General features: G+C 47.4%; 1 protein-coding gene across 1 annotated transcript; it reads left to right on the top strand.

The window, feature by feature from the left end:
* Window positions 1-46,803: 46,803 nt before the first annotated feature.
* On the top strand, window positions 46,804-123,773 carry LOC119393566 (CCN family member 2). Its single transcript, XM_037660672.2, has 5 exons — window positions 46,804-47,423; window positions 109,541-109,775; window positions 113,689-113,922; window positions 114,826-115,043; window positions 122,024-123,773. The coding sequence occupies exons 1-5, from the start codon at window positions 46,890-46,892 to the stop codon at window positions 122,270-122,272; spliced, it is 1,470 nt and encodes a 489-aa protein (XP_037516600.1). The 5' UTR covers window positions 46,804-46,889; the 3' UTR covers window positions 122,273-123,773.
* Window positions 123,774-144,179: the final 20,406 nt, after the last annotated feature.

Raw genomic sequence — 144,179 nt, 5'->3', positions numbered from 1 at the left:
CCGAATTCATCAACGAAATTATTCAGCTGGAGCACTTGTACCATGTTAATATGACAAAATCCATTTGTCCACATATGCATGCATCTGGATTTAGAATATCCCGAAAGATAAAATTAAGTTACTGTTCTTCGTTTTTTTTTTTTGCGGAGAGCCCTAAGTTTCTTTCGTCCCGTGACGTCAGGCTACTTAACATTTTCCCGCAATACGCTTAATATTTGCAATTGAATCCGGCTTTCCCCGATGCTTGCAGTACTGGAAGTACAGCCTGTGTCCAATTTTCATCCATCCTCTTAAGATCTAAAAGAACTATTCCTGTGGTGTTTGTACTTTCAGATACAACCGGCTTTCGTTTCATGGCGAAGTGCTTAATGTAATGATTTATGGACAGTATCGTTAGTATCCTGGTTCATAGGGGGTAAGTGAAAACGGGGTTTAATAAATAATTGATTCTTTGTGTCCGAATTCTACTTTGTGCTCCATGAAATTTCCAGTAATGAGATGCTTCCTATATAATGTTGACAAGTTCGTTAAAATGAACACCCGCCATGGTGGTCTAGTGGTTATGGTGCTCGAGTGCTGACCCGAAGGTCGCGGGATCGAATCCCGGTAAGGCGGCTGCATGTTCGATGGAGTTAAAAATGCTTGATGCCCGTGTACTTATGTTTAGGTGCAAGTTAGAGAACCCCAGGTGGTCGAAATTTCTGGAGCCCTCCACTACGGCGTCCCTCATAATCATATCGTTGTTTTGGGACGTTAAACCCCAACAATTATTATTATTTAACATGAACTGTCGCGCGGCCTAGAAGCAGAACTGAGATACCCGGATATATCTGTGACACCGTGCTTTCACACCATTGCATGGTATTAAAGCATAAGCGCCCTGCGTGGACTCTTATGGAAGTCAATTAGAACAAATAGTGCTATAACTTTTTGTAGAACAAACTAACTAAAACGAAACAGTCTGTTCAAGTACGTACACGTGTACTGATCGCTGGAATTGATGCAATCAATGAAGTAAGATACTGTCGTTCCTTTACAAAAAGTTGCAGTTTTGCCAAGCGTTACTTTTCTAACTCCAACACAGTTAGAAAGCATTTTACTGAACTTAACAATATAATTTCGCAGTATGGTCTTCTAGTAGTAGTAGTAGTAGCAGTAGCGCAAAACTTTATTTGCGCAATATTGGCTAGTTGGAATCGTTTGACAGGAGTGCGCCTAGCCGTTCACCTTCCCACCCCACCCCACCTCCTTCGGCCGGAAACCATAAAATCCGGAATTACTGGCCAAACAACGTACATTTAGTAGACTGGTGGAATAAACCTTGCGCATATGAACTTAAAATTTTGATTGAAACGATTATTTATATTATGTGCCTTCCTATATACACGGCAACTTCGGATTTTGCCTCGCCCCTCCCTCCCAGACTTCGTCGTCTTAGTGAGTACATCAAGCCATAGTCTTTCCATCTTGATCCAGCTGTCGTGCAAGCTGCAAGCTTACACGTTTTGGCGGGTCGCGAGCTATTCGTGCAAAGCAAATGTTCTACGACCACACTTTCTCCGAATATTGACGGCGGTGCAGTTTATAACAAGGCACGCGCTTGTATCTAGCCGCCATTTACGAGCCGTCGTGCGAATGTCTTTGTAGCTGGACAGTGTGGTCTCAACAAGTAACATTGTAGCGCGAATGGTAGCTCGGTACGGACATTATACTAAGCTGAGTCCATCAAGAGGCGACAACTGCGATTTACATTGTCGTAGCATTAGCTAAATCTAATAATATTCTCTGATGAGAACATTATTATTTGCCTTTAGAGATTCATTCAACTACATACACTCCCTTGTCATGCTCCCATGACCATCAATATGGCATCGTTATATGAATTTCGAGCGCCTGCCATCTTCTTTTTCTCCGAAGGACTGCAAGAATGGAGTCTTGGCGCACTAACAACAACCTCTCTTCTAAGAATATGAAGAGAAGTCTTGACTCGACACGGCACGGGAGACAACTACTTCTTCTCAGCTAGAACGGCATCTTCACAAGAAATAGGCGCATCACAACGTGTGGCGCGATGGGTAAATGGCAGCGGTATTGCAGGCGCTGCACGTAGATGCTGCGCGAATGGAGACCGACGGAAAACAGTCGGTCTAAGTCCACCGCTTGGGCACGCGTGTATGCGTGCCCGCCGGGGTGTGGTATTCATACAGAACTCTTGAGCGAAAGCATGTGCGCGCATAAGTCTCATCCCTTGCGTGCTCATGCCTTACTCGCTATATGCAGCCAAATGTACTGTGCGTGTCTTTGGAGTCTTAACAAACCCCAACGCGCGGACTGCGCACGCACTTGCAACATTTATACAGCTCAACAGGACGAAAAGTTGGGCGAGTTGGTTCTGATGCATACTTGAAAACGCGCGGAAAGACTAACACAAAAAAAAGACGGAAAGCAGGGCGACGCCCTACTAAGAGCTGACATATTTATTAAAGAAACACATATTGATAAAACACTTATCCCTGATAACCCGTTCCCCGACGAAGAAAAAGCTATAAAAGCTAAAACAGCACATCACCACACCGGCACGTGTCGTTCAAGGAACGCCATGTCGGTTCCTTGTAAGCTGATTGAAGGACGCACCTGGCCATGCACTGCAAGGACTGTTGTGGAGGCGGATGCCGGCCCCTTTTCGAAACGATGACGGTGGTTTACAGGCAATGTGGAAAAACTCAAGGGAGATTACGGAAGTCCTTTGATATCGGCTGCGAACGTTCTAGTGCACCATATGTCGCGAAGGCAGTGTTACGAAAGAGGCTTTTTCCTTTTTTGACTGCTATTGGAGAATTTTCGAAGAAGGACTCTGAGCCGACGAGGCGAAGGCGCATCCGGTCGGTCGGTCCTTTTGAGCACCGTGCCCCAACCGAGCGGGCAGACCGCAGGGGGCGCCGGGATGGCCGGAGTCGTCACCGCTTGCTGGAGAAATGCGCGTTGTCGGCAGAGAGTGCAGTGGTTTTGCTGCGAAGCGGGATTCACGCGACCACGTAAAATCGTGTTTGCATTGGTTACGTTCGACTTGCCTTATTGGTCCGAGTAAGGCGATTGCCATTTCGTGGAAAACAGTGGTGCTCCCTGAGGTCCGCGTCCCCGTGAATGCTGCAAAGCTCTATTTAAATAGCGGCTCGAGTATTTTTGGGTGAGCGGACTCGGGACCCACGGCGCATCTCACCACCGGAAATGAGGCCAGTCATGCAAGCCGACGGTGTATGATATCTTTTTGAACTATATTTTTGGTATGGTTTACCCAGTGTAATTTGCAACTTCAAGTTGTCGTGTCCGTTAAATAAACTCCCAGTGAGTGCTCTCCAGAATCATCGCGTTGACACGTCATCGTTTGGCTGCGCGGAGTTTCTCCCACACCTCTTCGTCTCACTGGTCTTCCGATGCGCCTATACTTAAACATGCCCGACGTTTCGCTACAATGCCACCCTTTGATTACTATACAGGGAACCGAGATGGCGTTCTTTGAACGACACGTGCAGTAGTATGATGATTTACTGCTTTAGATGATATAGTTTTTTGGTCGTCATGGCGGGGGTTTTCAGAGATAAGCGTTCTATAAATATGTTCTTTTTTAAGTAACGTCGAATTCACGTCGAAGTGCAGCGCGAGGAAAAACAGGGGTGCTATTCTGGACATTGTCAAATTCCGCCATGTTGTCAAATTCCGCCATGTTGATGATTTGATTGGTCACGCGAAGTCGTTCGCATTGTGGCGCTGCAATGGCGTTACGACACAGGAATCCGCGATGACGTAACGTGCCAAAAAATAGTAAATTTTTTCCGAAGCAACGCTTCGCCGTACTCTGTCATGTAGAAATAAAGGTTTGGGCGAAACAACGAAACCGAAATATGGTACTGAGCTGTGCCTACGGTCAACTTGCGGTTTATCGAAACTACTGCTCGCTTGACGAAGAGCCGTCATGTCTGCAACACGATTGGACATTGCACTGATGGCGCCCATTGCGTCACAGGATCTCACTTTTTGTAGCGTCAAATTGACGTTGCGTGACGTTGCATCCTGCCAAATGTGCAGCTTAAAATGTGAGAACGATGAAGTGCCCAAAATTGGCCGCCATATTGTTGTAAATTGAGCTGCTTGTTCGATGTGCAGCCTCACATACGTATGTGTAGATGTCATTCCGTGAGTTACTTTACAAGCATGTTTTCGGTTAGTAATATTATAAAGTGTTGTACATGAAGCTTGCTTCTTAAAATAAAAGGTTATTGTTTAATTTGGCTTGTTCGAATTTGCGGTTCTCGCCGCAAGAGAACGCTAGATAAGCGAAGAAAAATGGCGCTGCCCTTTGTTGTGTAGTGGCTGGAGCTGCAGGAAGCATCGCGAGTACCGCGATGCTTTTGTGATGACCGATCAATTATTTCAACTGTGGTGCCGGCTGACGAAGGACACTGTGCGATGGCTGTGCGGGGAGCTTCGCCAGGACCTGGAGAGGCGGCGTACGGACACGAGAACAGCCCCGACCGTTGTTGTTGTTTTTGTTGAGCTACAAGTGCTTTGCGCCCTTCGCTTGTTCGCCACCGGCAGTTACCACGACGCGATCTCGAACAACGAGGACGTGGCGACGAGCTAGTCCAGTGTGGGTCTCACGATTCATGCTGTCATGGAAGCGATCGTCGAGCGCCTCGGCAATGAGCGGATCGCCCTCCCTGCCAAAAGGAAGGCTTTGTCCACATAGATACAAGATTTGAAGGCTGCGTTGAGGTGGTCGACGACACGTTCGTGTGCCTAAGTGCGCCGTATGAAAAGGACGATGGCAACAAGGCTGCTTACTTTTGCCGCAAGAACTTTTACGCCCTCAGCGTCATGGTGGTGAGAACAAATTTCATCTTATTCAATCTCGCGCATGCCGTTAGTAGAATGCAAAGGAGGAACGTGAAAGACAGCTTTTCGCCACTCTCCAGTATTTTAACGACATTTGCCGTGGCTCCAACTGCAGTGATAGAAAAGAACGCAGTAGTCTCGGTAAACGGTGTTTCCGTCGCTATTTAGTTTTGGCAGGGGTGACGTGACACCATAAAAAGTTCATCGAGCTTCATATTTGATCGTGGTAGCTTTTAAGAAAAATAATGCATGAAAGGAAATCAAACGTGCTGATTGCGCTCTAATTTCATAAACAGTGATATGCAGACATGCAGTAACTGCCACTTATGAAATGAAGGATACAGCTGTCGAAGCTGCGCTCCGAAAGCAACTCGAGAGAAATAAGTGCGTTGGACCACACAGTCACAGTTGTTCTGCATGTAGCTGGTTGTATTGCTGTTGCCGACTTCCTTCCAATGCAAACAACACTCTGCAGGTATGTGACCAACACTGCCGATGACTGCCCTCGCACTCGGGGCCCGTGCACGACGCCTTTATGTGGAAGACATCCACCGTGAGTCAGGACTGGGCAGTGGACGCCGTGGCCAGGTTGGTGAATAGCTGCTTGGTATGCAAGCGTGAGAATGCTTGTGTGGTGTCTTAGTGTAGCAAAAACATTATTCATGGTAATTTTATTACACGGTGCATGGTTCTTAACTACTAAAGTCTCTTTGTCCAAATTTCTGCCCCGTATGTTATTACTGGCAGCTACCTTGGTCGAAAACTATCTACTTTAGTGGCACTCGTGTTCCCTTGAATAAAAATTCTCTCATGCACACATTTGAGAAAACAAGTCATACTGAGACCCGAGGCGGCACACAATAATCCGACTTGCTCTCAGTGTATAATTGCAACTTGTCTTTCTATGGTCATGGGAAAGACTACTAGTGCAATAGAAAGGTCAAGCATGAAATAAACTTTCATGAAGAGATTGTATGATCCTTTATTATAAAGTGGTGAAATAATAAATAATAAGCACGCGATGATACAGAAAATGCTATACTCTGAGGCTGTGTTAAAAAAAATACATCAAATACAACTGCCATAGATGTTGTACATTCATAAATACAATTATGTGTAGAAAGGACAACTTGTATAAAAAATACAAATAAGCAAGCACAGCCATGTGCTATATAGCAATAAAATAAGTCAACTGACAACTCAAAGGTATTTCAGTCATGGTTCATAAAAAGCACTAAAAAACAACTCAAACGGTTGCAAAAGAAACCTGCTGTCACGTTTCATTGACGGCCTAAGCACAAAAAAAATCTAAGGGAAACCAAACCTTGAGTGCGCTGACCGTCTGGAGCCGCACATCAGTCCCATGCAATCAAAAGAAAGCACAACACCCTTACCACCAAAGAAGATGCGCCTTCTGTCACTCGCCCCTTCTACTCTATGAAAGAAGTTAAGGGCTGCAGTTCAGTAGCTTCGTTGTCATTCCTCCTGACGAAGGAATTGAGTTGATAAAGCCATTTTTTCGTTGGAGCATTTCAAAAGCCGTAATTATGTAACCTACCCAGACAAGCAATTCTGTGAATATGTCTAGCTGTAAAAAAAAGGAAAGCAGTGCATATCAGTGACACGATGTCTTCGAATAAGTTAAAAGAGGTGAGAAAGGAATAGTACATATTCATGTATACATTCACATTATGCTAATTGGAACACTGTCCTCCACAGGTGATAGTGCATACTCGCTTCAACTTTGGCTGCTTAACCCCATCCCTGGAGCACATCCTGCAGAATCCTCTGCTGCCCGATTCCACCGCACCCACTCTTCACTGCGGTGCGTCGTATAACTGTGCATTGGAGTCCTCAAGGCCCACTTTCGGTGCTTGCAGAGGTACAGAACACTGTACTATGGCCCACTCTTCACGTCGAAGATCATCGCAGTTTGTGTCGTGCTTCACAACCTCGGTGTTTGGCAGCAGCTGCCTGAGGCAGACGACATCCCTTGCACTGAAGAACTCGAATGAGAATATGCGGACCTTTACAACAACAATAGCGACGATACGGCTGCAGTAGACATGAACCAGGCGGGTAGGCAAAGGCAGGATCACGCTCTGTAGTGGTTCACAGCTGGGCACGACTCGATGTAATGGGGTTTACATTCCTGCGAGATGTGCACAGAAACGTGAAACACAAGAAGCTCTTGCTGTTTCTCATGACAAAGTAGCCACTTGCATTGTACTCGATCCTATACCTATCCCCTGTACTTGTGTTCTTGCAGGAATTGTATTCTGACAAAAGCTTCATTGTGTTCGTTCATTGAGAGCATGCTAATTGTACCAAGCAGTTAGGCAAAAGCATGCTCAGTTTCTGCCGCAAATCATAGCAGGACTAGTTTGTTGAGACCATAGTGACTCTGTAAACAGCCTGTGTTATTTTGCAGCAGTGCATGCAACATTGAATGCCATTCCAGAGCATTGTTTTCGGCACTTTATTCACAATGCGAACCCATGTGATGACTGTACGAGTCTGGCAGGTGTGTACAAAAGCTCTATTCATGTAGTAGCCACTCGTACATGCAAGAGCACAAGCTTGCTGTGGTTGGTAATCTATGTAAACGCTTATAGGCACAAAACGAACCAGTACCGAAAGGGGCAACGTGGGCACAGCACTGTGTAGCTACTTTCTGTCCTGGTTTCTCTGGTGGACTATAAAAGTTTACATGCAAGAGTAATACATGATATTTCAGAATGTATTGTGAGTCAATTGATCTTCTTCTGTTAATTCATCATTGTGAGTCAATTCATCATCCTTGCAATAATAAAAAGCAGTCAAGTTGTCTCATTGCTTACATCATTGTCTTATCATTCACTGCTGCCAACAACAACAAAGGATGCCTCTAATATTGTACCAGCCAGTTTTGAAACCAGCACATCTGCATAAAAGACATCTCTTTGAATGCCGTTTGTGCACTTCTTAGTGTTGCCAGTCCAATGTAACATCAACTGCATGAAATACTACAATTCCTCTTCATTATTGTGGCCATTATGCACTTCTTATCCGTACGTTGTAAGCAACGTGGAAGTACCTTCCACAGTTAACACCTTCGGAGGTGCATCACTTCTGTGGATTGAGATTCGCCTAGACTTTATCTTTCAGATTCAACTGATCGCGCGTTACGTGAGGTCCTGAAACTTAACTCTTATTGCTTCTGCGTATGTATATTTACATGATTGTAACTTTTACTTACAGTAGTCCTTACGCATCCTCAGCAAAACATATAGCACCATCTTAATGATCACGACAGTTCAGGAAGATACTTCGCGTATCGGAGACGTTATAAATAACTCAGCTGGCTGTTGGGCTAGTTGGCACATTACTTAAGATAAACTAGACGCGGAACAGCCACCGCAACAAAAAAGACAGAAGGAACAGAAGGGGCATTATTAATACTTGCAATGCTGTGCAGCTCCTTATAGCGCTTGTGGACGCCGCGGGCCCTGGGAACGAAGGGCCACCGCAACCCAAGACGGGGTCGACGCGCATACTTGTAACGATGCGGGCGTCGTCCACCGAAACGTGCGTCGCCAAATCGAACGGCCATCCGCCTGTTCACCTGCAATAAGCATGTGCATAGCTGAAACTTCAACACCACCCGAGTGAAACGCAAGCTTACCTGACTGCACCGTCATTCCGCGCCTCGAGCTCGAGCTGCCGCCACTCCGGCGGCGGCCTGCTGCTGGGGCCCAGGCGGTAAAGGCGCTCTGTCATCGTCTGTCACGGCTCCCATCGTACCTCCGGTAGTAAGTTGCAAACCACCCTCCCCATACAGGGACGATCGGTAAAAAAATTGGCCGCGTATCTGCGTGCTTCGTTGCAAATGTCGTGTAAAGACGATAGAAGAGGCGCTGCGTGAGATATGAACGCCATCTGACAATACGTCGGGAAACGTGAATGCTGTGTTGCGGGCTGGTAGTCCCGGCGCAGCAGCAGGCAAGACCGGCGGGGACGTCAGCCAGCCCGAACACGCGGTTTGGCGCGAAGCGCCGAAGCAGAAGAAACGTCCGCACTCAACGAGTACTCTCCACACACTCTTTTATATTCACGTCGCCTGGGTAAAGCAGGAATGCCAGAGCGGAACTGAGCTCGCTCGCTGGATTTCAAGCAAGACGGACGTGCCTGCCGCGATGTCCTGGATTACTCCTCGTACCTCTCGCTGACCGGCGCCCCGTGACGGACTCCTCGCCCGCTATGCCGTGCGCCGCTCATCGACGGGGCCTTCGCCGCTTCGCCGATGTTGTGCACCGTGCCTCTAGCTGTGTTTCGCGGACCCGTCCCTGAACTCCCGTGACCGTTTCCCCATCTTTCCTGTCCTCTTTTCGCTTCGTTGGATGGATGTGCTCCTATCACTTTTCTCTCTATTTTCCCACTATTCTTTTATTCCCTCCTTACCCCCACCCCTACAAGGCACTGCGCCGTGTCGCCTATATGCAGACAGAAATTAGGTGCCTTTTTCCTTTCCTTAATAACCACAGAAGAAGAAGAAGAAGAACTGAAACCGAAACACAACAATGAGCTCGCGCAGAGGGCACGGAGGAAGCCAAGTTTCGGCGCAGTCGCATTTTCAGCGCAGCTTAAGAAATTAGGGTCTGTAGAATTACGTATCTATGTATTTTCTATTAAAGGAACACACCACCTAATACTTACCTAGTGATGTTGCGCCTCAGATATGCGTAATGTTTGCTTTTTGATCAACCATGTAGACAAGTATGAACCTAGTGAGCCGTTCACGATGGCTGGCCCTTGTGCAAGGGGTTCAACTTTGGCCGAGTGGCTGAATCGAGGGACGTGCCGACAAACAGAAAGACAGAAAGACAGACCAAAATTTCTCCGTTTAAGTTCCCCAAGAAAGACTATCGTCTTTAAAAATGCAACATCGCGGCCCACTGTTCGCGATCTGCCGACATAACCACAGAACACCTACACAAAACAACCAGCGAAATAACGATGTCGGCAATGTCGACGCTGGCTTGGCTGGCTCGCTTATTGGCTAAAGAAGTTACTATGGCTTTGTCGCTCATCTCCAAATATGGCGCTAAATTGCAGACGTTATCGTCTGCTTCACAACTTTAAAACTAAATGCTTCACTTTTCTTTTATTTTTTTGTTGTTACATTAACAATTTCAGATACAAAATACTAATTAATTGCACGTTTCTTTGCATCTTATGTCCCTTTCACGTCACGTTTCGCAAGCATTTCATGCGTTTGCGTCATCATTGTGTACACGTCACGCCTACGTCAAATTTGAGAGAAAATGGCGGAAGTCCAGAATAGCACCCCAGGACACATTAAAGAACACACAGGAGAGGCGCTAACTGGGAACTGGGAGCGCTAGTATCTGCCTCTTGAGTTCAAACAAATGTCAATTAGTAGCCTGTTGTCCTGGTTTCCGCCTTTCTTTTGTGTTAGTCTTTTCGCGCCGTTTTAATATGTGTTCATATAATTTATTCAGCAAAATAAACTAAAAAAAGAACGGTTTTTCCTAACAAAACCTCAATACTAAAACGCGACAAAAAGATGGAAAAAAATTTGCAGGACGCTTGAGCTTCGCCTTCAAGAGTAGAACGCGAGAGCGTAATCGGACCGTGTTCGCGTCGCCTTCTCAATCGCCAGCCTGGCTTCGCTTCTCGGTGGACACCTCAACAGTGCCGCAGAGAAAGGAACGTCTGTGCGCCTGCAAAGTGGCCCTTTCAAACTATCCTAGAACGCCTACCGCAAGTACAGTTGCGAAGTGCCCACTACGACATAATTCTTCCTTTTGCGAGTTGGTGAGGTACCCACTACGGATCTCTAAGGCAACACGCGCACCTGCACACGTTGTTGATGCTGTTGTTGATAATGATAATTAATTATGCCTGTGTACTTTGTAATTGGTGGGCCTTTAAATCAACAACTCGTTGCGCAATTCACGTGTTTTGACGCCTGGTGTGGTTCTGCGCTTCCGCCACCCGATATTGCATGTGTCAATCACACTCCTCGCACTACATAACATTCATATGGTGTTTTTTTTTTTATGCAACTTCGAGCACGGGCGTGCCTCTGTGGTAGAACACCTGCTTGCCCCGCAGAAGACCTGGGTTCGATTGCCACTCGAACCAAAAATTTTTTTTTTATTATTTCTTTATGTGCATCTATCTCCAATTTCCGCTCACGGCCAACACTGACTTTTCGCTCACAACCAACGACGCCGACAGCGACACCGGAATTCCTGCGAAACGAGCTCTTTAACGCTATCGCGTCAAAAAAAGAATCATTCTTCGCGAGAGCAAAGAGGACAAAAAGATACGGGCCTGCGAGCAGCTGAAAATCGTGAGCCCAGCAGACACTAACCCATATAATCCCCAAACGCAAAAGAAATGAAGTAACACCCGCAAGGAAATGCCAGCGCCGCGCGTAGAGCTGGGTCGGCGAATGTCCCCTCTGCGCGCTCACTTATCCCCGCGGCGACACTGTCAGCAAAGCCGAGCTCGCACTGCCATCCGACGGCCCTGTTTGCCGTTCACATTTTGACACCGGCGCCTGCGTGTTTCCGTTGATGCGAACACTACCTTACATTTCCGCCGGCGGCCGGCGCCAGTAAAGGGCTCCGTGCGGACGACAGTGTATATATATACGACGACGGAAGAGAAGGTTTCGAACGACGCGCCTAAATAAGTAAGTGGCCGTCCGCCCGAGATCCGAGGAATCGGCTGCGACAAATCCGCCTCCTTACCTACCGGGCAACACCCCTCAATGTCACGCAGCAGTGAGCTCACAGTCGACATACGATCAAACGAATAAAAGAAGGAACCGTACGTTGACGTAGAGGAAAGGACGTTGTCAACCAAAAACGAGAAAGTCGAAACAATGAACCGGAGCGCCACGTCGCTGCACCTAGGGGCGTAAGAGAAAAAGACAAGGTACTTCGTAGGGAGGCTCTCGACGTGCTCTCGAGAGCAGGGCGGGCTCGTCCGTGTGTTTTCTCCCGTACATACACGAAGCCTGCTCCCCTCGTCCTCGGTCGCACTTGTCCCCGGCTTCAGCCACGCGGCGGCCTCGAGTGGACGCTGTGGCGCCGCTCGAGAGCTCCCGGTCGTGTAGAGACGCGCCGCCGTCGGTTCTCGAGGGCTTGAGTCGAAAACAAACGCCCCGGGAAGTGGTTTTTCTCGGGGCTTTTCTGATGTCAAGAGCCGACCGAGCGGCGGGAAAGCGAAGTGCTCTTCTCGTGCAGTGAAGCCGTCGACGCGCGATCTTTTCTTGTTGTCGCCATAACTTTGTTAGGGTCCTCCCCTAGTCAGGTTGTGCTACACCTGCGAAACGTGTCGCGCGCTTAGACCACCGAAAAAAGCGGCGGTGGCGGTTGCGAGTCGATGCAACCACATCTCTGGAATTTTTAGTCAGCACATCGTCATCATCTTGTCATCAACTTTGTAGAACTGTCTTCAAATAAAGCAAGAAGGAAAAAAATAGCAATAACACTCACCTTGATAATATTGCATCTATACTCGAAAGGTATTTGGTGGATGCCATTTTAAATATTCCCTCACGCCAAGGCACTCGAAACTGATTACTCATTCACGCTGTGAGAACGCGGTTGAACAGGAGTGGACACGTGCATATGACGTCAGCCAAAAATCGTGCAAGGGCCATCTCTAGCTCCACATGGTTGACTTTAGGAGGATGCCGTAGAGGAAAATTCTGAGCAGCTCGTACGAAAGAGCGCAAACGTAAATGAGGGATAGCCGAAAAAATTGCTTGGCGGAATACACCGAACAAAAAAAAAAGAGATCAGTTATTTTAACTGGTTTTCTTTTGATCTGAACAACTTTGATGTAGCGCGAAACGACACACGGACACTAGAAAGTGCATGCGTCCGTGAGAAAGTCCGTGTGAACTTTTAATCCATTTTGGTCAAGCAGAGCAACTGTGCCGTTTCTTACCAACTACAGGGCTACGCATACGACGCCCACAATTTTTGCTTGTGTGCAGCACGGCCACAAATTTATACGAAAATTTTGTGGCGCTAACTTGAATCTCCCTTTGCAGTAAAACATGACTCTGAAGCACGATGATTTGGGTTTTAAATGCAGCAACATTCGAGGATCTTTAGAGAATCGTCAGCACACAAGTTGCTTCAGAGATCCCGCTACTACAACTTTCTTTTTATATTTATGATCTCCATCATCGAAATTTTTAGCGGCATTTGTTATAAGTTCAAGTGTGGTGCCACTCAAAACGATGCTGGGGGATCCGATTCCGGTGGCGACAGGATGTGGACAGAATTCTAAACCGCTCTCGCGCTTATATTTAGGTGCACCTCAAAGACCCGCTTGTGGTCCAAATTATCAAGAGCTGTCACTCAGCTGGGCATCATCTTAAGATTGGCACTTAAAATTCCGGAATTCAATAAATCACCGCAATAATGCGTGTATATATATGTGAGTGTGAACGCGCGTGTGGCGTGGTTTGGCTGTAGATTGCAGGTCGCAGCTCAGTTAATATACGAAATATAATTCAACATGCCTCCCATGCTATTTTTCTTTTCGCTGTCCAATACTCCCTACTTAATTCGTTAAATGATTCGCCCTCTCTTCTGAATTCTGCAAAAGAGTAAAATGTTGCCAGCAGTTCCGACAAGCCTTACGACACTACCTTTCTCTGAAGCACATGACTCTCTATGAACTCTGTTCATAATTTTGTTAGCTCATTATCAATTGTCTCGCTGCCACCTTTTGCACCAAGATTTAATTAGTTTATTATAAGACCTACGCTCGGCTCTGCGCTTACACGCTGTCGATCACAGCGAACGCATGTAGCGGCGTGGATACAGCAAATAGCGTGCTAACATTCCAGGACATCTCTTGAGCTTCTAATCAAGGCATTATGTAAAAGTTGTTTCAACTACTTTAAGCTGTTTATTGCAATGTCGACTAGACCATTTTTTCTCCACTGTAACTTTTCCCAGGCTTCTTGTTTTTGCGTATCGATGAAGGAATGTCTCTTCCCAATTCGATTTGCATCTGTTGCGCCGGAAAACGTGTGAGAGAGACACAGAGAGAGAGAGAGACAACGGCAAGCAAAGGCAAGGAGGTTAACGAGACGCACGTCCGGTTTGCTACCCTGCACTGGGGAAGGGATAAGGAAGCGAAGAGCAAGACAGAATAAAAGTAATGGACATACAGAATCACGCACACACTTGGGAGAGCACATCATGACTACAGGTGGCCGCAGAGACCTGTCGACTTGAAGAACTTCAGTAACGCCTTCGTTGCCTTCTGCGCCATCGAGGCGCATGTCCGTGGTCCAAGAATCTTGGCGGCAGAATATGGTATCGAGTCCATTTGGCTCAGAAACATCCGGGTCGGGTATCGCTGGGTGTCACAGTGAGCGCGGCTGTACAGGACGAGTTCAGCGTGTCGTTTTAAAGACGATAGTCTTTCTTGGGGAACTTAAACGCAGAAATTTTGGTCTGTCTTTCTGTCTGTCGGCACGTCACTCGATTCAGCCACCCGGCCAAATTTGAACCACTTGCCCAAGGGCCAGCCACCTTGAACAGATGACTAGGTTCATATTTGTGTACATTGTTGATCAAAAAGCAAACATTACGCATATCTGAGGCGCAACATCACTAGGTAAGTAACAGGTGATGCGTTCCTTTAATAGAAAGTACATAGATACGTAATTCTGGAGACCCTAGTTTCTTAAGCTGCGCTGAAAATGCGACTGCGCTGAAACACTTGTCTTCCTCCGTGCCCTCTGCACGAGCTCATTGTTGTGTTTCGGTTTCGGTTCCGTATTGAACTGTATGAATGCCATGGGGCGCCGCTCTGGCATTCCTGTTTTACCCACGCGACGTGTAAATAAAAGAGTGTGTGGAGAGTACTCGTTGAGTGCGGACGTTTCTTCTGCTTCGGCGCTTCGCGCCAAACCGCGTGTTCGGGCTGGCTGGCGTCCCCGCCGGTCGCGTTGGTCACCGCCGGTCTTCGCCTGCTGCTGCGCCGGGACTACAGCCCGCAACACAGCACTCATGTTTCCCGACGTATTGCCAGATGGCGTCCATATCTCACGCAGCGCCTCTTCTATCGTCTTTAAACGACATTTGCAGCGAAGCACGCAGATACGCGGCCAATTTTTTTAGCTAACCTATGAGTTAAACATTTTATTTTAAACTGCGTCATGAGCTGCGACATTGAGCCAGGCATTATGAATTCTCTCTTGTAGTCCAAGACGACATTTTTCGCGAAGTCTTCTTCGGCGGTTCTCTTCGTTTCCCGTTTGTCTTACCTGTAACTAGGAATAAACCGTATTATCACAGAGAAGAGATTGATCAAAACAAAAGTTATTGTACAATGGCAAACGTGGCCGGCGTTACCGCCACTGAGCGTACAACGCGCGGGTCACGAAGTGCCAACCCCAAGACACTGCCAAAAAACGCAGTAGTAATAATGGGTGCGCATACCCTCTTTGATGGCAACCTATATTCGAGGAAGCGGCTTGGGACGTGGCCCGAAAAGGGCTGCAATGTCAGAGAGTAGTAGTATACGGATCACGCCGCCCTTTGTGATTGGAAACGTATGCTACGCTGTCCGTCACGGATTGCTTCGTTTTCTTTGTTTTTCCGCAGGACTTCTTTTTTATTGTCTTCTCTACATTGGAACACGTTATTTGGGCGTCATAACTAAGGTACACGTAGGCCGTAAATGATTCATGAGGGAACGTCCTTGGCGACGAATATAGACAGTCCCGCCATCATTGCGATAGGCAATACATCCACTGGTACGCACAAATATACATAAAAAGTAGAGTGCCTTTAACCCTCGTTACAGTGAGGGCGGCCGCAGATGGATAAACTCTTGCTACGTAGTCCCCATACGGTCGTCCACACTTTTCAAACCAAAAAACTTCCAGTTAACCTCCCTGTCTTTCACTTAACCTTTCTCTGTCTCTCTTTATCTAGAGCGCTCGAGTGTTAGTCTGCACAGCAAAGAGTAATTAAAGCACAGCAGCTGCTATAACGTCAAAATCTCCAGCGAAGTAATGTGTTGCACGGGCATCCTCGTAGCTTCCGCTCATGACGAGTAATTTGTCTCTCAAACTGGCGAGCGACGCAGCGATATCGATTTACTTGAATCAAAGCTCACCGGTTCAACGTCCTATGGACAGAAATCTCGACGGCACGACGGACTGGAAGACCAAGGCGCATGATAGGATGTCTTGGAGCGCAACTGGTCGGTTACTGTTGATTGAGCTAATTTCAAGTCTGCGGCCTCGAGCTTCAAACCACAGTAAGAATGCGAAGAGGGAATTGCAGTACATTTACGACGCAATTTGTAGTTTGTTTCTTCTGAGGCGATAAGGGAAAAGGGATTTGGAAAGGTAGAAACTACGCTTTGCGAGCAAGGCTGTACAGATACCCAAGCATTATTCACACATATACTAAGGAACAGTCGTGGTCGGCATCCTCCTCTGTTACGAGATAAGACTTCGCTCCCAAATCTACGCCCGGGCTTAAGAATTAACCACACGCCATAAAACCAATCCAGTCGAGTTCTGTGACGTGATTTCATCATACCGATGAAATTAATATGAGCGAGACCAGTGTAACTGACGCGCAGTGGTATAATATAACGTAACTTACGCACTAGCAACGGAAAATTCGAATTGCGAGACCAGTGCCCGAGTTCTGACTGCTATGAAGCATCTCACAGAGCTCCGCCCACGGAGAAACAAGAATTCTTGCTCCGTGGCTCCGCCTGAAATCACGAGGAAAAAAACAAGAAAAAAAAAGACTCCTACATCAGAGCACAGCGCGTGTTGCACATACAAACGAAAAGACTTTCACAGACATCTGAACGTGCGCACGTGCTTAGACTTTGGCAACGCTCAAAAGCTTCATCGTTTTGCTCACGTAATTTGTGACTGCTTTTTTCGCTCATTCTTTCGTATGCGTACACAGCCGACATCCTTTCCTTTGAGTCCCGATCCCTCACCGGTCGCCTTTCTTTTCACGCAAAACACGGGCCTGCACAAAAGGCCCAATGGCTCGAAATAGGGCAGGCCCAGTTCCTTCGCGATTCGTGTATAAGGCGGGCCCGTCCGAACAATGCCAAGTGCTCGAGCATCGTCGGCGCGCATCCCTGCTCATCTCATTCGCGCGCTCCATTTTCGGCGCTTCCTCGCAGTCCGCCTAAAAGTCGCCGCTGCTCCACTCAATCTAATCAAGGCGACAAAGCGTATACACTCGATAGAGGGAGCCGGCTTTGAGCTTTTCTATTTCGTAATGCCATTCTTTCAGCCCCGCGGATATTGCTTCTCTCAAAAAAGGGCTTTCGGGGACTGCTGCACCTTTTCTCGAATTTTGCGTGTCTACAGCGGCAAGCACAACACGGAATGGAGCAGTGCATAGGTTGATGTTGTCCCGTAAGGACAAACGCAACTTCTTTGAAAGCGATCGAGAATTTACGGAAGTTTTGACCGTAATGTATACCGTCGTTTTGAGCAGAAATGGTGATGGCACGTGACGTGTTTTTGAAAAGCTTTATTGTTTTGTCGAGGTGTTCAAAGGCGAGTGTAAAAGATAAGAAAATAATCATAGAGATTTCGCGCGCAATGAATCTTTTTAATTCTTCCGCATCTTGTTCTGTCCCTCCTCATGGTTATTCTTCTTTTGTGTGAAGAGCGTCTGCAGTAGTGGCCAGAAAGTGCCAACGCAAAGCGTGCATAAAACAGCTTAGAAGTGCCCTACAAGTCTCAAAGTACTGAAACGTAAATATATGCGTCTTGTAGACAACAAGTTGTGCAGCTGTTTCTATATACCGAGTATTTCAGCAAATAGCTAAATGAAGAAGAATGTGAAACAAATTTACCCACACACGTGTCCCGTGCATGAAAAAATAAATTGAAAAAAAAAACAGCAAAGATCAAGGTGACCGATAACCGCGGGGTCAACCTTTGGACGATCAGTCTTTCTATGCTACAGAACAAATAAAAAATTTTGCACGCTGCCCATCGGTAATAACGCCGTCAAGACAGGCACTTGTTCCTTTTTCGGAGGACGCAAAGACACCGGTAAAACGCTGAGACCGCTAGTGTGATTAGAGCATGTAGAGTACCATTTCTTACTTTCTTCTTGAAAACTATAGGCGCGGCATTTCTGTTTGCTCTTACAACAGCTGTTTCCATAATTCGACGGCATTTACTCTTCTTATCACCTCTGCGAACGCGTTCCATTTTACGTACAGAGGGAAGCTCACTGCAGAGCATGATCGTGATTTAAGTAGCGCACTGACGGACGAGGACAGAGAAAAAGAAGGTGCACAACACGGGCGCTTTTCTTTTTCTCTGTCCTCGTCCGTCAGTGCGCTACTTAAATCATGATGAATCCGTACCAACTAGCTCAAGTTTCAATTCTCATGTAGAGCATGACTTGCTAGCTGTGGATGTCCACAAATATTCGCTAATGCCACGATGTGCCCTTTTTTTATAGCGAAGCCTTTTGCCTCTAGGCCATGCGTTTCTAGGGGGAGGGGTACCAAATGAATCCAACAGACAATTTGACCAGGCAAAGCATAGGAAACATAATATGTTCTCTTTAACTGTAGTTAGTAATCACGATGTAAATTGAAATCAATAAAAGTGGACCAAAAGCGACCCTTTCTGTCGGTGGGATCCGAACCAACAAGCTTCGAATTCCGCGTCCGATGAATTACGCGTCCGGGGGTATTCTGGGCTGCTCGCGTCCGTATGTAGACAAAAAAAAATGGAGAGAAAAAATGGAGACGGCGTAGCTGGCAGAGCACGCTCACGCGGCGGCACCTGCCTCAGCGTTGAGTGGTGGCGCTGCTGTAGTATGACGTAGAGCACTGCGAGAAACCGGAGAAGGTGAGATGCCCAAACGGCTCAGCGAGCTCACGCCGGAAAAAGAAAGCTTAAAAAGGCGGAGAGGTGTCAACAGCAGCAAAACGAATACAGGCAGCGAAAGCGCGCTGAACCGTGCAAAACCGGGGAATGCGACGATAGACCATGTGTCCGAGCTAGAACGCTGAAGGATCGAGCGAAGAGGAGAGGCGTCTAAAGCAGAAACGTGAATACAGCTTCGCTGGTAATCGGTCTCAATATGAATGTTGAGGCTTCACAAATTTTATTTTTTTGCATTGCGGAGGCGCTTCACTTTTCAACAAAAACATCTTTTCATAGTCAGTTCTTAAGGAAAAGAAAGAGAAAAGCATGAATGCTTCTGTTCAGCATGTCTATCCGTGACGTACTGACGGTGCGACAATGATTTGCGTCATAACACATTACGAACAGATCGGGCAGGTCGTCGGCACCCATTTGGCAGAGCACCGCCGCCTTCATGGCGAAGTGGGGTTCGTTGGTCATCGTGTCGTGCAACATCGCATGCTCGCGTTACATCCACAATTGCTCGCATTATACATGGAAACATTGTGCCACCTAGTAATGATTTTAGCAGCGCCAAACGAGGCTAGATGAGCAGTTACTCTGAAAAAAAAAAAAGATGCTTCTCATCACAGTAATTACAGCACAACGACGAGCTTACATAATTTGCCGGCGAACGCACTTCGAAAACGACAGGCGGCGAATGATGACTGCAAGATGACTGGAGCATGCTTCGCTACAGTGTGTCGTCGACTTGGATGGCGACGGCACGCCACCTATTCGAGCGCGTTCGGAGCTGCGGCAAAAGGGCATGAGAACCAGTGTCAGTACACGGCTATCTGACGCTGTTACATGAGGTGCATACCAGGGGCTCCAATCACTTATATAACGATAGCATTTTCATAAATAAATAAATAAATAAATAAATAAATAAATAAATAAATAAATAAATAAATAAATAAATATAAGCACAACTATCTGAAAATCTTCCAGTTTTTCAAGCGAGGCTTGGTATTGACTGACCTGTGAAGCTGGTGATGGTGTTCCAAAAACCATCCTCCCTCACAGCTAGGGCGTACCAAAGAAATATAAATAAAGCTAAATAAACGTTCTTTCTGGAGCTGGAATTTGAACCCGGGCCCTCCCGCTCCGAAAGCGAGTGCCTTGACTATTCGAAAGCGAGTGCTATGGCCACGCGCTCATGCTAGCTCAGTGTGAACTGAACTGAAGCATAGAAATGTGTTTTACTGACGATGAAAAAAAAAAAGGCAAGCAGTACACTTGCCATGGGCGTTTCATTGAAATACTTCGTGTTGGCGAAATGAAAGCGATCTGCTGCTCAACGCGTATTGTGTGATATCAGGAATTGCACATTTCAGGAAAATTCCGACTTCGAGGAAATTCAATTCCTAACCCGCGTTCCCACGATCACGTGATGGTCATTTTGTTGGGCCGTTCTAAAGGCAGACGGACGCTGGAAAGAACATGAAAGACGCCACACCGATTCTGCCCGAAAACAGCGTTCCGGCGACGACCGCTACCTCTAATAAAACTGAACACTGACTTTAAGACGGAGGATTGCACAATGAGAAAGAAAGAAAGAAAGAAAGAAAGAAAGAAAGAAAGAAAGAAAGAAAGAAAGAAAGAAAGAAAGAAAGAAAGAAAGAAAGAAAGAAAGAAAGAAAGAAAGAAAGAAAGAAAGAAAGAAAGAAAGAAAGAAAGAAAGAAAGAAAGAAAGAAAGAACAGCAGTAGGTCAGGCGCGCCCACACCAAACTTCGCACTTCGCTTGCCCCCATTTCCTCGATTGGTGGAAGGGCTCCTGAATTTTTTTAAACTACTCTTCTACCCTGTGTTCTGCTCAGAAAGATTTTTTCACGATGAAGTTTGCGCAGCGCTCACTAGCAGAAACAAGGACGCGAAGAACAAACGAGGACAGGCGCTGACTCTGAACTGAAGCTCAGAGTCAGAAAGAAGGAAATCCCAGCCATTACCACTATGAAGCCACAAGATTAGCACTATTCACTAAAAAAAAAAGAAAAATTTAAACACAAACTTTTATTGTTTCTATAAAAACGACTAATTTCTTGACCTGTAGTCACATGCAGCCACGGCCCTGATTTTTTTCGGTATCCTGCCGTAGGCCGAACCTAATTTTTGTGAAATTATCTGCCCTGATTTCTAGTTTTCTGTTCATCTGAAATCAAAAAAGCCGCTTTAAAAACGCTCCGTGGTCTTTGCTCACATTTTTTTTTCTCATTTTAGAATGCTTGCCTTTACTGTAGTCTACATATCAGTCACCTCCGGCGAACTGTGGAGCTCAGATAAATTACCGCTGTTTACCCCGCTTACGTTTTATAAAAATACAGCGCCGTATGTGTCTTCCCGTCCTTGTCTTTTGCCGTGTTCTTGAAGCATCATGCATTTTAGACGACTCGCCGAGTCCAACTCGAGTAGAAAAATAATTTTAGAGTGAAAAGCTTACTTTCTCAACAAGGATAAAATACTTACTAAAAGTACTATATTCTGCAGTAATGTATTTCGAATTGAAGATATAGTGCTGTGATTCAGCCAAGTCGACATTGTGTAATATACCGGGTTAAGCTAAAGTAGTGGAATCCCCTTCATCCACTGCTTCATTTTTGGCTGTTGTCGTCCTTAGCACTCGCTTCGTTGTGCTACTCCACCACTCAAGTGAATCTTGCGGCTCGCTAGCGAATACCGCGAGTGTTCAGGAGCTATGTGGTTTTGGTGTGGGAGGCGCGCAAGCGCCTCAGTTCAGGGCGCAGTTACACGAGGCTCTAGTCAGATTAACTAACGAAGTGCTCGCCTTTAAACGATGTTATACGCGACGCATCCGGTTAGATAACAGGATCTACATCAATTAACCTGATGAGTAGATGTACTTGCTGGCACAGTCAAAAACGTGCTACGCTTACATTATACACATAAATATTTAAAGAAGAGGAGATGAGTCACATCTCCACTACAAGAGGAGCTTGCGATGCGTATGTGAGATAGGCTTGAGAACTACTAACGTAATCCGTCCTTGTACTTCATTTTATCAAAATTCAAGTGCAAACACTAACAAAAATTAGTGCTGGATATCTTCAGAATATTTCATAGCAGCTCTAGATTACATCGCTTCAATAACTTATGAAGTACTTGGTTGTAAACGTGAGACTAGTTAATAAGGTAGACGGACAATCACCTTTGTTTACATACGTTAAGTCGGATTAGTAGGTTATCAGTGAGGCTTCTTTTCGGCCCTGCTGCCTACATCCGTCTCTAACGCAGACATTTATTCACGCACACGCGGAAACACTTTTTGAAGGGTACTGGCCTCAATAGCAGTTTGTAGTTTCCAGCCGCCTCTTTGTAGCGACAGTTGAAACGCACGGTGGGGGCTCTCTCCTTCTTTCTGTCACACGTTTCCTCTACCCGCTGGTTAAGATGGCGACCCACACGATAGCCTGGCTGACCTACTTATCTTTCCGCTCCTTCTTTTCTCTCTTCTACTGCCTTCGAATGCAAATATCAATCAATCAATCAATCAATCAATCAATCAATCAATCAATCAATCAATCAATCAATCAATCAATCAATCAATCAATCAATGTATTGCCGGTCAGCTATCAAGGAACCACACTGAATGCTCGCCGTCTTAATTTCCCTTTTTTGGGGGTGCAGTTGCTTCTCCGCAGTGTAAGTATTTACAAGGGTAAGTACCCTTTACAGGGGGCAGAAGTCACGGTGCTGACCGACTGGTGTAATTACGCGAATAATGCCGGTATTTTTTGCTTACTTCCCGCGCAGCCATAGTAGACAAGTTTGCCCTTTCACAAGCACCACCGCTGCAACATCTCCCAGTGCTTCGCTGCCGTAACAGCTGCCACAGCGCTCGCCGCAAGAGGTGATTGGTTGCGCCGTGTAACCGGTGCGCCACTGGTGATAGCGGTCAGTCAAGAGAGCCAGCACAAGCTTTTAAGTGGCCTTGAGGCCGCTCTCGCCTGTGGCAGCACTGCCACAGGCGAGGCTTAGTGCTGCCACAAGAACGTTTCATTCCGTTGAGTTGCAGCACCATCTTTTATCCACTCTAATGCAGTGGGTCCTATGCTGATGCCGTCTCTGTTGCTCAACGGAATGATGCATGCATGTTCGATTTGAAATACCGTTAAGTAGGACTGACAATCGGGTGAGTTGGTATGTATTCATAATTATGAAACGGCGCCACGAAGTACGACAAAATAACAGAGGAACACACGAAACACAAGCGCCGAACTCTCAAGTGAAATTTTATTCACATGCCCAGAACACGAACATATGCCCACACGTGGCTACACACAGAGAACAACAACGAACAATTATATATAACCCTCTACTCAGTTAAATACAATATTTATTTGTGCTGCAGAACGATAGATTGAAAGCTGATTCACGACTTTTTGAGTTTTTCTATGCCAAGTATCAATTATCTCTCGAGGTGTCTGGTCATGATTCCTTGCAACGATGCTAGTTTCGCTGAAATGAGGTACACAGCCACACTCCTGGCAATGCGCAGCAGTATGCGATAGGCCATTCCTACGTATATCTGCATCATGCTCCCTTAATCTAACATTCATACATCTTCCTGCCTGTCCTATAGAGACAGCGCCGCAAAACAATGGAGTACTGTACACAACACCCATAGCACACTTAATTGCTTGGGATCGTGTTTACATGTTTATGGCAACGCGCTGTGTTCGCTTCATGTTTATAATAACCGCAAATTATGTATTACCAAATGCATACTAGTTGGACCGCAAATTCTAACCATGAGGCTGAAGTAACTAGAAGAAAAGAAAATAGGGTGGAGCACGTTTGGCAGGTATTGTGAGACCACAAACGGCAGTTTAGCTGTATCCCTCCAGAGCAAAGTATATAACAGCTGCATCTCACTGGTACTTATCTACGGGGCAGAAACCTGGATGCTCACGAAAAGGATTCAACTTAAATTGTGGATGACGCAGCCAGCCGCGGAAAGAAAAATTATAGGTGTAAGCTCAAGGGACAAACAGAGAGCAGAGTGGGTCGGGGAACAAACTGGTGTTAAAGACATCTTAGTCGAAATTAAGAAAATGAAGTGGTCATGGGCAGTGCGTGTAGCGAGATAGCAAGATAACCGGTGGTCATTAAGACTAACAGAGTGGATTCCATGAGAAGGCAAGCGCACTAGGGGGAGAGAGAAAGTTAGATGGACAGATGAAATGAAGAAGTTTACGAGGATAACGTGGCCGCAGCAAGCGCAGGACCGGGTTAATTGGAGAAACATTGGTGAGGCCTCTGCCCTACAGTGGGCGCAGTCAGTCTGATGGTCAGCCTGATGATTAGCCTGATGATGGTGATGAACGATCGTATTTTGTAGAGTAGTAGTATCAGCATTCAGTTGTAACAGTATCAAGCGTTTTATAAGTACGAGTCAACAAAAAGTTTCTTCTGAAGTGTCATGTGTGGTGCAGTTGTTTCATGCATTGATTGCCTTCTCAAAACGTTCTTTTCTATCCCTCCGGCACACTCAGGGATAATTTCGGCTCTACGTAATATTTATGGCCTAGCGAATAAAACGAATAAAAAGCAAACAGTAAATTTTCCGCGTCCACTTTTAAAGCCTTTTATATTTTTTTCTTACCTGTCAGAAGAAATCTTTCCTCTAGCGAGTCACCCTGTGATAGGCAATACAATCGTGCGTTTATCAAAACCGGAAGAAACTGAGAAAAGCATCGACCAGACGTGAAAAGAGAAAGTATCTCCGGCATGTACAGACAAGGTAGACATACAAGATTACGCAATAAAGGAGTGTGCGCTACTTGCGATACAAAGAAATGCTGCAGTGACTTCAAACGCCAGACCAACTTTAATATAAAAAGCATAAGAACTGCGACACGCAACAACGTCTTGCGAGTTGCATTTCAGAATCCGTGGCGCTGTACCAGAAGGAGGTCGTGTTGTGATAATCCAATTTGTGTTGATGTGGACGCTGTTGTTTCAAGCTTGTCTTTTTTTTTCTTTTTTTTCTTTTTGCTATGTCTATTTCGTGCCACTCATTCTTGCGACTCCACCGGTTGTGGTGGATCTACGGAAGCGAAACAGAAATTCCCGGATGAGGGTTTTTATCAAGACGTGTGCACACCATGAACTCTGCGATGTTGTTTATTTGTTGCTGGAGAGTCGCAAAGAAATTTATTTCCCTCTGCCTAGTCAATATTTTGTTTCGCTCATTCACTCTTTTTCGCTTCTCATTTCTTGAGACTAGCGCAGGTGCCTTTTCTATTGTTCCTTTTGTTTCGAGCAGCGTTTTTCTGTAAAACGTCCTCTGGCTTTGCGAAGTGATCGCCCTTTTTTTTTTTTTCGTTTCTACGACGACAGATAGGTCGTTACATCAAGGACAACGCTGCGAAGTGCCCGCGCGCGCCACAAGCCAGCTTGAGTATTGCAGCTTTCTACACCAGACGCAAACTCGTGCGTTCTTGCGAGCATGACTGCACTGAGCGCAGTACTCAATGAAGTGTAAAGAAGGGTCCGTATTCGCAGAAATATCTTACGCTATAATTGTTTGCGAGAGCAAGATTTCGTCCAGTCGTGATGCTTCACGTGTCGTTAACGAAGCCGACTGACCAATGGCAAAAGTCACTTAAGAACGAAAGGCTTCACTCACCAAGCGTCTCATACGTAAGCGCTTTTTTCCAATGTCTTGATATTAAAAGTGGAGCTCTTTAGGCTTTTCGTTGCGCCGGGAGTGCGAACAGAAACCATCATCATCATGAACCGACACGCGCTCTCTTCGCCCTCTTCTTCATCTTCTGCTTCGATCCCACAACACGTGCGCTGATTTGTCCGGCCGTGGAATGCAATAACTATGATGGGCGGGTACGTTAAGGGACTAAAAAATCACGTAACATACGTAACGACTACTCACGGGACTAAAATCACGTAACATCAAGTAACGACTAGTCACGTGGCTAAAAGTCGCGTAACATCACGTAACAACTAGTCACATTACCTAAAATCACGCAACATCACGTAGCATCTCATCACGTAACTAAAAATCACGTAAAACCTAGTCACGTGACTTAAATCACGTAACATTTAGTCACGTGACCAAGGTCATGTAACATCCCACAACAGCTAGTCACGTGACATGTTCCCGTCATAAACCACGTAACTAGTCACGCAAGTAAAATCAATTAACATAACTTAACAGCTAGTCACGTGACATGTTCCTGCCAAAAACCGCGTAACAGCTAGTTTTTTTTTTTTTATTTGCGACATAGACTTGCCCTTAAGGCATAATATTTGTTTTGTATATTTGTGTTAAATGTGCGCCGTTAGGCCGGTGTTGTGTATGAAGTGAAGAAGTGTCTTGTGGAATGTGTTGTCATGTATCCATCGGTCATAACTGTTTGTGTCACTGTAGCGAAGACCAGCTTGCAGGAGATGACGGGAGCGTTCCGACTGTAATCCTTGGCATGTCCATATAAGGTGGTATGCATCTGCTTGTATAACCGGAACAGAACAGTACGGGCATGTAGAACCAACTGGTAAATGCGACCAGTTCCATGTTGAAATAACAGCCGGTGTAAGGGCCACCCCTGCCCGAAGCCTCCTAAGCACAACTTCCTCCGCCCTAGTAAGGTGAAGGGGGAGAGAGCAGACACACGGTGGAATAAGAGCGCGTGTATCCTGCCGGAGAACATTTTTACGGGCACGGAGTGTATTTAGGGGTTGAGGTGGAAGGGGAATAGATGGGAGGTCTGTATTAGGAGGGCAGTGTGCCTGTTGGTCAGCAGCAATATTGTGAGGGTTCGCAGCATGGCCTTGAATCCAGTGTACCCTGATGCAAGTGGCTGTATTGCGGTTCATCTTATGTATCGCCTCGCAGATTTCCATCACCTTGTGAACTTTCTTGAGTTCCTGGATAGCCGCTAAAGAATCGGTGAATACGTCAAGTTGCTGAATTGTAGACAGCTTAGAGGTGACATCCCGCACTGCGTCATGAATGGCTTGAAGTTCCATTACAAGAGGACTGGCTTCCGTAGATAGATAATGCTGGTGACCACTGATGAAATTATGCGTGGTGCTTAGGAATGATGTCCTTCCGCCGTCTTGTAGGAATGCAGCATCTGTATAGACTTTGCAGATGTTAGCGCATGGTGCATCGATGATAGAGCATTCGTCAATAATGCCTGATGTATCGCTACGCCGTAACTTGGTTGTCTTATTAGATGTGATAGTGGTGAATTCCCAGGGAGGCATTGTATCGGACTGATTGTCAATACGAGACCCGCGTTGAAAGTGAGCATGCAATGCAGCAACAACCGGAACAAGTTGCTTTTTTATTTCACGCGCTTTTTCCCTTTGCGAAATTAGCTCTGCAATGGTGTTAAGCTGGGCGTGCTCCTGTAAAGTTGGTACTGGGGTGATGCGGGGTAACGCTGTTATTGTGCGCATGGCATCACGGTTAATGGTCTCCAACTGTGCCAGCTGTGCCAAAGTTAAACGTTGAAATTGCGCCTGGTATACAATTCTTGGATGTAGAACTGTGCGTACGAGCCGTCGAGCTACATCAGTACGAGCTCCAGCTGCTTTTGATGCAATTCGGCGAATCAGATGAAGCGCTTTTGTGGAACTCTGCCTGACTTTTCGAAGCCAGTGCGCACCACTGCCGGACCGGTGAATGTCAAGACCCAGTATGCGGACTTCCGAAGCCTCAGGAATTGTCACTGTACCAAGTGTAAATGTAAAGGGGCACTGCGTGATCTTTCTGCGTCCTGCCTTGTTAGCCATCACAACATAGCTTGATTTCTGAGCGGAAATGTCCAACCCTGCGTTCCGAGTGTAGTTATCAAGTACATCAAGGGCTTGCTGAAGCTGTTGAGCTTGTCTTGAGACGTCTTTATGCACAGACCACAAAGTCACATCATCAGCATATATTAGAAACTTCACGTCTGGAATCCGGTGTAGTTGCCAAGCTAGAGGTATTAGCGCAACGTTGAACAGAAGAGGAGCCAAAACGGAACCTTGTGGGACACCTCTGTTGGACGTGAAGCAACCTTCTGGCTTTCCATCTACTCTTATAGCAAATGTGCGGTTGTGAAGAAAAGAGTAAATAAATCTTACGACCCGCGGCGGAAGTCCCAGCTCGATGAGGTTGGAAATAATGACTTCATGATCTATATTGTCATAAGCTTTCGTTATGTCGGTTGCTACAACCGTGCGTACTGCGTGGCTGTGTGGTGAAACCTGTAAAATGTCGTCTGACAAGATAGAAAGTCCATCTTCAGTTCCCAAATGAGAACGGAATCCAATTTGAGCCGGATGGTATTTATTCTCTCGTTCAAGCCACCAGGAAATACGTGTGGCCAGCATCTTTTCAGCGAGCTTGCAGACGGTCGCAGTCAGTGAAATTGGGCGTAAAGCTTGTAGGTTATTTGGAGACTTTCCTGGTTTTGGAATCGGGACAACAACTGAGTGTTTCCAATCAGATGGGACGTCCCCAGTCTCCCATACTTTATTAAGAGCCTGTAGAAGAGCGCCAAGAGCTTCACCTTCCATGTTCTTGAAAACTTCGTAAGGAATACCGTCGGGACCAGGTGTTGTTCCTTTGTGCGAAGTTTCAATCGCCGCTATTAGTTCAGCCATGCTGAAAGGACTGGATATACCTGATGTGGCACTATGATCAGACTCGTCGATTTCGGAGCAGTTTATAGATGATGCGCTGTCATACTTCGGGAAGAATGCTCTTGCAGCCTGTTCTGCAAATTCTTGTGGCGTACTTTGCATCGCTAACCGAACGCTTGCTGCAGGGTCAGGTTGCTTGGGACCACGTTCCATCGACCGGAACGTACGCCACAGTGCTCTGTTTCCCATGCCAGATCCAAGTTTCTCACACCACTCATGCCACCGTCGTCGCGAAAGCTGCTTTTCGTGCCGACGCGCCTTTGCTGCTATATGGTTAGCACGAGCACGGCTACCTGGTACATCTGGATTCCTCGACGCATACACTTCTGCCTGACGTCGCTTTGCCCAAAGTTGCAAAAGAGTGAGGTCCGGTTGAGGTTGTCCTTCGTCAACGGTAGTCATGATTGTGTTACTGCGGAGCAGTTCTTGTAAAGCGGGAAGAATTTCCGAGGGCTCTGTGGGTACTTTATCAATCGATGATTTCCGAAATTTATCCCAATGCGTGATTGCTACACGTCGTCGAATTTTCTTTATGCATCTTCTTTGTAAACCAATTATGATTGGCGTATGGTCACTGCCCCATGTATCCGGCTCCACCCGCCACTGCGGCGTCCCAGGACCCAACCACCACGTGAGATCTGGAGCGTTCGTTCTAGATACTGTGCGCACAGAACAGGTAGACACAGCGTGATGGTTCAACAGTGTAAACGTAGCGTCAGTCATTATGTTTTTTACTTGGCATCCTCTTCGAGAGTTGTACTTGTATCCCCAATCTGTATGTGGAGCATTGAAATCTCCACTTACGAGAATAGGAATGCCCGGGTACTTGGAACGTAGGTGTGCTATCCATCCCAAGTTCAAACGTGTGCGCTGTGGTCTGGCATAGAAAGACACTAGAATGACAGGAGTCTTCAATGGTCGTGTCAGGACACCGACAACTTCTTGATAGTCGCTACACCATGGTTCCATATTAATCACTGTATGAGGAATATGCAATGACACATATACTGCGGCTTTTCCCGGAGCTGAAGCCATTGTCGTTGCACGTCTATCTCTAATAGACGGGCAATGATACCCATTAAAATTATGTAGGGAGCAGAGCTTATTATGCTCTTGAATAAGCAGTGCCCATACATGTAGCTTGTTGTATTGAAGCCTGGTTTGAATTTCTCCTAACTTGGAGCTTAAGCCTCGACAATTCCACTGTAGAATTCCATCCTGTGTCAGCTGCTGCAGAGAGTTAGCCATGATGCAGGCAATCCTGTATGAGTAACGTTAGTTGAGCAAGTTGATCTAAAACTGCTGTCCAAACAGCTTGGTTGACCTGTTGTGCCGGGCGGGTTGCTGGCGTAACTGGGGAATTCGCACCCAGGGATTCGTTGCGTGTAGGTCCTGTTTTCTGACGCCGCAGAATTACTAATTCTTTATGTTTGCGTAGTCTCTCAATCTCTCTGGCCAGTGCGTCAATCCGAGCGTCAATGTCATTATGGCCATCATCCGATTCAAGCGATGGTGCAGCTAACTTTTGCTGCTTAGTCTGGGACTGTTTGCCACGTTTAAGCACAGAAGAGTACAGTTGTGTCTCTGGGCCTTGTGTATCTTCTGCCGTGAGCACCTCCGGCTCTTCAGCAAGAACTTCAAAGCGATTGTTAGTTCTTATTATATTGTGTTTCGGAATAGCCTTTCGTAGTCTCGCTGTGGCCTTCTGTTTGGTCGGACAGTTTATGCTTGTCATGTCGTGCTCATCAGATTTACATAGGCCACATCGATATCGTGGTTCGCCCTCTGGTGTGAGCCTTTCTGGGTCAATAGTACGCTGTGGGCAAAATGCCTGCATGTGCCCACGTTGAAAGCAACGGTAACAGAAAATTGCCCGAGGGAGATAGGGTTTAGGGCGCAATAAACACCCGTAGTAGTAAAATTTGTCCGGGATACAGTGGGGGCCCTGTACTGTTACTAAGCAAGTGCGACTTTTGCCCATGAATCTGGCCGCGAGAACCCTGTGCGTCGTGGAAGTCAATTCCCGACATATTATTTCAGGAGAGTCTTCCGGATCAATGCCATAGACAACACACCTCTGTATATTAGGACCCGATGCAAAGTAGCACTGCACAGGTAGCTGCCGATCTTCTGACAGTGGTATAGATGTTAAAGTGCATATTTTCTGCACATCATTGAGAGATGCCAAGTGCACAGTAATCGTGTTGGTCGATTTATATGCTGCGAACCCTTTGTATCCCTTGGTTTCAAGAGCATGGTCAATGACCCTTTGCACATGTTTTGTGGGCACTGAAGTTATGTCATAGCATGAAAGGGGGCGGATGTGAACTCGATAGGATTGGGAAGGGGTAGGCGTTGGGTAAGACTGAGAAGGGGAGGGCGTGGAGGCATTATCTGGGGTGGCCCTTACCTTTTTTGCTGGTTGCTCCGATGCGATGACGTCTTGTTGAAGCACGTTGACAGGAGGACCTCGCTTCACAGGACCGCCAGAAAACTGCACGTCCATAGGGTCACCATTGTCCGCCGGCACGACCTCCGATTGGTTCGCACTCGCATCATGAAGCGGACTGTCCTTGGGCGTTGCACCTTGTGTCTTCGAACTGTTGTCTGCTCGTTGCTGCTGCATAGTTTGCGCTGATGAGGTCACGTGCGATAGTCCAGTAGAAGGCAAAGATGAAACACCCACATCTGCCACCAGCACGTCTTCTTCGTCGGGCGAGTACGGCCGCACGGCCGCACTAGGCCTAAACGACAGCCTTGTGTGTTTCAAGTCAATGGGTCGAGCAGGCTCAGCAGGACAGGGCAAAGAAAAGTCCTCACCGGAGTCTTCAGGTCCCCATAAGCTTCCGAGGAGCTTCCTATCCGGATACGGTCGAGATTTTCGTTGCTGTCGAGCAATTTCTAACGAAGCCAAAGAAACCACGTCTGCGTTGAAACGTCGTGCTAGTCAATCGACTAAAATCAGGTAATATCACGTAACAACAAATCCCTTGACTAAAAACACGTCACATCACGTAGCAGCTAGTTGCGTGACCTGTTTCCGCCAAAAATTATGCAACAGCTAGTCACGTGACTAAAACACGTAACATCACGTAACTAGCCACGTGACTAAAATTCCGTAACATCACGTAACAACTAGTAACCTGACTAAAATCACGCGACTAGTTAGTCACTTGAGTAGCTAGTCAAAATCAGGTAACATCATGTAACCGCTAGTAACCTGACTAAAATCACGTGACTGGCTGGTCACTTGACTTGTTCTCAACAAAACCACCCAACAGCTAGACACGTTACATGTTACCACCAAAACGACGTAACACGTGCGTAGTCTGGTGAACCGACCGAAACCGGAGAAGAATAGCCAAGCCTAGCCATACTCAGTATTACTAGCAAAAAATTAGCATTTCTAGCAAAACCTTGGCATTACTAGTTACGGCGTAGACCTCATAACAGTACTCGTACCTTCTAGCAAAAACTTACAAGCTAGGTACGACACTAGCTCCGGTGTTGGTTCCAGCCTTTCGCCACTAGTGGAAGCTGCGCGCATTTTTTCTAAGTATATGCTCAGTGATAAGATTGGCTGAACTATTTTTCTTACGGACGCCTTTTCGGTCAGAACTTCTTTAACAGCGAAGCTGTTCCAGCTAGGCGTAAAATGTCGACGCGAAATTATCATCATCATGAACGGGCGCGCGCTCTCTTCGTCCTCTTCTTCATCTTCTGCTTCGCTCCCAGAACACGTGCGCCGATTTGTCGGGCGTATAGCAAGGTGGAAGCACAAAACGAAGGAGAGGTGTGAGGGTGAGGAGGAGGGCGAAGAAAGGTATAAAAAAAAGATAATCTTGGCGAAAAAGATTCCTCATGAAGCGGCGGGATTCGAACCCGCGTACCCACGATCCCAAGGCGAGCGTCTTAACCACTCAGCTATCCAGGCTTTTTTTTTTCTTTATTGCCTCACACAAGTGTTTTCACACGCTAATCGTAAACCAGGGAACGGTACAATGATACACCATCAGCTGTTAGCTGACTACATGTTAAAACTTTGGCATGTGTAACAACTAGGGGTGTGCGAATAGTGAAATTTCACCTCGAATCGAATTCGAATCGAATAGTGCCGAACAGTGGTCAAAAGTATCGAATATCGAATCGAATACCGAATACCAGAAATTTTATTGAAAATTGAAAAAAAAAAGAAATGAAATCTGCTCATGTCCTCGAGCACATAATGCAGTGAGTGACTGCTACCGAAAGACTACAAATTGTCATGCAGAAACATCAGCTCTTCTACATGACCTGACTTCAGTTTCGCTCGCCGTGACGTTACGCTGTTTACTGCAGTTGAAAACATGTGCCCACTAAGGCAGCTCAGCAGCAGGGATGGGAAGGGATCGCAAGGCAATTTTGGCAATACCTGGATAAAGTGCAGCTCCGGGCTCCTTCCAGTATTTCAGAGGATCATCCTTTCTTGGGATCAGGGGCTCATTGCAGTTTATGTGAATATCTTGACTATAAGTTCTTAGCTCAGTGTGCTGGTTACTTTTTGACGCTAGCAGTTCAACAGTCTCCCAGTCTGTTTCCTGGTCTTCTTTACAGTAGCCATGACGGGCGGAAATGACATGATCTCCTTTAAAGTAAACGTGCGCTCGCTTCTGAACCACGATATCGGTGAAAATTTTGACGAAAGCCCTACAGTAACAACGTTAGCGTTGGCTTTAGCCACCTTACCCTAACAAAGTTGCACCATTGGCCTTTGTCACGTTTTAGATATTCGTCCGGTCGAATTATTCGAAACTTCGAATACTAGCTATTCGAAAGTCGAATCGAATTATTCGATTAGGTATTATTCGATTCCAATTCGAAACTCGAAGATTCGCACACCCCTAGTAACAACGACCCCACTCTGGGAACCCACTCCGGTACATCCATCTGCACTTTCTGCATTTCGATAAAACGAGACACACATCCGCGAAAGTAATCGCGAACAGGTCTGACTTCCACATCGGCATTGTGAAAGCTATCCAGGCACGCGGACAGAACATAGCATAGCCTTACATAGTAACCTATAGTGAGGATGAGGAGGAGGGAATAAAAGGAGGGGAGAGAGTAAAGATTTGCATACAGAGAATGAGAAAGAGAGAAAAAAAATAGAGAAAGAGTGAACCACGGAAATAGAAGGAAAGAAATAGAGAGAGAGAAAAAAGATAGAAATAAAGAGAGAGAGAGAGGGAGAAAGCAAGGAATAGAAATAAACAGAGAGAAAAAGACAGAAAGAACAGAGAGAAGGGAGAAAAAGAAGGAGATGGAGAAAGAAAGAGAAAACTAAGGAGAAACAAAGAAGGCCGTCCAGCTCTATGGAGAAGTATCGAGAAATAGAGAAATGGGTTGCCCAGTGAGCGGCGACGGGCCCGTGTTTCGCTGTGCCAAGCTTTGCGCGACTTAGTGCCAACTTCTCGCAATTTCATTTGTGAATGCGAGAACCCAGCTGTTGGCGCACACACATCTGCGCCCCCTGGCACCTATTGTTTAGAACTATCGAAGCACGCGGGGAGACCAGCTGTTGCGGTTTTGATACCAGTCGCAGCAAGAAACGACGGAATAATGCAAAGAAAAAAAAATAACAGAAAAGAAAAGAAACGCTCGTGTACTTAGACTTATATGCATGTTAAAGAATTTCAGGTAGCCAAAATTAGTCCTATGTTCCTCACCCGACTTGGCAGAAATGAGGTTACAGTTTTGAAATTACATTAATTACTTTTCGCTGTAGTGCGTAATTTAATGAATTACTTTTGTATGCTAGTAATTCAGTAATGTAACAAATGACTTCAAGCTAGTAAATTCAAAGAAATTGCTAATTACTTTACAAATTACTTTTTGACTAAGATATAGCACGTCCGCTTCCCTTAAGAGAAAAAAATTACGAAAGAAACAAAAATAAACAGAAAAGGTCATCTGAGTGCCAAACCTCAAGCAAGGGAAGTTGAAATAAGACCTCTGAAATTTCGATGTATATGCTCTGTAAATAAAGTGTACATAAGTTAGTGCATCAAAGATGAAGTTTTGTTAAACGAAGGAAGGGGAATTCAAGGGCCCGTCTTTTCTTTGTTAGACACGACCTCAGCGAAACATCACGTGCTACGTGACGCCAGCAGGCAAGAAAGAGTTCCACACTCGCCGTCGGGGCTACGAGCGGCGTTAATACTCCCAGGTTTAAATGCACAGATAAAGCCGATAATGTGGACAAGAGGACGACCGTCGCTGTAGGTCAATTTGTAGAGCATCGGACGCATTATCCGAAGGTTGCAGGTTCGGTCCCTGCCGGTGGCATGTTGCCTTTTCTCCACTTTAATTTCTTCACATTTATATCATAATTACTACAAATTAACGTCCACTATACTTTCTTTGGCTTCAGTGTCTGTTGGTTTTCATTGAAATACTGTTGAAGTAATTTAAAAACGATTTCATCATTTTCAGAAATGACAGTAATGTAATGTGATTACTTTCAGCCAGCTGTAACTTGTAATGTAATTTAATGGAATTTTACAATGTTCTACAAAATAATTAGTGTTCTAATTTAATTATTTTAAAAGTAATTTTTCATCCTGTCCTTCACTATACTGCATTCCCAATAATAAGACTTTAGTCCTGGCGCGTAATACCGCAGGCGGCGTCTAGTGGTTGCACTTGCACCGTGTATAACCTACTTATGACCGCTAAGATTACTGCAGCCTGTATGATTCTTGCTGTTTGTTGTTCGACACCGCTATAGAAGATGTTGATGAAACACACCTGCTGTCAGAATTTGCCTGGACTCCATCAAGCCTACCTTAGCTTTTGCCGCGTTACAGAGCTTCGTGAAGCAAACGTTCCGGAATTAGAACTCTGAATGCATTATGGCTCTCACTACCGCACCCAGTTTGACGACCTGCATGCGGGAAATTTGTTTGTGTATCTGTAACACTTACTCCGAAGCCTATACCCATCATGTCTATTGGTAGGCTTCGGAAGTACTAAAAAGATAATCTGGTTAGCTCTTCCAAGCCCAGTATTTTACTGTAAATACTTATAAATAATTATAAAACAAAATGATCAAAGAGCGCCTACAATTTCTGCGATAGATGCGCGCATAATGCGTAACAAACTTTATTGCAAAATCACAAAAATATTTTTACGCACGTTCTTGAATTATTGCTACTGCTCACAGCAGCTGATGAGATGTTTCTTTGAAGCTTATCATATGTACTGCCCCTTTTTTTCCGAATGTTTCTTGCTTTCAGCTGGAAACAAATCGGAAACAGAACGAGCACTGCGTCTGGAGCCAAGTGCGCAATGCGTTCTGTTTGCAGGCTATCTCTGCAGTTGGCCGACCCCATTCGCTAATAATGTGTTCAGCATCAAGATTGACGGAAATTGGCACACTCGAGCAATTCTAGTGTAAGAAATTTTTACGAATATGAGTTACGTATGCTTTTTTGTTGTTGATGAAACTCACAGCTGTACGGAAACTAGCGCGTTTCCGCAATGTTTCTCGTTAAGAACGTAAAATAAGGAACAAAACCTTAGACAAATATAGCTGGAAATGCAAACCCAGCTTCCCGCGACGTTAATCCGGAAGCTCACTTAAGCCGCTTATTTCGACGTCCACTTTCCTTAATTAATGCAACACGTGTCTAGATGCGCGCAGACGTCCTTAGATTAAACGTCCCGTACACTACAGGACGAGGATTACTTCCCCGCTGAGAATAAAAGCTTATTTCGTACACTTTATTTAACCCATGAGTTTGTAAGAAGGCAGCAACTTTCCTTTTCTTTAGAAGGTCACTTAAAAACATTGTAATATACAGTCAAGAATTCAAGATGGAACCACATGGCGCGATTTTCGCGAGCGAAAAACGCGACGCCCAGCGAACGGCCGCGTTGCCGCATACGTCAGAGCGCAAGCACAAAAAAAAACAAAGAAAAAGAAAAATAAAGCAGTGGCGTTTCCGTGCCACGTTTTCCAAGTTGCCAGACAATTACCATAACTTCCAATGACATGCATTGTCTGCGCTTCCGCACAAGTTACATACTCTTAAAATTTCAGAAAACTACGATAAAAATAATTTTTGTGAAATTAGACTCCGAATTTTTTCCGATGTGTGTTTGTCAAGTTTCATTTCAAACAGCAAGATTGTTTGTGAAACTGTCACCATGGAACTCCCGCATGCTGAACGGCCGCTGCTTGTTTACAAATTCACGAGAAAAATATATTTCTTTTTTCTAACTGCGGTCGCGTACGTCTCACAGGACACGGCGCTTTTCTACTTCCGTGATCAGGGCTTCACTGAATGCTGCTTTCTTCAATTTTGAACACTCTACAGCAGCGAAAAGTGTCCACGACATGTGAATGTACATTTAGCGTAGCCTCAATTTTTGGTCGAATATACGCCATTGGCTCCGCTGAGATGTGCGCAAGGCAGGGTCATCTGGTGGCATTCGAATACTCCAGACCGAAACGCCACGTGACTGCACTGTCAACTCTGAGTGGCGGACGCGCAAGCGACGCGACGCGCGAGCCGTTCTATTCAACTCCAAGCAGCAACGCGCGGCTGCGCGCTGTTGCGATGGGTCCTGCTGGGCGCGCGTCTGAATGACGCACGCGTCCCACCAGCCGTGCATGAATCGCGCTTTAAATCGCGCCATGCGGTTCCAGCTTTCGACTTCCGTTTCATCAACGCAAGAATATGTACATCATTGTGAAGTCCTAATGCGTACATGGGTTAAAACCAGCCTTTCCCCTTCTGGCTCTTTCGTGTCAGACTTTTGTAGAACTTCTGTATCTCTCCCATGTAGTGCAAAATAACTGGAGCCGAATTCACAGACCTCTTAGTTCCTAAGTGCGCTTTGCCAGTAGCCAGATGTGTGGCGAGACAGTCACACTAATGATAAGTACATACTCTAGAATGACACAAATTTTCCCTAGCACACAATTATAATGTGGCATTCATTGTGCTAATACTATGTACTGAGCGCATTTTCGATGGTGGCGAAAATGCTTGAGGCCCGTGTACTGAGATTTAGGTGCACGTTAAAGAACACCAGATGGCCAAAATTTCCAGAGCCCTCCACTACGGCGTCTCTCATAATCAGATCGTGGTTTTGGGACATTAAACCCGAACAATTATTATTGTTACTTTGCACTGAGCGGGGTAATTCAATCAGCGCACGTTTTGTGAGTGACGGAAGCGCTCCATGCGGCTCTCGCGAATAGTCAGCAACGCATATACTGCGTGCTCGGTCAGCTTTAATTATGGATGACGTAGCGTGTCCGCATGTGCGCCGCAAGTTCCCTTAGTCATAATTGTGTGGTTTGCGCGTAGGTGTGAAATTTTCTTCCCACGTGGAATTCTAAGCTTGCGCGACGGGCTTCGTTTACTGTGGTGCCGTTAACGCTACCATGACAGTAATGTTACTGCATTTGAATATTATTAAGCCAAAGGCCTTAGATGCCTTATCAAACAAGAAAAGTGACCGTTGGCGTCAACGGTGCTGATACGAGTAGTAATCATCGCTTGATGATGCCACATTCTGATGTTATATTGATGTCACAGGTTACGCAATATCGTGACGTCATCATGACGTCACTATGGCGTCATCTACTCGTCGTAATCTACCCGTTGTCATCTCATCTACTCGCGGTAGTAGATGGCGACGGAGCCCTACGCTCAGCCGCCTTGGTTAGGCTAGCAACGAGCGCCATAACCGAGCAGGTCACCAAAGCTTTAGCGTTGATCGACGCCTCGCACACCAGAGTCTTCACAGACTCCCACGTCGCCATTCGGGCTTACGAAACCGGCAATATAGCGTGTGAAGCAGCCCACATTTTACAAACACGCAAGCACACGGGCTCGCACTACTTCTCTTGGTTCCCTGCCAACATGGACAAAGACGTCCACTCACAACAACCCAACCTCAACAAAACGGCTAATGACCGAGCGCTAGAACTTGCCAGCCGCTACGATCAATCAGCCACCGAAGAGCTGGGCCCAGACATGCAGTTTAACGACCCCTTACTCACCTTCCACGAAATCACCTCTCACTATCGTAACAACAGAAACCATTTCGATACCCCTTACTACTCACAAAGCTCGAACACGCGCAAGCGGTAGCCTTTCGCACGGTACAAACGAGATCGTACCTATCACGGCGCCGACTCAGCCGTTACAACTAAGACATCACTCCACAATGCCCATATTGCACAGAACTTTATTGTTCACTCTCGCGCATGCTGTGGCAATGTCCCGCGTTACCTCAAGTACCTCTCGCCAGTGAGTCCAACAGGAAAGAAGGCACTCAGGAGCTACGAGCTCCACCACCAACTCAAGGCAGCCCAGAGGGCCCTGGAACTGGCGGAACGCCACCACGTTCCCGCCCCGACTAGGGCGTCGCCTACGGTATCGGCTTCTAGGGTGTCCCTCGTGGATACCCCGGAGGCTTAAACTCCTCAGGACCGTTCAATAAAGTTTGACCGACCGACCTACCGACCGACGGACCGTCGGTCGCACTCCCCATAGTCCAACTACTATAGTTTCATACCCGTTATGTAAAGGTCACAGATTCGGTTTCCAATAGCATCAGAGACCAGTATTTCCTTCACTTTTTCTGTATTTGCAGTATAAAGGTCAGTGGAAATTTAACGCTCACCTGCCATTGAAAAGTGCAATAAAAAGATTTTTTTATTATCTGCTTTCTGTGTTTTCCTTGTCTGCTGGTTTCCTATGGTTACATCAGCTTTTCCTACACATCTCCACGGTGGGGCAAAGAGAACAAAGAAACTGCGTCGAATCACAGCGTCTTGTTTCGGTGCCTTTGAAATTACGAAAGTTACTCCTCCGAGTCGCTGCGGAATAAAAGGAGGAGGAAAATATCGTGGGGCTCCTGGATACAATAATTTTTCTTTGTGTCTGTTTGATTATTTTCTCTTTGCTGCGTCTCACACCGCTCGGTAAACGTGTCACTAGGGAGGGAGCTGCCTTGAGTTGTCACTCGGGCCTTTTCGCTGTTTTTACTCGCATCCGTGAAAAAGTTCAAAGCTTAGACGTTAGTTTGGAGGGGCGTGTTTCGGGGGCGTTCAGGAAAGACTTCTTTTAATTGGGGAACTTTGGATGCTCGAGGAGCAAGTTAATTGCTTTCGAAGGGTTTCCTAAGCAGGTTACAAAGTTGCCCGCCGTTGGGGAAAGGATAAAAGACTTAATTACTTCGGTAAGGCGCTCGTTTAACATAACACGCACCTCGCGTGTCACATTACTTCAGTAAATTTTGCGCGCTCGTGGCTCGGTGAGTTTGGAGTTTGTTCCTTCCTTACGTAAAGGTGTGACACCGGAACACGCAAATCGGAGCTCGACGAAGATTAATGAGTATGCTGTGTTCAAGGCATATATGTGACACAATAAACTTTTTTTCATGTTTGCGCTTTTTCCTTCTGCCTGCGCGCGAACCGCCGCACCTAGAAAACGCGACTGGTGTAGACGTTTGTGTGGTCTGCGTATTAAGAATACTTACTATTCGCCTTCGGCCATCGCACCCATGGTAACTGTAAGCTACTTTTCCTTTTGAGGGAAGCCATATCTAGCATTAGGAATCCTTATTCCAAATTGTGTGATAGGCATTTGCGTTCATGAGCTTCACAGACAGAGAACTGTGGCTTTTTAAAGGCGATGTTTTATCTTTGTTTTTCGTTACATTATAAGTTATATTATACTAGTCGTCGCAGCGATCACCCACTTTGACTTAAAAAAAAACAAGTGAAAGGGGGAGAATGGATAAAGAAAACAAAGCGAAACAAAGCCAAGTGCTCACGATCACCTAAATGACGTTAAATGACCTAGTCTTATTCGAGGATTACTGCCCTATTTGTCAAGTTGTTACTAAGCGATGTTTGGTAAACATGAGGAACCTGGCACACCCGTGGTTTCAGCAACATATTAGGCCGTTTTCGAATAATGGCCCCAAATAATAGCGTCGAGGCCACTGCGCACGCGCGAGACCCCAACAGCGTTTGGGTTTTGTGTTTGGGACTCGATTTCTCGAATTTTGCGGTAGCCCTAAAGTCTGCCCCAAAAGCTTTGCGCCAAACAAACATGGCGGCAACCACTGAAGCGACGGCTCTCGGCCATGACCAAACTGACCTAATTTCTGAGCAATGAATGACATTATGAATTTAAAAACGCTAGCATAGGCTATCGCTTTCTCATATATCACGTTCACACCAAATACTACCCGAAAAATGGACCATGTTTTTGAGATCAGTTGTCGATTCGAGATCTCGTAAGCTTAACGCAGTTAGGGTGGCTAGAAGTTCGATTGTCTTGGCTGATGACAGCAAGAATCTGGACTCACGGGAGATTACCAGCGAGTGCATTACCAGTACATCTTGCAAATTAAAATTTTTAAGAATGCGTGCACCGAAGGTAATTTTCAGTGAAAGCTTTTATTATTATTCATCGTACTTTGCCTTTCTGGCTGTCGTGGCGCTGCAAGCATGACGAATCGACCTCAGCAGTAAACGGCGACCCAGATGAGCCTCACCAACCAAGTGAAGAGGACCATTGGCAGATAACGAGGATCGCTCTTGATCGTGCACTCCCGCGTATCAGTGCAAGTACTGCTACCGGACTGGACAGCATACCGGCGGGCCTTGTGAAATGCCTGGGGAAGTCTGCTCGTGAATACCTCGCGGGAATCTTCAATACCATCCTCAAGAACGGCCCAATCCCATCCGACTGGCAATGCGGCAGAGTAAGCCTCGTGTGCAAGAGAGGAGGCGACGCTGGACTGCTGGGCGACTATAGACCAATCACGGTGACGAGCGTCCTATATAGACTCTTCGCTCAAGTCTTGAAGGGCTGGATGAGCGGCTGGGCGGAGAACAGGGGCATACTGTCTGAACTCCAGAATGGCTTCCGACGGAACCGACGCTTGGAGGACAATCTTTTCGTGCTCACCCAGACCATCGAGGTGGCACGGAGAGAAACCAGATGTCTGCTTGCATGCTTTCTGGATGTCGCCAAGGCTTATAATAGTGTGCCACACCAGGAGCTTTTCCACCGGTTAGACCAACGACCAATGCCAAGCGTGTGGACAGACTTTCTCCAGCGGTTCTATGCAGATAGCTCGGTGGTAGCATGCTTCAGAGACACCAGAACACAGCCTGTGAGGGTGACAAGAGGACTCAGGCAGGGCTGCCCTTTGTCTCCGCTGCTATACATGCTATATGTGGCGGGACTCGAGCAGGCACTCGTGGAATCGGGAGTTGGCTTCGCGTTCCGACTCATGATTGGTGGGGTGGCGCAGACATGGATGCTGCCCGGCTTGGTGTTCGCTGATGATCTAGTACTATACTTTGCTAAAACGGCTGCTTGGGCGAGTTGGTTCATGATTAAGATAGATTTACCAGCGCAAAAAAGACAGGACATCTAGTACTACTGGCTGAGTGCAGCAGTGACCTTCAAAGGTTGGTAACACTGGCGGCCGACCACCTGAAGAGTCTGGGCCTTCACTTCAATGCCAAAAAATCGGCCATATTGCAGTTTTCAGGCGTGGAGACCATTGATGTACAGCTTCCCGACGGAGGAAGCATTCCGGTATCAGATAAGTACCGGTATCTCGGTGTCAACCTTTGCACCTCCGCAGATCTCTATGACAAGCAAGAGGAGCACGTTCGACAGGCTTCGGTGAGGGCCGCCAACGTGTTGCGACGGCGGAGTCTGTGGGGGTGCAACCGGTTTGTACTGGTGCGCGAACTGTGGAAGGCAGTACATGTGCCAGTGCTGACATTTGCCAACGCCGTGATCTGCCTGTCCGCAGCAACACGCCAGTGGTTGGAAAGAGGTCCGCGTGAGGTTGGGCGACTGGCGCTGGCGTGTCATGGACGTGTAGCTGTCGAAGCTGTACAAGGTGACCTCGGATGGTCAAGTTACGAGGCACGCGAGGCATGGAGCAAGGCGGCCTACGATGGCCGTCTTCGCCTCGTGAACGAGCAGCGGTGGGTCCGTCATGTATTTAGATACACAGCTACCAAGGGCATGAACACACCATAGCGCAGGCGTCTCCACAATCTGTGCCGCAAGTACTCCCTTTTTACTGACCCCGTCCAGGAGGACAATGAGAGAAAATGGGCATTAAGAGTACGGAATAGAGTGCAGGAAGCTGAGACGTCGATGTGGCAGGTGGCTATGGAGAAGAAACCTAGCCTGGCCCTATACAGAGCTCACAAGACCACCATCTCCGCCGAACGATTATACGACAATAGTGCCGGCAGTGCGCTTCTGTTTGAGGCCCGTGCTGGAGCGCTCCGCACTCGGGTGTATCGGCGTCACTACGACCCGTCGTTGGCTGACGGCACTGTACAGTGCAGGACATGCGGGAAGGACGAGGAGAACATTGAACACCTGTTGCTTCACTGCGAACGCCTGTGTTCTCGTCAGAAAGATGGCGCCACACTACCGGAGGCACTCGGCTTTGTAAAAGACTGCGGCGCACCGGGTGGAGGCAGCAGCCGCGATACCAACGTGCACCTCCTGGCAGCGACAGCAATAACAAAAGCAAGGCTTCTACAGTGGTGGTCAGGGAGACAGTGAACAATTGTGATGTTCATGGACCTGGTGTGATTTTCCTTTCTTTCTCTCGCTTTTTTCTTTTTTTTAATTTATTTATTTCTCGTTCCGGTCAGGACACTAAAAGGTGCCCCCCGGTATAAAGGGGAAGACCACAGAAATCATCATCATCATCAAACGCTGAGCGCAAAACCCTATTCGAAAACAGCTTCTGCTTGACCCAAAGCCAACACACGCAAAGCGCTTCGGGGCCCCAAACTTTTGGGGCACTTATTATAAAATCTCATATTAATGCCGTGCTACTTTCTTTTCCAACTAAAAAAAAAAAACGCGGAAAGTACAGAGTGACTATGCTCCCACTCTCACCGGAAAGCCGCGCCCTCAAGCAGATTCACATGGAAGCTACCACTCTGCCTGCTGTGCGCCACCTGAGACAGCGCCTTGCCTTCAGTATAAGCGAGATATACTAGCAGTATATTTAAACAGAATAGCACTATAATCAAAGAGCAGTATTACCAAAAATTGAGGCAGACGTTACGTTGTGCTATAAAGACGTGATTTCCCACTTAATCATATAAGCTGAGCGTGCTGACGCTCTCAATGGATCGTGCATAAGCATGCAACCGATTGCGTTGTCTCGTGAGTTCAATTTCCTGCGCAAACGGTAACAAAACGTTACTGTAGCGGTTAATTTTACTAATGCTGTTTTCCGGCTAGGTTTCCGTCATGCATCTTGTCCGTTTTCTTTTTTTTTTCATAGAAACGGCTGCTCCCACTGATACAGTAGAACCCCGCTGCACTAGAACCCCGAAAAAAAGAACCTAACAGCCGGGAAACGTAAGAGCCGAGAAACAGGAAAAAAATATGAGAAATTAGAGTAGTGGTGAGAAGCACACAATTTTATTTCAAACTTTTCGCTTGAAGAAATCATGCAGCGTCGCCTGGCGCATTTTCTCACGCCCTATCAGTACAAGGCGTGTCTCAAGCATCTGCAGAGCCACGTAGCTTTCGTCGTCGTCACAGTGCGCGAATCTCCGCAGCAAATCCAGCGCTGTTACGGCCGATGAAGCCGTTGGCTCCGGCACCTGCTCCACCTCCTGCTTAACTTCGTCATCACTGACGCATGCATCGGCACTCTCGGCCACGATATCATCGATGGACAAAATTGTGGAGGTGACAACGGCGTCGTCAGTGAAAGCGTAATCGTTATACACGATTATGGTGCCGTCCATCCACCATAACGTGATGCCGTCGGCGATAGCGATTAGTGCACACAGTGCGCGCAAACAAGATGACTCCGGGAAACAAAAACTAATCTCGAAGTCCGTAGTCTTGTTGAATGCAGCAAAACCAATTTTTAGCACCCAAACGCGCCATAGACGCCATGTTTAGATGAAAAATACAGATCTCGGAGGCCGTGTCGGGAATTTAAAATGCATCGTAGTCTCCCTCACCATTTCAGGGGCCATATTCAATCTTCAAGCCACGAAGCAGACTAAGCCAAGCCACGTGAAAAGTCAACATGGCCGGCTGGGCCGTCTCGGAGGGCCGGTTCGCAACGGACAATGCGGGAATGGTGCCACAGTTGCAACGTAATCGCAAGGTTCCCAGTGCATTGTATGCTACGTTAGCTATGCCTGGGTCAGCCGAAAACGACGTAACATCCAGGAAAACGCAGCACTTGGGAACGTAACAGCGGGGGTTCTACCGTATATAAGTTGAAGTGCTAGATAAGTGTGTAATATAGCTCAGTGCTGAAAATAAAAACAACACTGTTGTTAATAGTAGCACTGTGTATATATTCCACACGCTTTATTTTGTGCGTTCCTTTGTTCCTGTGCCTTCTCCGTACAACTCCCTCCCCCACTTCCTAGATGAATCACCAACAAGCTCATGTTGTCGCTTTTATTGAAACACGAAGGTGCGCGCGTCGCTCAGGCCATAATGGGGCCCTGGTTCCATTGCGTTACTCAGCCTAACCTGTTCGTCATTGGAGTTCTCATAAAAACTAATGAATACAACTTCTGCTCAAACAGAGAGTATTGTTTAACTGTATACCATTCGCAAGTGCCACGTTGCCGTTGTTACCTTATGTGTCCCTAACCTCCATAAAATAACAATAAAAAACCGTTTATGCAGTATCGGATCCTGAATTGCAGCGACGAACACGGTGAAGCCTTATTTCGTACTGGCAACAGTACATTGGCAAAAGGTTAGGAGGCATTCCAGTGCTTTATACTTTGGCAAAATTGAACGATACTTCAATTCCCGGCCTACCAGACACCAATACATGGTGGTCGCCTGCATATCATGCAAATCTTAAAAGCGCAGCAGAACTTATTAGACACGATTCAGTTGCACGCTTGGTGGAGAACAGAAAAACAATTAGTTTTTTCTTGGCAATCTAAAACCTTCATAGACAGTCGGGCAGCACGCTCCAAGTAGACTGCGAAGCAGCTTTCATCCATGCTCTGGCCTCCTGGCTTCGCAAGCTTCTATTCTGGGCGTTTTTTTCATCTTGTTTCCATCCCCAGAGCAAAGCCCGCGACCCTCGAGAAGCTAAAATGTAGAGCCCCTGGGACATTTGTTGAACTTTTCGGGAAAAACACTTGTAAATATTCCTTGTGCGGGAATGGCCCGTACAAACAAGCGGGCCATTCGTAGCTCTCTTCTTTTTTGGCGCAACAAAACACGTTCTGCAGTGGCCATGCCACAGGATTCCTGATTCCTGAGGATCCTGATGGGCCATCGGCGTAAGTCCTCTCTTACGAATGCTACTAGCGTGAGCCGCTTTTGGGAAAACGGGCCCAGGTATAATACGCCACCACCTTCGTTTATTTTAATCACATGGCACAATTCCGAAAGCCATCTACACGCGTAAGAACTACCTACTGTACGTTTTTACTATAGAAACCATTAAACTAGGACAGCTTATAGGAAACCCAAGCTGCTGATCTAGGTATGTACGTTGAAGCGATGTTATACGTCTGAGAAGCTTTCTGAATTGAGCTCACGTAGGCGTAATGACGACGCATTTTATACGCCGGAGAGTTTCTTAAGGAGTGGCATTCACCAGTCGTGATAATTAACGCGTTATTAAATAGGAAAGCAATCATCGCTTGCTTTTTTTATAATATATGCTGAAACTATATAATTATTTGTTGTAGTTTTTATTTCTCTACTAAAAAGAAGTTGGGTTGGCAAAGAGAAAAATTTAAAGAAATTATTATTTAAAAAAACCGCTTTACAACCTATTCTTCAGCTGCGGGAATATGAAGTTTCTTTTAAATTGTGTATTTTGCCGGAATAAAAGGTTGATGCAGCACACGTATACAAATTATTTAGGTAGGACTAGTGTCTTAACTTCAACTATTACTTGTTTATTTTTGCCAGAAAGGGACTTTCGATGAACATAAATCGTACAAATATGAAATAGAATAGCGTGGTAACCAGAGTCCCTGTACAGGCCAGTTGGTGTCCATACGTGTTGGCCTCCCGGTGTCTGAAAGTATGTAACCAACATAATAAGATCTCTTCTCTTGGTATCCCACTTGATTTGGCAACATATTGCACGAGTTGAACCCACACAGATGAGAGCTAGGTGTTCATTCTGCCCCAAAGAAATCGCTGAACTCAATATTGCACAGATCACCGCGCTCAAACGTGCATCTGCCTCACTCGGTTTCGCAGGCACCAAGTCAAGCGCACTCATCCTGTGACGCCCGCCAAAGCCGACGCCGCTGCAGTGCTACTCCGGGGTAGGACCATGCATTCGAGAAAGCTGGCCAGTGTTCGGTCCCATGCGCACGCACCACGTTGGCAACATGGAGCCTGCGTAACATTCCTGCTGGCAGCGACGGTGGCGTGCCTGATCCTATCGAGCTTGGCGCAACCTGCGTACGCGCAGGAGGACGAAAATTCACTAGACTACTCCGTCTTCGCTGGCTCACCACCGGAGCCCTCTCAGTGTCCCGGCGGCGCTGGCTGCGGAGACGTCGTCCTCGACTCTGGTCGAGATTATGGTGCCCCCTCGGCTGAGGTCGTGGCACCTTCGTCAGACGACGCCGGAACAGGGTCGACGTCGGATGGTGGCCAGGAGGGAGTCCCGATGAGTCCGGAGGCCGAGACGACAACGACGGTGGAACCGAGTTCCAACTCCGAGTCCTGGTCGCCCACCGTCGTGGGACCCAAACCACCACAGACTGTGGGAGGAGGAGGCGCACCGGCGGTCCCTGTGGAGTACACCATCCGAGCGGGAAAGACAAACATCACGGTCAACGGCACCCGGACTGCTCACAGGGTGAGTATGCTTCCTTCTGGTCGCTTTGGTCCGAAGCAGAGAGTGCTGCCGTTGTGGCATTCGCTGTGGCAACACTCTCGAACCCATCAGCACTGGTGAACCTATTACAAAACTACATCCCTTGCGTTCCGAAGTCGACAGTATGTTAACCCAATGCAAATACTGTGGCTGTATCTGCGGGTAACTTGGCCATTCCTTTAGTTTCGCTGCTTTGGGCAGTGTTAGGATAAGCGTGTGAGCGTGTAATTTTCCTACGATTAGCGCTGAATGCCATTCACTTATTGGGAACCATCCAGACTTGAACTGCAATATTAGCTTTAACCGAAGAGCTTAACTGTCGCCTTTTACTTACAGAGCCATGGTCCGGCGTTTTTTTGGCATTTCGCAGAAGTGTGACGAACTGAGTTTTCGTGAAGGGTCACGAAGGGGCTGAAGGTGGCGATCCCCAAAAGTCAATGGAACGTTGAATGTACCGCCACTGCAGGAGCACGCGCATGGCCCAGCGTTTGGAGGACTTGTTTGGCATGGCCCACGTGTGGCTGAATTTCATAATGATTATTTTCAGTTTGCCTTCTTTTGCCTTTCGTCACAGGCTCGCACGTAGCCTGGTAACCTTCTTTGCCGCTATTGGTCTTTGCGCGGAATTATTGATAACAAAAATAATACTCACCCGAATGTATTTCGCTTACGTATCCCGGTCCGTGTTAATACGAACGCTGAGCGGGCAAGGGGCCAAATATAGCTGCTATAGTAGACCTCGTCCATAATACGCTGTATGTTCATGGCTATCGTACGAGACACAAGAGGAAAAGAACCTTACTAACCTGGCCCCTCTGTCTTGTTTTTTTTAGATGCGAAGCAGCTTTTGCTTGGGGCTGTGTCCGTAGTTACATGGCAACCGCCCGCTTTCTACCACCTAGCATAGCTATCTGTTCCTCTTGTTCTTCTACCGCCTTGTTGATGATACGTGCAGAGCACTTTAGGGGCCCGGCTGCCGTATGCTGCCCTAGCTTGGCGTAACGCAGACAAAACTATGTGTGCTGGCACGCGCTAGCGCGTTCGGGCCTGTGTAAGGCGCTGGGTAAGATGCTGTGGCCTCTCCCTCTTACACTCTCTCAGCAATCACGTCAGCAATCAAGAACGAGATTCTGCAGGCGCGCGATGAACCCGCGTGGCGTGCTCCAACAAGAGTTCGGGACGAGTAACAGCAACAGCAACTACAGTGAATTCATGGTGTGCTCCACTTGCAAGGACGCGTTAACATCGGGCAAGGTGCCCGTGATGAACGGAACTTTAAGTCGACCCATGCGCTGCTTCGCATCCTGACATGGTTCCCTTTAGTGGGAGATGGTGTAATTTTTGCCAATCCTCCATTAGACGTCTGATATCTCCGTCATTTGCATTTCCTGGTATTTCTTTTTTAATTTTTATCAAGTGAAGTGCCTATTTTTTATTCCAAGTTAGACGTTGCTTTGTTGGAAGAAGCCAGACAGTAAACCACGAACCATCTTGGTTACGGCAGTAAAAGGAGGGCAAAAGTTCCATTCCGACTTAGTGCCAAAAACTTCAGCGAGATTCATATCTGTGCTTGGTCTTTACGAGAAAACCAGTAACCTTATTAAATCCTGTGCCTGGTCATGCACATGTTCTGTGCAGGGTATCAAACCGGTTGCTAGTACCAGGCTGACCTCCTCCCTGCTTTCCTTTTTCATCTCTCTCTCTTGCTTGTTTATTTTCAGTATTTTTTAATACGCTTGTTCTCTTCCGATATCCTCTAATATTTCGGACTTAGGAGTAACGTCGCTGACTTCTGTGTGTGTGTGTGTGTGTGTGTGTGCGTGTGTGTGTGTGTGTTGCATCGTATAAGTTCCATGAACTGCCTCTGGGCCACTCGGTTACGATTAAGCAATTTCACTTTCTACTCTCTTTTCTGCATTTCTTTTCGCAATGCTCCTTTCTTTTATCCTACCGCAGTTTCCTCTTCAAAGACAGCTCGGAGCTGCTAGCTTGCAGGAAGCAGCTGCAAAGCTGTGATTAACTTCATAATAATAATAATATCTGGGGTTTAACGTCCCAAAACCACCATATGATTATGAGAGACGCCGTAGTGGAGGGCTCCGGAAATTTCGACCACCTGGGGTTCTTTAACGTGCACCTAAATCTAAGTACACGGGCCTCAAACATTTTCGCCTCCATCGAAAATGCAGCCGCCGCGGCCGGGATTCGATCCCGCGACCTTCGGGTCAGCAGTCGAGCGCCATAACCACTAGACCACCGTGGCGGGGCACTGTGATTAACTTCTATTGATCTGTGCGCTTATTCATATGAAAGAGTCCATGGTCCGAAAGCGACAATCTAATAACTTGGGACATTAAAGGTTGGACGCTAGGCACATGCGCTGGGCCAGTTATGCTACTCGGAAATGAACTGAATCAGTTCGATATGGCAATAATTTGTAGTGGTGACTTTCTTTTTTGACCACGTAATATTCTTTTTTGCGATACTAAGATGTAGCAGGTGGCTACAAGAAGGCGTTTCTTCACCTTGCTTCATGTGGATAAATTGATAACTGTAAGCGCCGCTATCGTATATATAACTCGATTTCCAATAGAACAGCACCGAGATAAGAACAAAAAGTCACAAGATTCAATTATATAAAGTGTGTCCCTTTGTCATCGTACTTTGTTTCACCTTGTGCTCTGATGGACGGTGCCTATATAAATCACAGCAGAGGCGGACATTAAACGACGTGCTCTTTTTTTTCTCTCGCCATTTTAACTGTTAACATTGTCTCGCCGTAAAGGTTATTGGCTGCCACCCTAATAGAGAAGTCAAAGTAATCAACTGACCCTGGCCGCTGGATTTTGTTTCCATAAGCGATAAAAATGAGCGATATCGACCAGCACGAATCGTTGATATTCCGGAAGAGAATAAGAGAAGAAGAAAAAAAGAGAGAGAGGGGGAGAAACCCGCTGATATGCTTGAGCGGATATCTTTTCATATGGAAAAGCCCAATCCCTTTCACATCTTTCTTTTTCGGGGAACTATTTACGACTTTCGTTTTCTTGTTTATACTTCGAAAGGCACCACACGTACACGTCTTCCTACACCCCCACTGCCCACGTACGCATCAAACACTAAAATAAGAACTCCGTCTTTCATTCTCCCCCGCAACTGCGATCGCAATGCCCGCTCCTCTTCTTCCTCTGAATTGTTACATTTATTCTGTTTTCCATTCCTTCTTGCCCTTCTTTATACGTCCCGTATGCTGCGCATTAAAATGAATGAAGCAGGAAGCTTGTCCGCCGCGCCGCCGCGCGAAATCAGTTGCTTTGCCGACTCAGCGGATGGCTCGTGGAGCATAAAGAGGACGCCGTTCCACGCGGGGGTTTACGTCGTCGTTCGTTTATTTACAGCGTCAGGTTTTCAGCGCCTCACGACCCTCTCTTCTTTAACGCCTCTTCTTTTCTTATACTTTCCCAGTCGCAGGTCTCTATTGTGCACTGCGAGCGCCGCTTCTCGTGCTGTTCTGTCCTTGCGTCAATAGAGCGTTGCGAATAGCTTTGAGGGTGTTACGTAGCCAGGCGTGCTTCGCGGTATGTGGTCATGTAAAAGAAAATAAATGCTAAAAGCTGTAGCTACAGGCATTGTCGCCGCCACTGTGCCAGCAAGTGCTACAAATGCTTGACAACTGTCCCTCTTACGTAAGCGAGGGAAGCATGAGCTAGCGATGATGTGTCATACTCGGGAAACGGCGTAAATGTGTTCTTGTCAATCTCACTTCTGGCCGTGAACGTTTCACCTTCAGCTGCTTCATTCAAACATCTTTCGTCGACTGCATGCTCGCGCCAAGGACGCGCAAGTTAATGCGTTTTCGCCACATTTCGGCGGGTCTTAATTGTTTCGTTCGCTTGTATGCATCGATCGCACTATATTGTTAATTGGTTCCTGTGGTTATGTTATGACAAAAGTTCGCAGAGGATCATCATTTACTTTATGAGATCAGGAGTCACTCATTTCGCTAAAGCCTTAGTTCGTATTTGCTGCATTTCTTTCCCGAAAGGTCCAGGCAATTATTAAAGCATGAACGTCGCACTTAATTGAATGCCATAAGCAGTTATACGCTGCCATTCCGTGCAAAATTATCGGGTAGCACGAGCGTTTGCATAAAATTGTACGTGTGTAGGAGTGTGTGTGTGTGTGGGGGGGGGGGGGTGCTTTAGGGTCATTTGTATATATGCCTTTTAAATGCGAAGCATTTCTTAGCGAACCCAAGGCACTTTAAGCGTTTCTATCTATCTATCTATCTATCTATCTATCTATCTATCTATCTATCTATCTATCTATCTATCTATCTATCTATCTATCTATCTATCTATCTATCTATCTATCTATCTATCTATCTATCTATCTATCTATCTATCTATCTATCTATCTATCTATCTATCTATCTATCTATCTATCTATCTATCTATCTATCTACGTCTGGGTGCTCTCGTGATCGCCTCCTTCACTTGGTGCAGACAAAAATTGGCAGGGGAGGGTAAGAGGATTTGACGAATATGACTGTCTGGTCATGACATGAATAACGTAAGAATCCTGCCACGTACGTCGTAAAACCCTTTCCTCCAGACACGTGTCGCACATACCCGTTCACCACGGGCTGCGGTATACGGATATGCCCCACAGGTGACTGACAAGTTTATATCTGCCCAGGATAGGCGAGAAAAGACACTGGTAATTTAAGTGCGAGAGCGTTAAGAAAAACCGACATCGGCAGCGTTGACCCGACGAATGCAAAGAATAAAAATTAGGGTCCCGGTAGCAATGAAACCCAAGCATTCAGCGTGGAAGTCAGGTATTCTACCATAGAGCCATGCCAGGTCTAGAAACTGCTTTGGAAAAATACCCTATGCCAACATAATGTCGCTGCAACGTCCATTGTGTTTGTGGTGCTGACTATCTAATTTTATAAGAAAGCAATAAACACTACATATGCACTCCTACGATACAGGCGTCATGTCATGTTAACGCCTGTGGTTCCAGTGTTGGCTCCGCTTTTTTAGCAGTCTAATAAGCATTAAATTTGTGTTCCTATGATTCAGCAAGCTATATTCAAGCGTTACTCGACCCCGGGAGAATACGCTAACGAAAGTTACCTATGATATTCACATCGTCGCACTGTAAAGTGCACTTCGTTTGATAATACTGACGTATGTAATCTGACGTGAGGGCTGTTGTTACGCCAGACGATAAGTTACCCTTTAAACGCCAGTGTTGTCGACGTGCCTGGTAAGCCCACGATGTGCACACAACTGCTACACTTACAAACACACTTCGATTCATCTCGTAACGTTTGGCTCAAAGCCAAAAAATGCAACATAGAACTACTCGCTGACTGCTTCGCATGAAACCGATTCCCACAAGGCATGGGATCTGCCGAATTATTTTCTGAGCACCTGCCTCTTAGATATGGTAACTTATTTAAGGAACGTTATGCGCTGACGGCGGAATCAATATAAAAAACAGATTTGAATAGCGTTACGCTATTGTGGCACCTACTTATTATCAGCAGAAACTTATAGTTCTGTTATCTCACAGGAATAGTCATATGTTGAGTGCGGAGCCTGCGGATCAGTTGACTTCCGCATCAGAGGCTATATCAAAGATTCGTATAAACTACAAATTTCGCAGGCGCTTCGATAAGTACGTCCAGCAGGCTATCAAATTTTCGAATTATCTTCAAAAAATGCCGACAAGGCTCAAATCAGATCACTCTAAATAATGTCACAGAGCTTGCTTGTACGGACCTATTGAAATTCTGGTATGCGCGGAGGTGGCCGCATTATGACACCATGATATATTAGAGCTTTAGTTTCGCCGCAGTATTCTTACCGTTCGCGAAGCATCGGGCTACCAGAGGTGTAACCGCCAGCGGCGGGCTTGGCGGCGCTGAGCTGAACGAGAAAACCACTGATATATAAATGCAGGAACCAAGAATTTCTACTTCCTTGCTGGTGCATATATTCCGTAAAAGCGCAATCATGGAGACGCTGGCCTCTTTAAAGGATTGGTAGAGCGTATGCTTGGCCACGTTGGTAATTCATTTTGCTTCGAGGATTGTCCGCAAAATAAGGTTCCCAAGGAGCTGTAGTCGCGAGGAACGCTGTTACGCTGTCCTCGCTGTTACGCGGGATCCGATGACACTACCGTGTAGCTTGGTTCCCCCTCTCACAGTCGCCGCACAGGCTAGCTGTATGCGACGCTCATCTTGGCTTGGCAGCCGTTTGAGATGGAGCTCCCACTCGCTTTTCCCGCCAGGTGCAAATGACGCTCTGTGATTCGTTTTCTTTTTGTTCTTTTGTACACTGGACCTGCGGGCTTGCATTGCGAACTGCGCGAAGACTACGGCCAAAAGTGTATAAGCATACAACACGTGCGCAAATGTTGCGGATAATTCAAACACGGACGTACAGACGTCCTTGAGGAACAGCGCTCTGAACGGCCATCGGTTTCAGACTGAACAATTGCGAAAGTGGAAGGAACAATGCTGAAAGACCGAAGCATAACGTTTCGGGAGTTCTACGAGACGATCCCTGATGTCTTCAAGACCTGAATTGACAAATTTCTGGGGTTCCCAGAGTGCTTACGGAAGACAACGAACGGCAACGTGTTGAAGGGACCCGCGAACTTCTTCAGGTCTACGAAACCAGTGGCGAGGAATTTTTAGACTCTACTGTCACTGGGGTCGAGACATGGGTCCACTACAAGATACGGGAAGTGAAGCAACAATACAATCAGTGGAAACAGCCAGAGTCGCTGTATCCGCGGAAGTTCACACAAACACTGTCTGCTGGCAAAGTGGCGACGAGCGTCTTTAGGAACAGGAGGGGGTTATTGCTGTGCGAATTCATGCCTGTCGGTACAACAATCAATGCCTACCGCTACTGTGAGACGCTGAAGAAGCTTCGCGGCGCGATTCGAAAGAAGAGAAGAGGCGTGCTCACGAAAGGAATGCGTTTGCATCAGGACAACACTCGTCCGCATATCGCCCGTGTAACGAACGATCTCACCAACAATATTGAGTGGGATGCTGTCACACACCCGCCCTGCAGCCCAGACATATCCCCAAGTGACTATTATCGCTTCCCTGAATAGAAAAAAAGGAAAGACACCTGGTTGGGACGCATTTCAGAACCAGATAGGAGATGAAAGAAGAGGCTTTAAGCTACATTCGCGGCGCGGTGGGAGAGTTCTACGGTTTGGGCATAAATAAAATGGTAAACCGCATGCAAATACGCACTGACCTCAAGGGCGATAATGTAGCAAAATAGGGGAAGGTCTAAGCTTTCCAAAAATGTATTATTCAATGGCAGTAAGCATGCTTTTCATTGTGCAAGATCATTGGGAACCTTATTTTACGGACAACCCTCGTATTTTAGCACACTGGTAAACAAGACAGAGGACAAGAGAAGGAGCGCTGTGTCGTTCTTCTGTCCTCTGTCTTGTTTAACAGTGCGCTAATGTAGCTAAATTTAAATGTTTGTCGACAAAAACCGTTATAGAACGCAGAAATTATTCTTCAAGGCAATATGCTCAGATAAATCGTGAGCAGCAATCGCTACCAGTTTGCCGTAATCCGGTATTGCGCAACCGTTATGATTGCGTATATACTGAAAAACCGGACACGCTAAAACTTTCTACTGGCTCACTTCATTCCTGCATTCACTGCTGTGGCTTTCTGACGCGAGCGCGGCCAGAAAAAAGGCGCGCTGCACTCTAAATTTTTTTTAACAAGCAACGGCGTCATACCTCACGTTGGCGCCACACGACGCCGGGAAACATTTCTCATGGCGTCAATGATACTGACGATGACGCAGTGTCTTGCATTTGGAGACACAAGTGAAGCATAAAAAATACCCTTTTTTAATCATTCATATTTGCTGAGTGTTGTTGTTTCATGTGACAGGACAGTGTCATTGCTTCAATCCAACTTCGAATCTATGCTTCAGAATAGTCCTTTCAACGCTTCCAGAGCTGCGGTTCGCACGAACAGGCATGGGATTTCTCATTTTCGAAGTATCGTAAACAGCGCACGTAAAAAAACGCAATTCGCTATCAGACAGACGTGCTCAGATAAGGCAAACTGCGAACGGAAACGCATGAGTAGAGAGTCAAAGAGAGAGCGAATACTAATAACAAGTCTACTTCCGTCGATCAAAGTACAAAGGAAAAACATATTTGAGTGCGAGAGCCACTTCCGTTCACAAACTAAAACGTATACGTTCCCGGAGGCGGAAGTAAATAAAAAAGCCGGCCTGCGGCGCAGTTAACGTGTGTTAAGACTACTCGAATGGCCTCCCTCTAACGAGGAGAATGTCGACCTCGTACGCCGGTTAAGCCTCCTTGAGTCGTAAACTCGGACTCAAGTAATTCACTTCTTCTGGCCTCGTAAGACGTTTACTAGACCTCCTGGGACTGCGCGGTTGCGCAATAAGGAAACAGAAAGAGCGTCTTGATGCTTTTTCAGGCGGTGCAGTCCCTGGCGTATTTATTTCTTCTTTTAAATGTCTCGATTAATAGACAGGGCTCACGAAACTCTTATGATACACTTCGCGAAATATGGACGAGTGCAATGTCATCTAAAACTGTATTCAGATGGTAAGCTGAGCAAGATTGTTGGTTTTCATGATGTTCGTGTAGCGCTCACGAGACAGCGCCTATTCTCGTTTGTTCTCGTGCTCGGTAGTACTCGTGAGCGCTGCACGAACTTCGTCGTGATCATCTAAAACACTTCATTCAAGCGAAAGCGACAGTGTTCAACTCTATTGCCGTAGTTACTGAGATGTTATATCGGCGTCCGGTAATAGCAAGAGAAATGCTGCGCGAACGTGGCGAAATCTGCCTCTTATAAATTTTACATAGAAACTGAAGTAAGATTACCCGATGGGACAAAGCCCCACGCCGGAGTTAAGGTTTCGACATGGGCACTCGTCAAAACGTTAGCTGGAGCGACGTACTTCTTTTGCGACGACGTATCATCACATGTAGAAACACGGAAACGTACCGGAATAAGTGTAGGGAGAGGGAGGGAGGGAAAGGAGAGAGTCAAGGATAGGTTACGCAGGCGCGCATTGGGAAAAATGAGCAATGGTTAAAAGCTGGCACTAATTGCGGAGTGGGATGGCTTACTCGTGAAGGCCCACAGCGCACCAACCCGAGATCGAGCCAGCAGCTAGTGGAAGAAGGCATGTACGTGTGCCATAGCCGCCTTCTCGCCTTTCTTATCTCTCGCCTCGTGCAGAGTTCGAGCGTTTGCAGGCATCGCAAAAGGCGACTTACCCGTTTTAATAATATTTTTCTGGGGTTTAACATCCCAAAACCACGATATAATTATGACAGACGCCGTAGTGGAGGGCTCCGAAAATTTCGACCACCTCGGGTTCTTTAACGTGCGCCTAAACCTAAGTACACTGGCCTCAAACATTTTCGCCTCCATCGAAAATGCAGCCGCCGCGGCCGAGATTCGATCCCGCGACCTTCGGGTCATCAGTCGAGACTTACCCGTTTTAATTTACTGACATCTGGCGAATGAATGCTCTTTCTTCTCCTTCCTAACGTATACAATCGGTGGTTTGAGTATGTTTAATATATAAATGCGACCCGATAAACCACTATGTGGAATTAATATATAAACTTGGTGCATGCAAACACTTGTAGAGCCCCGTCGGAGTGAGGTATCGCAGGAATGATCTGCTTGTGCTCTACTACATCTACGCATATCGCAATAAATCACCCAGTGATGCAAGCTTCTATGAACAGCTTTTGACGATAGCAGCAATTAGCAAGCATTTTACTGAAACAGCGGTAATTAAGGCGGTAGAGCTGACGCATTTGTTGAATATGTTTGATCATATTTGCAAACTGTATTTGTATAAAATGATGTTCTCTAATTGTGTCTAAGTTGTGTATGACATGTTATAATAGTTTTTATTTTATGTTATTATTATTTCTTTTGCCAGACTGTATTTCGGAGCAAAAGCCTCCGTCAGGCTATGTAGCCTTTTGCTTTTGCTTCGTTTTTTCTGTTGTACGTACAGAAAATAAAACAAATCTCAAATCTCAAATCTCTCTCTCAATTGTGATGAAACATTTCAGTTCAACGTATAACTCAAATAGACGCGTAAATAGCCACTTCGGCTTATTTCCAAACTATGTCCATGTAAACGTCCCCATTTCACCCTACCATTGCACCAGATTTGTTCCGTTTGGCTTCATGGCAACGCGTGCGTTGTGTAGCGCATTGTGTAGCACGTGATCGTCCGGCGCAAAACGCTTCTTTTATACTCAGCGCCTCGCCTCGGTCGGACGAAATACGTGCAAATGTCACACGTTTCCCCAATCCGGGTTATATGATATTGTCAGGTGGCAGTGATGGTGAAGCCTGATCACATCAAAATAAGAAAAAAATTACACATCATCTCCAACTATGGGCAACCATGGTGGGATGCGAAAGCATCGCGGGGGGTGCGCATCTGGCATCGAGTTTCCGTTTCTCTTATGTGACTTATGAGACGGTGGTTGTCGAGGCGTTTGAATTACCGCTTGCCGACGCTCACGTTTACGTTCGGCTTCCCGAGCCTTCCTCTGCTCCGCGGCGGTGCCGCTGCCGCTGCAACTAGCGCCGACGTTGACGTTGTTCATGGCGTTTCGCACACCGTTGCACAGAAAGAGAATGACGGAAGCACAGCGAACGCGCGCTTTCGCAGCCTCCCAGCTTCGAGATTCGCTTGCTGGCGTTGCCGTTTGCGTTCAGCTTCGCCAGCGTCCATGGCGCCGTTGCGAAGGAAAGCGCAACGCTTGCCGGCGTTGCCGTTTACGTTCAGCTTCATGAGCGTCCATAGTGCCGTTGCGAAGGAGAGTGCAACGGGAGCGAGCGCGCGCCACATTATATACGAGTGCACAGCTGTGGCGGAAAGAGAGACGGGAGAGGAGAAACAAAGCGAGGCAGTGCTCACGCCACCTTTTCCAACCTCATCGCGCTCACGCGAGGAGAGGAGGGAGAGTTGGCGCATGCGCAGTATGGGTGCGGGCACGGCAGAGCGGACACTGCCCCTAGCAAAGATGCTTTCGCATTTAATAAACGCTTTTCACTTTCACCCTCCCTATCCCATCAACGCACACACCTCTGGGTGACGAGTTCTTGTTGTGAAACATTTAATTTGGGGTTTCCGTGTTCATTTAACCACAAACAATCCTCAGCGTATGACATACAAAAACAAAACTCTGCCAACTACCGCGGTATTATAGATCGAGTCGCTATGTGACAATGTCTAACTGAGAGCTGCAAGCATTAACCCCCGAGTTGGGAATATACATTGGAGCTTGGTAATTCGGGTTGTTTTAAATGCGAATGCATTTCTTAGTCGGGCTATGTCAGGCGTCCGGCGTTGTCCGCGCGCCGGCAGGTGTTATCTCTCCGCTCTCACTCCCTCTCCCATAGGAACAGCTGCGGGCGCGCACGCTTATCCTCGCCCCTAGCAACCAGAGCATGCGGTGCGAGAGAGTGTAGGAGAGGGTAGGTGCAGTGCTCCACCGCTCCTTCTCTCGCCGTTCGCTCTCTCTCCTCCCTGCGCCCCACTCTCCCGTCCGCTCGCGCCTCACTCTCGACCGTTCGTTGGCTGGGCGCCTCTCAAGAACATCCGGAAATGTGTGCTCGAGACGCCGCTGTGAAACGCCAACGGCGACCACAACGCTGAAATTATGGCCGTCAGGTACAATGACAACACAAACAGGTGCTGATGAATGTGTAAATAAACGGTTACGGTACAAATCCTCGTCTCGTCATTAATTTACGCTATTAAAATTACTACGCCGTGTACTCTCGGCGCAAGAAATGCATTCGCATTTCCTCACGATTCCCTTCGGGGAGGTGGGGGCATTTTTTTTATTCTGAAATTCACAGGGCGAAACTGCAAGACCAAACAGATAGGACACAACGGACAAGCACATGTGTCCTCTGTTTCGTCTTGTAGTATCGCGTTGTGAATTTCAGTGTCAATTACCAACGTGCCCAGCATAATGTCATTTTGTCTTTATTCTACTACATTTCAATTTTGTGCGCCACGCACTAAAGTGTATGTGTGAGCAGTGGCGTCTGTGCATGGCATTTCGTAGGCGAGAGCAGGCAGTAGTGCTGCGGACAAACGGAACGTTGCGCGAATTGCAAAGAATTTGTAAGCTGTTCTTGAGAAAAAGCAGCCGACGTGTCTGGAGGGTATACAGTAACAAAATGTCCAGGACAACATGGAGTTGTCCACTGTAAGGACCTGCAGCTTGGAAGGGGGGTTTATAGGTTCGTTACACCAGAAGGCGACAAATTTGCTATTGAGGTTTGTATGAATACGTTCGAGTGACCCGTGTTTTATTTATTTCTGTCCTTGACATGTGTACCTCTTCTCCACATTTCTTTATATTCTTCTGTCCTCAATTAGAGGAAGGCAAACTGGGTGTTTGCAAAGCAGTTAACTCTTGTGCCTTGCGCATTGCATTCATGTGGTTCTTGCTGGTGCCGATTTATCTATATAGCTCAGCTATCTGTTATTAGAAGTAAGGATATCCCGAAAACGGTGTTCACCGCAGGACTCCTAGAAAGTGCGGAAGGATTCACTGCTGTGATCGGATTAAATTTTGAAATTTCACCTCGTTCTCTTTAAAATGATCACTTTGAAAACATGTCTGCGGCAGTCTTTTTAATTGGCTGTCTGGTCACATGTTTTCTTCATTTGTGTAACTTCTGCGCCTCCCAAAAATCCTTGCGCCTGACGATGCGGCATGCTTTAGAGGCGCTGCAGATGAAATTGGATGCATAACTAAATTGAATGCATGCAGACACGAAAGTTTCGACGGTATACAGTCGAACCCCGCAATAACGAAATCGCCGGGGAAGCGAATTTTGTTCGTTCTCGTGAGAATATCGTTGTCGCGAAAATAGAAAAATGGGCACACCAGTTACTTCGTACAAGAAAACTTTATTTAAAGAAGTCGCTTATCCTCCTCTGTTTCACGCTGCTTTGAAGGAGCTAGACGGCTCGAGCCTCGGGGCTTAATGAGCTTTGCATAGCTTCGTCGTTGTCGTGAGTGCCGAGGAAAGTGCGAATGCCAAAGGCATCAATACCTTCGCGCGAACTTGCTTGGCTTTTTGCAGAAGGCTTCCAGGTAATGGTATCTTGTTGGCTTCTTGTCGATGAACCACTGGTGAACGGCTGTGTCGAAGTCTTCACTGACCGGCGTTGCCACCGTTCTGTGCTGCGCACGTGCGTTCTGAAGTGCCGCCATTATGCTGTCTTTCGATTTTAGAATTGTAGACAGCGAGCTGCACGGGATACCGAACTCTTTTGCAATATCCGTCACTTGAAACGTCCTGTGGTGACGTTGTTCCCAACAGAGGCGTTAGCAAAAAAACTATTTTCAGGGGAAAAAAGGCCTTGTTGCTATCATCATCATCCGACCGAATGTAAGCAGCTATGGTCACACCGTTGCTTGACTGCGGAAACGTATCTGCCCAACTTATCGAACAAGCGGCGCTGCAATTTTCGAACTTCTGGTTTCAGAACTAGCTCATGGTTGTAAAAAATGCTGCCGATCGCTACCTTTAAATTTAGTTATTGAGGGAATGCTTTTTAAAATCTCTTCGCTGTCTAGAGGGGGCAAATGCATTGAACTCTACGGACGTGCGCCGCGGATGTCAGATTTCTGCGTTGCCGCGAGAATTCCGTTCTGAGGGCTTTCGTTACTGGGGGGTTGAACTCTAATAGAGAAGCCATGGATCGCCGACCTTGCTTGGTGCCTATTCTTTGGGAGTAAAACCACGCCCCGAGCGGCTTTTCCCAAGTACGCTGTTAACCCAGCACGGCCACGCTAGGTATCAAGCGTTAACAATATCATCTAGTACATTGCGTGGGCTGCGGGTGCCGAATTGTACCAAGCTAACATGCAATTGAACGTATAGTCTATAGTCAAACAGCAGTAAGCGACACCAACCTTTTCTTACACGGATAAAATGCTCAAGCAACCCCGATATCTGCCAAATATTCTGTTTTCTGTTTATTTTGTTTTTAATGCGAAGTATTTCTTATCGAACCTTTGGCACTTCGAGCGTTTCCATCCATCCATCCATCCATCTATCTATCTATCTATCTATCTATCTATCTATCTATCTATCTATCTATCTATCTATCTATCTATCTATCTATCTATCTATCTATCTATCTATCTATCTATCTATCTATCTATCTATCTATCTATCTATCTATCTATCTATCTATCTATCTATCTATCCGCCTACGTCTGGGTCCTCTCATGATCGCCTCTTTAACTTGGTGTAGACCAAAATTGGCATGGGCGGGTAAGAGAATTTGACGAATATGACTGTTGGGTCATGACATGAATAACGTGAAAATCCTGTCGCGTACGTCGTCATACTTTTTCCTCCAGACACGTGTGGCACATACCCGTTTACCACGGGCCACGGTGCACGGGTAGGCGCCACAGGTGATTCACAGTTTTATCTACCCAGGAACGGCGAGAACAGACATTGCTAATTTAAATGCGAGAGCGTTAAGAAAAACCGACATCGGCAGCATTGACCTGACGGATGGAAAGAATAAAAATTAGGATCCCAGCAGCAATCGAACCCATGCATTCTGCGTGGCAATCAGGTGATAGACGCCAGGTCTATAAGCTGGTTTGGAAAAACAGCCTATGCAGACGCAATGACGGTACAACGTCAATTGTGGTTGTGGTGCTGACTATATAATTTTGCAAGAAAGCAATAAACACTACATATGCACTCCTACGATAGAGGCGTCATATCACATTAACTCCTGTAGTTCCAGTGTTGGATCTGCTTTTATAGCAGTCTAATAAACATTAAATTTGTGTTCCTACGGATCAGCAACATATATTGAAGAATTGCTCGATCCCCGAGGAATACATTAACGAAAGTTACGCATGATACTCACATGACTGCATCATAAAGTGGGCTTAGCTTCGATAATGCTGACGTATGTACTCTAACGTGAGTGCTGACGTTACGTCAGACCATAAGTTACCCTTTAAACGCCAGTCTTGTGGACGTGCCTGGTAAGCCCACCATCTGCACACCGCTACTACACTTACAAAAACATGTCGGTTCACGTCGTAACGCTTGGCTCAAAGCCATAAAATGCAGCATAGAAGTACTCTCTGAGTGCTTCGCATGAAACTGATTCCCACAACGCGTGGGATCTGCCGAATTTTATTTTTTAGTTTACCTATTCGCTCATACTAGAAATCTTTAGAACTAATTCGCACTAGAAATGGTTCGAAACTATTTTCATGGTTAGAAATGGTTAGGAACTATTAGCCAGAGTGCTACGTGCAATCAGTGACGTAGGCAGAAATTTGTTTCAGAGGGGGGGGGGGGGCACGCCCGTGATCCGACGTGGGTTCCGGGCAGGTAAATGTAGCCAACTGTCATTTTGTGATCTCTATCCCATGGGAGTAAACGATTTCAGGGGGGGGGGGGAGGGCCCCGGTGTGCCACTTCCTCGCTACGCCAGTGCTTGCACCTCGCGCACATTGTTTCGTTCTGCCTGATCTGCACGTAACCCGCGCAACACCAATGCCATTAACGCAACGGAAACGATTACAGCGATAACAATAACCAATAATATTTATCGTCCGCGGTTTCACAGCAAGCTGCACTGTTGACGTCACGAATAATAGCGCTAGATTTTAACGGCATTCTGGCGCTTCAGTAAAAATTCGAGTTGACGACTACAGTAACTGTCTCTGCTAATAGTAATTTTTGCTACCCGTGTACAAGTTCGAAAATATGTGGTAAGGACAAATCCTTAGTGAGCTAAGCAATGAAAATCAGCCAGCCAACAAACATCAAGCAAACAAACAAACAAACAAACAAACTAAGATGACTATAGATTTGCACCGCATCAAAAACATCAGACACACGGTTGAGAACGGCAACTCAGCAGATAGAATGCGTCTACGTGCGTGCTCGTCCCAAAAGTTGGCTCTCCCTTCTGCTCCGGCGAGCCGGATGCTAAACAAGCGTAACAACTCGCTGCCGCGAAATGCATGTGCAAACACAGAGATGCGCCGAAGTGGAATTTGTACTTTCTGGATAACCCCCAAGTTGCGCTTATGATTCGGTCGTTTCACGTGGTTTCTTCTTCTGCTTGTCAATACTTTCTTTCGCAGAAAACGTGGCTCGGCGTCTGAGCTGCAGAGAAGGGCTGAAATTAGGTTAGGTAACCGCGCTTGCCCACACTTTTTAGCGCGTCTCTACAGCGCTGCTTCTTTTGCCGCCCTGCGCTCGCCTGCACATCGCACAACCCCTATCCACCCGCTTGCGCATTTTTTTTCTTTCTTTCTCTTTACAGCGGAACTCGCGTTCAGTAATTTAATAATCAGGTGGTGGAGAAGAAATAAGTGCAGGAGAGATGGAAACGGGGCAGAATGATAAGATGGGAATCATTAGCGAGAAAAGCAAAACCACATTCGTGTACGGGATTTCTATACCTCAGTCAGCAGCACGTCCGCGGGAATGCGAGGGAGAGCGTATAGGGTTTGAATCTACTGCGAGCGCGAGTTCTGGCACGTTTCGCGTGTTGGCGGAGAACTTGGGCACGTAACGCATTAGGCGCAAGACAGGCTGTTATATGTACTCTTTAGGCAGTGTGCTAAGTACTGTTTGAACTCGGCGCAGTAATCATAATTTTTATATCGCCTCAGATGTTCTCTATCCCCTCTGCTCGGCCTATGCTCGACCATACTGCCAGCCAGATAGCAACGTGATCGCCAGCACCCACCGCTGATAATCTTCTGATCATTGGTTAGAAACTACAGTGCCTGGCGTATCAATTGTATTCATCTTTGTTTTGTTCATCTAATTTCCCGAACTAACTCTTAGCAGTCTGCTGTGCATGTACTTTTGTCGTTTGGACACATCCTACCAGGGCCTTGTTGGCGTTTCTTCGTTCGATGTAAAAGGACGCTTATGATGAGCAAGGAAAGAAAAAAAAATGCTTTCTCTTAAATTGAGGCGGATTGGGGTGTGCTACCGCGTAGTAAGAAAATAAATAATATGGTCACTATTAGCAGGCGTTTGCTTGAAAAAAAAAAACGCATCTCTCTGTCTTTCTCTCCTCACTTCCCTTCCCCACGCAGAGTACCATGTCAGCGATTTCTATACGCCGGATAAATTCTGTCTTCCAATAAAGGGTTCTCTCTCTGTCTTGTAGCTGGCGATTGGCTAGAAGAAACTGTCAGTGGTCGTTTCGTCGTCCCTTATGCTCGCACATTATCAAAAGCTTTCTTTCTTTCTTTCTTTTTTTTTCTGGATATCGGGCTTGCTGTTCGTCATCCTCTTTAGACCGAGTATATTTGCGCATAGATATGTAATTAATCTGCCACTTCTGATGACCTGATTTTGCCCAAAAATTTGGGCCACAAGTTGTATACGTACAATCTGTATGTGACACTAAGGGTGTGTCAGCCCACGGCTAATAACAATCTAGGATGTGCCGCTGTGACGCAGCAGGTAGGGGGGCTTAAAGTAGTCATGAACGACCCCTCTGGCTTAGTGAGAAACACATCCTGCGGGAAGCAGACGCTGCTCTGAACAGCTCAGACATATACATATTGCGGCCGCGCGTGGCAAGGAACGTTTATAAGCGGAGCGCGAAGTTGCAACTTGCTCAAGCGCGCTCTCTTTATACGGAGGCCCGTCCTCACTCTTTTCGGTGGGCGGGGCCCCTGCTGTATGTCGTAATACAGCAGGTTTCTGCTATTGGCCGATAGTTGACATGAACCAAGAGCGCCGTTTGGACCAGACGCGTTTTCTGAGACGAGGTACCGCCACCTGCCGGTGGCGCACTCTATAGTGTGCTGAAATTACACACTAGCAACGCTAGCGCATATAGGAATCACAGCGGGAGGTAGCAATCGTGTTCCATGACACGCGCTCAAGGTCATGACGCTCGTTGACGCAACTTCTTTCGCTCATGCCATCCCTACCTGTATATGCCTGTATAGCTTCCAGTGCACTCGTCTGGGTGAGCGAAGAGAGAAAGCGCTTAAAGGGCACAACAAACCCCCGCAACTACGCTCGTTCTTGACGTTGACGTATTGCAGAAAATTTTGCGACAATCGATTCGTGAAGCAGTAAACTCTGATACTGAGGTCATTCGATGATTTCTTGGCAAAGTGGTTCATGATCCCTTTAAAGGGGCCCTGCAACACTTTTTCAACATGGTCAGAAAATGCTGCCGATCTATTGTCGAGGCTTCTGTGAACATGACAGCCAAATATTGCAGCGCTACACACGCCAAGGAAATTACAATTCAGTTTCAAAGACTGCCAGAAATCGCTCACTCTTTTCTCAGCAAATTCCGTGATAGACTGGCCGGACTACGACGCAGCTGGAAGGACAGGGTCATTGGCTGATTTGAGCATATGTGTGCTGCATGGTTACCGCGGCAACCACGTGCCCAGACGGCGCTCTGTAGTGCTAGAATGACGCACTACATAACTACACTGGCGCGCTCGTGATCATGCTGAACGTGAATGGGCAAGTCCAAAGAAAAATGAAAGAAAACAAAGTGCTCAAGGTCATGACGCGCGTTAACGTAGCTCCTTGCCCCTGTCTCATACCCTTCCCCCCTCACCTCACCCGCTGTATACGTTTCAGAGCGCTCGTTGGGACGACAAGAGAGCTCACGAAAATGCTTCAGGCGTGCGACAAATCTTTGTAACCCCGCTCGTACTTAAGAATTCGAAAACTTTTCGTGGCAATTGATTCGTGAGGCAATAAGATCCGACATTGTGGCGATTCGATTATTACATGGAAAAGTGAGGCAGGGCCCTATAATGTATGTACTATCGTGAGCAATATGAGCTCGAACTCGCGAGCGCGTGGCAAATAACCTTAAAACCGAGATTACGTGATACGTGGATGGCGCTGCCGGAATTGGAGAGGAAAGGAGGGCGCTGTTCCGCTGATTGTTGGCACTCCCGCTTCGCTAGCGTTGCTGCGAAACAACAGCTTATTGCGTGCCATCGACCGCTAGTAATGATAACGAAAAAAATGCACGCGAAAAACAAAATAAATAAAAGAGGCGCATCAAAATGATCAGCCAACACCATCTAGGTATAATACAAGCATGGCCTGTGCATCACGTCATGCTACGTCACAGCCGTTATCTCAGCAGCTACATAGGCTGATGGGTCATTGGGTGTGGTTGTGTGCGTTGATGTGAATTCATATCGCCGCTAGCAGCCACGCTATAAGCTGCCGTTTTGCAGCAACGATATCGAGGCGGGAGTGTCAACAGCTTGCGGAAGCGCAGCGCCGTTTCCACTTTGTTTCCGACAGCGACCGCTGCGAATCAGTTGATGTAGGGTTCGAGGCTATTCGAGCTCATATTGCTCACGTTAGTACAGGTAGTATTTCTCTGTGCGTGCACCCGACACCAGCATTCTTCCCTTGAGAATCATCATACCTTCGTCCTGCAGTAGTAGTAGTAGTAGTAGTAGTAGTAGTAGTAGTAGTAGATGCAGCAGCGGTAGGGAAACTGCTAGCACTAGCGGCTGTAGTAGTACTTGGGGTAGCCGCAGTAGCAGTAAAAAAAAGTCACAGTTTCGCCGCAACGGCGAAGCAATGATTGCGATAGCAATAAATTGTAATGTAACGCGAAGAACGGAAAGCAGCTCGAAATTGCCAGCGCGTCGCTCGAGCACCAAGGACGCACGAAAAGAACGCACACAGGACGAGCGCGAACTAATGCGTCACAGCTCGACACTTGAAGCGCACTGCTCAAACATAAAGGAGGACGCACGAAACAAACGAACAGGTACACACAAGACGAGCGCGAACTAATTGTCACAGTTGTTACTTATTTCTGTTTGAACAGCGCGCTCCTTTCGCAAACGCGGCCGCTGCAGAGAGCGAAGCGAAGCACCCACCGGCCGCCCCTTCTTTCCTTGAGATAAGCGCACGAAAGCGACAACGCCCTGTAGAGCGAACAGCAACGGCGTTCGCAGGGGCGGGGCGACGATCTTTAAAGCGCGCAACACGCGCGCACGTCGCGCCATCTATGTGGCCACTAAGAAAGCATGCTGAATTACATGGTGTATATAAATAGTTCGCCGTTAGCAGGCTGAGAGACGGTGCTGTCGTGGCGTAACGTCTAACGCGGCTGGCTGCAAAGCGAGAGGTCATCCGTTCGATTCCGCGCGTCGGAAGGAATTTCTTAATTATTTTTATTTGTGGCCTTTCTATATATATACATACTTATACATATACCGTGAATGACGGCGACGGGGACGGACATTTTCCAGCCGAGACTGTCCATATAATTGCTATCGCAATAATAATTTTGCTTTATATAACAGCTAAAGAGAGAAGGCATCGTCGTGTCACCGCGGCTTTATCGTGCAATGCATGTAGAAAAGCGCGCGAGAAAGGCGTAGAGTGGCTCCTCTTTGGATAGGGGAGACTACATTGAGATGGTTCTCGAAAAGTTGTTTCATTTCGCACTTCGCCAGCGTGCTTGACAGCGCCTAGAAATATTACTAAAATGACAATAGCCACGACGTCATTGCGCGTGGTGCGCGTCATCGGAGAGAATTACAATAGACACTACGGGTTCAAAGCGGTGTCAAAATATAGGTTTTTTTTAATGACGAGCCTATATGACACGCGCCTATAAACAAAAAGCAAGGAAATCCTTTATTTTCCTCTTGTTTTTCCAGGTAGCGTTGTTTTTTTTCTCGCCACTGTGTATGCAGAACGCAGCTCCCGGAAGGATGTTTTAATAACCTGGTAATGTAAAACTTCCGCAGATACCACGCCTTGTGGGAATCAGTTTCATGCGAAGCAGTCGCAAAGTAGTTCTATGCTGCATTTTTGGCCTTGAGACAAGCGTTGCAAGGAGGATCGACGTGTCTTTGTAAGTGTAGTAGTTTTGCGCACATCGTGGGCTTACCAAGCACGTCGACAACACTGGCGTTTAAAGGATAACTTATGGTGCGACGTAACGTCCGCCCTCACGTTAGAGTACATACGTCACTATTCTCGAAACTAAGTGCACTTTATGGTGCATTCATGTAAATATCATACGTAACTTCCGTTAATTTATTCCTCCGAGGTCGAGCAATGCTTCAATATAGCTTGTTGAATCATACGAATACAAATGTAATACTTATTAGACGGCTATAAAAGCGGAGCCAACACTGGAACCACAGACGTTAATGACGCCTGCATCGCAGGAGTACATATGTATTGCTTATGGCTTTCTTTTAAAATTAGATAGTCAGCACCACAACCAGAATTGACGTTGCACCGACATTACGCCTGCATAGGGTGTTTTTCCAATGCAGTTTCTAGACCTGGCTTGGCTCTGTGGTAGAAAACCTGACTGTCACGCAGAATGGTTGGGTTCGATTCCTGTTAAGATCCCGATTTTTATTCGTTGCACTTGTCGGGTCAACGCTGCCAATGTCGGTTTTATTGCGATAACAATTATATGGACACAGATCTCGACGGCTTTTTACCGTCGCCGTCGCCGTCATGTCCCGTATAATGTCCAAATTAATAACATTCCTCTTATCCCTATGTACCCCTTTGATAACATCCCCCGCGAATCGTAGATGCTGCCGCGGGTCGCGCTCGAGCGCGTTCGGCGAGCGCGACTGAAACAGATATCAAACGAGGCGGCCCATCTCCGTCGCTCGGACGGCGCATGCGATAACATAAACCCTCTCGGGGAGGCCTGCACTCGAAGCAGAGAGGAAACGCCCCGCCCGTCTTGAACGAGCATGAAAAGACGCGGGGTGGAGGTGGTGGTTTTGCTCGAGCAGCAACTTTGCACTTTGATTCTAAGGGCGCGGTCGCGATCGCTGCCGCGCGCGCTATCTCGGCAGCCATCAGCGGGCGGCTCGTATACCCTTCTACGTGCTGCGCTCTCAATGCGAAGAGACTATGCGGAAAGAACATCTCTCCCTGGAGCGGCCGTATTCTCTTACACCCGCGTTCAGTAGAGTTACGCGAGATCAAATCAAAAAACGCCAGGCCTGCGCTGAAACCGCAGCACAGCGACAGCGAAAGCTGGAAGAGCAGCGTTTCTAGAGCCCGTTAAGCTCTCTTGGGGCTACAAAACAAGTACACTAGAAAGGTACCCACTACGCCATAAATCACAATTTTTGTGAAGTTGGGAAGCACCTACTAAGCCATTATTCGTCATTCTGCGGAGAAGCGAGGCACCAGCTACACGTCACTAAGGCATCATGTGCACTTTGTTGACGCGACGACTGATGACGATGAAGAATTATGGCTCAGCCCTTTGTAATGGGTTGGAATCTTTAAACGGCCCACCAGTTATGTAATTTGCATTGTGTGACGCCCGGTCACTATTTCCCTCTCCCGTCATGCTGTATAACATACGTTGACGTGGGAGAGAGACGGGGGGGGGGGGGGCGAAGAACTTTACTGAGACCCCGAGGAAATGGATCATGCGCTTATGGGCTTCCTTGGCAACCAATACAAGTGCACTTGCGAGGAACCCACTACGCTATAAATCAGTGTAATTTTACTGAGACCCCGAGGAAGTGGATCATGTGCTTATGGGCTTCCTTGGCAACCAATACAAGTGCACTTGTGAGGAACCCACTACGCTATAAATCATTGTAATATTTGAGAAGTAGGGCAGCAGGCATTGTGCCATTTTTCGTCATTCTACGGAGAGCGTTGGTACCTGCTAAACGCATGTAAGGCATTATGCGCACTTTGTTGATGCTGTGCCTGATGGCGATGAAGAATTATGGCAGAGTCCTTTGTAATGGGTTGGAAGCATTCAACAACCTACTCGTTGCGCAATTCGCATTGTGTGACGACTGGTTACAGAATTCGCGTTGTGCGACGCTTGGTGCTTATTTTACTCTTCTACCACGCTATATTGCATATGCTAATGTGGTTCCTTTCCGACATGAAGCCTGTATAGGACCTTTTTGCAAAGCAGTTTCAAGCACCGGCATGGCTCAGCGGTTGAATACTGGGCTCCCACGCAGAGGGCCCAGGTTCGAACCTCGTTCCATCCTGGAGTTTTTTTCTTATTTCGTTTTTTTTTCTTATTTCGAGCGATACTGGTTACGGACACCGGCGGCGGCGGCGGCGGCGGCGGCGGACAACTACGGCGCCAAAAACGGCCGGTGAAATGATCTCATAACAGCTTTCGCTGTAAAAGTGTTAGTTGCCAGCCTAACTTCGTATAACATTACAATTTATTGTTATCGCATTCATTGCTTCGCCTTTGCGGTGAAACTGTGACATTTTCCTTAAAGCTCTCGCATTTAAATTACCAGTGTCTGTTCTCGCCGTTCCTGGGTAGATATAAGCTGTCAATCACCTGTGGCGCATACCCGTATGCCGCGGTCCGTGGTAAACGGGTATGCGCCACACGTATCTGTAGGAAAGGGTTTGACGACGTACGCGACAGGATTTTCACGTTATTCATGTCATGACCAGACAGTCCTATTCGTCAAAGCCTCTTACCCTCCCGTGCCAATTTTGGTCTACACCACGCTAAGGAGGTGATCACGAGAGCACCCAGACGTAGGCGGCTAGATAGATGTATCGCGAGGCACTCACGCACATGCGAGGCATAGCAACGATGGCGAGAACCTACGAATGAGTAACTATGAAGCCTTTTATACATGTCACTGAAAAGCTTGAGGACTAGGCGAAGGGGAAAAAAACCTGATAGTGGAAAGAGAACGCGTGACGGTGAGGCATGCGAAAATGTAGCGTGAATTATTACCTTAATAAATCATCTGTGAGCCATTCGAACGTTGTACGCGACGCGCAGGGGTTGATATTTAAGAAATTAACGAGGTCGTTATTCATCTCAGCGAAGCCAAAACGTGGTTACTTGCTGCTTTTCGTAGTATGCGTGGTTTTAATCACACGTTGTTGCATTCTTTGAACTTGTCTTTGCTTTGAACCCTAGCAAACCCGTGAAACCGCGACGATTTTTAAAGTATTTATTCTCGATCCGTATGTAAATAAGATAACCGATTGAACGCTGAGGTGGTTGGTATTGATGCCACGCATCCTCCTTCTTTGTGGCGTCTCAAGTGTAGATATTATGTGCTTGACTCAGCAAGTAATAGCCCCACCATATACCAGACCACGTGATTGAAAATATACCGGGTATTTCGTTTTACAGCCAAGCTGATAGGTTATGCCGGATCGCGTCCGTATAGAATAAAGATGCGTAGAACAACCATTTCGGGCGCCCCTCGCACATCGCATCATTCCCCCCCCCCCCCCCCCCCCCCTCACCGCTGCCTCTTTCATAAGTGTCGCGATACTCGGCAGTGACACTTCCCACCAATCGCTGTGCCTCTTTGTCTCGTGACGTAGATAGCGCGCTAGCTCTCTTATCAGCAGTTATACCTTTGGACTCGCTATCGGACGGACGCGTGTCGTTCGCTCGGAGGAAAGGCACGTTCACACTGAGCGCGGATCCGGAAAGCGGAGAGGCTTATGCGGAAACCCGCTGCCGCTTGCTCGGATCGCTCCCAGACCGATTTTCTCCGCGCGGAAAAGTTGGCCGCTTCGGCCACAGCCAATCAGGGGCCGAGAAGCGCGCGCGCAGTATTGCGTAGTGCCGCAACATGGCGACACGTCCGCCGTGGATTGGTGGATGGCTCAGCTGGTGCGGCGGAGCGGGCAGAGGGCGACGCGGTCGGTCTGAACAGCCGCGCGGACTCGCTGCATCTCCGCTTTGAAAATCCGCTTGCCCGCTTGCGTGCTCCGCGATCGGCGTGAACGTGCCTGAAGAGTGGGAATTTCAGGAGCGCTAACGCGCACAGAAGCGTGAACGGGTGCGAAAACAACGTGAATCCGCTGCCGCAGAACACGCACGCGCAGCCGCTGGCTTCCATCTCCACAGTAGTGGAAGGGCGCTGAATTTTTAGACAAAAAGAGGCATAAACGTCTTGTAACAAATAGCACAACTGCGGTCGTTGAGCTCGAGTGCTGCAAGCAGCGGACATTACTCGCCCGACAAATTCAAATGCATAATAGGCCAAGTATATATAACCAAACTCACTGATTAGTTCTTTATCTTGTTACATGGGCGTTCTAGTTGCGCGAGAGCTTCAGCGCACAAAACGGCGCTGTGGTAAAAATGTAGACTGGAACAACAGTGCATTTTCAGTGCTAGTTTGAGGGCGCATGTCTCAACATCCACGGCAACATCAGATTTTATTCTAAGTCCATACGGATTTCAAACCAGGCTACTATACAATTCGCCAATTCCACTACGTATATCAAGTGATTAGGTAAAAATGTAAATAATTATAGATAATTAGTTAATTATGTATTTCAATCTATCGTGCAAGTGATGTCCGCCGCATGGAGAAATCGAGCGGAAGGGCTGCATTTATGCTATCTGACGAAGGCAATTTCTAAAAATTCTGTATTGTCTAAATAATACAATGCGGCTCCACTGGGAGATTTATTATATTAATCAAGACCGAAGTCTAAAAAAATACACCTTATGATGGAGGCGATTACTACGCGTATGAAAGACTCATGACAAATTAGACGCCAAATTAGTGCCATAGCGGCTTCATTCGCCGAATAGAGGTTGTATTGTGACCTTTCACTTCGTCTCAATTCTTATTTGGGGCCGACTTTTCGCCTTTTTTTTCGGGTAGCCAGTTGTCTCTCATTTTTTTTTTCCTCTCCCTTTTCTTGTTCTGTTTTGCGCATGCAAGGAGGCACACGCTCCGCTCACACCCATCCCCACGCGCCCTATAACCGCGTCCGCATGCCTCTCTTGCCCTCGCTTACCTTTCCGAGCGAGCGAGGCGATAATGACAGGAATCAGCGCAATTAGAGCAATTAACTCGGACAGCCTTGGCGCTCTTCTCCTTTGCCGCAGCGTTCTCCCGAAGCTGGATTGCTATTGGAGCCTTTAATGCGTTCTGTGGGCAGCAAACCGGAGAAGCAGAAAGAAAGATAATGGTTGCTGACATGGCAGGCTGCACACGCTCGATTTATTAGTCGCTGCTTCTGCGCAGTGAGTGCGAGACATTTGTTGTTTCTTGTATTCCTTCGAGGTGGTTGTAATGTTCTATCCGATGGCTGTTCTTTTTAAACAGGTGTGTAAAGTACGTATACCGGCTAGAGAACCTGCCGCAAAAATAGTTTGAATGCCTCTAATCTGTTTTCGAGTACACCCACCGCTTTTCTTAGACAGGACAAATTTGGACAAACATGAATGATGATTGAGCGGGAGTGCTAAAGCTTGGCGCTGTCTGCCTCTTTGCCACAGTGGTTACGGTGCTCGGCTCCCACCCGAAGGTCACGGGTTCGATTCCGTCCGCGGCGGACGCATTCTGATAGAAGCGAAACGCTAGAGGCACGCGTGTACTATGCGATGTCAGTGCACGTTAAAGGGCACCAGAGGGTCCAAATTTACGGAGTCATCCACCACCGCGTGCCTCATAATCATATCGTGGTTTTGGCAGGTGAAACCCCAGATATTAATATTAATAAAGCTTAGTGCTGTTTTGCCGCGTGCACGCAACGCGTCCGGGTACTATACAAGTATCACACAGTAAATTTTCAAAAATTACCAGCATCCTGTTGTCGCTTCACAAGCAGCGATCGTCGGCTCCAACGCGTTATAGCTTGCGAGGAACTGTGGCCGAATGAAAGAAGCACGCACAAAATCACCGACCCAGTGGTCGAGAAAACAAACGACTGGAAATACTTAATGTGCATATTTACGCAGATACGCATTTGGCTTTCGTATAAGGTGCCCGAGCGACGTCCGCAACTGATGAGGCGCATTTCCCAGGCTCACGGACGCACATGCGTGCTGTCAGCTTATATACGAAGGAAAGGCTTGGGTTAAGACAGGGTTCATTATGAAAGGAAGACCCCACGACAATACCTTGCCTGAAGAGCGTTTGTTTTGTAAACAAGGCTGCGTGGAGACTGTAACGGAGCGGTACGCGAAAATCCAGATGTGAAACATGTGAGCTAAGTAAACTTATCTTTCCCCCACATGCAGCCACGCACACAGGCACGAGCGTCAGTGCTTCAGTGAGCGCGTTTACATGTTTATGCGCGCCGAACAAGCATTCGCGTGTGTTTGTGCGGCTGTTAGTGAGTGAGTGAGTGAGTGAGTGAGTGAGTGAGTGAGTGAGTGAGTGAGTGAGTGAGTGAGTGAGTGAGTGAGTGAGTGAGTGAGTGAGTGAGTGAGTGAGTGAGTGAGTGAGTGAGTGAGTGAGTGAGTGAGTGAGTGAGTGAGTGAGTGAGTGAGTGAGTGAGTGAGTGAGTGAGTGAGTGAGTGAGTGAGTGAGTGAGTGAGTGAGTGAGTGAGTGAGTGAGTGAGTGCTGTTTTCTAAAAACATGTGTGCCCGTGTGTGAAAGAAAACGTGTACTGTACACTGCTCACCGTAGTAAAATTCTGAATGGGGTTGCGCCGATGAATGATGACTTATTTGCGTAGTAGTGGCCGGCATTTCCTATGCATGACATTGCACCTCTAAGCGGCTGACATCAGCATGCATGGGCAGCCATTGCACACGTCTTTCGTAAGTGTAAGCTGCCAGTCTGGAAACTGAGCTTGCGTCATCACATCATCGGCAAGCAATAGCGTTCGAATTAAGCTCGCGTGTCAACGAGGCAATCTTTTCACTTTCGTCGCGTGATTAATGAACGAAACGCTTACGCAAATTACTTCCAGGCGCTGATCGCGGTGGAGTAGTATTTAAACACTTGGGATAAGTGTGCGAAACAAAATGCGTTTTTGATGGTGTCATTCTGACTGACTCGCAGACCCGACTGGCTGTCGTAAATCACCGTCATTCCGCGAATTTGCGCTCTTCAGCTTTCTCGAAAGGAATTGTTACCGACGTTGATGGTAATGCTGTACTACAGTACTCACGATATATCATTTACACCCAGGGGCCTCTTGGCGCTCAGAAGTGTAATAAGTGCATGCAAAACACGAACAATTTCATTTTAAAAGTCTTACTTGCTATAAAAACCATATGTGAGCCGGGCGTATGCTTTACCACTTGAAGTTCGACAGTCTTTGTTTTTTTTTCTGGGGGGGGGGGGGGGGGCCATGTTGTATTTTGTAGTTTCTAAACGTATTTGATATATTCAACTAAATGTCCAATTCTTGACATAAAAATTACGACCATTCAACTCGCTTGCACACCTTTTTCTGAGAGATTTTCACGTACATCACGTCAGAGTCACTATCTTTTATATGTTGAAGCAATCTTAGTTTCGATTTCTTTTTATGTGAAGGGGCACCATACTCAAGGATCTGACTTTAATGAGAATATCATGCTCAGCTTGATTCGGCCACCTTGGATCTATCTGCCGACCTAGCCTTTTTAATTTTACGTCGCCGTCTGCTCAGTAAAAAACGTCGTTCAGTATTTCACGGCTGCTTAGTGGAACTGAAACTGCGCGATAATTAACACTGCATTGCGCAAGCAGATTTTATCTTACGCCTGCAAACTTTCTCATTCCTTCACACCATCCGATTCGCTGCCGTCCTCTCGGATGCACTTTCCTTCAGTTGTCAGTGGAATTGGCTAACGTTGGCATTAAGTTTGTCGTCGAGGTTATGTATTTTCGGTTTAAAAAAGAACAAAAAATCTCGATGATACTCGTCGTCAAACAGCCAGCGAGTGTCAGTTTTCTCCTGCGATAGGAAAGCATTGTTCCTCTAACTTTTTACCTCGTATCTGCCTTTTTTTGTTGTTGCGGGACGCATACTCTCTGTTCTGATAAAAAAAAACACAGAAAAAAACAAACAGGGTCACTGGTGCATTCGCCTAAGACGACACGAAGGCGAAAGCCATTGTCTTTTTCTTCTCAGACGATAAATTCATCTTCCCATTCGTAGCTGTGTCTGTTTCTGGGACACTTGACGTCACTCTTCGTTTATGTGAAGCGTGGGTGTATCGCAGGTTTAAGTCAACACTTCAGTAATACCGCTCTTTTTTGTAGCTGTTTGTGGTGTTTGTGGTGTTTTTGTAGCGCGAAGGAAACTTTCAACTGTTCCTGTCTCCATCTGTAGCGCGCGGGAAGCGCCGAAGCACGCGTTCGTGTGATCCGAAAGAGGAATTAAAACGAGCAAAATAAATAGCCACAGGTCGCTAATAATTTTTAACGCAGGTAAGGTACCAGGAGACCTCAAATTTAAAGGCCCAGATATCGCATGAATAACGAAAATGTACACACGTAATCTTCAACCCCGCCCCCTTGAAGTGCTCTAAAAACGCAATGTTTAGAAAAGATTGCATTTCTTCAGCGTTAAACGCTGTTCTGTAGAATTTTTTATGCACCTTTTCAAAACTTTTCCGAACAGGGGGATGGGATTTTTAATAAATGCCGCAGTAGTTCATCTCTGAATAACACAAACACTTTTACTCTGCGAGCTCAATTTACAGATTTTTTTAGCTGATTTTAATGCTGACAACTAATGAGCGACCACTAATGAGCGACAGCGTACTGAGAGTGCACTGTATACGCTTTTAAATAAATACACATTTTAAGGATCAGCTAGACGCGATACAAGAGGACTTGAAACAGAATGGCTACCGAACACGTTTCATTCAGAAGATGCAGCAACAATGACGAGCTGGTAGCCAATAGACTCGTAAGAAGATTCTCTAGCAGCGTGCTCTAAGGCAGCGCAAAGCGTGCCGCCATGCCTTGTATTCAAGAAGCCAAGTGCTCTTCAAGATTTGTGTGCAGCGGCACGAAGATTGTGTAAAGGATCGTTCACACTGGGGTCCGCCTCGGTAGTACAGTGTTACGGTTACGGTGTTTGGCTGCGGACCCGAAGGTCGTGAATTCGATCCCGGCCACGGCGGTCGCATTCTAATAGACGCGAAATGCTACAGGCCCGTGTATTGCGCGATGTCAGTGCACGTTAAAGAGCACCAGATGGTCGTAATTTCCGGAGCCCGTCACTACGGCGTGCCTCATAATCATATTCAAAAAAACGGCAGGAAGTTCAAGGCAAGGCTGGAACTGATTTCAGTTCCAGCCTTGAAGAAGACAAGTCCACTTGTCGAAACGTTGGCTCGAGCACCCACCGCCTGTTTACGGATTTTTTCATCATAATCATATTGTGGTTTCGGCAAGTAAAACACCGGAAATTATTATCTATTATGCGTTCACAGTGGGGAATCCGCCATCTACAGCGAATAGAATTCTCTTTCCGCCGCAATTCTGCACCGTTCACGCTACTTGTCCACTAGGCTGATGATGATGTGAGGCTGAGCCCTTTGTATCGGCGGGCAAATTTAATGTGCTCTAGCCCGAGAATCGGTAAAATAAGAATAAATAAATAAATGACGGAAAGCGAAACAGTGCCATCTGTTGTGTAAAGCGCTAACCAACAATCAAGTTTCGCATATCCCAGGTGTTCCCGCGGCGCTCCGCTTGCGTGGAGTTCACGCGTTTCTACAGGAGCAGAGGCGCCTGCTAGGTCTGCTGGCAAGCAACTCTCTGGCGATGCATGACGAGCGGAAAGAAGCATTTGCCAAAGAAGAGACGACGTCGGCGGTGGTAGTGATTTCGTCTGGCTCTTCAATGACACCAGCAGCTGTGTCACGCCAAAAAACTGGTAATCCTGCGATGCGCGACGTGCAGTATAAGAAAAATTACACCATCTCCCGCTAAAGGGGACCATGAGGCGATGCGAAGCCCATGCACTTGCACGATCGCGTTCCGTTGGCGTTCGTTGGGCATGCTACCGACCTCGTGTCGTGGAACGCCAAGAGCAACGCTACGCGCGTCTTGTCTTCCCTCTAGCCTGGCCCTTAATTTTCGCAGGGCGAGCGGGGAACGCGGTCGACAGGCGCGCGAGAGGGGGGAGCGTAGGAGAGGAGATAGAGGGGGAGGGGGTGCGCATACGCTGGCGCTCATCGCGGCGTGGCGCAGGAGTGAAGGAGGCGCGCGAGAGGTGGGGAGTGGAGAGGGGGATTATGGGAGAGGAGTGGAGAGGGGAGAGAGGGAATGGAGAGGAGGTGTATGGAGAGGGTTTGCGCATGCGCAGTAAGGGTAGTCACGCCGCACACCGCCGCCGGATTCCGCCATAAGATTCACACCACAGCCGGAACTCCGCCATAAGATTCTTCGCATCTAAAAAGTAAGTTTATATATATTACTACTCTTAACAAGAGACCGTGCGCTTCACGTGGCACTTGTAGAAAAGAACGGGGTAGTTACGAACGAGTTCGATGTCGCAACGGGATTCGACGACTGCAATATGTCAAGCCCGTCGGACTTCACCACCATTTTTCGAATTTCGGACTCGCGCGCCGATCGGTCTGCGGTGGAGGAATTCGGCGGCAGCTGCCGCAAAAGTCAGTCCGGGACCGATCCGCGCGGAAAGGGCTGTTCCGGAGGATCACAGCACAGCCGAACTGGCTTCCCCGCCGCTATAGCCGACGAATGTCTCGGTGTGAACGCGACGAGCGAGTTGTTGAATGAGCCTTGTAAGGAGCGCGTCGAAAAGAATAATTCTATGACCTGCTTAAAGTATGCGAGAGTGGCTCACTTGATCTCTTGCGCACATTGCGAATCTCTCTGCACCTGAAACAATGGGAAACTTCCAGGCGGGATACAAGCAACGTTAACGAATGCGAGTTAGTTCCACGCGCTGCGAGAATCGATACCATGGGAATCGGACTAGGAGGAGCCGCCTGTGGCAAACTGTGTGTTCAGCTATGGGTCACGAGGCGGACCAACATCTTTTGTAAGTCGAGTAGTGATGTGCGTGTAACAGGCACGCCTACTATGCCACGACGCCTAAAGCCTAGTTGATAGTCGGATGTAACGCCGGCACTCGCGTGCGAGCGCGAACTTGTAACAGCGGGAAGAAACGAATGCTCTGGCGCGCTTGCGGTTCTTGCGGTGCCAATTGTAACCAGCATTCGTTGGCGTGTTCCGGCAGTGCCGAGCCGCACTAGACTATAAGAGAGGCCAACAGCACTGCCAGCGGTGATGCAGGCTTTGTACCACGAGGATGTGTAGCACGAGATGAGACTGATGGCAAAGTGTCAGCGTTGTGCAAATGTGAGTCTGCCTCCGTGGTACAGTGATTACGGCGTGCGGTTGCTGACACGAAGGTAGCGGGTTCAATCCCGCGACCTTCGGGTCAGCGAAATGCTAAAGGCTTGTGTAGTATGCGAAGTCAGTGCACGTTAAAGAACACCAGAGGTCAAAATTTCCGGTGCCTTGCACTACGGCATTCATAATAATAATATGTGGGGTTTTGGCGCGTAAAACCCCAGATATTGCTATGTGAAAACCCGCCCACCGTCTCAGCACGTTTGTTTGCTCGAGGGACAGACAAGGGCTCGAAGGACCAACTTTTGTTAAGGGCGCTATATTGCGCCTGATAAGGGATGGGCTTTCAGCGTATACTTGTTAGAGCATCGGGCTTCTCTGCTGCGTGCACTTAGTTCAAAGCAAGGCGTGGGAACTTTTTGTCTACATGCAATGACGTCATATCGTATGAGGCGAGAATCTACATGGCCAAAGTTCGCAAAGAAGTGCTTCGCATTTAAAAGCTACCGTGAATTGTGTGTCATCAAATGAGATCACGGGGCGCGTTCGAAACATGCCCCACGCGATAGTTCTATAGGACGAGGTAAACTCAGTCGCAGGAAGGAACTTATCAAGATTATACTTGTGGTAAAGTTAGCTATCCCATCTCGAGAAGACAGACCGGACCCGATGCACGGCATTCTCGACAACGTGCATTCTTGAAGCATGATACTAGCGAGTTTTAGTATAGCGGGAAACGCTTACGTTAGCGTTAGCGTACGTCGCAACGATAACGCTAAAACGGAACGCGCTGCGTGCCAACTGGTGGTCTTTTAGTACAGCGGAAGGCATTCCCGCTAACGCTAACGCAAGCACATACGGTGCCATCTAGACATAAAAACACTAAATGCACTGTAGAATCCACAAAAGCGCCACTGAGTCGAGCTGATCCAAAGTCACCGTTGTTGCGCCTCCCATGGCGCCTCCATGTCGCGTTTGCAGAAGTGTTTTCCAGAAGCGAAACGCAGACGCATCACGCACCAGATTCATGCACTGCCGCGAAAAAACATGAAGGGAAACGAATCTTGACATGTATCGGTTTGACTTGTGGCCGTATCTTGGAAAAAGGCGACTGGAGACAGCGTCGCCATTTCTGCGCGGCTACAAAAAAACGCCAGGCCTGCGCTGAAAGCGCAGCACCATCACAGCGAAAGCTGGAAGAGCGGCGTTTCCAGAGCCCGTTAAGCTCTCTTGGGGCTACAATACAAGTACACTAGAAAGGTACCCGCTACGCCAGAAATCACAATTTTTGTGAAGTTGGGAAGCACCTACTAAGCCATTATTAGTTCTCGGTTGTGACTGTGTGTGTGCGGCGAACACTGATGTGTGTGCGCGTATTACCTGTCCCCTCTTTCCTGCTTGCTCTCTCTATTCATTTTTCTCCCCTTCCCCCTCCCCCTGTGTAGGGTAGCAAACCGGGTACAACCTGGTTAACCTCCCTGCCTTTCCTTCGCTTTTATCTCTCTCTCTCTGTGGAGAAGCGAGGCACCAGCTACACGTCTGTAAGGCATTATGTGCACTTTGTTGACGCGACGACTGATGACGATGAAGAATTATGGCTCAGCCCTTTGTAATGGGTTGGAATCTTTAAACGGCCCACCAGTTATGTAATTTGCATTGGGTGACGCCCGGTTGCTATTTCCCTCTCCCGTCATGCTGTATAACATACGTTGACGTGAGAGAGAGACGAGGGGGGGGGGGGCGCGAAGAACTTTACTGAGACCCCGAGGAAGTGGATCATGCGCTTATGGGCTTCCTTGGCAACCAATACAAGTGCACTTGCGAGGAACCCACTACGCTATAAATCATTGTAATTTTTGAGAAGTAGGGCAGCAGGCACTGTGCCATTTTTCGTCATCCTACGGAGAGCGTTGGTACCTGCTAAACGCATGTAAGGCATTATGCGCCCTTTGTTGATGCTGTGCCTGATGACGATGAAGAATTATGGCAGAGCCCTTTGTAATGGGTTGGAAGCATTCAACAACCTACTCGTTGCGCAGTTCGCATTGTGTGATGCCTTGTTACAGAATGCGCGTTGTGCGACGCTTGGTGCTTATTTTACTCTGCTATCACGCTATACTGCATATGCTAATAAGGTTCCTTCCCGACATGAAGCCTGTATAGGACCTTTTTGCAAAGCAGCTACAAGCACCGGCATGGCTCAGAGGTTGAATACTGGACTCCCACGCAGAGGGCCCAGGTTCGAACCTCGTTCCATCCTGGATTTTTTTTTCTTATTTCGTTTTTTTTTTCCTATTTCGAGCAATACTGGTTACGGACACCGGCGGCGGCGGCGGCGGCGGACAACTACGGCGCCAAAAACGGCCGGTGAAATGATCTTATAACAGCTTTCGCTGTAAAACATGAGCGGACCTTCTAAACAAATTTTGTTAAGCCTTCTGCACCACAAATCCACTTTGTAACTCAAAAACGGAGCTATTTTATCGGCGGTACACGGTTGACGAAGCCTTATTACTCAAATCTAAATAAAATACAAACATTATTTGGGAATGAATGAGTTTAATAATGCAGGGCGACGACTAGAAAGATTCAAAGTGGACCGCTATGGCTTCAACAGGCACCGCCATCTTGCCCTACGTACGGGATCTCTAGCGTACGTTAGCGTTGAACGCTATATTCCAGAAATAGCGTTCGTACGTAAGAGGTCGCGTTACGTTTACGTTCTGCTCATGTGCGGTTAGGAGCACGCAACGCTAACGCTAACGCTAAATCCTTGCGTTTGCTGTTTTCCGCTATACTAAAACTCGCTGCTATGAAGGAATGTTGTCACAATAAGCTCATTACGAACACTGGAATCTGCACAATGCTCGGCCATTGAAACGCGACAGTCGCCCCGCTTGGCGGCTGCCGTTTTCTGTTTTCGCACACCAGCTAGATTTCGCGGCGTCCGTCTGCGTGCGTCCTCGAATTGAAAACCCACGTGACCTCCTAAGAGCGACCGATGGCGTCACATAGCGACTTGATCATTTCTATACTTATCTAGGCGCCGGAATCACAGCCCATTGACGCATGCTGCCCTATTCGCTGATGAATTACGGCTGCCGGGGTAGAAAAGAAAAAGGATGATATGGCTCTCGTTTCATTAGGAAGGGAAGGGGGGGGGGCTGCCTTGGTAATGATTGCTCCTTGTCTTGCGAGCATGTGAGCGAAGCTGCGCCCTCCAGAAATATTATACATAGGCGAAACTGAAACGCTATGCAGAGATTCAGATACAAAAGAAACGCTACCTTCGAGCAATGTTCTACCTGACTGACGACATTGAAAATAATAGAGAAGAAACACGTTTTCATGCTGCGACAAGATAAAACAGAAAAATCAACACAGTTCTCAGATTTGCTCGGTTCTGAATGTCTTTATATATACACTATTATTTATTTAGTTAGTTTGTGAAACCCTTATGGTCAACAGGCATTACAGAAGGAAGTGGTAAAAAAACATGAAATGCAAGGTTGTAGTACAAAGAAGCAGTACAGTATTGAAGATAAACAGCGAAATAAAGCACAGATACGCAAAGCAAACACGCAGGGCTGTTTTTGTGCGCTGTTTATCTTTTGTATAAATAACCAGCTAGCCCAGTCAGCTACTTCAATAGGCAGTACTGTGTTTCTGCATATGTAATAATAGTTAATGAAAGCCACAACGCAAAATGAATTTACTACAAAAATATACATATGAGGAAAGAAACAGTGTAGTGTTTCTAATTATGCAATGGTAGCTATTAAAATGCAAAATATGACAAACACCAGTGTAATGTTGTTAATTTTACAATAATGCCTATTAAGGCGCAAAATACGAGGAACTACAAAACATTCATTAATAAAGTCCCAAATGTGTCATGATCTGAAATAGTTGCTAGCAATATGGGAAGGCAATTCCAATCATTTGATGTGCGTAGTATGTAGATTCAGATTTAGACGACGGAATACCAGCCCTATAAACATGATCCAAATGGCGTGCGACATAATGAGGAGGAAATATTAGCAAATCACGTAGGTATAGAACGATAATAAAGTTTGTTGATATGTTCCATATGAATGATATGTTTCATGCGTGTGTTTAGAAATCCGTATCAAATATACAAAACAGAAAGACAATTATAACACTTAACAGAATAAAACACTCAGTACGCTACTTTTCCGTTGCATGTATTAGTGGCGCGGTTCACCATTCGGGACATTTACGAAAACTTTAATGGAGCACACGCTGCCAGCGTAAGCATACTCCGAATTCCGCAGAAGGCTACTCAGCGCGAGGCCATACACGTTAGTCCCAGAATAACCTTTTCTCTCCCATTGCTCATAAGTTGATCCCAGTGCTAACTACGAGAGAGAGAGAGAAAGCTCTTTAATGGAAAACAGAGAATTCTGCCGGCGTACCTAAAGGCGCCTACATGCTACTCTGTAATAATGCTGATTTAAGTTAAATTACAGTTTATCAATTCGGTGAATGTCCTCGAGGAATCTGAACAGAAATTTTAAAATTTTACGTTGCTGAGAAGGAGAAGACGTAGGTCCGACTTTGTGGTCAACCCCATTGTATTCTATCTAAAACGAACGTTATTAATCCGCGGCTTGTCGCATTGTAAATTATAGCAGAGTGAGTGCCGAGGCAGGAAGACGTATTGCTATAGATACACTATATATTAGATGCGAAGCAGCTCTTTGGCTAGCCTGTGTAAAGCTGTCCCTCCGTCCGCACAAACGCGAGACAACGCGCTTCCCTCGGCGCAGGTGTTGGAGCGGTGCCAAGTAGGTCACGCCGCAGCTGGGCGTTGATGTCACGCTCCCTTCGCACGCTTCCCTCGCAGGTGCGCGCGTACGTCACTCTCTCCCTCACCCGCCGGAGCGCCCGCAGCTGCCGGCTCCAACGCCCGCTCGCCTCCCGTGTCTGCGTTTCAAACAAACGTTTACACCAGTAAACGCTACACCGAGTTTCGCTTCAAACGAATCTTCCAGCGCTCACCGCAGCACCCGCGTTAGCGCCGTTCAACCAACGCTGCTGCTTTGCATCCCATCAGGGTTCCCTTGGGGGAGATGGTCCAATTTTTGCTTAGCTTTTTGTATGACTGCCAGACGTCTTTTTGTGCTTTCGCGGATGAATCGACAAATCACACCATTTACGCTCTTGACTGTTTCCCCCGTCCCCTCCTCCATTTGCATCCACTGGACCAATCAAATTCCATGACGCTGTAGATCGTAGCGACGGCGGCGCATATGGGGCTCTGCGTATCAATAACGTGACAGCGGCATGATGTCACAACTGCGATCATACACGGCTTACTTTTTACAGCTTTAAGAATATAGCAGTAGAAAGAACAATTGGGTAACGGTTTAGAAAACGATACAGAGACTCATTACCACCGAGACTGCAAGAAAAGCAGAGCGCAAGTAGGCGCGTAGCCGACGTTTTGGCAGCGTTGAAACCGTCCACGCTTTCCTTTGCTTCTCTGGCAGGGATTTCAAGGACTGACGCGTTCGGAGATGGCGAAACTGCCAAAGGCTCATCACGAAAATCAAAATCCAATTTGCTTCTTTACCCCGGCGGACCTTTAAAAAAAACGTTCTGTAAAAGTATAGTTGAAGCGGCGCACAGGAAGCTGCGCTTTACGAAGTCGAGAGGCAGAGAAAAACAACGCTGCCACGAATCGTTCAAACAGAGGCAGCAGTAACGCACACAAGAGACGCACTGTGACTGCCACTCAAAAACGAATCGGGACGCTACGGAGGCGTCTCTATTTTTTTATTGTGTCGCTCTCGAAAAAGAGGCTACTATAAGCAGAGAGGATATTTGTCAAAGCCGCTTCAAGGAAGTGTCACTTTCTTCTCCCAGTTTTTTTTTCTTTAGACTGCGACGATTAGAGTGCCGGAAGAAAGAGATGGGGGCTGGGAAACCGAGAGAGCTGGGGTGCCTTTCGCTTTGCATCAGCCTCTGGTATGGTGCATGGGCCCATAGCTGGCTTGCGTGCCAACACACTGAAATCGGAGATTTTGAGCGGGCGCGGAGAAGCTGACCAAGACAGTGGAAGCGTGCCACTGCGAAAGGCTTGGGGAAGAAGTAGAAAAATTTGAAAAAGCCGTCAGCACGGCACCGGCTGTTGCGCGGCTTCGGGGATTTCGAAACTGACCAGGTTGTCCTATTCGCTCCCCGTTTCTCAGCGTTTTTTGTTGTTTTTTTTTTTTTTCTAGAGCTTCTGTCGCAGCCGTCTTTACAGTTTCGCTTCTCCATGTCTGCAATGCGTTCATCGTTTCGCTTAGTGGCACCGTAGAAATGTGCGCATAGAGCGGAGGCGGCATCCTCTTATTTTCTGTTATTGCAGGGATTGCACAGTTGCAAAACTGACTGCGAGTTCTTACGTATCGCCTTTTCAGGAGAGCGTTGCCTTCTCGTTACAATCTTCTCTTCGGCCTGCTTTTGAACTTTGCAATCCCCCCACCCCTTCTCTCTCTTTCTTTCTGACATTTTCGTGCCTAATCCACGCTGAAGAGAGTGTATAAATTGGCTTTCCGGATATAATTTGTTACACTGAACTCTCACGTGAGTGAACTTCAAGGGACCCAAGGAAATAGTTCGCTTAGCTGAAAGTTCACTAAACTGAACATTCACTAGAATATGGAACTGCATTGGTCACAGCAGCTATCGAGTCAAAAGTGTACAATACAATTTATTTTGTAAAGAGTAGTGTAATTTTCATTTGGTCTGGCGCCTTTAAAGAGCAAGAAGATAGAAAGCTGTCCAGAGAGTCTATGTTTCTGCGCACTGCCTCTAGCACAGCTTGTTGCTGTGACACGTAGTCTCGCAGCTTTCTAATAATTGCGTATCGTATGGAAATGCTGAAACGTGAACCTGCCGCTGTGGTGGCAAATTGCTTGGCTGCTGACCCGAAAGACGCGGTTTAGATCCCGGCCGCAGCGGTCGCATTTCGGTAGAAGCGAAATGCTAGAGGCTCTAAATGCTATTTTTGCTTTGTCTGCTGAGTTTCCATCGGACCTTATTTAAAGGCGCAGTTTGGAACAGTGTACTCTCAGATGACATGCTTTCGCGGTTTTCGTCAGTGGTCAGAGCGATGCTTACCCCCCCCCCCCCCCCCCTGTTATCATAAGGATAAGCCGGCCGTGAACAATAGGTGATAAACAAATGTCCTGGCTAAGTAAAAAAAAAGTTCATAGCTTACATTTTCATTTACGTTGTGGCTTCCCAGAACGTTTAACGTTGTGGATTCTCTGAACGTTCAGAGTGGGAAAAAAGCTCGTTTATTAGTCTTTGAAAGAAATGCGAAAAAAAAAAAAAACGCGGCATATTGCTTAGACAAGTTATTAAAGCACATTTGGTTGTTTCAAGCATCCCATGTCTTATGTGTATTCGTACAATGAGTACCTCACATTAACGATACGGTGATAAAGTGTTTGTTATCAGCGACTAAAGGAACTTGACAAATAGAATATGCCATCCAGCGTACATTCACTGTATTCTGTAAGTACAGCAGTCTCGTTGACCAATAATAATTCAATTAGACTGTATATATATATATATATATATATATATATATATATATATATATATATATATATATATATATATATATATATATATATATATATATATATATATATATATATATATGTATGTATGTATATTTCCCTCCAGGGCACTCAGAATTCGAAAAAAAAAGAAACACTCAGCGATTTCAACGCTGCGTCGAGGCATCTTCCTCCGGCAAGAGACCTATTCTCCGGTGCTTCTCTGTTCACTAAATACATAACAATTTTTAATGATTACCCCGGAAACGTTAGCCTGGTTCATCGCCTGGCTTGCTACTCCAGGTGTCAGTTGCGGACTGTGGTATATACAATAACATATACACACATATAATACGTGCAGTCACGCACACGGATGTACACAAAATAGTTATTCACTAAATTTCCTTCAGGTGTGTAGTCCTCAAGAACACCAAAAGAGCTTTGGCATTGCGCATCGCGCACACAGTGCTTTGCCACGGGCCGAGGAGTTGCCGCAGCTCAAGATAAAGCCGTTGCAAACGTAGTGCTGCCGTCAGAATCTATCATTCTGGCCCTGGGTCATCACGGGAACAATCACACAGGACGTGTTTTAAGTCTTCCCAAGTGTTACAAGGCGTGCACACAGGAGAGTCCGACTCTAGTATCTGCATTTGCCTGGAATCTGCAGCGAACATTATGGTGCGTCACAAGTAACCAGTACGGACCGCTGCACAGAATAGACCCGTCGTATAGCTTTTATATACCACAAGGATTAAGCAGGCAAGATGAAACTTGCATTCACCTGATTAGACTCGGCGTGTGTGCTGATGGACCTCGGAATCACAGGGCCGCGGGAACCAACACCGCTCTGGAACAATGGTGCCTATAGACTGTCCCTCAATGCATGAGACGAAACTTTAAGTTTCAGGACATACGAAACGAAAAGTCATTCGCGTAGCATAGTCGCGCAGCAAGAAAATAAACGAAAAAGTGTACATAGCTTGCACTAAGTCGCGCAAGGCTGCGTCACAGGGGAGCTGGTGCTGTGCTAGCTAGTCCCGGCTTGGCTAAGTTGTTGCTAGGTTTTGCGAAGGGGTGCTAGGTTTTGCTAAGTGATGCTATGTTTTGCTAAGTGTTGCTACGTTTTGCTAAGTGTTGCTAGGTTTGGCTATTTATTGCAAGGTAATTCTAGGCATTGCCAAGATTTCACAAGTTTCGCTATTTCTAAAGTCCCATCAAGCCCAACTGGCTGCTCCTTTCCGGTCGGTCCCCCGCCTCGATCACCCCTCTATATTAAGGCATGCGCAGTGCCGTTCTTAGCTGTTTCATGGAGCCCTTATAGTAGCTAGGAAAGACTGGTGGAAGTGACGGGTAGGATTGACTGGTGGGCGAATGCGATATCAGCGCGCGTGCGAGGCCGGCCGTCGATTCCGTTCCTGCTCATGCAAGGAAGAAACTCCCCGCCCGTCTTGAAAGAGCATGAAGGAAAGCGAGGGGGGGGGTCGCTTGACCAGCAACTGTGAACTTTGATTATAAGGGCGCGACCATCTCGGCGGGTATCAGCAGGCGGCTCGTATACCCTTCTACGTGCTGTGCTCGCAAGGCGAAGAGGCTGTGCGAAAACCGCTTTCTCCCTGAAGCGGCTTTTATTCTCTTACACCAGCGTTTTGCATAGTTACACGAGACTGGATCCAAAAGAGTCAGCTACCAGCCTTGCTTCGTATAACATTACAATTTGTTGCTATCGCATTCATTGGTTCGCCCGTGCGGCGAAACTGTGATTCTGACATCAAATGCCTATGCAAGAAAGCCTGCGAATTGAATCACCGCATTGTTCTACAGTGGATACCTGCCCACTGCGGAATACAAGGCAACGTCAAGGCTGATGACGCTGCCAAAGCTGGACATGACGCCTCGAGAGAAATGGTTGAAATACCTTTCTCGAGAAAAGACGCTGCGACACTCGTATCGGTACATGCTTGGCGCTTCCAGCGATCCCTCTAGACAGACGCCACTCACCAGTATGGGCCTCTTTACAAAATTGATCCATGGTGTGCCTTCGATATGCCGCGAGACCTCAACAGACAAGAGGAAACATGCTTGCACCGCATCAGACTAAACGTCGCCTACACTCATTCCTTCAAGAACAAAATCAAGCTGTCGGACTCGCCGTTGCGCGTTCAGTGTAACGTCCTAGAAGACCTGAAACACGTTCTCTGCGAATGCAGGCGATACGCAACAGAAAGACGATCTCTGAAGGTGGCCCTGCACCTTCAACAGGACTCGTGTTTAGAACTGCGGCACATTCTGGGCCCATGGCAAAACAGCACCTGTGCGTTACGTGCAACGAAAGCGCTGCTGACTTTCTTGCGGGCCACAAGCCTGACCGAAACTCTGTAAACAGTGTAGTCTGCGTATGTGTGTGTGGTTGTCAGTGTATATACGAGTATAATAATCATCACCCTGGAGCACCTGGAGTAGCATGTCAGGCGAATAGCCAGGCAAACATCTCCAGCTTTTTATTAAAACATTTCTCTCTCTCTCTTTTTATCTCTTTTTTGTCTCTCTTTCTTTCTTTCACTCTCTATCTATTTCTTCCTCTTTCTCGCTCTTTCTTCCCTTTCTCTCTCTCTCTCTATTTCTCTCTCCCTTTTTTCTATCTCTTTTTTCTGTTTCTTTCTCTCTGTGTCTATTTCTTTCTCTGGCTTTCCTCCCTTTCTTTCTCCCTATTTCTCTTTCTTTCTCTCTCTCTCTCTCTGCTTTCGTTCTCTCACCCATCAGTTATTGCATCCCACACGGGACAAACTGGCGCACGTGCCAGTTCATGAGCTAGAGCGCGTGCCAGTTCACGATGATCGTTTTCTGTCAGCTATGCACGGCATCACGAAAAGCTGAGCTGCTCCGCTGTAAAAGAAAAACTGCGCGTGCATGTGTATGTGTGCACACCACGCACACACAAGATGTCGAGTGCGGTACGCCTCGACATCTTGTGATGCTATGGGCGCGACGGATGTATTACACAAAGCCATATCTAATCGGCGCGATAGAGAATATATAAAGTCTAAGGGAAAAAAATCGAAGCGAGAAAGGGTGCAGAAAGAGGAAGCAGCGGGAAGAGGAGGAAGACCGAATTGATGCAGGCAGACTTTCCATACACATCTCTCCCCCCAACCAGTATATATAGACTATCGAATGCGTCGTATATGGCGCGTGCCGTGCATGGGAGACAAGCGCGAGCAAATAAAGGGCGAGAAGGAAAGGCGCGACGTCTTCTCGTGCGCTTCTCAAGAGGAAGATGCAAACGAAAACCGCGGTGCGACTTGAAAAAGATGCGTCTTCGGCAACGAGAGCCGGCAAAAAGGACGACGCCACATCGGGCCACTTGCCGCCGCCGCTGGGCGGAATGTGGCGGCGGCAGTGCGCGTGACCGCCCTGCCCAAGTAGGTGCACGCGACGGAGAACCGCCACCGTTTACGCGTGTGCTGACTGCACCCCGATTGTCACGAAGAAGCACGACGCGCCAACGACGCATCTATCTGGGTTATGTGAGGCGGTGCAGTGAGAAATGGCAGTTTATTTGAAGAGCTGCTCCGTACGCACCACGCTCAACCTAAAGGATGAAGCTACCTCTCTCTCTGTAATAATATTATTTGCCGTGCTTCCGTGGCCACATTTCTGCTCTGAGCACCCTAAATTTCTTCAAGAGAACTTGTAAACTATGTCACTGGTGGCTGAGTGGGATCTACTTTAGATTTCAGCAGAAAAAATCGTAGCGCAAAACGACAAAAGGACAGACAGGTATACACGGGACTCGCGCTAAGGACCTGTCTGTCCTTGTGTCGTGATGCGCTACGATTTCTTCAAAAGTCATGAATCAACAAGCCCGAGAAAACGTATTGCTAAATCATACTTGAGATGCTGAACGCTAGGTCAATGATTCATTAGCGACCGCAGCGAATGCACTGTAATTTGGCACAACCAGAAATACTAATGGGCTTAAAACGCACACGTTGAAAGGTGTAAAGCGATGAAACGTTTTTGGGGTGAGTTCTTTTTTTCTTTCATATTACTAGCAGCGTAGCGTCATTGTACTTTACCGCAGTACAACTCGTTCACGTCGAGGATGTAGTACGTTAAAAAATTTAATCCGGAACACTTCACTCTAATATCTTTTGTAGCTCCTCATTTCCTTTTGACGTTAAGAAACGAAGTTAACCAGAAATAAATAAATAAATAAATATTTAACAAATAAAAACAATAATAAATTGCAAAAGCAGATTTTTATGTTAATGCGAACGGGTGCTCGTCTTTCACGTTACCAGTTAGTTCACTGCTTCAACTGCCTACTGCTTAAAACTTCTATGAATAGATATATCTATACTCTCAGCCAGCCTGACACTTTAATGAATATATGATGTATTTATTAGTTGCGTACGCACGTTATGCTAGTATGCAACAGTATGCAAGCGTGCACACAGGAGCGCCATTTTTTCAAAATAGTGCGGTGGGATATGGGTAATATATCACCGCTCGCGCTTTTGACAATAGATTTTCTCCCTTTGTTAGACGCTCAACCGTCATTATCATCATTATCATCATCATCAAAATATTTTAAGTCCACTGCAAGACGAAGGCCTCTCTGAATGATCTCTATGTTATTCTGTCTTGTCCGAAATGATTCCATTTGATTCCTGCGAACATCTCGATCCCATCACCCCAACTAACTCGCTGCCGTCCACGGCGTTGTTTCCAATCTCTTAGTATCTATTCCGTTGTTTTAACTGATCGCCACTTGTCTATACGATGCATTACATGGCAAGCCAGGTCTTTTTTTTTTGCTTATAGTGCCAATTAGATAATATCGGCTGTGCCTGCGTGTTCTCTTACCCATTCTGCTGTATTCCGCTGTCTCAACGTTACGGAAAACATTTTCAGTTACAGCGCACGCTGTGTCGTCCTTCACTTTTTCTCGAGTTTCTGTCTTATCCTCCGAGCTTCAGTGTCATGTGTTAGTACTGGCAATACGCAATGACTGTGCACTTTTGGCTTTAGGGACAGCTGTAAATTGCCTGTCAAGATTTGGGAAGCTCTGCTGTTTTGCGCTCCGGCCCATTCTTATCCTTCGGTGAATTTCCTTTTCATAAGCAGGCTTTCCTGTTAGTAATTGACCTAATTACAAATACATACATTTGCACAGATTCTAAAGACCGGTTGCTCGTTTTGAACTGCTGTAGTTTCGCCAGGCTACTGAGGCTCCAAAAAATGGGCAATGCGCACGAGAGAGCGCTCAAACTACACAGCTACAAGAAGAAAAATACTAGAAGTCGTTGGTATATAGCGTAAACCGGTATTCATTCTGAATACTTGGGACAAACTAGCATAGAGAGATAGTACAGGAAAGGCAGGGAGGTTAACTAGAACATGCCCACCTTGCTGCCCTGCACGTGTGGAGGGCGGGAACGAACTGACATGACTGACTATACAGACAGCTTGACAGAGACAGCTATACAAGCTTATCTTATGCAGTTCTGATGTCGACTGTTGCGGCTACCATCATGATTAACTGTCACGAAAGGACATCGAAAAAGAAAAGGGTATTTGCATCCACCAACGATCTGATCGCTAACACTCCGAAGAGTGGGAGCAAAAGGTGACCCTTTAGGGTGCACAACAATTTTGTACTGAGTATGTCTCATGTTAATATACCCGATCCTCTCACCGCTGTTTTCCTCCGCCTTTATATGTATCGCTTGCTGCGTTCCTCCTTCTGACCACGTCATTGACAAGTGAGTATGGAGAAGCCGATGCTCATTTTACAGACACGTCGAGCTCTACGTATACACCTTATTGTTATCTTGTTTTGGTAGCATTTAAATAAATAACTCTATTAAACACTTTGTTGTACGCACTTGGATGAGGAACGTCCCGCAGACGGTGTTCTCTTGCAAACAATGCACGGCGTGTGTCACCTATATGGAAAAATGTTCAGCGACAGGGAGGAGAAAGTAGAGCGCCTCCCCCTCCTCCCCTTCGTCTGCTTATAGTTCGATCAGGTTAACTGACCTTTTATTAGTTCATTAATGCGGCGCTTCTATTCTCGCATGCCGTCGAGAAGTGTATCCATCACCGGTGCCGAAGATAAAAGCGCTCGAACCACGCGGCCACCCGACGCGCTGCACGCGCGTGCTTGTCATAAATCTCCGACTCTGTATCGGCGCCGGTAATTACTGGCCGCGGCCGGGTCGAATCGCGACCGCCAGTCGAACACGATATGTCTGCGGCCGGGCACCGGTGCCAGTGTGCAGCCGTATCTCGTGCCTGCTCACCAAAAGTAAGGAGAGGCGGACACGTGCATCGCCCAAGCTAACGACCGTTTCGTTCGGTCAGGCAGCGCAAAACTAGCGATCCGCGCACAAGCGGCAGCCCACCCGAGCGCGCAGGTATATGGGTGTATACCTATACGCGGGACAGGAGCAAAAGGCATACGAAAAAAAAAATTGCGCTCCACATGGAAGAAGAAGAAGACAGAAGGACACAGAGATGCGACGGACGAAACAAAACTCCACGCCACACGAAGTAAGTGAGAAAGAAGGGAGAAGGGGTGGCCGGGAGGAAAAGGTCATTGCGTGGAAAATCGACTGCACTGCGGTAAGACTTGATGGATGCGGGTCTCGCCAATCGCTCGTTTGCGGCCCATCGGGCGAAGCGGCGGACGTTGTGCGAGCGCACGTCACCGCACACGACGACGACCGCACGCACGCACAGACTTTCCGCACCCGGCCCGCCCGACGCCCTTGCGACGTTTTGCCGACCCCCTCGCCTGACATTTTTACGATTCGTGCCCGTGTCGTTCGTTTTCTCTTTCGTTTTTTCTTTATTTCTCGGTCATTCCAACTCGTGCCTACCACACGCACGTCATATCTTCCCTCCGAGCCTCTTTGCTGCAGAAGAAATGAATGCACGATATATTTCGACACAAAGCGCGCATGTAACTCATCCGAACACGACATGTGGGTGGAATTGCGATTCACCTGCATGGTAAGGTAGGCGCAGGCACGCTAGACCGATTTCACGAGGAGGAGGGATCGTTTGCGCGGGACCGAGATAGGGGTGATTACAGCTCGCTGCCGAACTCAACTAGGCGTTGTGCCCGATCTATGCGGATCGCCTGCTTCCGCTCTCAGAGTCAATACGTTCGTTTTCAGGCTCGTGGTACATCACGATGAAATTGTAAAGAAAGGTAGTACGTACATGGTATTTCTGTTAAACTGACCAAGTTGAAACTGTATCGAACGAGTTGCGGCCTCGTTAAATATCGCATGGTTCGAAGACCACAGGTAACGCAATGGGAATGGGGTTGCCTACTAATGACATGCGATTCGCGACAGACATTGGTTTATACGGGCGTACAGGGATTCTTGGGACAATGTATCCAAGTACGGACTAATCAAAAGACTTCACGAAACGAAGGTTTCGGATGCTCCTTGAGCTCTGAGCCGTTGCACACGTGCGCGTAACTATGGGCTGGAATGTCACTGCGATCGCAATTAGAGGGATACCGTAGGCGCGCCCTAGCTTGCACGTAATCGGCGGCAGATGCAAAGGACAAGTGAGCTAGAGTTACTGCATATTCCCAAATAGAAGTACATGCAGTTACCCTACATTAGTCGAGATTGCTTGTGGGTTTGTGGGCACTGTCTTCCAGCGCATAGAATTGGACATCGTATTATCTTGCAATTTTGGAAAGTACGCTGAATCAAGAAACAACATGAAGCATCTGCACACCGCTTCCAGCGTTAGAGGTCTATCACACCAGCATCGAGACCACGAGTGTTCGGGGACACTAAGATCGGGTTACGTATAAGTCTGCGCGCGTGATATCCTCTTCGTCAATGTGTTTATTACGCGAAGGTTAGGTTAATTAGTGAGCGAAGCTTCTGTTACTATAGGGAACCCAAGCTCAAGTTTGCGGCGCGACGACAGCGCCGCGCCAGCCGCGCTGCGGCTCTTTCGGAAAGCTCTGAACCTTCTGCGCGGCCGACTCAGTCCCTTTCACGGTAGCGGTAGCGCACGTGCGCACGCGTTCTTCTCTCGGTGCGGGTAACTGGGAGGCCGTCAGCTGGGTACGTTGAACCGAGAGGCTTGCTGTGCGAAGCTGCGCATTTCCACGATGGTAGAAGCGACCGCCACGGAAGCGCAAGCGTGGTCCGAAGTATTGCGGTTTAGTGGCCAGCCACAACAGTGCAGACAAGGCACACGATTCACGTGTTAAACTGTATCGGTTCCCGGGCGTGTCGCACGAGAAATAAAGGCGGCAAGCGTGGATAGCTTACAGCGCTGTCTCGCCTTCTATTTTGGCTGTCTGCGTTCATCGCTTTCGTTCGTTCCGACTACCTGAATCGGTTAGTAACGGGGCGCATGCACGCAGCGACTACAGTAATGATTACTCGCTGTCTTCTCGCATTGTTAAAGTCCAGTTACGGTTGTAGGTGAAGCAACTTTGTGTTATGATTCCCCGTGCTCGTGAGACCTACCCGTCGTTGTTGAACGTTCACATTCGCGTTATACCGTTAGCGTTGCGCGGTTGGTTGAATTCAACTGAACTCCGCACATTGTCAGAAGTTTGGCGCCTGCATTTCGCGCGTCGGAAAGGCTGCTTTATCACGCCGGAACGGACGTCTGTGCATTTTCAGCAAGCTTTGACATCGTTCTGCAGGCTTGCTTTGTTTTTGTCACTTTATTGGGGTGATATATATTCAAGCCGCTAAATATAACTGGCACTTAATACATGCTTTGCAATTGCAACCTTGAATTAACCACCTTCTGACTTTGGCGATTTTCTAGCCGCGTTCACGCAACAGGTTTTATACGCCTGTCAAGTCGGTATCATAAAAAGAGACTGCAAGCATGACGCGAGAGCCGAAAAAACGAGGCGAGCAGTTCATCTTGCTTCACAGTGGTTGAAGCTCAGCTAGCTGCCCCGCGTCTTAATGGGCGGGTGATTCTCCAGCGGCACGGAGGACTTGACTCTAACCTTCTCAGGAAGCAGTGCCATGGCCGTATAATCTTTTTTTCGCACGCTGCAAACGTTTGTTCACGAAAGTATACGGCTGCTACTGTAAGCATGCCATATCAAAACAATCATATGATTCGTAGTCCACGCCGCAGAACATCGATAGCGTGTACGGCTTCATTTCAGAGTGCATGTGGACCATTATTCATCTTTAATATGACAGAATGAGACTTACCTCGAGGTATACGTCCTACACGGTGTAATCGCGACTTGGGAAATGCATTTCGCTTTGAGTCGGGCGTGGTTGTCGTCGATCGTCTGCTCTTCACCGTTAAGGTGATTGACGAGCCTTTCTCATTTTAACAAGTTCGCTTTTCGGAAGTGCCAGTCAAGCTTGAAAATCCTTTTGAAGCTGCACTGCAAGCGGTACATTGCGAGGCGCCGAAAGTGCACCGCGAGAGCTCTGCACGTGCACAGAAGCGAGCAGCAACGCGGTGGAGAGAAGGGAAAACGCGCGCTGTTAACACCCCAGTTTCTCTTTTTCTGCCAGAGATGGCGCTGCCTGTCGAGAGCAGCAGCGCCGCTAAGCGTTGCTCGGGAAGCCTATTGCCACAGGGCACCTACTTGTAATGCAGGAAATGCTCGTACGCCATACAGCTTCGGGGTGATATTCAGACGATAAAGGATATTTGTCCCACGACAACTTTCGTGTGCACTGTCTCCAATATTCCCGGTTACAATATTCTGCGAGTCAAAATAGCGTCTTGAAAATAAAATGAAATAAAAATAGCAAGGCCAAGATGTATTTGCATATGCGAGTGAACGTTGTCAGTCGTTAAGTGATTTGCGGCCACGTGCCCTAATTTAAGATGTCGACACAGTAAAACCTGGCGGGCCATTTCACGGCGTTTCCTTGAGTTAAATAATAATACACTGGTATAGAGTAACCGATCTAAGCTACTGCAACAGAGGCAATAAAGGATTGCAGGAAGCGTCACGTCATAACATTGCAGACCAGCGAGCTCTCCCTATCTTCCCTCGCTGAGTGAAACTGGATGGCAACTTTCCAGTGAACAGCATACATGCAGGCCCCCGTTCTGTTTCGATAAAAAGCATCCCGAGCAATAACCATACGCGCAAGCAAGTTCTACGGTTGCTGGTCTTTTTCGTTGGACTCGTTTAAGGTATTATAAAAGCTGCGCCAACGAAGCTATGCACCTAAATTGCACCAACACGATATACACAATATAGCTACCTCCGTAGCTCCTGCCTACACTGAAAGGAGTTAGCTAAACTAACATCATTGTTATTGTTGCTGTATACCGTGCATTCAGCGAGATGACCTATAATCAAGGCTGTAAGAGCGGGCCTTAGAGGTGATCTAGGTGTAGGACGATTTTTCGAGGAACAAGAACAGCACCTTCCTCTGCAATTCTTCTTTCTTTTGTACGCGTTTAGTTCACTAGTTTTCATCTTAGACCCGCATTTGGGTGATATTCTCCGACTCACGAACGGCACTGCAATATCTGAAACTGCCGCGTGCGCATGAACAATAGTCTTGAACATCAGGCGCCTAAGTAATAATGCTCGTGAATTTCACTTCGTCGTTGTACTACGCTGGCTACCAGCTCTCTCGGGTACCCAAGGCAATGTTCCTGCTGCCTCCGCCGCCAGAGCCGCAGAGGATACTATATCTGAAAAAGCCGGCAGATCCCACGCATTTTGGGAATCGATGTAATGCGAAGCAGCCAGCAAAGAGCTGCATACATCTTCTTGTATGTCATTGAGGAAAATGCGTTTCATGGTTTTCATGTTAACTCCTATTATTTATGTTCGTCACACAGTAACGTCGCGCAATACCAACTTCGTGGTAGATCTAGCTAGCGAAACGGCAGCCAGCGCACCATGATCGTGTACGTAAGTCATGCTGTACATGACATACGTGTCATGATTTTCATGTTAACTCGCGTAATTTATGTTCGTCACACAGTCACGTCGCAAGATACCAATTTTGGTGTATATCAAGCTAGCGAAACGGCCGCCAGCGCACCATGAGCGTGGCACGTAAGTCATGCTGTACATGACATGCGTGTCATGAATATTATGTTAACTCGTTTTTTTGTTCGTCACACAGTCACGTCGCGCAATAGCAATTTTGCGGTAGATAGATCCAGCGCAACGCCCGCCAGCACCCCATGAGCGTGGCACTTAAGTCATGCTGTACATGACATGCGTGTCATGATCTTCATATTAACTCGTGTTTTTACGTTCGTCACACAGTCAGGTCGCGCAATACCAATTTCAGGATTGATCAAGCTAGCGAAACAGCCGCCAGCGCTCCATGAGCGTGGCACGTAAGTCATGTTGTACATGACATGCGTGTCATGATTTTCATGTTAACTCGTGTTTTTATGTTGGTCACACAGTCACGTAGCGCAATACCAGTTTCGGCGTAGATCAAGCTAGCGAAACGGCCGCCAACGCCCCATGAGCGTGGCACGTAAGTCATGCTGTACATGACATGCATGTCATGGTTTTCATGTTAACTCGTGTTATTTATGTTCTTTACACAGTCACGTCGCAAGATACCAATTTTGGTGTATATAAAGCTAACGAAACGGCCGCCAGAGCACCATGAGCGTGGCATGTAAATCATGCTGTACATGACATGCCTGTCATGATTTTCATGTTATGACTTGTTATTTATGTTCGCCATACAGTCATGTTGCGCCATACCAATTTTGGTGTACATTCGATTAACCAAACGACCAGGAGAGCGCAAAGTCGTAGGCGGCTAGATAGATAGATAGATAGATAGATAGATAGATAGATAGATAGATAGATAGATAGATAGATAGATAGATAGATAGATAGATAGATAGATAGATAGATAGATAGATAGATAGATAGATAGATAGATAGATAGATAGATAGATACGCTCAAAGTCGCAGAAGTTCGCTAAGAAATGCTTCGCATTTAAAAACTGATATTTTTTTTCTCAAGAACAGATGCAACGACTCTGGTGTCTGCGTTTACTTGGAATCTGTGGCGATCGTAATGGTGTGACGCAAGTAACCAGTATGCACCGCCGCACAATATAGACCTGTCTTGTAGCTCTGCAATATAAACCTGTCCTGTAAAATTAGCCAAGCAAGTCGAAACAAGCATTCGCCGGATCAGGCTCGGCGCTAGCTATGTAACCTATAGGATAAGACAGTTGGACTCTCCAGTGAGCTCAACATGTAATACTTGGGAGGTCTTAAAACACCTCCTGCGTGAGTGTTCCCGTTATTACTCAGAGAGGCAGATTCTAAAGACAGCACTACATTTGCAACGCGGCTTTAGATTGGAACTGCGGGCACCTCCTCGGCCCGTGGAAAAGCACCGCCTTTGAGATACACAATGCGAAAGTGCTGGTGGTGTCCTGAATCTATACACCCAAACGAAACATTATGAATTACTCTGTGTGTGTGTGTGTGTGTGTGTGTGTGTGTGTGTGTGTGTGTGTGTGTGTGTGTGTGTGTGTGTGTGTGTGTTGTGTGTGGTGTGTGTGGTGTGTGTGTGTGTGTGCGTGTGTGTGTGTGTGTGTGTGTGTGTGTGTGTGTGGTGTGTGTGTGTGTGTGTGTGTGTGTGTGTGTGTGTGTGTGTGTGTGTGTGTGTGTGTGTGTGTGTGTGTGTGTGTGTGTGTGTGTCCGGGGTTATAATTAAAAGTTCGTTGGCCTTGTACAAATTCGTCAAACGCCTAGCCTCGGTGTAGAAAGATAATTAACAGTCGATGTTCATTTGAATTGAATTGAAAACAAATTTATTTGGTCCTTCGAAACGCGATGGGTGCCGCGCACCGCAGGATATTCACTCATCGTTTATATTTTTTTGCGTTCATTTGCACACAGTTAAGTGAATGGGCGCCTGCTTCGGAGGTCGGCATAACGTGACGATTCTATGGTAATGCTATTATTTTCGCGCTTCCTGAGGGGTGCAAACGCCCTTTCTGCGCACCTTGCTACCGGGATTTGTCGGCCGCGAAATGTGTATGATGAGAATAGAATAATAGCATCAAGCGAAATGAACCTTTATACAATATAAATGCTCAAGATGCGGTTTTTACATGCACGACAATTCCACCGGAACTCACAAAGACCTAGAAGTAATACCTACACGGAACGAGGAGGAGGTTCCTCCCTGGCAGAAGAATTCGCGAACGCTGTCGTAGTTGCTTCGTCCCACAAACGTATGCATGGAAAGTCCGCCCAACAGCAGAATTCAAACGCGCGATTTTCGTAGTATCAGTATACCCAACCCCGCAATGTGATATATCTATTTACATCAAAATGCGTGCGCAAATGTTTCATCATTCGTCAAGATACAGTTTATACAAGTTGGCTTGGTCGGCGAGCTATATTCCGCTTTATACGAGTTCGTCAACGGCTATACATAATTGTATGTCGCGAGGAAAAGAAAGGTGAAAGCACCGATGGAGCATACGACTCCTTTTCGGTTGGCGAGGCATTTTGCGTGACGGTCCGTAAAACGAACGGATCGGACAAAAGGCGTCGCAGGGAAAAGTAAATAAAGATGGAAAGAAGGAAGGAGAACCACAACGCCACAAGCGCCTAATACGTCCACACAGACATCTGCTGGTTATAAGGAGGAGACGGGGAATTATATATATGCCGGTAGGAGAAAGACGCGTTTCCTCTGCTTCTTCCGTTTCCTCCTCCGTTCCATGACGGAAGCAGGGGTTGTTGAAGGGTTGGACGGTTCAGGAGACGTTAAAGTCTGGGAAGGATGGGATGGGAGGGAGCAAAATGCGCAGGCTATACAGACACCGGAAGCAGGATTCATATCGCCCCTTCATTCCCTCCCACTCTAATCGGTCCATCCTTTCAGAGGCTCCCTTCCGCCGTAGGCCTGATCTCTTTCGCTGTTTTTTTTCTCTCGCTCTCGGCAGCCTTCTTCGCCATCAACGCGTCGTTTCCTTCCTTGTTTTACTCCTCCGCGTCCCTTCCGGAAGAACGGCGTCAACCGGGAAGCTAGCTGAGTCGCTCCTATATGCAGTTCCCGCGCCCCCTTCCACACTTTCCCGGCAAACTCGCGATTAATTACCAACAAAGCTCGCTCGCCCTCGTAGCGTATAGGCGTCGGTTGTTGCGCGTTGCTCGGCACGTCAACAACAACTGTAACAAAACAAGGGGGGGGGGAGGGTGCAAGTATACATTGCCAACTCCGTTGCCCGCGATACAGTGAGGGAGCCGCCGACTTTCAACAGGTTTTCCTGGCCCGCAGCTTCCTATATCTGCGTTTAACGGAGACTAGCCGTTTTACCTTTGCGAGCTCCCGAGAGCCGGCTGGCAAGAGTTTCTCGCTGTGCCGGCTCGGTCGCCACGGCGTTCGGGTGCCTCCTCGCATACCTTATTTACGCACCCCACATGGCTCGTACCCCCGCATTTCTGCGCGCCAAACTTTTCTCGCAGGATGGCATTATGAATGAATCGGGTTTTCTCCTCCGAAGGCGAGGCTACGCGGGCTCGAGTGGAGCGGACCTTTGTGGTACACGAGTCTACCGGGAGAAGGCTGGACGGCTCATGTCTTTTATTTTTAAGAGACTGGTAACGCCAACATGCTCTACCGACCGTCCCAGCACACACGAATTGGCTTTCCACGATAAGGTGTCCTTCGGTGACTTCGCATGATCTTGGCGTACCTGAGGTCTCGGTATGTATATGGACATCTTGGACAAAGAAAGAGTAATTTGACGCCTCCAGAGCGTAGTAGCGAGTCGCGAGAAAAGTGTCATGATGACGCTCCCGATGAGACAAGGAAGGAAGGAAGGAAGGAAGGAAGGAAGGAAGGAAGGAAGGAAGAAAACAAGAGAGAAGGCAGGGAGGTTAACCAGGCACATGCCCGGTTGGCTACCCTATGCTGGGGGATTAGGAAAGGGGCGTATAAAGATGATAGAGAGAGAGGGGAAGAAAAGATGGAAAATATCAGTAAATGCTCTGACGCGTATGTTGCGGTGAGACAAGATGCAAGAATTTCAGAGCAGGTAAAATAGTAGTAGGGGGCTTAGTTAGCGCAATATAGTCGGAAATTAAGATTCCACCATAAGCAGCAGCATGTCCGGGATCTCCCATCTGATAGCGTGGTTTTTACGGGTATAATACTATATAAATAGAATGTACGGCTCCAATGACACCACGCCGCTTAGGGTCATCGGTGACATTCAACATGGATGCTTCCAAGCCAGCAGAATGTTAGTTGCCGAAGTTTACAAAACAATATCTTGATTTGGTTGCACTGCGATAAGAGTGCGACAGAGGTGTAAGCGTGAATTGTATACTGTAAGCTTCCTCATCTCTCTATTCCCATTTCCCCCAGCATAGGGTAGTCAACCAGATGCTTTTCGAATTAACCCATATTGACCCATTGTCGATTGGGTCTATAACGACGAGTACAAAGATAAGGACACTCAAAGTTCGACAACCAGAAATGTGACCATTATGATTGTGCGCCTCTGAGTGTTCGCGTCTGCGTGTTCCTATATTGGCGGCAGTAAAAGAAAGCATCGTCGAAGCAAAAGTTGACAACACGGATTTCATGCGCGCACACACACAAAAAAAATATTACAAAAAAAAGTTGACACTAAAATAAATACAGGCTTCTCGAAAAAGCATGGTCTGACAATGAAACAAAGAAAATATCGTAAATAGTTTTGTAATGCAACCTTGTGAGACTTTCAATGTCCCAATATTTCAGTGTGATATACGCATATATGTATAGTGCACGTTTACCTTAATCGCATTCTTTCGCTTCGACTTTGGTAAACACGCCGTTTTATTTTTATCTGAATGTTTAGCTCCAGGTAACCACGACAGTTGAGAAGTAGTTATCGCAGATGCTTCACGCAGTCGCTAATATTCGTTGCTGTGTGTTTTAGCCCCTTGAGTTTCTAGTTGTATAGACATCAAAAACCCGATGCACGGTCTTTCGCACAGTCGTGCAAGTTCTTACTCACTTCACCCATGGAGTCCTTGGATAGTTTTGCTTGAATTATTTTAATCAAATTTACTGTCTTCCTTTCACATTCATTTTTGTGGCTCTGATTGTGCGCTTCCAATTCGTCGCCAGCTTTCATGGCTTCTTCCTTCATTTTAAGTCCTTGTTTCTCGATTACATATATTTGCGCACTTTAGCGAGTTACGTTTCGAAATTCGGACTGCTAAACTTCTCTCAAAGACTAATTGAAAGCTAATTAAGGTCAGGACTTTCTCATGGCAGACTTGTTTCGGATTTCCGAAACACTGCAGCAAGATCATGATTTTTAATCGAACTGTCTTTCTCTCTCTTTTTCTTTCTCTCCTATGTTGACCCTTGGCTACTTGCTCTTGCCTCCATTATCGCCTATAACGACCATTCGGTTATGTTAATGATGAGAAAATAATATTAAACAAAAAAAAACATCATTGCTAGTGAATGAAGCTGAAAAAGCCAACATCTTGTAACTACAGCAATTCTTTTAGATGAACGCTTTGCGCCCTTCATGAAAGCGTCCGTTGACGCAACATTACCGTTAATCGCCACAGTCGGTCAATCGGCCGCACTCGCAGCGCGGTATCGTAGAAATCGCGAATGGAAAATGAAATGAGTACTCATCAAATCAGATGCGACCGCGAAAGAATTGCAGCGAAAGAAACACGGCTCCCTGTAAAAGAAATGAATCAGAAGAGAATAGAAAATGACATGGCTAAACTCGGCAAATATGACTTCGGACTGACTTTAGGTTTTACTGTATACCATTCGTTACGTCAAGTGGAAGCCGCAAATCGCGTCGATAATGTCGGCGCTGTGACGTCCGAGACAGCAACTACGGGCAGAATGAATGAAAAATGAAATGTATCGCTGCAATGTGTAGTATAGCACAAAATTCAAGACTCGATCGTGTGATTATACATACACTCGAGGCGCATGTTTCAGACTCTGCTGCCGACGCGTGATTCGAAACCGGCGAGGTATAATCACGCCCTGCTAGCTTCACAGAGCTGTTTTGTCTTCTATTGTCCTATTAGACTCCTACGGATATTGCAGGAACATCGGTTGTCGAAATCACGTTCTGGCCTCGACTTTCCTACTCACATTACCATTTTATAAAGTTGGCGTCACAGCCGTTCTCTGATAGTACTCACGTATTTACTCTTCACATGGTGCGCCTTCGGCACTTATTTTCTTACCGAAGCCGGCCTGCCACTTTCTAATGAAAAGCTTCGACAGTGCGGGCCCCAGAATTGCAGCTATCTGGAGAAATGAATCGACCGGCCCGTTTTGTTTTTTAGATACAACAGATTAACTCATTTTCCATTCGTAACATAATTACTACTCTTCAATTACACGCTACAAATTATGCCCCCTATGCTTTCCTCGGCCTCTATATCTGTTGGAATCACCGAGTTACAGCTAGAAATATAAACGATACCGTTGCGCTAGAAGTATCGCCGTATAAACAAAGCGGTAGCGTTGTTGGCGTAGGGACACACTGTTTCCTACTCCGTTTATTAACGCGGCCACTTATTGTTAGTGCGGCCAATCGTGTCACCACGAACATACAGAATAACTGTAGCGTACCCGACTCGCAGCGCAGGGCTGAGGGCCTAAGGGGAAGCCCGCGCGAGATGCACTGCCAGCGGACCCGGACGAGCCCTTCGTTGTCTCCGTCGTTGCCTAATCGAATTCCTTCTTATCCGTGAACACATGTTCCACTGCCACAATGCGCCTGCAGCGGGGTGACAGGACAGCAGCCACTTCTTGGCCGCCTCGGCGTACGGGGACCAAGGACTAGCTTAGGGTGGCTACATTCACGGCGCCGCTGTCGGTGTCAGTGCTGTGTCATGTCAGCTTGCGCTCCCTCTCTATGTAGGCGCCGTTCAATACTGGCGCTATGCGTGCTCCTCCGCGTGGCGATCCGAGCCCGCGATGGCCAGCAAAATAAAATACATATAATGTATTATATCTGAAGCATTACGTGCCAAAACTTCAATGTGATTATGAGGCACGCCATAGTGGGGGGCTCCGGAAATATATTAACGTGCACTGAAATCGCACACTACATGGGCTTTCTAGCGTTTTGACTCCATCGAAATGCGACCGCCGTGGCCGGAATGAAACCCGCGAATTTCAGGTCAGCAACCGAGCACCGTAACCACTGTACCACCGCGGCGGACAAGCAAAGTTAAGTAGAAATGGAGGCTGAAAAAGATAAAAAACTCGCAAGGGTTCTTTTTACGGTTGCCTAAGACGATTCGAAGGCGAAAGCCAATTGGTGTGGCTATCTTACTATAGACTTGATATTACGCGAACGCCGCTTTTTTTATTACTTTAGCCACGCGAATGCCGCAAAGATGAACTGAACGCGCCTCGAGCCCCGAGGCGCCCGGGCTGGTTACGGGACATTTTGTACGACAAAAGTCCCGTGGCTTTTCGCTCCAAGTCATGTTCGCATGAGACATGCGGAGTTTTCGCAGTGTTTACACTGGACAGCAAGCTTGTAAATCCCTTTGTCCTGAATCGATCCGCATTTGCGCACCGATAAGGGTGCTCGTACTAGCACGACTGTGTCACTTGCGTTCGCGCTACTTTGTCAACGCTGTGTGCGCAACGCTGTCAGTGCATAAAAGATTAAACAGACGCGTAAACTTTCTTGCCACGTCAAAATGTCTGGCGAAAAAAAAACGGCATTTTTTGTACCGTAGAGCTGTACGTTCTAAAAAAAAAAGCAATGTTTGTCGTTTCAATGGAACACTCTTGTTCGTTTCATCAGATTGCATTTCGTGTTTTTTTTTCTGTTTAGGCGCAAAAATCTTTTCTCAGATTACTGGCTTGGTGCGGTGCTGCGCCGCCACAGCGTAAACACAAAAAGTAAGATAAACGCTTTTGAATGGATTGTGCGCCAAGCAACGCTTCTCGCTCACTGGCAGTACTGAACGCGGCAAGCTGTACAGTACAACGAGGCGTGCACTTTTCCCATTTCGCGGAATGAAAGCTTCGGCGCAGTGTTGCTAATACACGCTCCTGCATACCCCCGCGCGCTGGTTTTGCCCGCCAAGAGCGCAGCAACACCTATACAAGTCGCTTAGTCGAGGACGGCATTTCCCCCAAAAAATCTTTCTCGTTCTGTAAACAAACTAACCAAATATTTAAGAAATAAGAAACACTGACTTACTTCCGAGCCGCCTTTCACAATTTCGCGGAGCCTGTTACGCTACGGCGTAAACGGATTCCCGGCAAATTGCACGCTTATCAGAACCCGTGCACGCGTCCCCGGCGACTGAAAGCGAAATGCAGTGAGCTGTTCAAAAGAGAGCAGCGGAAACGTCGAGAATAGCGTCCTCGATGTCGACTCACTGTACAACCGCTCGAGCGCAGAGCTAAAGAAAAGCGTGCGCATACCTTTTTTTGTTGTTGATGTTGTTGTTGTCAGTGGGCCAAAGACTGAATACTATTAGAAGTGAAAGTTACATTATTTTGCTCGGAACGTATGCCTTAGGATGAATGTTGCTTCGCTGAACCATTGGGAGTTCATCCGTGTTTACGTAAGGGACGTGGTCTCAATAGAAAGAGCGCGAAATGACGAAAGGAGAAAAACACAAGTACTTTGTCGCTATGTCTCACTGAACGGAGCGCAGGCGATAGAGAAGATGCTGGCGCATCAAATACACACAGCAGCGCCGGCTGCTCTGATGCGCTACGAAAAAAAAAAACAGAAAACGAAACACTGAGAAGAAAAACCACAGCGATACAAAAAGAATGAACGCACTGATAAGGAAGAAAAGTTTCCGCGAATAGTTCGCGAGTCGTGACACAGAAGAGACAAGTGCTGACGCAGTTCGGAATTCTGAACACGTATTTTGCGTGCGGAAGCTTTGTGCGCGCAGATTGCCTTCGGGAAATCGTTCCGCTGAAATGTGATTACCTCGTTGCTACGGCTGCAAGAAGGCTACGTACCGCGCTATGTTGATTGCGCTGTGATCAACCCTTTTGCGCTCGTTTTCGCCTCGCCTATGCATAAGAGTTGCGCCGTCGTAAGACATCGTAGAAACGTGACATAGCCATTTACTCGATTGGCTTTGACCATTACACGCTAAATATGTATGTCCCTGGGTCGTGTATACTTGTCTAGCTACACTGTATACATGTACTGTACTGTATTGTACTGCACTATACGGATTACAGGTGCAGTACTGCATCACAAGTGTATAGTATCAGTGCGTACTTATAGATGCAAGTGATAGCGGAACGCAGATTGGCTTACTTATGCACGCTGTTGCTTAGCCTTCCTGCCTCTCCGTCTTCGTATTTCTCCCTCTCTCCCATTTCCTGTGTCCTTTGCCATTTTAAAGTGTAAAAGTGTAGCAAAAGTGTAAGACGTCGACGGCACAAATGCATAGATATATATTGCCCATAACGTGACTGCACCCTTGGCGTCACCCTCATCAGCACCACCGGTTTCCAGCACGCCAAGTCTACCACGACACGCGCATACAAACCGTATAAGCGAAGCCACAAATTTATTGGTCGTATATGGAGGCCGGAGCGAAGGATTCCTGGCTGAGAGGCGAAAAAACAAACAAACTAAAAAATCACTTCGATTTTTTGATCTTCTATTACACTTTCGATTTTTTCCACTATGAATTTTATAAAGCACCGACGTATATGCACTTCCGTGTGAGAAAGCTCGCTGTTTATCGTCGCCTGTGGAACACAGAACTGGCGAAGCCAGCCGAAGTGAATGAGAGGAAACGAAGCTTTTTTTCTTGTTTCTTACAGTTGTACATTGAGAGGATGGGTTCCGATGAGTCTTCGTAATGCACGCTACGTCGCACCGAAGTTGAGGTACATCATATACTTATCGATCCGGAACACGGTGAGAAATCTCGGGCAAGAATTGAGATAAAAAATTCAAAACACGTCGATATAGGTAAATGGCTCCCACCCGAAGGGTATCGCCAACGCAGACATTCGAAAAAGGAACTCGGGAGCTCGGTTTCGATAAGCATTGCTTGAAAACGGCCAAGCGCTGCTGCCATGTACTACGTAAACGAGCGGTGACTACGTGCTGGCGCTCGTCGACATGCAAGGAGCTCTGCATCAGGAGACTACATACTGTGAATGCCGTCTTCATCATGTACACACATTTATATACCGGCTGTCCCGGCTAACTCAGACTAAGATTAAAAAATAAAACCACGCGCTCTAGGAAAGTTCTACCTAATGCATATTAGTGGTAGTCGTGTGTACATACAACCTGTATTTTTTTCATGACGAAGCGCTAATGAATTAATTGACTTTAATTATCAAACTTTTTTATTCTTGCTCGAATCGGTAAAATATTAACTTTATGTTGTACGTCATCTGAAATAACCCCAGAATCAAGCATTTATTTTTTGCTGAAATCTGCCTGGTTGTTTTTTTTTTTTCGAGAAAGAACAAAAGCGTGCGAAACACGCCAAATATAAAATAGACGCGCGCTCGTGCGCGGCTATTCCAGCGCTTCCAAGCGTTCTTTAGTCGATACACGGCTGCGTTCGTTCATCACCGCATTGTACAGGGCTTCACGCTCGATGATGGACGCGTCAGCAGCGTGTTTTGATGCGCGTCCATCAAATAGCGTGAAGCTCTGTACAGTGAACGGGGGCACGGCTCCGCGCCTCCAGGGGAATCTGGAGAGGGCAATAAAGATGGGAACCGAAGATACGATGCGCTTATGTGCACATCCGTGCTTGAAGTTTGCAGGCACACATAACAGCTGACTTCCCATCAGAAGACACAGCAGGTGCACGAACTGCAGCTCTAGCATCCCGTGTCGGCGCGAACACTTGTCTAGAGCACTTGACGTGAACTACACATATGTTGCATCTGCCTCTCTATCTCCGTGTATATATATGTGTGTGTGTGTGTGCCTGTGTGTGTGCGTGCGTGTGGGCGTGCGTTCGCGCGCGCGTGTTTGTGGAACAGTGTAGCCGAAGAAGCTTCCGCCCGCGTCTCCTTATGCTCTTATAATTTCAGAAGCAAGAAAACCGTATTGGTTCAATATACGGAGACGCCACCTTCTGCATTTTCAAATAAGCGATACGCGTTTCACATGCCTCAGGCACAGGTAGTTATTTTCCGTATTATATACGTCGAAATAGTCATTGCAGATTCGTGATTAGCTGCAAATAAAAACTGTCGGAAATTTGCCGTATCCCGCTTTGTCGGTTCGTCATTGCATTTTACTTATTTCAGTTCTTTTGCCCACGTTCAACTTCTCTGCAAATGAACGGGAAGGCTGCCGTTGTCTCTGTTTGTAAACAGCAATAAACGGTCTGTATGCAGGGCGCAGTGCAGTGCGGCCCATCGTGCCGGTGTAGCAGCAGCGGGCCGCACGAAGGCGGCAGCGAATCGGCCCGCTGCCCCGAGGGCGTGAGCCTGGTGCGTGACGGCTGCAATTGCTGCAGCATCTGTGCACGACAGCAAGGAGACACCTGCGACGCCGTTCAGCTGTGCGATGCCCGCCGGCAGCTGCACTGCGTTTACCCCGACAGAAACGCCTCGGTCGGCACATGCAAGGGTATGGTGGCGCAATCTCGTCTTGTGCAATGCTTGGGCTGTTGTAAGGGTGGCGAGATGCGGGAACACCTGCGTGTACTTAAACTTACGCGCGCGTTATAAACGTCCCCAGGTGGTCATAAAAAATTTACCTCGAGTGCCCCGTTAAGGCGCGCCTCATATTCATTTCGTGGCTTTTGCACGCAATAACCCAGAAATTATAAGTATTAAGCCCTGTCGCTCGATAAATTATACAATTTTACAAGAATCCCCCAAAGCAAACAGTAAAGCTTTATCTATACTCACACGAATATGACTTTAGAAAAAGAAAGAGAAAAAGTAAAAAACCTACTTATAATGACAGAAAGCTGAGCTAGTTGGTAGGGATTTGTGATAAAAGACAGTAGGCGTGCAAACACGGACACAAGAGAGAAGTCAGGGCAACACGAACGCCGACAAACGACTGAAAAAAAGTGCAGAGCTGTGGAAAAGAAAGTAGAGACACTTAGTTATCTGTGCATGGCCAGGCAAGAGGCGACACCTGTCAATCCGACACGCGTGGGGGTCTACGTGAGAGATAGCTGTTCTACTAATTTGGCATTACTATATAACTTTTTAATAGGTTATCGCTGCATTCGTGCGTTATCATCTTGTCTCCCCATCTTCGGAGGACTGATAAAATGTGCCATTCAGCACTTTACGAATGCGAACGAAACAAGTTCAGTGGAAGATGGAAGCTTCAGGTTATGTTGAAAATCGTCGAACAGGAAATGTCGCTTTAGCCAATTTTCCGAAAACAGGACCCGTCGTCGAAACGTTGGCTTCATAGACACTCGCCTTTCAACGAATTCTCATCTCTTCAACGTTGCGCAAAGTAACATAAAACATGTATAAACACTAAACAAAAGGAGTTTGCATTCAAGGCAGCTTAAGCCTATATGTAACTTAAATGCGGCAACCAAGTCACTTCTCGCGCGTTTACTCAAACGAAAGTGCACAAGCGCGAACATATGCGCGCGCCGCTTCATATAGATGTGACGCAATTGTGAGTATATGTCCGCAACAAAAGGAGGAAGTTCAATGGGATTCTTTACAGGCGCCACATCGCTCCCTGAAAGCGCTCTTGCTCGTGCTGTGCGTGTGTGTGCGCTGCATAAATCTCGGAAAACGACAATATTTAGCCTGGCCAGATGGGATCTTTCTGTTGGAAAGAACTGCGGGAGGCAAAACATCGGACACACAGAACAGCAGGAACTCTCAATCGTGTACGCTAATTAATGCGGTAGCAATTTCCATTTCATTAGTATGCACAGGCCTATTCACTAAGCAGAAGCGATGGTTTCTACCATCGTATTATTATTGCGAATGTTTAATTCATTCCAAGACCACACACCTTCCTTCGCTCTTGCAGCTGTTTTGTTTGAGTAAAAAGGAAAAAAGAATATTCTAACAATCGAGAAATGCGGAGGGGGGAGGGGGTGGCTTAAACAAGAAAGTCTCATTTCGAGAAATTGGCGTTGAGTTTCCTTTGGGCATGTAACGAGTAATTGACAGCAGAAAAAAAAACATGGTTGATCCCTCCGTCATAGTAATCGGAATAACACGACAGTAAAGCTTGCCCTTACAGAAGTAACTGAACGTTTACGGTACATTGATATAAGAGAGTTTGCACAATGCACATTGATGTCTGGCAGCTATAGCACTGTTTAACGTAGATGCACCCACTTTGATGATTGGTGGTACATCTCCATTCCGACGACTGACGTCCATGTTAAATGATTACACAAAACCTTGCGGTAGCTGTAAGAGTTAACGGTGAAAGCGTATTCAGAGAACGAGGTGTGATAGCAAGAAGAGCGTCGCATATTGGACGCAGAACTTGGTCGCCATCCCGCGGCACGTTAAACGTGATTGAACACCACGGCCGGACTAGAGGGAAACGCAAAGCGCGTCTTGCCACCCCCGGCCGCAATTTTTCTCGGGGCGAGCGCGTGATCGGGGAACGCGGTGTAACAGACAGGCGAGGCAGGCGCGCGTCGCAGAGCTATTTTTGGTTTGGATTAGCGTGATGCTATGAGCGAGGCCGACGCTTTTACGACGCTTGCGCTAAGATCGCCACCTCGCGGTGTGTTAAGGCATTGACAAAATTGAACTTATATTGAAAACGCGCCGAATGGGACGGACGTGTAACGCGTTGCAGGTGTTAATCGCGGAGGCCACTGTAATGACGAATTACTTTACTTTACCGCTCCCAGAGGCCAACACCACCCCGCTGACCGGGAGAATGGTAGATATAGAAAGCGTGTTTGTAAAGCGTCTAGAGTCTGTGGCCGTGGCGCAGTGGATAGCGTGCCCTGCGTCTGTTGCTGCGCACCGAGCGGTCGTGGGTTCGATGCCCGTTGACGGAACTTTTTTTTCTTTGTAATCTGATCGTGTAAATTTTTTCTACGTCGTTTCCGTGGCGGAAATACGTCACTGAAGTCTTGGTGGGCCCCGGCATAAAACACTTTCGTGTTAAAAAATCATCAGACATAAAATATTTTCAATCACGCAATGAATTACAGTAAAATGTAATGGAATAAATTCGACACACTAAACACGCTCTAACCACTGGACCACGATGGCGCGTATATAATTCTGACGGGCCAGCGTCAACGAGCTGTTTGAGAAGATCGGCTCGTGCGATCCGTTGCGTAGCACGGGTGAGCAGTAGCACATGCGCGTTCACCAGTTTCTTTTATACACCAATGACGCAGCGATATAAAATCGGCAAATATCTGTCATCGCCATTATCCTCGCGACACCCATGCAAGAACATCGCGCACTCTAGGTAGGAAACATGGGCGCCAGAGAATATTTGCGTTGAAAAGAGCAGTGAGGGAATGTGTTCGTTGCCGTATGTGATCGAATTCTTGGGTTTTATGTGCGAAAACCGTGAAATGATTTTAAGGCACGCCGTAGTGGGGATTAAACTTGTCCACGCGTAGTACGTGCAGCTAAATCCAAGCACACGTGCGTTTTTGCACTTCTCCCCCATCGAAGTGCGGCTGCCATGTCGGGAATCGGAACCCACGCCCTTGAGCTCAGCAACTGAAGCCTAGCCACTAACTATACTATACAGGGGGTCCCGCCAAGATTCGCCGTGTCTCTCTCATTGTACTTTGGCGCATGCTGCAAAGTCGTGAAGTGGGATTCAACATGTTTTAATGCTTAGTAAATCTTCCACTGGCTCTGCAAGATTTGCCACGGTGGCTAAAAGACGCACTCATGATTGAAACCTACGGCTCGTCCGTTGTCGTAATGCCTCAGTTTGTCTTGCTGGGTCATGAAAGCTTTGGGCTCACCCATTCCCACAGTACGTAGGATCTGGGCTTCTTTTTATTATTTACAGACTGACAAAATCGTCCGCGGAAGTCGATTACATGATAAATCCCGCGCGAAGCTTAAAATTTCGCTTCACTGCTCCCGTTGGAAAGCGTTCAAGCATAAATTAAATGTTACAAATTATAACTCCCGACTCATTTATGCCTCCCATGGTCTGCAAGCATCTGTTGTCTACATATCCTGAGCCCTCCATAAGTTTTCTACTGGCGAAAGAAATCTAATCATCGTGGATATTTAGTGAACAAAGTGTGTATACTTTCATTAACCATGCTGAAAATGTTAATATAACACCAGGGACGCATAAGATGACGCACCACGTGTACTGATCTTGTCTCTGTGCGCGTCGCCCTTTTATATCATTTACGTAGTTGAGGTGCAACCAGTAACACTTCGTGAGTACATATACTGGTCAATCGTGCTTACGTATGAGATTACAGCAATTTCGCCGGTCCGATAACGAACCTAATCTACCGAAAGAAAATCTCCGCGGAACCGGCCGGGTAGTGCTGGCCGTTCACGTCCTTTCCGTTGTGCCTGGCGTTGTCCCACAGTGGTGCAGGGCCAATCGTGCCAAGTGGAAGGCCTTGGCCAGTACAAGGACGGTGCCACCTTCAAGCTGGACTGCCGCACCCAGTGCTCGTGCCAGAACGGCACCTACGGCTGCGTCTCGCTCTGTCCCCACGAAGGAGTGCGCCCGTCGGCTGAATGCCGCAACGCCAGGCTCGTCCGGCTGCGCGGAAACTGCTGTCGCGAGTGGCTGTGCGACAACGACATGATGAAGCAGCGTGAGTTGAATGCCCCCTACTTCATCTCTCAATGCATGTCACGTACTTATTGTTGTCTAAAAAAATGTTGCCAGTGGCCCGTGGAAGGGCATGCATTTGCGTTAATGTTTATTCTTTAGCGTATTCCTATATACTGCGCGTTACGGGATTAAATGAAACGAACCACATCTCCTTCCTACGTCGGTCTCTCTGCAAATATCTGGAACGGAAATGACATAAAGCTGCATAGCACAAAGTAAATACGAAGCGAGGAAAACCCTTGAATAGTGCGCTGCACAAAACTTCCGTCTATAAGAAGCTTCTGTACGCTAAAACATCCTCCAAAGGAGAACAACGGAAGTGACAATAAAGATCCGGGTGGTCTATATGACCTCTACTGAATCTTGTTTGCCATCCGTAAACATTTTGCTTGCACTACTGTCTGGAAGAAACTTGCCCGATCAGTGCGAATGTCAGCTTCCTAAGGCAGCGAGCCGAATGTACAGTCATCGTGAAAGGATTAGAGACCACGAGGCACAAGAAAAAGCTGAATATTCCTGCTGCTTCGGCATGCAGCTTTGAATTACCATTTCCGGCCTAGTCTAGAACGTGCTAACAACATGTATACTGTGCAGTTCGACCGATTGCAGTCACAAATTGCTGGGAAATCCATAGTTTTGTCAGACCTAGTGGTCTCTCACTTTTGACGCCGACTGTGCGTTCAGAACAACTATGTAACGCACTATCTACATTTCACTACGCTGTTCCGTCGTAGCGTTTCGTTTTCGGCCGACGGGTGTATGTCACGCATGGTGCTATGGTGCCATAGAGACGTGCATGTTAGCGAAAAGATGCGTGACGGCCTTGATTGTCTCGATCTGCGCAATACGTGCAATGCATGCGCGCTATATGCCCTGGTTGCAGCGCTGGCTCTCGCCCGCGCCTCGTGCGAGCGGCACGCGGGTGACTGGAGCCCCTGCTCGGCCACGTGCGGCGTGGGGACGTCCCTTCGAATGGTCACGGACTTCCACCTGGGCCAGTGCCGCAGTCGCAACGAGACGCGCATCTGCAACGTGAGACCATGCAGTGGCCGGGACGCTGCCGGAATGGCCGGTGCCTCGGGATCACGCCACAGGACCAGGGTGAGCGATGAGCGCCCAATTTCGACCGGCATATGCCGGCACTCGGCTCCCACGGAAAGCCGTAAATAGGCTAGAGCACTACGAGCCACAATAAAATGGAATATAGACGGTATTAGCCTGGTCGAAAGTGCCTGTATCTACTCTACCTGAAGAATAGAACAGTTAGAACGCTAACAATCTGCAGTCGCTCAGTGATGACCAACAAAATTCCACTACTTGTCAGAAGTTTAGTTTCACTGTTAAATTAAAGCGAACTCGATTATTGCCAAGTTGCTTCTTAAGGTATCCTAGAAAAAAATTACACCATTTCCCGCTAAAGGGGATTATGAGGCGATGCGAAGCCGGAGCACTTGCACGATCGCGTTCCGTTGGCGTTCGTTGGGCATGCTACCGACCTCGCGTCGTGGAACGCGAAGAGGAACCCTACGCGCGTCTTGTCTTCCCTCTAGCCTGGCCGTTAATTCTCACAGGGCGAGCGGGGAACGCGGTCGACAGGCGTGCGAGAGGGGGGCAGCGTAGGAATGGAGAGAGAGGGGGAGGGGACGCGCATGCGCTGTGCTCATCGCGCCGTTGCGCAGGAGAGAATTTCGGCATGTCTAGCCCGCGTTTCAGAGGAAGAGTGGAAAGGGGAGGGGAGAGGGAAAGTGGAGGGGAAAGGGAGAGAATGTGGAGAGGGAGAAATTGGAAAGTGGGGGTGGAGAGGGAGAGGGAAAGTGGAGAGGGGAAGGGGAGAGGATAAGTGGTGAGGGTAAGCGCATGCGCAGTAAGGCTGGTCACGCCGCACGCCACCACCACCACTACCACCGGATTGAACTCCGCCATAAGATACTTCGCATCTAAAATGATGTCTTCGATATAGTGTACTAACTCGAGTGTGTTGGTGCGTAATTATGTGAAGAAACAGCGCCTATATTGAATGGGACAAAAGAAGAGGGAGGAGGAGGGGAAGGGCAATCACGATTGTTTCTCTTTCGCAGAGGTGGTATACGGCCAGAATCCTGCTGGCTTTATTCGATTTATAGCCGAGCCTTGCCACGTGAAACTCCGGTATGACGTAACAGGGTCGTCGCGTTTCTTGTATGCTAGGCGCGATCGATATCGCCATTAAAACTCGATTATGAATATCTCAAATTAAGTGCAACTTTTGTAATTTCTAAAAAAATGGGTATGTAATAAATTGGCATAACGACGATGTAAACAGCTGCCCTGAAGTCAATAATTAAAAAAGTGAATTAACGAGCTTTCGTTAATTAGTTGTTTCGGTGTCATTTTAACTGCAGCAACGTACTTGCGCCTCGACTTAGAGTTCATATGCGAAAACGGCTGGAGCCTTATTGTCATAGGATTCCTACAAAAAGGATCTGTGTTGTTAAAAAAAAAAATACACTGTGTACGGTTATTGCAGGAAGTTACAATTTAGCGAAAAAGAAGAAAAAAAAAACGCTTGCTACGGTCCCTCTGTTTCTGTTTGCCCGTTGCAATAAACACGAAACCGGTCAACGTTGATGTCGTGATATCCTGTTGCGAAGGAAATCAATAATGGGGGTCAGTAGCTTTCCTACGCGCGTTGCATTGTCTGCTGAAGTCAGATGCAGCTGAGATGTAGGAGAGGCGACGTTTACTCCCACAACTGCGCAGTGCTGTGTGGATGCGTATATCTCGAGGAAATAATGCAACTGGCGGTCAATAATAAACGCGTCTGGCGGCGTCGCGCTTGTCGTGAATACGGAATTGCCCGACCCCTTTGTGCGCCCCCTTGTGCTCTCCGATGGCGCGGTAGGACGAGCCCCGGTAAATTATTAACGCCACCGACTGTTCCAGCGACTGATGCGAAAGTGAGAGAAGGAGACGTTGAGAAAAGACAAGGCGGAATCCATTACTGAACGCTGCTACATAAAGCGTGAAGTCAGACCCCATAGAGTCACCCCTGCACGCAGACACGACCAACCTATAGGATATTTCGAGTCTGATCGTTTGGCAGCTGTATTCACTTCCAATGGAAACGTATGTACTACACTCGCCTTACAACAAGTTGTTAGAATTGCAGGTGTGTTTTTCTTTAGAGCTGTCCAATGTTTGGCCGTTTGGCAGCGATAAATGACGCGTACTTGCGACGCCAAATGTAATATTATCTGCGAAAAGTTAAGGGACACTTAACTCGAAAATAAGATGAACTGTATTAGTAAGTTACCTCACGCAGCGAAGAAGCCATATGTGCTGTTTGAGGAGGCATGTTAAACCTAAATATCAATAACAATAAACAGAAGACCGCTGGCTGAACGCTGGATGTTGTAGACAGCGCACGCGCTCGTTATTGGATTATCTATTGCGATGGGCGTATGCGCGACCGTAGTTTATTTGTTTAGTGCATGCGTTAAATTAGAAGAGATGTCTTAGTTAAGACTCGAGAAGCTTGTAGAACTTTTATTGAGCCAAAGTGACCCAAATACGTTAAAATAGTATGAAATTCGTGACATCATCTTTAGTCACCCGTGCTTCCGGTTTCGCGTCTGCGTCCCGCACCGCCGGCGAGAACACGAGTGATGCAAAAAATCATTATAATCCCGCTATGACGTCACCATATGACGTAACAACGACGTCACAGATTGCAAAAATGTGTGACGTTGTCATGACGTCATCATGACGTCACTTTGACTGGCACGTGGCCTAACATCACATATTGACGTCATCACATGACATCGTAGCTTGGTCAAAGGTGGGCCGATCACGGAGGCAGTGTAAAACCAGGTGATGTGCCACCGATCCTGGAGGCCGTGCAAACCCACTCTTGGTGCACAAAGCTTTCGGAGGGTGGCGGGGCAGGATCAATACATCGACTGAGAGGAAAAAGAAGATGGCTTTCGCCTTCGAGTCATCTTAGGTGAACGCATAAGGGAACCTGTGAATTCTTTTAAATTCTTCATTGTGAGCTGTAGGGAAAAAAAAAGAACGATCCACGGCCCCAGCGTTAAGTGCTAGAAAATTTTGAAGGACGACACAGACACGGGCCCGTCCACGTCTATGTCGTCCTTCGTGGGAAATTGGTCGCGCGTAAAGCTGGTGAATTATGGAGTGCCAGCTAACTCGAACTCGTACGTTGTTCATCCGCGCGGATGTAACCAGGCTATATCACCTTCCGTTGTAGTTTAATGGCTCTGACTGTGCTGCTGAGATCGACGTCGCGAGCTCGATCCAGGCCGCAGCGGCTGATTTCGATAGGAGATAAATGCAAAAATGCTCGTGCATTGAGATTTAGCTAGGCGGACGTCGATGAATCATATAGGGCGATCAAAACCAATCCGGAGTACGTCTTCCGCTTCAGTGTGCCTCATAATTAGGTCGCAGTTTTGACAGGTAAAAGGCTATAATTGTTGTTTTTTTAAATTAACCTCATCTCGTAGAACAATAACCACGTGCTCAATAACCGCGTGCTCGTACGCATGCGTGCGTGTGTGATTGGAAGAAGCAGACGGAAAGAAAGGGACGTTAGCCAGATGGTGGACCGGCTGGCCACCCTGCGCTGGGGAAGGGGGGAATGGGAATAAAAGAAATATAAAAGGAACGCTACAAAAAAAGGCACAACAAATGGGAATTGAGAATACAACGCTGCTTCAAGCCTGTCTCTAAGCCCGGTTGTCCGTAAGAGGCGCAACAACTCTTTAGTTCTTTCACAACGCACTTCGAGTCCACGCGTTAAAGATGCGCAATATTCTGCGCAAGAAAAAAAGAACATAAACGCGGGACTATAGAAAGAAGGGCGGTAAGTGGCATATTCACAACCGTTTCGCAGCTACGCGGCCGTTTTTATTGCTCGGAAACGCTATAGACACAATGGCATCAACAGAAGCGAGCTCGGAGCTTAGGCTCCTGTACAGAGGGGCCTACTACTATCGGTGCCGTCCGCGTCGGCCGTCTCTTGCGTAAAGCGACATCCGCGCGCGCACATCTGCGAGCGGCAAAACGGCGACTGCCGTGTGGCATAATGGCTCCAGTGGGGATTGAGTGCGGGGATGCGGAGGTAATATTTCGATTGATACGTCGGAACGCACGAGTGAGCGAGAAGGAAAATCGACGTAACTGCCGCGAGAGGAGACGCGGGGAATGGCGCCATGAAAAGAAACGGCGAGTCGGGTGGCGCTGGAAGTGAATCGCCACGGTGGTTCGCGAGGATATATACTGTAGCAGTAGCTGCAATTGCTCTCGGTCGGCGATTACCGGCTGATGTTATCGTCGGCGGTGGCACCGAACGATGGAAGCGCGCCTATGCGGTGCGGCGGCCACCGTTGTATATTCGTGCAAAATACGCTCGTCGTACGAGCCCGCGCCGCCGTACAGTACAACGAGGAAATAAGGGCTAAAATAACCTTATTACTTTGTGGCAAATCAGAAGCGAAAAAAAAAAAGCTCTCTGCTGTTGGTTTCTTCCTTCATATTGCGAGTGTCTTCTGCCTGAAAAACGGAGTTGAACTTATAGCTTCGGGAGTATCCTCTATTTACAGTCGTTTTGCGAGATTCATTCGGAGCTGAATAAACAATGCAGAAGCGCCAGTAATGAGCCGCGTGGTCCCTCCTTTAGAGTCGAGGCCTGTAAAAGCATGCTTGACATGAGCATTCGCTGACATTTTCTACTGTGACGAGCGGTTCCAGCGTAAAAGCGCTCTTGAATATGGGCCCAGAATTGTTACAAGACACGGTTGCCACGATACATTTTCATGCCAACACTAACTATTGAGTGGTATTCTAGAGTGTGCATAAAAAATGCGCAGTTGGCGCGAATGGTGGAGCTCTGGATCTTTTTGATGAGCATATAAAACGTTACATGGTCTCATACAGAACTTTTCATGACAAGCAGTACTATAAGATAATAATATCTGGGGTTTTACGTCCCAAAACCACAATATGATTATGAGAGACGCCGTAGTGGAGGGCTCCTGAAATTTCGACCATCTGGTGTTCTTTAACGTGCACCTAAATCTAAGTACACGGGCCTCTACCATTTCGCCTCCATCAAAATGCGACCGCGGTGGCCGGAATCGAAACCGCGACCTTCGGGTCAGCAGCCCAGCACCGTAACTGCTATACCACCGCGGAGGACAGTACTATAAGAAGTAGACTAACAATAAGCTACACGCGTATAACCGACGAAGGCAGGCGGATGCATATACCGTGCCTCAATTACCATGTAGCATGCAGATTCTTGTGTAATTCTGCGCCTCGTAACGTATATATGACTCAATAGATTAAGCTTTTAGGAAGTAAATTGATGGCTTTCTTCTAAATAACAGTTAAAGTACAGATTTCTGCGGCGCCTGCACTTTGTTAAAGATAGCGGCTGCAGAGCGGCTAAACACGACCTTGCGAAATGATCGATCTGACGTTAGTGTCAATCAATAAATGTTGCCTCCGTGTACGCGTGGGCGAAAAAAAAAAACAAACAGAAAAAGGCCTGCGCCTCGATCTTTCCAGCCATGAATAATGGCAATGTGAGAGCTTCAGGACTTGTTATCGCTAGACTGCCGCAGGATCGATAAATTTCGCAAGACATACAGGCAGAGTTAAATCCTTAGTTATATATTTTTTTACCGCTACATTGACGGCCAGCGCTAAGTGACCTGAAGTGCAGGATGAAATCCACGGAATGTCCACGAACATTAGGTATTAGCGAGAGGCAGTAGCGAAATAATTATTTCTTGCGTAGTTTCGTAATAGGCAAAATGAGCCTAGTGTATGTAACTTTTGAATTTTCATTGCATGATTACAATGAACCAATTCTCTGCGTGCGATCGAGACGCTGTAGGCATATGACGTAGTTGAATTAATATCCCGCGCAATATCCTTGCTTCAGGTGATTCTGCGTACAAAAGCAAAAAAAAAATAACAGCTATTTCCCTCAGGGGGGGTGGGGGGAGGGGTACTGCAGTGTCTCTTATTGTTTATTTTGATACAAGGCTTCGCTATGCTATAGGGATGATAACTCATGTCCCATATGAGTTACATATGATGGTAAGCACTAACTCGTATTTCATATGTTATCAGTGCATACGATCAGTGTTTTCCCCAGCATTTCACGCCCGGAGTTCCACTAACACCATTTCGAATTCCATCTAAAGAGAGAAGGGTATCCTATCCGTACTTGCTGTTCTTGCCTTTTATTGTTTGTCCTTGAATAAGAGCTACCTTTTTTGTGTGTGTTTGGTGTCCTTTTATATCGTGGATGCTACGGTTTAGCATACCAATGCAACAGTACGAAGCACAAATAAAAAACAACTAGCAGAAACAACCGCAGGCTAGTTGTTCGCTTGCGCAGAGATACGCAAAAGTCAAAGGAAAAAAATAAAATCGATCAAGCGGTAAAGCCATGAAAATAATGATTGCTGGAGTTTTCCATGACACAACCACGATATGATTATGAGGCACGCCACAGTGAGGGGCTACGGATTAATTTCTACCACATGGGGTGCTTTAACGTGAACTAAATCTACGCGTACCAGTGTTATTCGCATTTCACCGCTATCTAAATGCGGTCGCCGTGGCCGGATACCGATATCGCGTCCTCTAGCTTAACAACGCGACACCTTACGTGCTCAGCCACCACGGCGTGCTTCAAGCCATAATAGACTCTGCTATACACGGTCAATCACTATGAAAGTACTGTTCTAGGTGGTTTAGAGATACTTGAAGGTTGTGAAACGGTAACAACTACAGAGCAACTGCACTATAGGGATACAGCTTTCTCAGAATATAAAATCGAGAAAAAGCCACACGTGACTCAGTTACCTGCCTATTTTGTCTCTCTGAAAATTCGTAGACCTAGCTATGGGTTACTTGTTATAATGCTAACATCGGCAAGTTGCCCTTTCTTGTTTTCGTTTCGTCCTTCATTCGGCTAACCTCTTTGTGGCTTTCTTTTTCTCGATCCCTTCCTCCCCTTCCTCTGATACAATCCCCACTGCGAAATCCACTTGCCACGATGCGAACAGAGGAACCACTTATGCCGTGCCACCGTCCGGGCCTCGTGCGCCGCGCCGCTGACAGACGGCGCCAACTGCACCTCGGTGACGCCGCAGACGCCCAAGTACTGCGGCAGCTGCCCGGGACGCCGGTGCTGTTTTCCGGTGCTCACCACGACCACCACGCTGCCCTTCCACTGCTTCGAAGACGGAGACTGGGTGACGCGCCACAAGGACGTCATGACCATCGTGCGCTGCCGTTGCAAGCCCAAGTGCTAGCGAACGCATCGGCGCCATCTCCCCCATTCCCTCCTTCAGCTGCCCCTGGAATACACGTCGCTTGTCCTCAGTGCGTCGCCAGGAGGAAAGCCGCACTTCGGTGACTGTCCCCCAAGCAAGCCCAAGTGCTGGCGCACCCAGGCGCCCCTTGCACTCACATCTCCTTCCCTCACGACGAGCGCCATTTTCTTTGGGGCACTTCTATCTTGTTATCCTGCGCCCGGGTGGGCGGGGACTCCTCGTGTGAACGCGAATAAAGAGCCTCGTGTCGTCAACTGCTATCGGAACAGTGATCAGCAGTGCGGCCAACAACTGTAAACACCGAACTTTAGCACGGACAGTGTTGGTTGGCGCTTTTGTTATGTCGCACCGTCATCGCAGACGCACTGCCCTCAGCTGCTTTGTCGACGCCCTGCGAATAGTGTCAGTGGACTGCACAATGCTAGAGTGTTTGGTGCACGTGTGAATGTGGTGAACGTTTCAAACGATACCACTGGCGGTATACGCATGCTGGTCAGCTTACGAAAGCGTCCCGCCACACGCGCACTGCCTCGAATTTGACGACGCACTCAGTGAAAGTTGCGCTATACGTCTGAACAAAAACAACGGACATATCGCACCGGTTTTATTTTCTGCGCCTCTGGCAAGTATAACGTGTGTGCTGCGATACTTATCAAATATCAACGAAGGACAGGTTCCTGATCCTTCGAAAGGACGCATTACTAGTCATCCGCTCTTATGGGTCAGCCGCGCCTCGTTAAAACCTCTGACGCGTGTGAGCGAATCAGTGCTTCTTTATTTTTCTGATCCGGAGGCTGAACCTGTGGCACAGGAACCATAACATTTAGACGGACGGCTGCTTTAACACGACATTTTCGGCAAGTGTTGAAAGCCACTGTACTCGCTTAAACACTGTTCGTAATTCTCAACTGTGAGTGCAGAAAGTTGGCGAAAAACACTGTGTTGGCGCGTATTGGTGATTCGTGGAAGCTCTTTCGCCAAAGGCTGTTTCTCAAGCGGCAGTTCAAGAAGCAAGGTGATGGAACACAAAATGCGTGACATGCCTAAAGTATGTGACTGCGTGACGTGGCTTGTAAATGCCAGTACTGTATAACGTACCATATAGAAGGTGTAGAGCCTGGCGAATGCTTCTGAGAACTTATGCCTACCACAAGCGCTTCGACTTTACGAAAGCGCGATCCTCTATATAATACACCATATTTCAGCGGGAAACTGATGCTGAAAAACACACGGAAGCATCAGTTTTCCCCATTACTTGTTGACGTGAAGTTGATACGTGACGACGGCAAACGAAATACCGAGGACCATGTAATATCATTACGCTGTGAGAAAAAACGTTCTTGTTCCTTACAACGTTAAGGTAGTGGCGTTATTTTGCTGTTGAATTTGAAATCGCATCTTTTTTTTTTTGAATAAAAAAAGAGAGTAGTAGATTGGTATTACGCGAAGCCGCACGTCGGTTCAATAAAAACGATGATATCTCTTGTCACTGCTTCATTTGTCCTCTGCATGGAACCATTATTCCTGGACTGCAAGTTAGCTTGTCAACTAAGCGTGGTCTCAACGTGTGGAACACAGGCAGGTAAGGCTGTTGTTGGTTCCGCTGGCGCAGCAAAGCTGGTGCCGCAAATGTGACCAGGGAGGGAATTTAGCAAAAGTTCTTTTGCGCGAGTCCATTCATATATTTTTACCATCCGTGTCACAAAGTGTGGTACATGTAGCGGCATTCGGGGCCTATCTTTGTGGGCAGCTGACAAATGAAAGTCCCTGGGCTCATTTTTATTTCCTTCAGCAGACACTCCGCAACGAGCTAGTAAGCCATTGCTCCCTTTGAGTCTGCTCACTCTTAAAATTGTCAAAAAGGGCAATAGCGAAGGCTTGCTTCGCGCATGACCCGCCACGGTGGTCTAGTGGTTATGGTGCTCGACTGCTGACCCGCAGGTGGCGGGATCGAATCCCGGCCGCGGCGGCGGCATTTTCGATGGAGGAGAAAATGAATGAGGCCCGTGTACTAAGATTTAGGTGCACGTTAAAAAACACCAGATGGTCGATATTTCCGGAGCCCTCCACTACGGCGTCTCTAATAATCAAATCGCGGTTTTGGGACGTTAAACCCCAACAATTGCTGTTATTATGCTTCGCTGCACGCTCTGCGAAAGTCCTGCTACCACAAGTGCAGCTATAATATGCAGGCGGAACGCTTCAACAACGCTGGATTCCCTTCTTACGTAATGGCAGCCGTTGCTGAGTGTCTGCTGCAGGAAATAAAAATGAGCCCAGGGACGCTCGCTCAAACTAGTGGAAATGGATCAGACAAAATAGATTTTTGTCGTCATTCCTTACATCCATGGTGTGGCTCTTCAATTGAAGAGACTAGCCGGCAGACGGCAGGTTGATGTGGTATTCTCAACCCCTGAGAAGTTGGCTAGCTTGTACAGGGTCGTCAACCCTGATAACCGAAAAACCCGCGCTTGCAGAACCAAGCATCGGAATAAGTTTGTTCCATGCGCTGAAGGCGTGGTGTATCCATTACCACTGTCTTCTGGCAAGCAGTACATCGGCCAAACTGGCCGGTGTCTCAATGAGCGTCTGAAAGAACACGCTTACAGCGTTTCTACGACGGTATCTGGCCACCTTGGTATCCACTGCCGCGACTGTGGCTGCGTTCCAGAGTATCGGCATTGTGCGGTTGTCAAGCGTCATCGGGACCAGCTGACACGAGAAATTATGGAGGCTGTGGAAATGGCTAGGCTGGGCAGCGTGTGCGTGAGCAGGCCCTCGATTGCCTTGACAGGAAAAGAAATTCATTATCTATCTGATAGTTGTACGCGTAATGTGCATGGTTTACTGTGATGATGCTGATAGTTCGTTCATGTTATCTTTTGTTTATCATTGTTCCTCCTTTTCTTCGTTTTTGCACTGCGCAAGTATATATTGCGCGGTGTTGACGATTAAAGCATTCATGTCTGTCAGCGCTGTGTTTGTGTCTTCCTTTTTTCTTTTGCTCCGTCTTCTGCGCTGTTTTCTTTCCGCTTTAACGATGCCATGTCACGTAATCTGGGCTTTATTTCGGCGGGACCACAATGAGCACGCCCTCGCTTCTGTTGCCTTCTTCATTTTTAGTGGACCAGTGGAGGGTAGTGGGATTTACCCAATTTCTGTGGTATACCTGTTTATGATTATGATAGCTTTCTGGTAGGCCACACAGTGGCACATACCCGTTAAGATGATGATAGTGTTCTGCGATCAACTCGCAAGGAATGATTTGCTAAATAGCTTTGCTGTTAAAAGAAATGCTCATGAAACGCTTCCTTGGGTGGCCGCAAGAAGTGTAGTAGGCCGAAAGTGCACCACGACCATTATACATACAGAGTGAGGAACATCATTATGGAGGCGTATAGTGAGGGACGTTATTATTAATAATCCCACAAACACAAATAAAAACCACTAGGGTGGCTTAGCGGCTATGGCGCTGCGCTGCTATAGGGCGAGGGCGCGGATTCGATCCCGGTCACAGCAGCCGCATTTTTATGGGGGCGAAATATAATGACGCCCGTGCCTTTAGATTTACGTGCACATTATTGAACCACAGGTCGTCAGCATTAAACCTGAGTCCCCTACTAGGCCGTGCCCTGTCATATCGTGGTTTAACGCGAAAGACCCCAAAATTTAAACATAGAAGCACGGAAAAGAAAAGCGGGTGAACAGCTGTCTTCTAGAAGGAAGACCGCAACTACTCAGTTGAAGAGAAGCGAAAATAAGGGGAAAGAGAGGGAGAATACAATAAAGATCGGGAAAAAAGAAAGGGGAGATCACGGCGCGTCGACTATATCGGCGTCCATACTACTAGACCCCCTTGTCACGTATCATTGTCACAAGAAGTCATCATTTGCTCATGTGACATTTGCAACTTAAAGTTCTTATTTTGGCCCAATACTAGGTCACATGACGGGATCATTTGCCCGTCATGTGACCCAGACGATGCGCGATGAGTCATGTGGGCGAAATGACCCAAGACAATCTTTTGGGGGTGGCCGAAGTCAATTTCGGAAGTGGGCCAGGTCGATTTTAAGCGTGGTTCGAATGAATTTTTAGAGTTCGGCAAAGTCACTGTTTTTAGATGTTGGTCACCAATGTTCTTTCTTTTATTTTTTTTTTTTGGGGGGGGGGGGGAGTCAATATTGGAAATGGGCCAGGCGTTGGTTTAGAACATGGGTCAACTCAATTTACAAATTGCACAAAGACACATCTTATTGGGTGTGGGTCAGATCAGGTTTAACTCACATTAAAGCGTGACATCATCAGTTGATCAGGTGCGTTATATTAGCATTGGATGGTAACGCCGGAAGGACGCCGGACGCTTTATGGGCCAATAATGCTTTCGCGTCAAAAGTACTCAATCGTTTCGTTACAGTTGTGCACGAGTCAGGTATTTATAATATTTCTGGGGTTTTTCATGCCAAAAACACATCAGGCACGCCGTAGCAGAGACTCTGAATTAATTTTTGACCACTCGGTACACATACACCTAGGTGGAGAAGCGTTTTTGCATTTCGCCCCCATTGAAACGCAACAGACGACACCAGAAACCGAGCGCGCGCGTAGTAGTTCCACTCTATAGCTGCCAAGTTATTACGACGGTGCGTAACGCGCCGGTGTGTTACAACTGAAGGCGCGGCCAGAGGTTGGTGTACGGTTCAAACTAGAGTCACTGTATATGCTACCTTTAGGTAGCAGAGTAGCGCATAGGTCCGGCTAGCAACCACAGCTATGCGGTGAAGTCGCACTTCGTTTTTGCAGGCGACATGCCTACCGTGTCGCCGATTAACCTGTCTGGCGTGTCGAAGACCGGCGATAAACATTCGCTGTCGATGGCTAGTGTTAATTCAGTTCGCTGCAGCGGCGGCGTCCATAAATAAAAGAATTGGCCCAAGCGGCAGCTTTTCCGCAAAGCATGGTTGCTAGCGGCATTGGAAGACAGATGCGCAACTCTGCTACCTAAAGGTAGCATATACAGTAACTCTAGTTCAAACTAATGTCAACACGTTCTTTCAGGTGCGACTTGTAGCAGTCGAGCGTTCAGTGACAGTCAGGGGCATCTCAACGACTGACATCTCGTATATTTTCGTGCAAAGTGGCCTATTAAATTAGTTGTGTCATTTTCGGCTTTCTCTGCATTCATGCATATGCTCGTGAGGCAGAAATTGCGGTGGCGATTGACACTGTTTACGCAGCTTCTCACGAGCACAATGCATGCTAGTAAAGACAATATACAAACTCGTCTACAAAAGAAACAGAGGAAATGGCTAAGTCCGTAGTGTTGTTGTAGCGCCATCTGTGAGAGTGCAGTGACTTCGCGAAGACAAGTTCGCCTGTTGAAAAGAATTGGCTCTGAGCGGATTCTTCGCTGACTGATGATCAGTAATAGAACCATGGTCACAGAGCTTGACGCGGATGCGACAGACCTTGATCACGACCAAACGGAAAACCTAGGGATTGCTCATACATAAATCATTTCGTTGTAAGAAACGAGACTTATTCGGTCCCAACTACGTAATTACGCTAATATGAAAAGCACTTAGTGTGTCTCACCCGTAAGATGATGAATGGATAGCAATAACAAAACTTTGCTTTCATTTTCCAACTAGCCAGACCGCCTCTACGTCACGAAAATGCGGTGGCGCTGTCATTTCGCACGGTAGGCAAAATCCGCTGTGCCTATCGCAGTTTCTGCTGTGTTTTCGCTGGTGCGTGCGCTGTTTGTCGTCGTGTAAAGAAGAAAGAACGGCGCACGGACGAGCAGTGTCACGGTTATTCGCGCAGGAAGGCACAAGAAAGATGGATTAAGCTTTTTTTTTTAAAAGTAGCTACTTAGGAAGACCGTCGCAAGAAATTGGCCGCAGCTATAAAACGCGACAACTTGTCACCGACGCCAGCTCATCAGTTATGTTTTGGGGCGGCTCACCCAGCAGAAAGGATTAGCTTTGTCTAGCGTTTGTCATTGTAATGTGCCACACCGAGTTTTTTTTCTTAAGGGGGAATAGCGAGCACGTTTACCTTAAAGCATTTTAACGTTGTGAATAGCATATTCATATGCGGAGAATTCTTCACGGTTGCCATTGTTAATATAACTGCAGAAGTCTTAGACGCGTCTAAAGAATTGGTACTCGCGTGAACTAAAGCTGTGGCTCGGTCATGGCGCATGTGTTTCTGCGTGGGCATGGTTCATTAACGCAGCAGCGAACGAAAGGATGACTTCGACTATGCTTTTCAAAATCGTATGCAGCTGTGATGACACACCTGACACAAGTGCATCCCTCCATATGTTGGATTGATACAGTTAGCCATATGTTTTAAACATATCTATTCTTTGGATATGGAGTTGCACTCGTCACAGATGAGTTCTGTGAGAACCATGTCCGTCCGCTTTGTAAAAGGTCTTCGATTAGCCGTCGAGCATATAGCTCATATTAAGCAGGATGAGTTGGTATGTATTCTTATATAGAGGCATGTAGAGGGTTATGTTAATTGCCATCGAACGTAACGTCTTGCGGATGACGATATAGTGCGCCAGTGTGAGAAGATTACCAGGAGTAAGCCACTACGACGTACGATTTAGTATATGTGCTTTCATATGGTGAACCAAATGATGTATTCAACCAACTCCGATTTGTAGCTCGGGCTTTTGTAGACCGTTGACGAAAAAATTATGGCGGCTTCCCACTAGTGGTGCCAAGCCTGAAGGAAGAGCGGAGTTGGGTGGCCTTCCTTGTTTTTCTCTATTTCTCTCTTTCTTTCTCTCGGTTTCTCGTATCGCTGTTTTGTATCGGTTTCCTCCTACTTCTGTCTCTCTCTATCTATTTCTTTCTCGATCCTTCTATCTTTCTCACTCTCTATCACTTCCCTCTTTCTGCTCTCTTTCAATCCTTTTCTCTCTGTTTCTTTGTTTCTCTCTATTTCTCTCTCTGTCTTTCTCGGTCTATCTTTTTATGTTTTTATTCCCTTTATTTCTCTCTCTTTTTTGTTTCTGTCGCTTTCTCTCTCTCTCGCTCTCCATTTCTCTTTCCTTCTAACTCTTTCTTTCGCTTTTCTTCTTTTTCACATGTTTCACATGCTCCACTTCGCCGAGCAGAGTTTTCTTTTAACGCTCCCACCTGCTCTACTCGGTAGCGGGGATTGCCCAATTCTTCTGGTGCATACCCACCTGAGGAATTTTGCACGACGGAGCGCAAGTTATCGATAGCTTACACAGCTTCGCTGTGAAGAGAATGAAGAGAGCGCGTGTCGGTTCATGATGATGATAGTTCTTTGACGACGGAGCAGAAGTTACCGACAACTTAAACAGCTTCGTTGTTAAAGGGCCAGTAAACAGGCTCCGATTTTTTTTTTTACACCCCCCAAACAAGCTCGCCAATTCGTACAGTACATTTTCTGAATATTACAGCGCTGCGCGCCGCGCAGACCCTCCATTTCGAAAAAACAATTCACGCGCTTCTTTCCTTCGCCTGACCAATCCCCCTCGTACGCGCAGTGACGCGAACTTGCCCATGGGCAACTTGACGTACCACTGAGCTCGTCGATTGGTCTAAACCAGGTCTCAACAAGTTAACGTCACTTCCTGTTCCCACCCACCGCTACGAAACTGCGCCTTGTTTCTTGGTCCTGCGGTGATGCGGTTTAGGCATAGCAGCTGCACGCACTTCGGCTTCGACATGAGCAACACGTGGAGGAACAGGGAGGAAGCGTTGTCGGCTGCAAATCGAGCGGGGAGAGGGGGAATATCCGGTAGCTCGGACTAAAGTCCCGGAAAAATCTAGGGACTTTAGCTCGGACGGGTCGAGCTTGCTTGGTTTTCCCATTGCATGCGCGGCAAGCGGGGTTCTTTTCCCTCGCGCCCCTTCGTCGTCTTGGAAAGCAAGCACGCATTCATGCTGCATTGTGCACTGTCACAAAGGTTTAAAAATACCGAAGAGCCGAAAACTGCCCGGCAAGTTACGAAGCACGTGCGACAATGTAAGCAATAACAAACCAGGAGCCGCAGCAAGCGAAAGTGCATTGCGAGTGATCGAGCTCGCCGATGACGTCAATTGGTGACGTCGTGTCACGTTGCCGAAGTGGGCGTAGACACGACGACGGGCTACGCCTTCCCCTCCCTGTGGCGGAGAAGGGTGGCGAGGCCACGCGAAAATTTGAAACCAGCTGAAACGGATGTTGTAACACCTGTAACTTCCCTATTATAGCACGTATTCGCAAAATTCTTGCGGCAGCATGTTCATATAGCAAAAGTGCGCATATTTCTCTTCATTACAATTTTTGACCTCGGGGTTGTTTACTGGCCCTTTAAAGGGCGTACGCTTGCAGCAACAGCCTCCCCTGAATACCGATTACTGAAGACGAAGAACGAACTTTAGCTTTGTAGTAAACACTTCCTAAGAACCAGTCAGCAACGTTCGCTCGATGGGACCGTGCTCGTACTACGTTTTATCTATATGTGCGCTTAGCATTCGCTTTTACTGTATTCACTAGAAAGACCTTCTGCACAGAATTTTTCGTTCCTGCTACTGAACATTACACTCATCCGAAAGAAAGAAAAAAGCAGATTGTGTACGCGGAGAAGTAGACAAAAACTGTCATCGGCCGTCCACAGTGTCTCAAGAAAATCGGAGTGACATTTGTTCCTTCCGCAGTTAAGCCGTTTCTACCGAGCAAAGAGCTAACTAGCATACTAGCGGTTGCTGTCAGCCTTACTTAATGGCAGGTAACGCGGAAGACAACGCGCACAGAACCGGCAACCTGTATGTCGGTGGTTCTGGTTCTGCGCCCTGTCCCATTCGTGACCGTTAGCAAAGCAAGGAGGAGTCACATTCGTGCAGCAATGCGCTTTAAAGGTGGCCTTATCACACTCGTAGTGTAACGACGGCTGCAAATCGACACACGTTGCGCGTTTGTTAGCCTATAGGACGCTGAAAGCTTCGCATATTACGTTACGTTTATACACTGAATTTTTCATGCGCAGGAAGCTGACGCAAGCAAATATAAGTATAACATAAATCAGTTAACAAAACGTTTTTTATGATCAGGGCAACTGAAGTAAGTGCGTCTTGGACGTGACGGGGATGGGAGAGGTTTTGTTTTATCGACGTGCATTGACAAGGCGTGTAAAGCGTGCCGACGCCATTAGGCGTTGTTCGGGGTAAGGTGCATACCCGGAGGAACGCGAACAGGCAACTAATATGGAGTACATGTTCGGGCACTAAATGTGCCGCCAGAAGCCAGGGATGAACGCTGCTTTCCGGCCCAAACGTACAATGAGCGTTGTGCGAGCCCTTCCGCGAATGGCTCCAAAAATAAAGGGAGACAGGAGCCATCGCGCGCAATACCCAAGTCCGGATATCGTTGACGTCTTAAAAGCCTTCCGAGGAAAGTGCTCCAGGTGTCTTAGCCCCGGAGTGCTCGCGTGTGGGCTGCTATAGCTTCCGTTCTTTCTTCCTTTCATTTTTCCTTTGTCCGCTGCGATGAAGAACAGAGGAGGGCGCGACCTCGTGTACCAGGATCAATTGAATAATGTAGTCTGCTCCTTGTTCGTTTTTTTTTCTTCAGTCATCGATTGCGCTGACAAGTAAGTGCCGATTTCTCTATCTTGTCTTTATCCTTCCTCTAAGAAATAAAGTGGCACTCACTAATTTTTTCACCAGCGCGTTGCTTAGACGGAAAGAGAGTGAGAGGAGGAAGGCAGTGGGAGTGGGAGGACGGAGTTACATGAAAAGGTCTCGCACTGAACGGGGTGAACGAATGAGTAAAATAATGACATAGCGTGAAGACGGAGATGATAAAAGAGAGAGGAGAAAAAAAGCGCCGAGGACAGAAAGTCCATCGCCAAGAAAGAAACCGGGACAGAACAACAGAAAGCAGTCGCACGTGATAAGGCACGGAAAACTGGACTCTCACTGAGGCTTCGGGATGACGATGAAGAAAAAGAAAACACACTTGGGGAGCGAAGCAGCAGCAGCCGCTCAGAGAGAGCTGTGCGCGAGTGGTTTTGGGCCGCTGCGAAGGCAGGTGACAGCTGGAAAAGAAATGGTGCTTACGGGTTCCTTCTCTTTTTGGCCAGGACCATTAGTGCGCGTTTTGGACCGGGAGAGGAGAGGGGGGGGGCGGGGGGGAGTATTATGGTGTGTGTCATACGCCACGTCTGTATATGTTGTTCCACGGACGCGGCGTGTGGACCAGATTTGGGAACGAGCACGGAAATTTATCCCTTTCCGATGCCTTTATTTACCACGGTATTCTTCCGCACTCATTTCTCTTTATTTTTTTTTATTTCGCACGCACACCGTGAACATCGTGGCAGATTTCTCCTGTGTAGCGGCTGCGTTTCAGAGTGTGCTGCTGGGCGACGTGCCGCGCTGCACCGAAGGCGAGCGACCAGATGTGGATGGATTTCGGAGATAGAGGGGGACAACAACAACAAAAAAGAAAAACAAGTTGACGCTTTGCTCAATTACACCATTTCTTAGCTAAGAAAGCAGCAAAACAATTCCTCAGTTTTTTTTTTCTTCCGAGTGCTCATTTTCACGCAATCCCCCGATAACGGTGGCTCGTGCAGAGTGCTTGATGAGGAAAACTTAGCGGGGATTGTAAGGGTGTCTCCCTTGTAACATCTAAGACAAGGCGTATAATTTAGGGTGTATGACGATGTGACGTTACATATTCGTCTAAACATATTTATTTCTTGGTCACCACAATGCGAGAGGAGCTAAGTTATCGTTTTTACGAAAAGCAGAATGCGAATCGCTTAACTGACAGCAGGTCTTTTTTATTACCGACACCATTTTCCCATTATTTTTTTAGGTAAACATTTAATATTTTGGCGTTATCAAATAAAGATCTGGGAGCAAATAAACATTGAACTTTTGCTTGACATCAAACGCAACGCTCCCTTATCGGGAAGAGAGATGGAGACAGAAATGTGCTTACGCAGGCATATTCGTGAAATCGGCATCAACTACTGCCCATGTCTCTGTTAGCAATGTGACATCGAAATTGCAAGACACGCTTTGCAGAAGGTAGTAATAAAGGTCGTCTAGACCGAATGTTCATGTGCAATACAGAGAAGCCATTTGTTATCTCAGGACAAGAATTCACGCGATGGTGTAGGAGAAGTGAGTAGTAATGCAAAGCTAAAAGTGTTGTTACGCAGTAAATGTCGCAAGGTCATCTTCAGAGGGAACAGCAATAGAGGCATCGCCCATTTTCTGATAGGTATGTTCGCGTTATTATGGCATGCATATGCATAGCCTGACCGTTTAGGCCACGCTTTACACTTACGGGGCAGATCACGAGACCACTTTGTCATGCCGGAGGCAAAAGAAGTGCAGAAAAGAATTTTCGACACGCCTCCCGCATCGCCACCTCGCCACAGATTGTCCTCGGCCCTCTCCCCTCGCCACCACCGATGCCTCTTTCACAATGGTCGCGATACTCGGCGGCGGCATTTCCCACCAATCGTTGTGCCCCGTTGTCTTGTGACGTACAGACCGCGCTAGCGCTGTTATCAGCACTTGCCCTTTGCAATCGCTATGAGACGGACGCGCGTCGTTTGCTCGAAGGAAGAACAACAGGAATTGAAGGAGAGCCAATGCGCACAGAAGCGCGAATGTGCGCGAGAACGACGTGAAGCCGCTGCCGCAGAATCTGCATCCGCAGACGCTGCCTTCGCTGGCTTCCATCTTCATTGTAGTGGAAGGGCTCTGAGTTCTTGAAATGGAAAGATTGCTTTTCGCGAGCGTGAAGGTCCGCCTCCCTGCTAGCCATTTGTATTTTTATCCCCTCTCGAGTGAATGGATGATAATACCTGGAATTCTTTGTGCCCTCGATGGAAGTCTATGCACCGCGACGACGCCTTGGGCATTGAAACTGTCAAGGCGAAGCCCAGCCACATAATAATAAAATGATGATAATAATGAAATCCCAGTTGGGATTTCATTATTATCATCAGCAGGCTTTCAGGTTCCGTTTTCGGAATGTCATAAACTCGAGGTTTAGCCGCCGACTCCGCCATTCGAAGACATCAATCTCTGCTTTGACTTCAGCTATCATTTTTACGCCTCTCGCCTGTTCTAGGCTAACCACGCATGATTTTAGTTGCTTAGTCCATTTTGCTTGAGCATAAAGATGCACTGCGAACTTGTCAAATTCTCCAGATACATATTAAAGGGGGCCTGCAACACTTTTTCAGCATGGTCAGAAAACGCCGCCTATCGGTACTTCAGGGTCCTGAGAACACGTGAACCAAACATTATAACGCAGCACGCGGCCTGGAATGTACAATTAATTCTCAAAGCCAGCTAAAAATGCTCCCTCTTCTCTCGACAAATGACGCCGTAAACCCAAATGCCGGCACCATAGACCCAAAGTCCACGGCCATTGGCTGATTTGAGCATCGCGAGCTGCATAGTCGCCGGGGTCGCCGCGGGAAGCCACCACGTGCCCCCGCTCGCGATCACGCTGAATGTAAGCCGCACGTTCGAAGAAAAAAGAAAAGAGAGTGCTGAAGATCATGACGTGCGCAGACGAACGGGCGTATCTTCTTGCCCCCTTGTCATCCCCCTGCGTAGATTTCAGCGCACTCGCTCTTACGAATTGAGAGAGAAAGCGCTTAAAGCGTGCGACGAATCCCTGTAACTCCACGCGTACTTGAGGGATGCTAAACATTTTTGCGGTAGTCGATTCGTGAGACAACAAACTCCTTTAATGAAGCCATTCGAATATTATTTGGAAAAGTGTTTAATTGATGTTTCAATGCAATCAAGCTTTTCGGGTAAAAAGAGGAGACAGCCAGCTTGGTGTTGATGTCAAGTAGCGTCGTTCGAACGTCTATCTCAACATAATCGGTGTTTTCAGTGTTAGTACCCTTCCTATTCATTGGTTTGCATGATGTGCACTTCCAAGCTTTTTACATCGAGTCTCTCCTACTGCTGAATGAATACTCGGACAAACCAGAGTAAGCGCTTTCATGAAACAGGAAATTACACTCACAGTACATCGTATGCGGTCTGCTATCCTCAAGGGAATCCTTGCAGGCACAGCAAAGAGGCATCCTGAAACAGTTGAGGTCACAGCTACACAGTGTTCAGCACTACTGCAAAATATAACCATTTGGTAGCAGAGGCAGAAAATTGTACAAAGAAAAAATAGCATTAAAGTACTAATCTGTAAAGTACATATGCGAAGTTCAGACAGCGTGCTAACGCGAGTAACGCTGCTGCCAGGTCAACGGAGACGCCCAGTGTATTTTTCAACTGATATCTGTCAGATGGCGCTACAATAACCTGCGACGAAACGTGATAATGATGCGGCTTGAGCGCCTGTGCGAGTTCTTCGCCGTTAAAAGGCAAAAGCTGCCCAGAATGTCTGGCAAAAAAAACCCCCAGAATGTCTGGCAAAAAAAACCCGAAGAAAGGCAAGGTCCATAAATGGCATCCACAGTAAAGTACCGTCGACCGCATAAGTTTGCAGTACACGCGAGCACGTGGTCATGGACTTCTTCGCGACATTTCCGCTACGTTAGTCGTGATCGACAGCAGCGCCAAGTCCAAGACGCATCATTCCCTTAGTGGATGGCTTGTCAATTTTTTTGCACTGGGCGCAAACATTTTCTATCTTGATGCGACGCGTTCTTCGGCAACCGCGGCAATGTGATTCTGTCTCGAAAGCAGTATAAAAATAATATAACTTATCAGTCGCAACTCTTCGCACTAACTGACACCTACCTGACGGCACACGCTCAAGGCAAACAGTGATTGATAATGTTACGAGAAAACGTATATTTACAAATATATACAAGCAGAAATAGACGCTGAGACAATGGCGGACCGGAGCCTGTCCCTTCAGCACTTCGTCGTTGTTTCTCTTCCAGAGTGGGCCCCACTACTACCTTGTGCCACTGGCCCACTGCTACCTTGTGACACTACCCCGCGGCGTAAAAGCGCCGACCCGGCGCTGGTCACGGAAGTAGTGAGGTGGACGGCACATATGGTTTCAGTCTTACGACGTGCACAACAGTGGGTGGCGTTGGCGTTGACTGCGCTGAATCGGCGACTCGCTGTATTTCATATGTGAGGTCAGTGACCTTCCGCAGGACTTTGTATGGTCCGTCATAGCGAAATAACAACTTTTCTGAGAGACCGATGCGACGACATGGGGTCCACAACAGGACAAGTGAACCGGGTTCATAAGAGACATCTCGGTGTCGGCGATCGTACAGGTCTTTTTGAGAGGCCTGAGATGCTGTGAGGCGCTCTCGGGCAATCTGTCGTGCTGTGTCGGCTCGGGCAATGGCATCGAGAACGTATGTGACAGGCGAGTTCGAGCCAGTGGGAAGCAGCGTGTCAAGAGGGAGGGATGGCTCACGTCCATACAGAAGATAAAACGGGGAATAACCTGTGGTGTCATGCCTGGAGGAGTTGTAAGCGAATGTGACGTAGGGTAACGCTGCGTCCCAGTCGCGGTGGTCGGCAGAAGCGTACATCGACAACATGTCGGTGAGAGTGCGGTTCAGGCGCTCCGTAAGCCCATTAGTTTGCGGGTGGTATGCCGTTGTGAACTTGTGGTTTGTAGAACAGGAACGAACAATGTCCTGGATGACGCGGGACAAGAAGTATCGGCCTTGGTCGGTGAGAAGCTGGCGAGGAGCACCGTGATGCAAGATGATGTCATGCAGTAGAAAGTCGGCGACATCAGTTGCGCAGCTGGTGGGAAGAGCGCGGGTAATGGCGTAACGTGTGGCGTAGTCAGTCGCTACGGCGACCCACTTGTTCCCGGATGCAGAAGTGGGAAATGGTCCGAGGAGGTCGAGCCCGACGCGGTAGAATGGTTCGGCGGGGATGTCAATAGGCAGAAGGTGGCCGGCTGGAAGCATTGTTGGTCGTTTTCGACGTTGACAGAGGTCGCAGCTGCTGACGTACTTTTGCACGGAGCGATAGAGGCCTGGCCAGAAGAAACGGCGCCGGACGCGATCGTAAGTGCGTGTAACTCCAAGGTGACCGGCGGTAGGTTCATCATGGAGCTGGCGAAGAACATCTGCCCGCAAGTGGGAAGGCACGACGAGAAGGCGTTCAGGGCCGTGGGGGCGCATATTGTGGCGGTAGAGAACACCGTCGTGAAGGCAGTACAAGTTTAGACAACTGCTTGGAGTTCCGGAACTCAGACTGTCAATGATGGGACGTAAAACCGAGTCGCGGCGTTGCTCACAACCTATATCGAGGAAGTCTGATATTGAGAATACCCCAGACTCAGCGGGTCTCTCTGCGGTGTCGGGTGGATCCACTGGGTACCGTGACAGACAATCGGCGTCCTGATGGAGTTGGCCGGATTTGTAAACCACCGAGAAGGTGTATTCTTGAAGGCGGAGAGACCAACGACCGAGGCGGCCCGTGGGATCTTTGAGCGAAGAGAGCCAGCACAGGGCGTGATGGTCAGTTACAACAGTAAAGCTGCGGCCGTACAGGTATGGGCGAAACTTAGCAACTGCCCAAACTAGAGCAAGGCACTCTCTTTCGGTGATTGAATAGTTCTTCTCCGCCGTGGACAACAGTCGGCTGGCGTAGGCGATGACGCAGTGTCGTCCGTGTTGACGCTGAGCGAGAACAGCACCAATCCCATGACCACTTGCGTCGGTGCGAACCTCTGTCGGGGCGGTGGGATCAAAGTGGGCTAATACTGGAGTAGTTGTGAGGGCTGTAACGAGCGCCGAAAACGCAGCAGCTTGAGGTGAACCCCAAGTAAAGCTGACGTCTTTCTTGAGTAGTTCTGTGAGAGGACGCGCAATATCGGCAAAATTCCGGATGAAGCGGCGGAAATAGGAACACAACCCGAGAAAGCTGCGGACATCTTTAGCCGAACAGGGTACGGGAAATTGTGTCACTGCGCGAATTTTGTCGGGATCAGGCTGGACGCCAGCTGCGTTAACGAGGTGACCCAGTACAGTTATTTCACGACGGCCAAAACGGCATTTGGAGGAGTTCAACTGTAGACCAGCGTTGCGGAATACCTCGAGAATAGTGGAGAGCCGCTCAAGATGGCTTGCGAATGTTGGTGAAAAACGATGACATCGTCCAGGTAGCACAAGCATGTTGACCACTTGAAGCCGCGTAGAAGGGAATCCATCATCCGCTCAAAGGTGGCGGGAGCATTGCAAAGCCCAAACGGCATGACCTTAAATTGGTACAGGCCATCTGGGGTTACAAATGCGGTTTTTTCTCGGTCTTGCGGATCAACAGCGATCTGCCAATAACCAGATCGAAGGTCAATGGATGAGAAGAACTTGGCGCCATGAAGGCAGTCGAGTGCGTCATCGATGCGTGGCAAGGGGTAAACGTCCTTCTTAGTGACCTTGTTGAGGTGGCTGTAGTCAACGCAAAATCGCCATGTATTGTCCTTCTTCTTTACAAGCACGACAGGAGATGCCCACGGACTAGCCGATTGTTCGACGACACCTTTGGCGAGCATCTTTTCGACTTCTTTCTGGATGACAGCGCGTTCGGCAGCGGACACGCGGTAAGGGCGCCGGTGAATTGGGTTGGCATCGCCGGTGTTGATGTGGTGGGTCACAACCGATGTCTGGCCTAAAGGGCGGTTGTCAAGATCGAAGATATCGGCATAGGATATCAATAGACCACGCAGGTCTTGTGCTTCAGTGGGCGGAAGATCGGGCGCTATCATTTTCTCAATGTCAGTGCGTGCAAGGTCGAGTGCAGTGAGCGAGTTGGCATGGTGACTAGGAACACCTGCTGATAACTGAGAGATATGGCAATCTTGCAGTGACGACACGACGCCGAGCGTAATACCTGCAGGCAGCACATGAGTGGTTAGACCGAAGTTCAAGAGAGGTAAACAAGTCTGGTTGCGGCATACTGTGACCACAGTGTGCGGTACGGCGACAGAATACTTCAAGACGACGTCGGTAATCGGTGAAACAACATATTCACCATCGCGCACAGGTGGATCAAGGATAAGCGGGACGTACGTCGCGGCTTGAGGCGGAAGATGCACAAACTCCATGGCACATAAGCAACTGGGAGCGTCATGGTCAACGTAGGCGTCTAGAGGGAGTTCCAGCTGAAGAAGGCCCGTCGAGCAGTCGATAAGAGCGGAGTGCGTCGAAAGAAAGTCGAGACCGAGGATCACGTCATGTGGGCACTGCGCAAGCACGGTGAACAATACGATGGTCTGACGGCCAGCAATACACACGCGAGAGGTGCACATACCAAGAACTGTAGATGTGCTCCCATCGGCAACTATTACTGCACACTGAACAGGAGGCGTGAGCACTTTGCGCAGTTTTTCCCGGAGAGCAGCACTCATCACTGAAATATGTGCACCAGTGTCTATTAGGGCTGTAACGGTAACGTTATCCACCAAGATTTCTAAAATGTTTCGGCGCGTAGGAATCGTCAACAGAGGATTTGAAGTCCGGGTCGTTGTTGCAGCCTCACCTCCGGGAGCTGCATGGACTAGTTTCCCGAGGTCGAGGGGCCAGGCCGCGTAGGGGACGTTGATCGACGAACAAGCGGCGATAGAGATCGACGGCCTTGGGGTGACGGGGATCGGCTGAACCTTCTGCTTGGAACGTGGACATCAGTAGCCTGGAGATCGGAACGAGGAGAAAACCTGCGCGAGTTGCCTTCAAATCGACGCCATGTCCCGGTGTTCCAGGAAGTCGACGACCACCGATTGCGACAGTGGCGCGCAATGTGTCCTACGCGAGAGCAGTGAATGTGTCCTACTCGAGATCTTTTCTTGCGGCCTGCTGGCGACCAAATGGCCTGCTGAACAACTCAATGAGCTTCGACTTGCAGGTGTCCCAGGTGGTTAATTCCGACTCGTGCGTCTCGTACCAAACGAGTGCGGTCTCCCTGAGGTAGAAGACCACGTTGGCGAGCATCAACGTGGGGTCCCACCTGTAATACTCGCTGACGCGCTCGTACAATGCGACCCAATCCTCCACATTCACCTTGTCTTTGTCGGTGCCCGAAAAGGTTCCTGGGTCTCGAGGAGGCAGGAGAACCACATGGGGCTGCTGCTGCTGCTGCTGCTGCTGCTGCTGCTGCTGCTGCTGCTGCTGCTGCTGCTGCTGCGCCGGCGATCCTCGGTCAGTCATTGCAGGAAAAGGGAGGCGACGACCGCTCCGAAGTTCCGTGTTGGTTTTCCGAGAGGAAACGCAGGCAGGCAGGCGTACCCAGCACCTCCACCAATAATGTTACGAGAAAACGTATATTTACAAATATATACAAGCAGAAATAGACGCTGAGACAATGGCGGACCGGAGCCTGTCCCTTCAGCACTTCGTCGTTGTTTCTCTTCCAGAGTGGGCCCCACTACTACCTTGTGCCACTGGCCCACTGCTACCTTGTGACAATATGATACTGCTATCAAGGTAAAAGAGTGGCGGCCTTACTGGCCTTACTCTAGGTGAACGCTGTGTGTGAAAACAACGATTTTCGCGGCAGTATGTATGCTGCCCCGCAATGCCTGCGAATAACAAGACCCATTTGCGGCTTAGCGCTGCTGTCGATGGTAGGTAGCGCCTCACTAGGTGGTGCGGACAGTTTGGCACGCGCTAGCGCCGTCCGTAAACATTTGCGGTTTACTCTACATAAGCGAAGTTAGACAGCGCGCTGACGCGAGTTGCCGCTGCTGCCGAGTGGAACTTCTTTATCGGCACAAATAAATTAAATATCCTACTTGTGACTAAAGAGGTACTTCTCCATCTCGTTAGACTGCAGGCATAGAAATTCTGCGCCAGACGTCAATACAGTGCCGTGGATAAAGAAGATTCCACTGGTACCTGAAGAAACCGAGTTATAACTGAAATGTTACGTCTTCGTGTCTCATGGTTAAAATTATGGAGTGCAATGTGGCACTGCCTTGCGCCGGGCCGGGCGCCATTTTTGAGGTTGTCACGCAGCTGACGACCCATGCTTGCCACTGTGTTTGCTGTGTTTATGTGATGGGCGTTGTGTGGTGTTCCGTGGCCTTCCGTATCCTCGTGTGTTGCAGTTATAACGCTGCGGCTTTGGACGTTTCCTCTGCTACTGCGTGCTGCATGGATTTGTAAATGTGCCCAGGCAGCAGCACGTTGTTGCTACGTGTTGATAATGCAACCGAACCTTTCGCTGTGCCGCGCTACTGCAGTGAAAGATGCAGCTCAGCAACTACTCAAGGTCGCTGCCTGACACCGAGCGCAACAGGTACATATAAAAAGTCGCAAAATGTGGTGGCGATGTCCCCTTGACGCTATCCGACGACTACTTCACGAACAATCCTCTTATCCTACTGGACATCAACGCTTATCTGGCTCAAGGGACAAACTTCGTGACGCGGGAGCAACTGAAGAGCTACAAATCCTTGGCGGCTCTTAATTACATCACCAGAGGACTTGTGGAGCAACCAAGGGTGAAGTTCTCCGTCGACGTCATTGCGTAGGTAGGTTGTATATAATGTACCGCATGTCAGCGAGGGAAAGTACAGAAATTCAGTTTCACTTCAGAATAGGTACGCGGCTTTAACCGAGGAAGCCGACCTTAGTGTTGACGCAATGAATGATAATCTGACTAGTATCATTAAGGAGTGTGCAGTGGAAGTCGGGGGTACAGTCGTCAGACAGGACACTGGTAAGCTATCCCAAGAGACGAAAAACCTCATTAAGAAACGTCAAGCCATGAAAGTCCCAAATGCAATCGACAAAATAGAGCTGGCGGAGCTTTCGAAGGTAATCAATAGGCGTAAAGTAGCCGACATAAGAAAGTATAATATGGAGAGAATTGAGCATGCTCTAAAGAACGGAAGAAGCCTCAAAGCTACGAAGACAAAACTGTGCATAGTAACAAATCAGATGTATGCAATAAAGGACAAGGAAGGCAAGATCACAACAAATATGGATAGAATAGTTGAGGTAGCGGAAGAGTTCTACAGAGATCTGTACAGCAGCCGAGACAGTCAGGATGATAAAGTAAGAAGCAGTGATATCCCAGAGGAATCTGACATCCCACCAGTACTGACAGAAGAAGTAAAGAAAGCCCTAAAGGGAATGCAAAGAGGCAAAGCCGCTGGTGAGGATCAGGTAACATCAGACCTGTTGAAAGACGGTGGAGAGATTATGTTAGAAAAACTGGCCACCCTGTATACGAAGTGTCTCTCGACGGGGAGGATACCAGAATCTTGGAAGAATGCCGACATCATCTTGATCCATAAGAAAGGGGACGTCAAGGACCTGAAAAATTACAGGCCCATCAGCTTACTGTCCGTTGTCTACAAGCTATTTACAAAAGTAATTGCTAACAGAATTAATACGACATTAGAGTTCAATCAACCAAGGGACCAGGCAGGATTTCGTACAGGCTTCTCAACAACAGACCATATTTATACTCTCAATCAGGTGATAGAGAGATGCGCGGAATACAACCAACCCCTATACACAGCCTTCATAGATTACGAGAAGGCATTTGATTCGGTGGATAAATCAGCAGTTATGCAGGCACTGCGGAATCTGGCCATCGACGAAGCCTATATAAACATAATGGAAGAAATCTACAGCAGATCCACAGCCACTATAGTCCTCCATAAAGAAAGCGACAGAATCCCAATAAAGAAGGGCGTACGGCAGGGTGACACGATCTCTTCAATGCTATTCACCGCGTGTTTACAGGAGGTTTTCAGGGCCCTAGATTGGGAAGAATTAGGGATAAGAGTTAATGGAGAGTATCTCAGTAACCTGTGATTCGCTGATGACTATTGCATTGATGGGTAACGTGGGAGACGAATTACAGCTCATGATTACTGAACTGCATACGGAAAGTAGAATAGTAGGTCTGAAAATTAATATGCATAAAACTAAAGTAATGTGGAACAATCTCGGCAGAGAACAGCGCTTTGCGATAGGGGGCGAGACACTGGAAGTTGTAAAGCAGTACGTCTACTTAGGACAGGTAGTAACCGCGGAGCCGAACCATGAGAGTGAAATAACTAGAAGAATAAGGATGGGATGGGGCTCATTCGGCAAGCATTATGAAATCGTCAATGGTAGTCTACCACTATCTCTCAAGAGGAAGGTATATAACAGCTGCATCTTACCGGTACTTACCTACGGAGCAGAAACCTGGAGACTTACAAAGAGGGTTCAACTTAAATTGAGGATGACGCAGCGAGCGATGGAAAGGAAAATGATAGGTGTAACCTTAAGAGACAGGAAGAGAGCAGAGTGGGTCAGGGAACAAACGGGGGTTAAGGATATCATAGTTGAAATCAAGAAGAAGAAATGGATATGAGCTGGGCACGTAGCACGTCGGCAGGATAACCGGTGGTCATTAAGGGTAACTGAATGGATTCCAAGAGATGGCAAACGCGTGAGGGGGAGACAGAAAATTAGGTGGGTAGATGAGATTAAGAAGTTTGTAGGTATAACGTGGCAGCAGAAAGCACAGGACCGGGTTGATTGGCGGAACATGGGACAGGCCTTTGCCCTGCAGTGGGCGTAGACAGGCTGATGATGATGATGATGATGTCAGCGACTTGCCGGCTTTTTCTAGCTATCCGTAAAGCTAGCGATAGGGCAAGTAATCAGTCGCCGATGTGGTGCCCAGCCCACCGCACTCTCTTGCCGCTGTTCATTATATGGGTAACCAAGTTACGGATATGTTACTCGCGTTTTTCGCGCCGGAGGTCGTGCTCGTTATATCTAATGGCGTAAGCTAAACACTGATTTATCTTACCGTCGCTGTGCAGGTCCGCCACTCACAGGCGTTGAAGGAAAAGCCGCTGCTGCCATGTCTCCTCATTAAGGCTGACGGAGAAGTTCTGTGCGCGAATTGATCTTGTATAGCTGACC

The sequence above is a fragment of the Rhipicephalus sanguineus genome, chromosome 1, assembly GCF_013339695.2.
Source record: "Rhipicephalus sanguineus isolate Rsan-2018 chromosome 1, BIME_Rsan_1.4, whole genome shotgun sequence".
Lineage (NCBI taxonomy): Eukaryota > Metazoa > Arthropoda > Arachnida > Ixodida > Ixodidae > Rhipicephalus > Rhipicephalus sanguineus.
This window is presented reverse-complemented; position numbering and strand designations above follow the sequence as displayed.

What these genes read in the sequence shown, in the direction of transcription:
- LOC119393566 (XM_037660672.2), top strand. Translation starts at nt 46,890, where the DNA reads ATGCATTCGAGAAAGCTGGCCAGTGTTCGGTCCCATGCGCACGCACCA. An exon ending in GCACCCGGACTGCTCACAGG is followed by an intron (nt 47,424 to 109,540) that starts GTGAGTATGCTT and finishes GTCTGTATGCAG; the next exon opens with GGCGCAGTGCAGTGCGGCCC. An exon ending in GATCACGCCACAGGACCAGG is followed by an intron (nt 115,044 to 122,023) that starts GTGAGCGATGAG and finishes CGATGCGAACAG; the next exon opens with AGGAACCACTTATGCCGTGC.